This window comes from Bidens hawaiensis, unplaced genomic scaffold (genome assembly GCF_021521415.1).
Source record: "Bidens hawaiensis isolate Kalapana, Puna unplaced genomic scaffold, B.hawaiensis_p1.1 tig00035461_1, whole genome shotgun sequence".
NCBI lineage: Eukaryota > Viridiplantae > Streptophyta > Magnoliopsida > Asterales > Asteraceae > Bidens > Bidens hawaiensis.
The window spans coordinates 58450-199856 of NW_027496164.1; the positions used below are offsets into that span (position 1 = coordinate 58450).

Below are 141407 nucleotides of genomic sequence, written 5' to 3' on the forward strand. Positions count from 1 at the left end.
TTTTCCGCTTCCATAGGCCCTGCAAATATTTCAAAAAAAAAAAAATCTTAGTATTAATTATATACATTTATATAATATTTATATAATGATATGTACGCTTACTTGTAACACACGGGTCGAGGGCACCTTTCATCTTCACATTTGTATATCTTTGCATTGGCATACCCTAGTTTAATAGTAATGTTACGCTCCAACTCGTTTTTGAACCGAACAGTCTAGATATAATAAATAATAACAATGTCAGGTTATTTAAAGTGACAATTTTGATCAAACCGTAAGTACAGAAACCAAACATTAAAAGACAAAAAGAATTACATGTACGCCAGATAATGCTTTTACAACTGTTGACTTGCCATGAGCCACGTGACCAATAGTACCTGTTAAATTCGGTCAACATAAGAAGTTAAGTTAAAATGAGAAAATAAACTATAGGATAAATAATTTTTATTTACTAATATTAATCGTAGCCTGGCGAGATATGACCTCAGGAGCAAGCGGATGTAGCATTGCTACATCCAGCTTGCTCAAATCCTGCTCCATTAGTTTGTTTCGAGCCATGTTCACTCTTCTTGACGGATTCAGAATAAGAAAGTTGAACCTTTTCGTGATCGATGGACAGGTGGTGAATAATATGTTTGAACAAATTATTTTAATCGAACTCTTTTCTTTGATTAATATTGAAATCGTAAGTGATTGGTAAACAAAAACTAAACAGGATATATATATACACATATATGTATGTATGTCGGCAAAAATATTATTAACTACTTGCGAAACACGTTTCATGCATATACATTTATATTATACTTGCGTTACACGCCTAAAAGTCTAAAACCAATTGGGCCAACCGGCCCAGGTTTAATTGGGCTGTGAGAATGGGCTCGGCTCATTAGAAAGACACAAAAACCTACACATGAAATAGCAAATCTTCGGCATGAAACATGTGGTTAATTTCGGTGGTTAGGCCCAACCTAGATTTAAGAATAATAGTAATAAATCTTAGGGGGGTTTATAGTTTGGTTCGAAATCATGAAACCGTTCGAATCGGTCATTGATTTGGTTTGATGGTTGGTTTTCTTTCTTAACTTTCGGTCGGTCGGTTTAAAATTTTCAAACGGTAACAAATCGTTTGGTTTACGGTTTGTACCAAAACCAACCGTATAACACCGGATCGGACCGTATGATTTAAGTATATATATTTTATATTATATATATATATATATGTGTGTATTATTACTAAACATAATCTATAATATTACAATTTCGGAAGAAATTGTGCATCAACAGTTGTAAAGTCTGCAATGGTTATTGTATGACAATATGATTGGACCACACTTCTCCACTCTCTCTCTCTCTCTCTCCTGATGTGATAATGATCTCCAAGTTATCGGCATCGCCTTCGTCTAAATCCACCGGAGCTTGTTAATTAATAATGGGTGTTGGTTTTAAATACTCCCAACCAACAATTTGTCTCAAACCACTCCCAACTTGTAACATGTTTTATTCTGACAACATTTTGATTAACTTTACATAATCCAGATCAGTAAACTTTCTGCCAATGACTTATTTAAAAAAAAGAAAAAAAAAAGCTACATAAAGCATATCATCATTTTTAAAGTATGTTGCAGTTAGTTACAACCGATCCAATATCGTTTGATACAATGGTTAAAAAAAATTACTAGGAAAAAGGGACCAAGGATTAAATATGGAATATCGAGACTAAAGAATATTGGTCTCATGAAGTTGTTGCGCACCTATCGTATATTATGCAAGCATCAACTTCGAGTCACACTAATCAATGCATCTAACCATCTTTTTAAAGGCGACTCCAAAACAAGCATAACACCGACATATTCCTCTAAAAAAATCATCAATTTTATAATTGTTCTGGGTTTTAGGTTTTAAAATTACTTTTTAGTTTTTGGTCTAGATTTGAAGGATATAATCTTGATTTAGCAAGTGAACGGTATTAAATATTATTAACCAAGAAGTACGAGGGGTAATTTGAATAAAATAGTTTTAATATAACGATTAGTGAAAAAATTAAGTGGATAATTTATTGTTATCAGAATAAATTATTAGAGTTAAAGTATAATGTTTATTTGTGGTTGGGTATTATTAGGTATATGAATTGGAGTAGGAAGCTTTAAATTAGTATAAATAGAGGTGTGGGGTTGTATTTTGTATGATTTTCAATTTTAACAGTATTGAAAGAGACGTGGTGTCACAAAATTGCCGGTGTTGTTTGTATTGCTCGTTCCAATTAAGTTCCACAAGATTTTCATGTTAGAACGAAAACTCACAACTCTTTAAAACTAGTTTGAGTTATTTAGAGAGGTTAAACTTGTGTCGTATAAGGATGTTATTGAGATTGGGAGTTTGAGACAGATATTAGTATTCCTAGTCCCATACTCGATCACAAAAGTATCTGTCATCTAATTGCTCATCGCACGTTGGATATACTTGTTAGTTTGATTAAAAAAAACCATCCATTGGGATTTCAAATACGTTTCTTGCTCTTTTTACTTTGATATACCTTACTACCCAAAAATGTATAAATATAAAAATAAGTGGATTAGTAAATTATTCAATAACTTATGAACAAGGAAGGAAAAATTTATAGATCTGATTTGAGCTAATGGGTATATATGTGTTTTGGAATCGGGACGGATATCATATAGTATACCCGTGAAAGATCAATAATTTTTTTTAAACTAATCGCTTCGCAGTTCCATAGTTGAATGCATGTCTCATTAACCCTCCAGAAACACTTTGCAATAATCACAAGATTTGAACCTTATCATTTTTCATTTTAGATTTATTTATTTTTATTATAGACAGAATAGATAAACCAACAATATTTTTGTAAAACTAAATAGTCCGACTGTTTGTCAGCCAGGTTGGACATATAAATCCGTATCCAACAAGTGTGCATCTAAATCTAACCAAAACTCTTTTCTTTAAAATAGGGGTTTTTTTAGGAATACCAAATACCCCTATACGCCTTGTATAGGGTTATACGGGGTCATATACGTCCCTCGTATTGGGGCGTATGACCCCATATAGTCATATACGAGGCGTATAGAGGGATGTTTGGAGTGTCCCTAGTAGGACCCTTACAATATCAAATGTGTTCAATTCTTTTTCTATAAGAAATACACATTAGAATTTAGTTAATAAGAAAAACAAATTGACACTAAATTAAATAATAAGTAACTGAAAAATAATGTGATTATACAAACATTATATAAACTCAATCCCATTGTTAACTTGCTTTCTGTCATATACTATTAAAACACAAAAGAAACATACACACCACTAGCTATATATCATTCTACCACATTAATAACCAAAACATAACTAAACAAACCACTAAACCAACCTCCTTCCGTTAACATCATAGGCACCATGCAGTCTGACGTGTAACAACAAATGCGAGTATTAAAATAACAACATACGTACAATACGAGTAATTAAGCCTTGTTTGTTTGTAGTATATATGCACCCGGTTAATGCGACGAGGATGCCGATGATGAGAACTGGCCAACGGAGCTAGCGGATGAAGCAAGCGGTGGTAGCAAGAGAAAGAAGCGGTGGTACCAGGGTATGTGATGTCTGCAAGAAGAACACGTCTTTGTAAACGTGTAAACCAAAGAGAATAACAAGTGCTAACAAGCAAGTATACAAGTTGTAAAATTAGTGGACAGGTGTAAACTTATGATCATACACGTGTGTTGAGGAAAACAAAATCAACCATGGATGGATAGATGTACAAGTACATGGATGGATATAATAATAATAATAATTATTATTATTATTATTATTATGTACATAATTACTCACTTTTATTATATTTTAAATTAGCATAAAGTTAAAATTTGAAGGGAGATAAAAATGAGAAGTATGAGAAAGATTTGTGGCAAAAAGAAAACCCTAAAAGAATTTAGAAAATAATAAAAAAATTCATAATTTAATATATAAATAAAAAATGAAAAAAATTAAAAACCAAAATATTTCCCCCGTCATTCCAATTCCAATTCCAAAAGAAATGACGAAAAGACACAATGCCAAGAAAAAAGACATAATGACGAAAATGAACAAGCAGCATAATGATAAACAAAAAAAGACACAATAGATCGCAAAATATAGCATAATGACGAACAAAATATGATACAATGTTGATTGTTGAGTAATATAGCACAATTCAAGAAAAGAAGACTCAATACAAAAGAAAAAACACAATCAATGAAAAAGATAAATACAAAACATAATAATAAACAAAAATAGAAAATTATGTTTTTCACTCAACATTGTTTCATTTTCAAATGTGTTTTTTTTTTCTTCTTTTCTGAGTGAGAAAAACGATTGAAATATTTTGTGTTTTAACATATTTTGTTTTGTATTAAAATTTAAGTTTAAGATTTTTTATTAATTTTCACTATTTTTCAAAAAAAATTTCTTTTTCTATAAATCTTTCTCATTTTTTCCACTTTACAGAATAACTTACCCTACAATAATAATTTATCTACCCTTTTTATTAGATTTTATACTCACTTTGGACCCCACATATTCCATTAAACCGTGATCCTATATATAAAACCCTATGAATTCATTCAAAACCTTGTAGTCTTGTACCAGCATGGCCTTTTCTGTATGCATCCCTCTTGTTGCATACAATGAACTTGAAAAACGCCCGGAATATTCCACCGGATCTCCGACCGCTCGATCATCCTCTCGAAGGGTACTCGCTGGTTTATTTGTATACATTCTAGCTCTTTCATCATTAACTGCCGTAGTTTACCACCAACTGCTAAAGCCTCATGGCAACCGGCAGTCCACTGCCACCACCATCATTACTTCGGCGTTGCGGGAGTTTCAAATCAAGCCAAGAGCGGGTTGGCAGGACAAGGTGGTCGTCCGAGGAGCTGATTATAGCGTTGGATGGCAACGATCTGTTTACCACTTTCAACCTGATAAGAATTTTATTAGTGGTATATATGCGTCAAATTAAACATAAAACTGTATAAACACTTACATAATATATTTTGATGTGATAATATAAGTTATCTCGTCGTTTTATTTATCATAATTAAAACAATAAAACAAAACAATAAAACAAGTGTTTATGCAATCATTATGATTTAGTTTTAATAAATATACGTGTTTTATATGCGTCAAATTAAATATAAAAACGGTATAAACACTTGTACATAGTATATTTTTGATGTGATGGTATAAGTTATCTGTTACATACTTACATGAACGTTTTGTTTATCATATTTATAAAACAATAAAACAAGTGTACGTTTATGCAATTATTATGATTTAGTTTTAATAAATATATGTGTTTTTAAACTTTAAAAATAAATTATTCACTAACATATGTTTTTCTTTATCTAATATGTCATGATTTTGGCTTGATGGATGATTTTTCCCATTTTCTCCTCTTCAAGACCCTAATGGTAAGTATTCTTCTAATTAGAAACTTTTGCTATTTCATAATCTTTTAGCTTTTAATTGAATTAATGTGGATTCAACTTATTTCATTATAAATAATTAAATATATATAAATTACTTCATATACACCAAATAAGCATTACAGATGTAGGAGATGGACCCAGCCACACGTGTACCTGGTATGCAAGGGACACGTTAATCACCCTACCGAGCATATCCACACTAGACCAGGAATAGTAAATCAAACACGTCACGAAACAACCAGACCCACCGTTCTACGAATTAGACCCTGATTTGGAATATGTTCATATGTTGTGTACAAAAAATAAAATTAGAATAGTTATTTTTTGTTGTGCGTCATCATCATCGTATTCAGTATATCCCACCAATAGCAATGTTATGGTAGGGTCTGAGGAGGGTAAGATGTAGACAGCCTTACCTTTATCCCATAGGGATAAAGAGGCTGCTTCCGGTGAGACCCCCGGCTCGATAGTAGTTTTGAATCAAGCCTTGGACATAAGACACATAACACTCAATCATTGGGACACCGGCTGATTGGTGCATGTGCCCTTGTCTTTCGGCTATCAACGCCACCACATGATGCCTGATTAACATTCCGCCACTTTTAACGTTATTTTCACGTGATTAGTAAAATAACGTCAAAATTAGTGCAATTTTACTTTTGCCCACCCAAGGGTTCACACATATATACATTATATGTGCGCACCGCAAGCAGGGCGTGGTGGCGTTGGCCCAGACAACATACCCATCGAGGTGTGGAAGTGTCTGGGAGAGCTTTCCAAGAAGAACATGACAACACAAACTTTCAACGACAACAATCGAATAACTGCTACTGTCGACGGATCACACGAGAAGAGGTGAAGGATGCACTTAGGAGGATGGGAAGGTCTAAAGCGGTTGGCCCAGACAACATACCCATCGAGGTGTGGAAGTGTCTGGGGGAGGAAGGAGTCATGTGGTTAACTACTCTGTTCAATAGTATTCTCAAATCAGGTAAGATGCCAGACCAGTGGATGAGCAGCGTTGTAGTTCCTATCTATAAAAACAAAGGAGACGCCCAATGTTGTGGTAACTACCGAGGAATCAAACTACTAAGTCATACTATGAAGCTATGGGAAAGAGTGATTGAGGGTAGACTTAGACGAGAAACTCAGGTTACGGTCAACCAGTTTGGCTTCATGCCGGGCCGTTCCACCACAGAGGCAATACACCTTATAAGAAGATTAATGGAAAAGTATAGGGAGAAGAAGCGTGATCTACATATGGTGTTTATTGACCTAGAAAAGGCCTACGACAGTGTGCCACGACAGGTGCTCTGGGAGTGCTTGGAGGGTAGAAGAGTGCCCAGGAAATACATAGAGATAATTATGGATATGTATACCAGGAGTGAAACAAGTGTCCGTGCGCCAGTGGGGGATACTGATTTCTTTCCTGTATAGGTAGGTCTTCACCAGGGGTCAGCGTTGAGCCCGTTTCTTTGTGCAGTAGTCTTGGATGAGTTGTCAAAGTCGATTCAGGGGACTCTCCCGTGGTGCATGATGTTCGCAGACGATATTGTGTTACTTGCTGAGAAAAAAACAAGATCTAAACATGAGGCTTGAGGAGTGGCGAACAACCTTAGAGACAAAAGGTTTAAAGATTAGCCGATCTAAGACGGAGTACCTCCACTGTGATTTTGGTGGGATAAACGACAATGAAGACGCACAGATCACAATTGAAGGTCAGGTGGTCCCGCAGGTAACGAAGTTCAAGTATTTAGGATCGTTTGTACAGAGCGATGGGGAATTAGACAGTGATGTGACCCACCGAGTTCAGGTAGGATGGTGTAGATGGAAAGCAGCCACAGGTATATTGTGCGACAAGAGTTTCCCGACTAAACTAAAGGGAAAATTCTATAGGGTGGCAGTTAGACCTGCAATGCTATATGGAACAGATTGTTGGGCCATCAAGAAGGCACAAGTGCGGAAGATGGAGGTAGCAGAAATGAGAATGCTACGTTGGATGTGTGGGTACACAAGGCTAGACCGAATAAGAAACGTTGAGTTTCACGAGAGATTAGGGGTGGCGAACATAGCAGACAAGATAAGAGAGTGGAGATTGAGATGGTTTGGACATGTAAAGAGAAGACAGACGACGAATCCTGTTAGATCCGTAGAAAACATTACTATAGAGGGGAGGAGGGGTAGAGGACGACCGAAATTGACTTGGGATAAGAGGATTAGGCATGATTTGATAGACCTAAACCTCTCCGAGGACATGGTTGAGGATAGGAATTCGTGGAGAAGTAGAATTAAAGTTAAGGATTTTTAGAGAGAATGGAATACCTTAGGGCTTAGACTTAACTTATTTAGGTCACATACCATAATGGTATTTCCCTTACATATATTATTATTATTATTATAATTATTATTAGCTTTTATATAGCTGTTAAATTGTGATCTTATTATTAATATTATTATAATTAGTAGTAGTTTTTATATAACTGTTAAACTTTGATTTCCTTTATTTTGCTTCATACACATGTACTTAGAGCCGAGGGTCTCTCTGGAAGCCACCTCTTTATTCCTTTGGATAGAGGTACGGTGTGCCTACATCCCACCCTCCCCAGACCCTACTTATAGCTTTGCTGTCGGTGGGATTTTACTGGGTATGATTGATTGATTGATTGATTGATTTTTTGTTGTGCGTTTATCACGTCAGTTTTGAGTTATGGATTTAGATTTAGCTAGAAAAAATTCTTATATTATGAGAAAAACAAATAATATAATATATAATAAATCAACAAGATTTATTTTTTAATTAAAATTTTTTTTTTCACTATTTTTAATAAAAAAATATATTAAAACAAATAAGTTTTAATAAAAAGTATAAACTTCGTTTAGTAAAAAATCTAAACTACATAATTGAATTTGGTTTGGATTAATGAATTCAAAGTTTTGTTTAATTGGATACTAACCCGATTTAGTTAAATATTCAAAAACCGAAATCGACATCAATTTTCTCATTCAATTCAAATAATAAACACCATATTTCAACTTTTCAAGTCGTATGTGTGAACACCATGCATATGAAAACATGGACAAATGGAAATGGAGTTAAATATTCTACTTTGGAATATAATATACACGATTCTCTATGTAGTTTATTTATTTTTGTTTTCTCTTTTTCTAAATAATAAATAATAATAATAATTTGCATGAAATTGAAGTGCAGGTCCATTATACCATATGGGTTGGTATCACTTATTTTACCAGTATAATCCGCATTCAGCAATATGGGGCAATATCACATGGGGCCATTCAATCTCTAAAGACCTCATCAACTGGTTACACCTCCCTCTAGCCATGGTTCCAGACCACTGGTACGACCTCAAAGGGGTTATGACCGGGTCCGCCACCATACTCCCCCATCGGTCAAATCATGATGTACTACACGGGCAACGCACACGACCTCTCTCAACTCAAATGCCTCGCTTACCCGGTCAACTCCTCTGATCCCCTACTCATTGTCTGGGTCAAACATGAAGCCAACCCGATTCTCGGGCCCCCTCCGGGTGTCGGGTTAAAAGACTTCCGAGACCCATCAACTCTATGGATCGGGTTAGATGGCAAGTATCGAATGGTTATGGGATCAAAGCACAATAACACCATTGGTTGTGCCCTAGTTTACCACACCACTAATTTCACGCATTTTGAATTATTGGATGATGTGCTCCATGCGGTTTCGGGTACGGGTATGTGGGAATGCGTAGATCTTTACCCGGTATCCACCACGAATACATACGGGTTGGATATGTTGAGTTACGAGCCAGATGCTAAGTATGTGCTGAAGCAAAGTGGGGATGAATATAGGCATGATTGGTATGCGATCGGGTCATATGATCCGGTAAAAGATAAATGGTATCCAGATGATCCGGAGATGGATTTGGGTATCGGATTTAGATATGATTATGGAAAGTTTTATGCATCAAAGACATTTTATGACCCAAGTAAAAGGAGACGGGTGTTATGGGGCTACATTGGAGAAACAGATCTTCCACAAAATGACATTAAAAAGGGATGGGCAAATATGTTGGTAATAATTAAAAATCATTTATCCCTTTATATATATATATATATATATAAAGGGTAAGGATCTTAAGAGAATCATTGGCAAATTGAGAATTTTGAGAACCATTTTGGACCACTAAAAAACCTTCTAAAAAATTATAAAACAAACAAAACCGAAAATTTTTAAAAAGTAAAAAAACCAAAATTCTTATATTTCATTCCGGTTTCATTAAAAAAAACCGAAATTTTTTTAATTCGTATTATACCTATACACATATGTATACTTTCATTTAATCTCTAGTTACATAATATACACATATGTACATTATCATTTACCTTAAATTATACATATGTGTATAGGAAAAAACATGTGTGTACATATTATACATATATGTATAATAAAAAAAAACGATTTTTTTTCCTTTTTAATTCGTATTATACCTATACATATATGTATACTTTCATTTAATCTCTAGTTATGTAATGTACACATATGTACATTATCATTTACCTTAAATTATACATATGTGTATAGGAAAAAACATGTGTGTATATATTATACATATATGTATAATAAAAAAAACCCGATTTTTTTCTTTTTAATTCGTATTATACCTATACATATATGTATACTTTCATTTAATCTCTAGTTATGTAATGTACACATATGTACATTATCATTTACCTTAAATTATATATATGTGTATAGAAAAAAAACATGTGTGTATATATATGTACATATTATACATATATGTATATGTATAATTTAGCTAAACCGAGAATTTTTTTTTACGTTTTTTTTAGAAACCGGGATGATAAATAAGAACTTTGGTTTTTTTTACTTTTTTTATTTTTGTGTTTTATTTTGTTTTATTTTTTTTATTTTTGGGTTTTTTTGTGGTCCAAAATGGTTCTTATATTTTTCAATTCCAAAAAGTTCTCACATGATCCTGATTGACTCTCTCTCTCTCTCTCTCTCTCTCTAGGATCCTAAGAGAACCATTGGCAAATTGAGAACTTTAAGAACCATTTTGGACCACTAAAAAAACCCTCTAAAAAAATATTAAAAAAATTATAAAACAAACAAAACCGAAAATTTTTAAAAAGTAAAAAAACGAAAATCCTTATATTTCATTCCGGTTTCATTAAAAAAAACCGAAATTTTTTTTTCTTTTTAATTCGTATTATACCTATACACATATGTATAATTTCATTTAATCTCTAGTTACGTAATATACACATATGTACATTATCATTTCACTTAAATTATACAAATGTGTATAGGAAAAAATATGTGTGTACATATTATACATATATGTATAATAAAAAAACCGATTTTTTTTTCTTTTTAATTCGTATTATATTTATACACATATGTATACTTTCATTTAATCTTCAGTTATGTAATGTACACATATATACATTATCATTTACCTCAAATTATACATACGTGTATAGAAAAAAAAACATGTGTGTACATATATGTACATATTATACATATATGTATATGTATAATTTAGCTAAACCGAGAAATTTTTTTTTACGTTTTGTTTTTTTAGAAACCGGGATGATAAATAAGAATTTTGGTTTTTTTACTTTTTTTATTTTTGTGTTTTTTTTGTTTTATGATTTTTTTTTATTTTTAGGTTTTTTTGTGGTCCAAAATGGTTCTCATAGTTCAAAATTCCCAAAAAGTTCTCACATGATCTTGATCCTATATATATATATATATATATACACAGGGGAAGTATAGAATGAAAACCCACTTGAGTTGTGAAAACTTTATAAACTTATTCTCAACCACATGTTTTTAATTTACGATTAAATCTTGTGCTCCACAATTAAAGTTAATGAAAAATGTAAAAATAAATTTACACGTTCTCTCTTTTGAAAACATATATAAAAATTAGTAAAAAAATATTAAAAAATAGCAAAACATTTTTTTTATTAAAAAATAAAAAAATGTAAAAATAAATTTACACGTTCTCTCTTTTGAAAACATATATAAAAATTAGTAAAAAAATATTAAAAAATAGCAAAACATTTTTTTTTATTTTTCGATGTTTTGTATTAAATGTAACAACATATATTACATGTACAAAAAAAGACGATGTTACATAGGGTTTCCATGGGTTTTCACAACTCAAATGTGTTTTAATTTTATATTTCCCCTATATATATATATATATATATATATATATATTTTTGATAAATATCCTCAACAAGCCACATGTAAATAACATTGATCTATTTGTTTTGTTTTGTTTTATTTTTACTGATATTGACATTACTTTTGATTAAAAATTAATAATTATTAATTATGTTTACAACAATTATCTAATTATTAGTAATTTACTTCTTTATCTATTTATATAGAAGAATTAAGTTTTATTAAAAATATTTAATTATCTTCAAAATAAACAACTAATAATAGTAGTTTATTTTATTTATTTATTATAGAATGTTCCAAGAACCGTGGTGTTGGACTTAAAGACACAAACTAATTTGATCCAATGGCCTGTCGAGGAAACAGAGACACTGAGATCTGAAACATATGATGAATTCAAAGAAGTTGAGTTAAGGCCCGGATCACTTGTACCGCTTGATATAGCCTCTGCCGCATAGGTAAATAATATATTATAGACTTGTATATAATATTACACATAGGTCTTTGAAAATTTAATTTCACTGTAAGTTATAAGTTAATGTAATTAATTTATTCGATCATTAACTTACATTTGATATGACAATGTTTATAGTTGGACATAAGTGCCTCATTTGAGGTAGATGAAGCTTTGTTAGATGCAGCCGTAGAAGCAGATGTGTTCAACTGCACCACGAGCAAGGGTTCAGCCATGAGGGGTGTTTTGGGACCATTTGGGGTCGTGGTTCTTGCCGATGCAACGCTTTCAGAACAAACTCCTGTTTATTTCTATATTGCAAAGAATACTGATGGTACCTCAAGAACCTATTTTTGTGCGGATGAATCAAGGTTTGTGCCAAGAGATTGTAATTTTTTTTTCATTTTTATTTCCTTATTAATTTGATTCGTTTATATAAACTAAATGACTATTTTTATGGAATTCAAATTATGTAGATCATCAAAGCTTTTAGATGTGGGAAAAATTGTATATGGAAGTACTGTTCCAGTCCTCCATGGTGAAAACTACAACATGAGGTTATTGGTATGTGAAACTGAAAATTATGACACTAAATAAAAGTTAAAATTATTACAACGTACATAAGTATGCGCGCGCACACACACACACTTAAGTTATGTATATAACCAACTATAAAAGAGAACTGCTAGAATAATAGAAACTCTTACTAATGAATGCGTATAGGTGGACCATTCAATCATCGAAAGCTTAAGTTATGTATATAACCAACTATAAAAGAGAACTGCTAGAATAATAGAAACTCTTACTAATGAATGCGTATAGGTGGACCATTCAATCATCGAAAGCTTAAGTTATGTATATAACCAACTATTAAAGAGAACTGCTAGAATAATAGAAACTCTTACTAATGAATGCGTATAGGTGGACCATTCAATCATCGAAAGCTTAAGTTATGTATATAACCAACTATTAAAGAGAACTGCTAGAATAATAGAAACTCTTACTAATGAATGCGTATAGGTGGACCATATAATCATCGAAAGCTTTGCGCAAGGAGGAAGAACGGTGATCACATCAAGAGTGTATCCTACAAAGGCGATATATGACGCAGCGAAAGTGTTTTTGTTCAACAATGGTACTGACATCACCGTTAAGGCATCTCTCAAGATATGGAAGATGGGTGGAGCTAAACTAAACCATTTCACCCTTTAGTTTGTTTGTTGTGCTTGGTAATTTTCTAAGCTTGTTTTCTTTGGGTTATCCTTGTAACTGTGAATATTTGTATTTTCAGTTACCGAATAAGCTAATGGAAATTAATGTTTGAAAGTTAACTTTGAATCGAAATCTTGTATGGTTAATTATGGCACTTGTATCTTTAAAGACTAAAGCCTTGCTCTCCAAGAAACATAATAACAATATATAAAAGCTTGAAAAGTCAGTAGTTTAATATCTATAGTTCAAGTTTTGTAACAGTTGACGGAAAGAGAGGGGGGGGGGGGGTTAAACTCATCGGGTATACTACCCTAATGAGGGTACCCCTCTTGTTTTAACAGATAGGGTTCTAGTACCCGGTAAAAGAAGGGAGAGGGAGAGAGTGTCGTGTGTGTGTGGAGAGAGAGAGAGAGAGAGAAAAGGGTACTTGAGTTGAGTGTTGCCTACTAATTAAGTGATTTTAGGGTCGTAATGGTGTAAATGACATGGCGCTAAGGGATTATTGTGGATTAGGGTACTTCAGCTCCCTCCGTAACATTAGTGCTTTTTCTAATTTAAGCATACAAACACCTGAGGGTATTTTTGATATTTTTAACTAGATTTTCTATCCGGCGCGCTGCGTCAGGGCAATTGGCAAAACCCCAGCATTGAAACCCGGGCGTTGGTAAAACCCGAGCATTACGACGATGAGTTGACATGAATTCAGTCAATACCAACTTAAGGTATCGGAATTAAAACAAAAAGGTCGGTAAAACTCGAGCGTTGCAGTGGTGAGTCGGTAAAACCTGAGCATTGTTGATCTCGAGATTTGTGGTGGTAAATCGACACAAACTTATTTGTTTCAATTATGCTCGTTACGATACTAGAACTACGAAACAAAATAAAAATACAAAAAAAAAGCCTTTGTCCAATATCGGACTGCCACTTGGACTAATAAGATGCTAGCGTCGCCAAACTTTCAAATTATATATATTAGATAATATTACTTTTACTTGACCTTATAAACCGGGTTGGAACCCGAATTAATTTCCCAAAAAATGGCTTGACTTTCTTTGAGCTAACTCAACCTGGATTTAACCCGAATTGGATTGGGCCAAAAATCCCAATTTGTACACCTCTTACCTAAAACCCCTAGTGGGCTGGTGAACTGGGCAAAGCCATTTAAATTCATATCTTGGGCTGTGATAGTGAACTCGGTCCATTAGAAAACATACATAGTAACATAGATAACTAATAAGATTCTATTTTATAAACCAAAAACCATTTTTTTCGTTATTCGAAAACCAAAGCATACATGACAACAAGACCGTGAAACTCGACAGAACTTAGCCAAAACCTAATGATGACCTCTTGACTCGGCAACCAAATTAAAATCATAAGCTTGGTGTGAAAAAAACGGACAATATTGATATATGCGAGAGCTAGGTAGATGTTGCACCCAGCTTGGTGCCTATATTGATATTAAATTATAGAAAGTTATAATATCACTAGCAATAATTAAATCTAGAGTAAACTGTGGTTTTCGTCTCTGTGATTTGTTTAAATTTATGATTTTAGTCAAATAGTTTCAAATCTACGATTTTCCTCCCTGCGGTTCCATTTCACTTGCAATCAATCCCAACCCCACTAACCCCATTAAGTCTTATTGTTAAACCCATCAGTGTGCCGCTCATGTGAGGGGCATATTTGTCCCTTTTCTCCCCAAATAGACCCTAACCTTAATTCGTAAGTCCCCTCACTTGGGCTGAGGTGTATTTGGAGAAAAAAGGACAAAATTGCCCCTCACGTGAGGGGGCACACTGATGGGTTTAACGATCAGGTTTAACGGGGTTAGTGGAGTCAGGTTTAATTGCAGGTGAAATGAAACCACATGCAGAAAAATCACAGATTTAAAACTATTTGACTAAAGCTGCAAATTTGAACGAACCATTGGGACAAAAACCATAGTTCACTCTTAAATCTAAGTCATATACCACACGAACATCAAAATACCGAGTGTTTATAAAAATGTGTCCCTTCTTAAAGTGGTGACGGAATGTATAGATTTAGAAGTAAGATTAATGGTGTGTGCCGGCTGATTTTAAAAAAGGATTAGCGCGCAAATTAAAAACTTGGGTTTTTAAATTTTAAGGATATCAATAATGTTAAAATGTTAATGTTTTTATAGTATGTGCACAATGGTTAAAGATTACTAGGGAAAAGGGACGAAGGATTAAGTTTGGAATATCGAGACTAAAGAGCATTGGTCTCATGAAGTCGGTGCATATTATGCATCATTCAACATTGAATCACACTAATCAACGCATCTTTTGTAGACAACTTCAAAACAAACATAACACCGACATATTCCTCTATAATAATGCAATCAATTTATATTTCTTTCATTGTTTAGGTTTTAAAATTGGTTTAGATTTCTTTTTTGTTACTTACTCTTTAAAATGAGTCGAGTTATATATCAATGAGATTGACACGGGTACTAGAATTCCTAGTGTTATACTTGATTGCAATACCGTGTCCTATATATTCATGTATCGGTTTGGTAATCAATCATTGTACCGCCGATATAGTCGTTAGTGTGATAAATATTCACTTGTTAGAATTCCAAATACGTTTCTAACTCTTTTTTACTTTTGTATACCTTATTACAATATATATCTATATATAGTAGTGAAATAATAAATTATTCTATTACCCAAGGACAAAGAAGCTAACAATAAAAAAAAAGCTAAGGTTATTCATACACCAAGGAGGTTATTCATACACCAGGAGGGCCTATACGAGTCGTATAGGTGCAGTGTCAAATCATTTTTAGTCAGGAGTGTCAGTTTTCATTTATTTGCATCGTATAGCCCCTATACGAGTCGTATAGGGCTATACGACTCGTATAGAGTCTGTTTGACCCGTATATTATTTTTTTAAGATTTTTTAAAATTACAAAATATTAAAAACAACATCTGAGTTGTTTACAAAATAGAAACACGTAATTTAATAGTAAATATTTTGCTATATACATAAAAACATACGAACAACATGAGCGTTTTTGGGTAACGACTTTTTATATGTGGTCATGCAATCCATTTTGGTTGACGCCTATGTGAGCTATCTAAGCTTTTAAAATATAACTGTCATAAAAATAATTACTTTTGGAGCAAGAAAAACTGATACATGGCCTGTACAGGTCGTATACCATCTATACGGCTTGTATAGACCATAAAATAATTATAAATATCTGGTCAAAGTACAGCCGACATGCTGTCTATATGAGTCATATAGACCCTATACGGCTCGTATAGGGTCTATACGAACAAGAATATCTATACGACTCATATAGGGTCTATACGACTCGTATAGACTGCAAAAAGCTGCAACACTGTCACCTCCGTACGCATGTTAATAAGTTAGGTCTATACGACTCGTATAGGCCCTATACGAGCCGTATAGCCTTATTCACACACCATGGGGATGGTGTTTGTATGTAACAACCCTAAAAAAAATTACAAATTTGGTTAGAGTAAAATGGGTATATATGTTTTGGGTAATCAGGACTGATCCAAAACCTATGAAAATTGTTAAAACTAATCACATGCTCTATTCCATTGTTAAATACTTGTGAAATTACCCTCCTGAATATTTTAGGTTTCAAATTTGTCTATCGGCTCTGGGTTTATTTATCGGTTAGATTCAGATTCGTTTGTTATACTTAGTCAAGTAAAAGTTATTAGATTAAATTATATCACAATAAGTAAAAGTAAAACTTAAAAAACATATAACATTATTTGGTTGCCTACTATTAAAATTATAATTTTTTTTAAAAAAACGGCAAGTCACACTCTTAAACTTTATTCTTAAGAGACACATTTGCTAACAAACACAAGACTCGAACCCTCTCAATTTATATTTTCTTTTTATATATGCGAAAAAGATAAATCAACAATAATATTGTAAAACTAAAATCGAAGCACTTGTCAATAATAATTTGTTCAATTTTTTTTCTTATAGAAATGCACATTAGAATTTAGTTAATAAAAAAACAAATTGACACTAATTAAACCAAAAAACTGAAAAATGATGTGATTACATAAACTCAATCCCATTGTTAACTGCCTTTCTCTCATATACTATTAGAACACAAAAGGAACATACACACCACTAGCTATATATCATTCTACCACATTAGTAACCAAAACATAACTAAACAAACCACTAAACACCTAAAAGAAACCGAAAACAACAAGTTCTAGCAAGTTTTAAAGTCCGTCTGGTACAACTTTTCAAGTCCAACCTCGTTTATACCTTCGAAAAATTTCTTCTGTTTGCGCGTTTCTATACGCGCTACAAGCAATAAGATAAAGGCATATGAGAGCCACCACAGCTACGATCAATATCACATTCGCCTTTCTCCATTCTTTCCTTAGGTTCCCTAGCAAACCAGCTTTACACAAGTCACAATCATAGCACAGATGGTTCGGGTCATTGTTCCATATAGGACAATCCGTATCACCCGTTGGGTTAGTCGGGTTGATCCACATTATCGGGTTCACGTATTGGTATCCGCACACGGTTGGAGGCTTGCAACATCCTGACTGAAACAATGCCAAGAAATAAAATTATATAATTTTATTTATTTTTATTTTTATTTTTATTTTATATAAATATGAAGTGTAAAATGTAAATTGCTTTATTCATGACCAATCATTGAAGCAGACAGAAAATTGGATGCATGTGATGCCTTTTGAAGTGTCTTGAATGAGGCCAAAAATTGAACCTTAACGGGTTGGGTGCAAGTTTTAAAATCATTGCCACATGGAAGTAGGTAGAATATTCACACATTATACCCTTTAGTAGTAAGTCTAATTTAGCACTCATTTAGCACTCATCTAGCTTATCAATTATATTGACAAGTTTGATCAATAAATAATAATATAGACAAATTAAGTAGGCCCACTACCAATTATCTCACAAATAATGTTGTTAAGGGTAAAAAAACAATTTTAAGTTATGTTTTTAACAATAAACCACATCAAAACTTGTAATTATAATTCTATGCATAAACATTTATATAGCTACTCCTAAACATAGTTTACTTTTTACAACAGGTAATAAATAAGAGGTAAACCAGAACAATGTACAACTAGGGATGATGGATGCATAGATTACAATCTCTTGTAGAGAAACAAGTTCTGCAAGACAGTAAACGAATCGATAAAATGCTCGAAATGACCAGAGCTTTTTTCGAGCTCGAGTCAAGCCCAAGCCTAAATAAAGCTAAAAGCTCATGTAGTTATTGAGCCCGAGCTCGGTATGAGATGCTCATTTAGGCTCGTCAAGTCTTAATGAACCATTATTTTTAGTTTTACTACTTTTGAGCTTCTATGTATATATTTTAAGCTGCCCGGTTGAACTAGAATCGAGCTTAAACTCGTTTAAGTTTTTCTGAAAATATATAAAAATAATTAAATTAATAATAAAAGAGCCGAGCTCGAACTTGAAAAAACGACCCACGAGCGAAGCTCAAGCTTTTGAAAAAAGATCTCGAAACGAGCCAAATTTGAGCACGAGTTTTCGCAAGTCAAAAACGAGTCGAGCCTGGACTCAACTTGGCGCGGCTCGTTTACACCCCCTACTAGGGGTGTAAATGAACCTCTTCAAGCTTAACGAGACTCCGAGCTCGGTAAAAGAAGCTCATTTAGGCTCTTCAAGTTTGACCTCTTTTGGACTTCGATGTATTAATTTCACACCGCACAAAATGACTCAAACAGTGCTTAAGATCGTTTAAGTTTTTTCTTAAAATATATAAAAGTAAATAAAAGAAGGTTTATAATTTGGTTAATGAATAATAAATGAGCTGAACCCGAACTTGAAAAACAACCCACGAGCTGACCTCGAGCTTTTAAAAAAAGAGCTTGAAACAAGCCGAGCACGAGCTCTCGTAAGCTAAAACGAGTTGAGCTCGGCCCAATTTACGAGAGCTCGAGCTCGGCTTGTTTCAAGCTCTGTTTTTAAAAGCTCGAGGTCAGCTTGTGGGTTGTTTTTCAAGTTCGGGTTCAGCTCGTTTATTATTCATTAACCAATTTATAAACCTTCTTTTTATTTACTTTTATATATTTAAAAAATAATCTTAAACAAGTCTAAGCTCAGCTCAAGCTCGTACACTCGTGTAGTACCTAAAATCAAAGGAAAAGAAAAGGGGCATTTACGTATTTTCCCTTCCTAAACTTTGAAATTAATACCTGAAGAGGCGAGATATGAGAAGCATAAAACTGATCAGCACTATACATCTCCTGCGTCAACTTAGTACAAGTCGACGACGAGACGACGCCAAGCACGCCCTAACCCTCCTCATCCGTCACATGGTCTCTCAACCACGTCGAAAACCCGCGCAACCTGTACTCCTTAAACCTCCTTCCATCAGCATCAACCGCTCCACTCCGCCGTGTAACAGATAATGCCAGTACCAAAAGCACAAGGCCAGTGATAATAAGAAGAGGTAGAGTGCGAGCAGGCCTTGTTTGTTGTAGTAGGCGCCTATGAAGCCGGTTAATGCGAGTAAGAGGCCGATGATGAGAACCGGCCAGCGGACGCACTCGTTGTCCGGTTTGGAAGCGAGCCAGATGCCTAAGGTGATGATGGGGATGGAGCAGAGGATGGCTATGATGTTGTTGCTTACGGCCATGGTTGGGAAAGTGAGAAGATGGTAGATGTAATAAAGATATATATCCGTTATAGGAGACCTTTTTTATTAAATTTTAAGTATATAGGCTTTTATTAATCCCAATTATTGTCTTTTGGTCACTGTTGGTCTTAATTAATGAATTTGCTACTCACAACTTTTAACGTATTTGTTCCAATGGTCCGCGACTAACAGAATCCTAACGCCGTTAGTTTCAGGTCGTCGGAAAAACGTTTTTCGGCCGGAAAAGTCAAATTTGTTGCCGGAAACCACCACCTGAACACCGCAACTACCACCAATTGACTCATCGCCAACCAACTACCACCACTTGAGCACCATCAACCGATTTCAACAATGGTTCTAGGGCTTCCGACGACCTCAATAATTGGGGTTTTTACTATAAAAAGGTTCCTATAGGTCCAATACAAAGTTACCAAGATGTTTGGGACGAAAATGTTGAGTTTTCGGGAAACAAATGAGTTTTCCGGTCAAAAACGTTTTTCCGGCGACCTGAAACTAACGACGTTAGGATTCTGTTAGTCGCGGACCGTTATGAACAAATACGTTAAAAGTTGGGACCGTCAGCAACCAATTCGTTAGTTGGGACCTGTAGTGACCAAAAGACGATAGTTATGATTAATAAAAACTATTATACCTAAATTTTATTAAGAAAAACTGAAATATATCCATTACTTGATACGTGTATATAAGTCACTAGTTTTATCCTCCGTATTACGGGGTTGGTTTACATTGTTTGTTTCTAATATTTATATATTTTTTTGGATTTTAATTTTATTTATTGTAAGGACGTTAATAATTTATTTAGGATTTTATGATGAAAGAGATTCACAAATAAATAAGATGTTATAGCATGATTTAAAAGCCATATGGGTTAATGTAGATATTGAGCAAATTATTGTGTACTAAATGAGATGCATGTATTGTGTACTAGTATAGATATTGAGAGCAAATTACGTTTTTTTTCTCGTGGTTTGTTTATTTCTATAGATATTGAGAGCAAATTACGTTTTTTTGTCTCGTGGTTTGTTTATTTCAGATGGACAAAAGAACAAAGGGTCCATAACTCCATAAGCATGGGTAAATTATTAAGGTACAAGATACTAAGACCTAGAGGTGTACAAACCGGGTTTTTTAAATATTCAGGTTCGGATATGGAACCAGGTTCGGGTATGATCGGATATTGGAAAATCGGGTATTGGTAATACTCGGGTCGGGTTTGGGTCCGGATATTATCTCTAAAAACCATACCATATGCATCGGGTTCGGGTTGGGTATAGAACCGGGTATTCTAAAACCGGGTATTTGAATACCCTATTTCCGGGTATTGAAAAAACCCTATTTTGGGTTTTCTTTAGGTTTTTTTCGAGTTTTTTTTCAGGTATAGATTGGATTTTTTTTAAGAGGTTACAATTTTCAGGGGTATTTTAGGGTATTTTTCAGGTATAGATCGGGTATTTGAAAAACCCGGTTTTGGGTAATGGAAAAACCCAGTTCCGGTTTTCGGGTATTACCGGGTATAAATCGGGCCCGGTTCCGGGTACGGGTTTTGGTACTAAAATGCATACCCTATCCGTACCCTACGGGTAGGGTCGGGTACGGGTTAGGGTATTAAAAATCCGGGTATAAAAAAAACTAGTTCCGGGTATTTTTTTCGGGTCTGGTTTCAGGTTCGGCTTTCTTTTCACCTCTACTATGACCAGGAGAAATTAGGTTAATGTGAGGAGGGCTAGGGGAAAATTAGTTCAGGCCCAAAATATCATCAAGCCCAAACGGGCCATTATCCACCCTGGCTCTTTTCCTAGATCAAGGCCCAAAAGAAAATTAAAAGTTTTGGCCTGACCAATATTGCATGGGCTACCCATTTTAGAGCTTGACCATTTCACATTTGAGGGTCTTATAAGGTCTATTGGTCTAGTATAGAGGTGCACAAAATACCCATTTTCAAACTTAACCCGGTGTATCTGATTTGAAACCGGTTCCTATTTATTAGGGATGAGTTTGGTACCGTACCAGTATCGGTACCAAAAATCCCGATCCCGAAAATAGCAAATTTTTGGTACCGGTACCGGTACCGAAATGTTTGGTTCGGTACCGGTATTTAAGGTAAAATTCGGGAAATACCGGTACCAGTACCGGTCCCGAAAACTCAAAACCTTGGTATTGATTCAGTACCAGTACCATACCGTTTGTTTAAAATCTAAACGAACATAAATGAACAAATATAAATGAACATACATGAACAAATGTAAATGAACACAAACAAACATAAACGAACTTAAATGAAAACACCTAAATGAACACAAATTAACAAATATAAAATCTTTAAGCAGATGACCTATCTAGATAATATTTAATTATTTTCTATTTATACATAAACTAACATAACTGAACAGACATAAACAAACATAAATGAACGTTCATGAACATAAATGAACGAACGGAACATGTGTTCATGTTTGTTCGTTTAATTAAACGAACACAAGTTTTTTGTTCAAGTTCGTTCGTTTATTAAATAAACGAACATAAACTAACTTCCCGCCGAACGGTTCACGAATGTTCACAGAACGTTCGGTTCGTTTACAGGCCTACTACAACCACTTGACCACCGCCACCCGCACCACCAATACCACCACCTCCGCCACCACCACAACCATCGCCCCTACCGCCTGACTGCCACCACCACCACCTCCATCGCCACCACCATATTGGTCACCGGAGCTACCACCACCTCCGTCGCCACCACCATTTTCGTCACCAGAGCTACCACCACCGTCGCCAATGTAGTTTTTTTTTCGTAAAAAAAATAATTTTGTGACATGAGTATTTTTATTATTTCTATTTCATTCATATAATTTTTTTGGATACCAAACAACATAAAGTAATAATTCATTTCATTCCTATAGATTAACCAAACAATACAAAGGAATGGTAATGATCCATTTCATTCTCTTGTCAATTCTATTCATTCTCCCATTTCATTCCCCTTTCATTTCATTACCTCCAACCAAAGATACCCTAAATGTGACCCAAAAAAAAAGCACGATGTTAAAGTTGTGAGGACCGTATTAGAAAAGAGGTAGATACCCTCTCTTTAAATTCTCTAGCTTTGTTTTATGTCACGTTTTTGTTTTGTGCCAACAAATGCAAGTAATTTTCAACGTAAATATATATGCATTTGTACCGAATCAAACGTGTCATGAAGTTTAAAACGAACTCTACTTTGCATTTTGTTTACCTTGTTCGTGACTCGTGACATTATCAAAGTGCCACTAATTTTACGTCTTTTGACAAATAAAAAGGAGTTAAATATACGGCGAATAGTTCTCTACACGCCTACAATCTTTTGATTATATGTTCGAATCTTGTTCTTGACGTAACTTAATTATCAGTTTGACGGGATTTAACGATTAATGAAATTCGATGGTTAGGAATTGATATTTTTTTACACAAAATGAGCATTGACAAAAATATAAATAATTTTAAGCTTATGTAAAGAAGTTTCTCCACATCATTAGGAACAAAGGGATAAGTGTTGGATGAGATTGATGGTGACACTATTGGACACCATATAGTCATATACCAACATATAAATCCATAGTAAGGTAAAGAATGATCACCTTTCTTTTCCTCTTCCAAATTTTATGCTGTATAAGTGTGTTTATGAGTTCTCATGCGCACTTAGTTATCGAACTAACTCGTTTTATTAATGTTTACTATACAAAACAATTAAATAAAGAACAATCATGTCCAACAAGTTTTACTTATGACGAAGCTATTGATAGGGTCTGTGAAACGTGAGATATAAACAAATCAGACATCTACCATAAGGAATAGAAAGATTGTTTCTAGTAAGACCACCTGCTCTAGGAAAGACTTGCATGCAAGGCATGGTTACAAAATATAAAATGCTAGTGTGCTAATGATGTTTTCATAACTACATAAAACGAACGCTACCAAAAAAATAGTTATAGGTACAATATCATAAAACATCAAACTTCATTGCAGGAAGACAATCACAAGCAAATTCCACCTAAGACATACCCCCCCAAACCAAAGTCCTTAACCCTAATTCTACGTCTCCACGAACTCCTATCCTAGATCATGTCCTCTGAGAGGTATAACCCTTAGCAAATTCTGCCTAATCTGCTCATCTCATATGAGTTTAGGCCTGCCTCTAATCTTCTTCCCTTTCACAAAGAGTGTTAATCCGAACAATCAATTAGCACCCGGGCGTTCGTTAATTATAGAAGCTTTCTCCCGACATAACCTTCATGAATGATGCCTTAAACTTGACGGGTAGTGACAATAAGTTGCATTTCATTTCATGTATTTCTTCCACGTGAGCATGTGTAGATTACACGTTTCTTTACTTTGTTGGTTTTGTAACATCCACACAAAATATGTGAACGTTAATGATGATACCTAGGATGGAAAAATAAACAAAAATGATAAAAAGACATCTATCCAAGAAAAAGGGTTTCGAAGAATTTGATCCAAACATGCATGTCTTTACACATCAAATGATTTGGATTATATATAATTGAAATCAAGAAACTTGTCCAAGTTAAATGCATGATGTATCATATCATTTTCAGTAGGTCATGTATAAATGTGCCAGGCTGAGCCCGAGCTTGACTAGGCTCGAGCTCGGTGTTTTAAATTACTAGAGCTCGAACTTTTTTATTATTTGTTAATTAATTCTAATACGTGCTTAATTAGTTTCATATACTTATATAAAACTTTAAATGAGATTAAGGTTGGCTCGGGCTCGTGTAGTACCTTAAACTAGCCAAAGCACAACTTGAGTTTAGTTGTACAGTGTGAAATTAACATATAGAAGTTGAAAAAAAGGTAAAACTTAAAAATACACAAGGCTCAAACTCGCGCTCGATAACTAAACGACTCATTTCAAGCTTTTGATTGTTCCGGACTCAAGTAGCTTGCGAGCAGCTCGGCTCGTTATACCCCTAATTTTCGGACACGTGTCTCAAATCCTCCAAAAAGAAAACTTATCTTGAATCTTAATAATATTCATCTTGGTAATGCATGTAAGGTTCAGCAGTATCCCTGGAGACAAAAGCTTGAGGATTATGAAGGTCTAGACTAATCTAAAAGCATTTCTCAGATTTATTGTATCTTTCCATCTTGTCTTCATCCTATAGAAAGGTCCACATCGTATATAGTTTCGAGTTGCATGATATCGAACAGATTAACAAGGGTTATGCTAAACGTACCATCTTTTTTTTACTCTTTATACTTGTTACACTCTCTGGCCTCGCCTCTCGGGTTTAATAATCTATAAAATTTGTTTCATCTTGGTAATGCATGTAATTGTTATCATTTAAAAAAATAATCATATCCTATTTCCTATACATCATAAAATGATCATACTTGTTACACATGCCTCTAGTCCTAAATGTTGCTAAAGTAATTTAAAGTGAAACTTTATGTTTCTTGTATGGAGAGTAATTAGGTATTGATAACGATGGGATCCTTTTCTCAATTATATAATGTGTTTATGATGTGGATAACATTATGGAAGATTATGGTTATCATTTTAAAAAAATGATCATATCCTATTTCCTATACATCAGATAAAATTTTAAAGCATTCTTTTAGAAGAAATCACACACACACATATAGATATATGATTATGTTACGAGGATGTCTATATCGGTAATATTTGATTTTTTTGCGATACGACTAGTAATGTGATACGAGTAACTAACAATATAAACATAATTCCGATGCTATATATATGAAAGAGTTAGCAAATAGGAGAGAATTTCCGCTCACAATAATATTGAAACCCTAATTGCGCATAATCGCATATATATGCATTTGTCCTTACAAAACTATCTTTTAAACAAAGTACTAGACACATGTTAAATGTCCCAAAGTTAAAAGAAAATATCTACAACATTTGATGATCAAACTTTGACCTAAATAACACTAATAATTGGTCCAAGTTGGTGGGAAGTGGTAGATGACTTGTTTTGCTCAATTGGGTTTGGGGCAGCAAGAGTAAGTTTTAAATCAAGAGTACCACTTTTTGTAGAAGCATGAACCTGAGAACATATTGATACTGTTTCATAGGATTTGACCATTGGATTATAGTAAACATTCTCTTGATTTAGAGAACTGAAATCTACAAGAGAAAGATTGTCATTGTAATGTTGATGTTCATCAAATGAGCTTGTTTGAATCATACCACAATTGTTTTCTTGATTTTGTAGTGCATTCTTGATGTTGTTGCCTCTCACCTATGACAACCATGAAAGTAACTTTTCACTTATTCATCAAGAAAAAAACATGGGTTTTCCAGAATTTCTTTCTAACTCCAACCCCCCCCCCCCCCCCAATTCGGAATGCGATTTCCTGCATTACAGGGTTGTACCTTGTGCATTAAGGGTTGTACATTGTGCTAAAGTTTTAAACTTCATCGAATGTGTTGCATGGTTCAAGAAAGCAACGGATAACGCATTTCGTGGTACAACCCTTTTAGCATGAAGTAAAACATTGCAATGTATGACCATGCAATAATACCTACCATGTCAAAGAGGCTTGACCGACGTTTCTTGTTGACAAGACTCGTGAGCCGGAGGAAGTACTTTTGAGCATGACTTGCAACTTGTGTAGGTGTCCTTGTGATCACAAAGTTTATTGAAATTCCTCTCCAATCACCTTTTCCTAGCTTCTCAAGCCCAGCCAGAAATCGTCGGTGTTCGTCTTCTGACCAAGGAAGACCTAAAAAATTACCCATTCCAATACATTATCACTGAAAACACGCATGTCCTAATAATATACATAATGTTACATAACATAGCATAACTTATATAGGAACTTTTAATAGCCATTTCATACTTTGATTTGTAATAAACGATTTAAACAATATTTATGCATACCCTTTTTCCTTTCTTGAGCTCGAGTAATGATGTCGTTTGAAAGATAACTATCTGACATGTTCTTGTCAGTTAGGTCATTGATGGAGACCCGAGAGGAAGATAAAGAAGAACATGATGAATTTGAAGTTGAAGTCGATAGCGATAAGGAAGACGACACACAATCTATGCTAAGACATTTCTTCATGGACATAGAATGTGGTGAGTCAAGTTGAACTCCAAATAGCCTTAGACCACCTCCTCCGCTTACCAAAATCGTGTTATTGACATTGCATCTATTGTAACTAGTGCAAGTTCTTGAATTGTGGCCTATGTTTCCACAATGGGAGCATTTTCTCACCATTTTTGTTCAAAGTTTTGCATAAACAAAGAAGCAAGAATGATTCCCCCAAAAAAACACACTTTGAGATAGAGAGAAAGAGAAGTGTTAGGTTTGGAACTAAGGGAAATAATGATGATGATATATGTGTAGTGGGAGGTATGGTTTTAAGCAACAATGGATGCAAAGCTAAGAATAATTAAGTGGATGGATATTCCCTTTTACCATTTGGGTACTTTCCCAAATAAAATGGATAAAGTTATATTATTAGAATCACTTATCTTCATGTATATTTTTGTCTTGTAGGTTTGAGTAGCATCTTTTAATGAATTTCAGGATAATCATGCTTTATAGGATAATCATGTTATATCAAGTGTATATTACACATATTCGAGTTGGTTTAAGAAAAAATCGTGTGTTGTATCCGTCTGCTTGTATTACTGTACGAGTTAGCCGATCGATGAGCTTGTTTTTCCTTTCACGTGATAGGTCCAGATTCAACATTTTGCAAAATAATACTATGCAAATCCAAGTTGTTTAATGATGTAACTTGAGAAAATAACAAAATAAAATATAAATTGTTGTACTTGTTTTATAATAAAGTTTTGACTGTTTCTTTGATTAAAATGATATTTTTCATGAATTTATAAGTTTCAATAAGATACATAGTTTACCAAAGATGAAGTGTTTGATAGGAAATTGATACATATATGTTATGTTGAATTGTTGATAACAAAATAAAAATAAAAATAAAAATACTTAAAAAAAGGATTTAAAAAATTATTAAACCATTTTTACATTTTATATGTCAACTTACACACCATATTCAATTATTCAACCATTGGGTGTTATATATATTTTTTAAATTTCTAAAGTAAGTTGCACAACATTGGTCTAGACTCATCTCTTCAAGATTAGAGGTCAGCAAAATCAACCAATTAGGTCGGATTGGATCTTATACAAAGATTAAATGTGTTTATTTTATATCTTTTTGAAGAATCTTATCAGATCTAAATTACAATACATGTTTAAATCGTAAGCATTGTCTAGTGGCATTCTCTCATGAAATAATGAATTCAATTAATTGAGAAACTAATGATTTAAATCAATTTATGCTTAGAATCAGTGATTACCATCATAAACCATACTTTTCAGTAACCGAATAGTTAAACCAAATAATTATGAAAATCTCGAAACAGAAACATTCGTTTTAAGCCATAAAGCTAGAGGACATTATCACGTGCAACTCAACGTATTTAGAGAACTCGACGTACAACTTAATACTATTTTAGACGTGTCAACCTGTTTATGATCCAAACCTGTTTCAACTCATGTCATGAATTGACTATTCAAGTCATTTTTATAATCTAATACACAAATATAGTTGACACATCGTATCATATAATTTCTCTCTTTGATTAGCATGTGTGGGGTCCACTTGCATTTTCAAATAATTTCCTCAATCATTCAGGTGCATATAGCAATTTATATCCATACATACAAAAAAATGAAAAATATCACTTCATTGGCTGATCTATTTGAGATCATCTGGCAATTGGCATTACTATTAGAAGGAATCTTTTTCAACACCATATAAAATCTTTCCGCGAACTTCTGTGTATTTCTAGTTACTTATCGTGTCAATTACCAATTCTTGGTCATTGAGATTCGTGGTAATTTGGATTAATATTTAGGTATAGATATTACCTCTTTTTTCTCCTTTCAAACAAATTGAAATAATATGTAACTTAATAAGCCTTCCTTGTCTATGTTCTTTTCATGACAATATTTCATATTCTTTTGTCATAATCATTGACTCATTGTGCAAGTTGAGAATTCTTGATATCTAAAACACACGTATATACAGTGTCGTAAAAATCGTTACTCACTAGTCGGGTGGTGGGTTGGGGACTAGCGATTAGTCGGGATTAATCGAGATTAATCAGGATTAATCGGATCGGACTTTAATGTATAATTTTCAGTTTTATATACACACACATTTTTATATGTAATTTTCATTTTTATGCATACACAAACACATTTAGGCTGGAAATTGGCTGGAATCTCGTCGGAAATCGCTGACTTTTGCCGAAATTTCACCGGAAAACCGGAAACCACCGATTTTTGGCGAAACCTCATCGGAAAAGGCCAATTAATCCTGATTTTGGCCGGATTTGACTATTGACCGATTAATTGGCCGATTAGCCCAAAATTAATCAGTGAAGTGGGGACTAGCGATTAGTTGGGGATTAATCAATGCCTAGTCGGGATTTTTGCAACACTGCATATATACGCACATACATACATATATATATTATAGGACCGTTCAATATAGAACTAATTCAACTTAGAAAAATGTAAGAACCGAAGAAACACTTGTATATAGTTTATTGTGCGTAGAAGATAATCACCAGCGCGATTGGATAGGAAAAAGTCCATAAAAACCGTCTTATTTATCACACTTAAAACAATATGTACAAATGTCTATGTAATTCTTATAGTTCTCTACTAATATCACATTTAAACTTATATATATTGATGTTCAAGTGTCCATCACACTATATAATAATTCTCACCCTAAATCATATTGACCAAACAAGATGGTCTCCACTAAGGCTGGCATAATATAAGAACGGCGTACGATAATAAGAACGGCATCCGTAATTTGCTTCCTTCTAGAGAAGCAAAGTCTATGCATACGTGATACGGATACTACAATGCGTGCATCAAGTACAACCCCGAAAAGCAGACTAGATAACCTTCATGTTCACGAGCCTATATCTGAAAACCAAAATAGTATACAAAACTCAAATATCACAGATGTTGATCCAACACAAGGATTTTAGAGTGTTTGGATGTGAATATTGTGACTTTTTAAGAATCAAAATCTAGATCCATATAAGCAGATATATAAACGCTCAAAAACGATTATCTGCTTATGAAAACCGCAATAGGTAGCTAAGTTGTTTAAACTTTAAATTAGCAATCCCAATTCTCAAACACCCACCTAAAGCAAAGGATATATATTAATAGGTGTGTAGTCAATGTTGCAAAAATCCCGACTAGGCCTGATTAATCGCTAGTCCTCATTCACTGATTAATTTTGGGCTAATCGGTCAATGGTCAAATCCGGCCAAAATCAAGATTAATCGGACTTAATCCGCTTTCTCTAATGAGGTTCTAGCCAAAATCGGCAGTTTCCAGCGAGAATCTAGCCAATTTCCGGCCAAAATGTGTTTGTGTATGTATAAAACTAAAAAATATACATTAAAGTCCGATCCAATTAATACTGATTATCGCTAGTCTCCACCCCACCGCCTGACTGACGACTAGCGATTTTTAGAACGCTGGTTTGTACTCATCTCAATATTAGCTTTATTTCAACTTCTTAGTGGATTCTCCTCCTTATAGGGCTATTTTGATCCTAATATGTTATTTAATATGAAAAGGTCAACAGTCTTTTAGCACTAATATTATCATAACATAAAAACCATTTACTAATAGTATGAGTTTTCATGCATATCAGTTGTGGAAAAGCACTAATACTATATTACTAGGATCAAATCTAAATGCTTTTTTAAATACAAAAGTACTATCATCTATCAAAAGTAATAAACAAGTACAAATGAGGGTTAAGTAGGAAACCAAATTAGATCCTTGTGTACTTGTAGGCATGAATATGATATACTATAAGTTTGGTGGTTGAATGGTACTAGATTGCTTGATTATCAATCAAGCAATCTAGTACCATTCAACCACCAAACTTACATCAAAAATGGTTAAAAACTTTGTAGACATGATATACACGAAATTATTTCACGTATCTTCTACAAGCCCACGTATCATCATAAACAGGCCGGCTGGAGGGTAGGGCAACCCATCCAACGGCCGGGACACTTAATTTTCGGGGGCACAATTTCTTTTTTTTTTAATATATATTTTTATGTATATGTTTATAATCTTTTTTTTATATATAAAATAGGAATAAATCTTAATCTCCTTGTTATATATTGGGCCCAATCTTTCTTTTAATGGTATTGGGCCCAAACTAATTTTTTGTTATTTTTATTGTTATAAGTTATAACGTTAATGTCGTTTCAAAAAATCTGCTTATATATTTCGTTACTCATTAGGTCCAACGGGCCTTTCTATTTCGGCTCGGCCTAGATAGTTAAATTCTCAAAGAGGGTCGACGACCCTGACCATAAATGCCTTGGAATGTACAAACCTTGACCGACTTTTTACCCTTTTCTATTTTTGTTTATTCGTGAAACATTTGTGTCTACATTATTTTCTTATAAAGAGTATCATGCTTGTGCAGTTGTGCATTGCAAGACCTTTTACTATACACAAACCGTAGACACATGAAACTATTTTGCGTATCGCATGGCTAACATGCTTAATGATGTTTAAATTTACCAAAAAAATGTTCATTTTTGTGATTCTCTATGTTTATTAATTCCTAATGCACTAAAAAGGTCATTAAAAGTTGTGTTTAGCGCGCATACTAGTGTCACAACATGAGCAACTGAGAAAGATTTCATCAAATGTATATATCTAAGGGAAATCATTAGATCATAGGTTCATCATCATCATCATCATCATCATCATCGTACTCAGTATATCCCACCAATAGCAATGCTATGGTAGGGTCTGAGGAGGGTAAGATGTAGACAGCCTTACCTCTATCCCATAGGGATAGAGAGGCTGCTTCCGGTGAGACCCCCGGCTCGATAGTAGTTTTGCATCAAGCCTTGGACATAAGGCACATAGCACTCAATCATCGGGACACCGGCTGATTGGTGCATGTGCCCTTGTCTTTCGGCTATCAACGCCACCACATGATGCCTGATTAACCTTCCACCACTTTTAACGTTATTTTCACGAGATTAGTAAAATAACGTCAAAATTAGTGCAATTTTACTTTTGCCCACCCGAGGGTTCACACATATATACATTATATGCGCGCACCGCAAGCAGGGCGTCCATTAGATCATAGGTTATTAGCAACAAATTGCATGTAAAAAAATAATAAGTTAACATTTAACGACAAAATCTTGGGAAGCTGTCTAGATGAACCAGAAATACTTACCAGTTACTTATCATTTCATGGAACAAAACTTTTCCGTCTGCGTATATCTTTCTAAAATTCATCAACATCTTGACAACGCAACCTCAAATTTAACTAGTGACTGGCAACAGTAATTTATGCGCATGAAGAACACTGACTTGAGATAAATATCAAGGCAAAAGAAATCTGCAAGACACTGGAAAATAGAGTTGTTAGCAGTAAGAATTAGCTTCTAATGTTTGGATACAGTGAAACTGGTAATTTGATCATCAGTTGCAACAAAATTGATTTTAATTTCTGATTATGTTTAGAAGCGCAAAAGCATATACTATATAATCACATTTTAAACACAATGCCAAACACCCGACTTAAGTACCTATCCAAACACACAGAGAGAAAACTTACCACCAAAATTATAGAGATACAAACACATATACACTACAGTCAACTAAAACTCCAAGATCTGAATTTGCAAATTCCACGACGGTCTTCTTTAAGCGATTCGCGTATGGATTGCACCCACGAAAGCACAGCAGGGACATGGGACATGTGTTCATGACATTCCTAATATCATTCATATAATCTTTTTCTTAAGTAATTTAATAAATATTAACAATACTTGACAAAAGTTGCAACATAAATAAATAAATTAATATTACCACATCAGCAAGACGATCTTCAATACCTCCAACATTAGCATCAGTAGGCATGAATATCTTCCGGTAAGCAGTTCTCAAGCTCCTGATCTATATTAAAATAATCAGATTATTTGTGAAATAATATAACTTTTGTTATGCTATTAACAGACAACTAACCTCAGTAACTGAGAACCCGCCTCTTCTAAGACCTTCTAGATTCAAACCACGAAGCTCTGCTCGGTCTCCAGCCACCATGGTGTACTTGGGGACATCTTGTGAAACCTTATTATGTTACACCAATAAAAAAAAGATTTCATATAAAAAAAATTCAATTTGGTTTCGTAAAAAAGCAATTTGATATAATATAACAAAGAATCTTACCACGGAACCGCCACCAATGAAACAGTAAGAACCAATATTGCAGAACTGATGAACAACAATGGCTCCAGCAGTGTGTGCATGGTCCTACAAGAATACTTGTAAAACCAAACTTTAACTTGACCACAGATACCCAAAATGATCATATAGAAAAAACCGAGCCGAAATAACTGAACCCGAACAAAAACAGACGATTTGGTTTTATGTTTTCATAAAAACCAAATTTCAGTTCGGTTTCGGTTTTGCATGTAATTCAAACCAAAAAAACCGAACCAAACCGAGTTTATGAATTTTCATTTTTTATTTTGCTTGTTAAGTTATAAGAATTTAATAAATATTATAAACCAATATTTTAAGCCCAAATGCAAAATAAACGATTGATAATAAATTAACAAAATGATACATTATTTTGTGCCAATTTTCTTTTTCTTCGCCAAAAATTTCAAGCCCAAATGGTAAAACCAAAAAAACCAAAGCCAAATCCAAAGTGAAAAAAACCGAAAAAGAGTGGTTTTCGAAAACACAAAAACAGAATTTTGGTATTTGATTTGGTGTGAGCCCTGACTGATCTAAACCGACCCCTAGGGTGGTTGGGCAACTGATCAAAATGGGTCAGGTTGACATGGAAACTTTTTGACTCTTTTTCCGTGAAAGTTGTATAACTAATGAAGTAACCAAAACCTTCATAATAAAGAAATTGTATACAAGGTTTTAAGAAATTGAAGTAGATTTTGGGTCTCTTTCTAGTTTTGACCCATTTGACCAGTTCCATTTTAGCCATCGGTTTGACATGAAAAAAGTGAAGCAAATGATCAAGGGACTAACCTCCACCGATACATGGCCTGCTAAGAGGGTGCTGTTTGCAAAAATGTTGTTGCTACCCACTTTGCAATCATGGGCTATATGGCAAGATCCCATGATAAGATTGTTATCACCAATAACCTAAATTATACAATTCTTCAGTTAAACTTTTTTTCAGTGGTAAAAGGAGTTTTAAGTCAAGTTAATGAATGCCAGAAGGAGAAAAGGCATTCACATACTGTTTTGTCACAAGGTTTTGAAGATCGATGGATAGAAACATGTTCTCTAATCTCATTATTATCACCAACTTGAAGAAAGCATTCATTACCTGCCTGCAAACAATGGTGAACTAAGTATCCAAACAAATTAATAAGCAGGACAAATATTGCTTCAAAATGATCTACAATTGAACAACCTTATACTTCATATCCTGGCATTTGATGCCAACAACAGCATGATGACCAATAACATTGTTGCAACCGATGATTGTCTTTCCCGGAATGTTTTCTCCAACAACCGCCCCACTGTTTGTCAATAACATACGAGTAAGAATCAAGGGTTAGCAATACTGCAACAACAATAACTAAATGATTTGAATTAACCTCATTAAGATGCATTTATCTCCCAACTTTGTGTTTCCAAAAACATGACTTCCGGGATGTAGTTTGCAATAATTTCCCAACACTACTGATGATCCCACAGTGCAAAAGGGGCCAATAGAAACACCCTGCAAACTAATTGAGTTGTATCATTGATTCATTATATAATTTACAGGACAGTTGAAGAGGAGATGATCCAAGATTTAGCATACTCTTATACAGACCAGCTTGATAGGTGAAAACATGGCATAAAGGGCATAACTTGGGCTACGAGTGGAATTATGGGGCCCGTGACCAGTAAATTGAAAGGTCTCATCAAGCCGGGCCTTGTGGCAAACAATTGTAGGTGGTTTGGCCCAGCTATCAGACCGAAGTTTCACAACATTAAAATTTGTCATACACAAGAGTATGATAAAAGTAACTAAATGTATAAATTATGTTATGTATAATAATTATAATTAAAAAAAAGTTAAAATGTTTATAAAATAACTAATAAAGAGTAAACGAGCCCCTCAACCTTGAGAATGTGTCACGAGCTGAGATCGAGCTTTACAAGAAAAGCTCGAAATGTGCCGACCTCTCGTAAGTCAAAACGAGCCGAGCTTGAGCTCTCGTAAGTCAAATGATTAGAGCTCGAGCCTAGCCAAGCTCAGGTTTGGCTTGGCTCTTTTGCAACCCTAATTTCTAAATTAGGGATGCAAACGAACCGAACGGCTCAGGAGCTACTCAAGATCGAATCGATAAAAAGCTCAAACAAGCAGAGCTCAAGCCTAAGCCTCAAATAAAGCTTGCTTAGTTATCGAGCCCGAGCTCAAGCATTGTACGTCGTTTAGGCTCGTTGAGCGTTAACGAGCCTGGTGTATTTTTAAGTTTTACACTTCTATGTAATAATTTCACACTGTACAACACTACAACCATGCTTAGACTCATTTAAGGTTTTTCTCGTATATACATAAATAATTAAAAAAGCATATAAAACGCATATAAATTAGGTAATAAATAATAATCGAGCCAAGCTTGAGCTTTAGGAAAAGAGCTCACACTAAGGCACTGAGCCAATATCAAGCTTGAGCTCTCGTAAGTCAAAACGATCCGAGCTTGGGCTAGTTTGCACCCAAAATTTTTAAAATCAACAAAAGTAATCGCCAATAATTCCCCTAAATTGTCATCACTAACTAACTAACTAACTATGCAACATATATTAACATCTAAACATACCTGACCTAGAACCGCATTAGGATGAACAACAGACGTAGGATCTATGAAGCTACGGTTTCTTCCGTCATCGTTAACGGCGTTACAAGCATCTGTTAATAAATTACAAAAGTTAGTTGATTGCAAAAATATAGAGAATGAATCAGAAGGTGGCTTACGGCTGAGAGTTGAGAGCCGTTGACGGTAAAGTAACCGGAGAAGACCACCGGCGAGCTGCTGCCGGGTTCTGAGGATTGAAATTGCCATTATTTGAAATTGGGTTGTTTTTGTAAGCTATTTTATTGATGATAATAAGTTGCATATTTACCCTTGTATGTTTTAGTAAGACATATATAACCCTTAATAAGAATAGTCTGTAAGTTAACATTTAAAAAATTATTTATACCTAAATTCATTATTTTCTGCCATTTTCAAGTTCAAATGGAAAAAAAAAGAAGCCAGAACCAAAACTAAAACCGAAAAAACTGAAACTGAACGATTTCAAAAATCCAAAAACTGAAGTTTTGGTTTTTGGTTTGGTTTTAGCTCAAAATCGCACCAAACCATACCACACAAAAGTTGACAGAAAATAATGAATTTAGGTATAAATAATTTTGTTAAATGTTAACTTATAGACTATTATATATTTGGCCAAAAGTATTTGAGTTACATATTTATTAAGTTCTTATAATTACTTAAATAAAATAGAAAACAATAAAAATCTAGAAATTGGTTTGGTTTTTTCGATTTGGATTTTTCGATTTTTTCGGTTTCGGGTCGGTTTTTTCGGTTTCTTGCACGCTCCTAGTTGCATATATGATTGTTGGATAATTGCTCATCAGATATCGGATAGTCCCATTATTCTGTTAAATTTAGTCAAGATTTGCGTTTCTTACTATTTTAACTTTTGTATGTTTTTATTATACAAGGATATTAGATATATAAAAAACAATTGTTAGTGAATTAGTAGATCATTATATTACCTAAGGATAAAGAAAAATATACAAATACAAAGGAAATGTTTACGAGCATGGACCTTTTTTCGGTACCTAAGGATATTGAAAAATACAAATACAAAGGACCGTTTTTGTGGCTCATTTACAATTTGATTGTAACACGTTTTGACTTGTCCAATCATTTTGACATGTTTAGATAAGCAGGTTACGCAATCAATTTACAATACATGTAATAAGTGTGTTGGTGTCAGGTTTGATATTCCTAACACAAATAAATATATGTGTTGTTAAAGTTTATCCGTTTTAAGCAACCAAACAACCAATCGGAACTTGCCAACATAACCCGACACGATTTCCCCAAGAAAAAAACATCACTATGAATATATATATGATCATATTTCACTAAAAGTCTAAAACTATCTTCTCATATTGATCACTTGATATCATCATTTTCTAACATCCATAGCACCTGTTACCCCGAAAAACACTTAACGGTTCGTGAAATCGTTAATAAAAAATAAAGTTCGTTAAAAAAAGGTGATTTTCGGTTACATACCTGAGACATCCTAGGTCTCGAATATGGGTCTCGCCTGATGCACAATGAAGCACAATGTGCCATGCATCGAACCTCCGGCTCAGAGTAGCTGTCTCTGAGCCGCGGGTCAATCAACTCACTAATGACACTCTCTTCAAGCAATGGTCTAGCCTGTTCATCAAAATACATAACAATTAGACTCATAATGGGCTTGGTGTGTGAAGTAAATTTTCTGTGTGGGCCGGCCGGGCCGGGCCAACCAATTTGGGTATAACCTTTGGCCCGTTTGACGTTTTCGATATATCTTATTTTTATATATTTATTAAAAAATTTACCCATTTGACCAGTCACAGACAAACAAACCGACTCGGCTCGTTTGCACATAAACGGGCCGGGCCAGTTTAACCGGTCACATGTAGCAACAACCAACAGCGGTTTCAACTTTCAAGTTTGAATACACATTACCCATTCAGTGAGATATTGCTGGCCCTTGGGCCTGTTTATATCAACAGCTTTCCGGCCCGTAATGAGCTCAACCAACACAACCCCGAACGAGTACACGTCAGCCTTTTCGGTAATTTCACCTCTCTGGGCGTATTCTGGAGCCAAGTACCTAAAAAACAAACCGGCGTTAGATAACAAATTAGTTTTTAAGAAAAAAGTGCTAACGGGTCACCTGAGCCAACCCGACCCGATACACTATTATTATGTGTGTAATCACTAGTTACCCAAACGCTCCAATTATTTTAGTTTCAACACCCGATTCACCGTCTGGTTGCCACCTGGCAAGTCCAAAATCTCCAACCTGTGTTCAAAAGAATCAAAACAACATCTAGATCATGGTTGACTTAAAAAGTCAAAATGTGTATTTATGAAAGCATGGTAACATTTATACATACCAAAGGCTCAAAATCATGAGTTAGCAGAATATTATTTGGACGCATATCGCGATGAACAATACAACCAACTCTGCATTCTTCATGAAGGTATCTTAACCCGCGAGCAGCTCCGACTGCAATCTTTTGTCGCGCAGACCATTCCAGTAGCCCGCGATTATGGCCTACAAATCCAAATTCACTATCAAATTTAGCTGTACTAGACATCAAAGCAACCATAATTAGTTTAAACATTTATACATGTTGGTTATGTTTAAAAGAATAAAAGAAATATGTTGTTTTACAGTTACAACATTTTTATTTAGTTGGCAATAAAAGGTTGCAAATCCAAACTTTATAACCTCAATTTTTTTTACTCAGGTTATCGCTTTGATAGGCCGATATGGCATTAGTAACGATGTAAACGAGCCAAGTTTAGCCTGAGCTTGCTTAAGCTCGAACTCAACTTATTTCGAGATATATTTCTAAAGCTCGGCTCGAGCTTGGCTAGTTTATCATATACTAATTAATTTATATACATTTTTAATCTGGATGAAAGTGACAAAAATGACTAAACCACAAGTACGAAAATGATAGTGTACTCTAATTATTTTTAATGTGTTTACAATTAAATTTTTTATATGTAGCATATATATGTCATTTAGTTATTTATTTAAATCATATTATATATGTAAAATAAAAAGTATTTAAATAATAGGCTCGCGAGTTAGTTGGAGTTCAATAAGTGAAGCTCATTTAACTACAGCTTAATTCGAGCCCGACTCATTTAACAAAAAAATAAGAGAGAATGCGTACCGTAAAGGTGAGAATCTAAAGAACTATTGCATATAAACTCGTAAACAAGCAACCGTCGACAATCCTCCACGCAAAACCCGATCAGCATCACCACATTACGATGTTGTGCACAGCTTAAAACATCAACTTCCGAATAAAACTCATTGTCCCCTTGTGAACTAGCCAATTTATGTTGTTTGACCGCAACCATTCGACCATCTTTTAAAACCCCTCGGTGTACGGACCCGAACCCGCCTTCGGCTAAAAAGTTAGCCCCCGAAAACCCATCTGTAGCCTCTTCGAGCTCAGTAAAACCGAATCGTTTTGGTGGTTTACCGAAGACTGGAGCTTTGTGCTGACAGATGGAACACAGCGAAGGAGGTTCGTGTGGCCGGTGTCTCGTCAACGGGACGATCCCCCTCTCCGTCTCCATTGACTTTTCGGGCCGGTGGTCAATCTTGGAGAATATTACACGTGGCGCGTTCGTATTAAGTGGCGGACCTACAACGAAAGAAATTGGGGCAACCGCCCGCCATAAAAAAAAAGTTTAGTGTTATATACTCGTTAAAATCCTAGGAGTGCAAATTAGCCGAGATTTTTCGAGATCGAGCCTAGCCCAAGCTTTAAATAAAGCTCGTTTAGTTATCGAAGTTTTACCTCTTTTAGACTTCTACGTATTAGTTTCACACGGCACAGCCGAGCTCGAGTTGTGCTTTGGCTTGTATAAGGTACTACATGAGCTCGAGCCAAGCTAAGGCTCGTTTAAGGTTTTACTCAAAATATATAAAAATAGTTAAAAATGTGTATAAGTTAATTAATAAATAACAAACGAGTCAAGCCTGAGCTTTAAAAATAAAAAAACCACTCATGAGCCGCGCTCGAAACAAGCCAAGCTCAAGCTCTCGTAAGTCAAAACGAGCTGAGCTTGGACTCAGCTCATCTCGTTTAAAAATCCCGACCGTCCCCAAAAACTTTCTAAATCGATCCCTAAGAAAAAGTTAGAAATTTATATATTTTCAAGTATAACTTCAATATAAATAATTAATCTCAATTAACCACTAATATAATTTGTACTAAATATTAATTAAACCCGGTTCATCCCAAACCAGACCAAAGAAAAGGTATTATTTAGCGATAGTCAACCGACCCAAAAATTTCCTACCCTCGTCAAAAAATTTTCTGGGTCCGTCACTGGCACTGTCTGTAATCATATTGACTCGCCCGAACTCGCTAGAAGAACTAAGAACATCGGAATTCAAAGGCGACGAGCTCATGTTTTCGCCACAGGAATCAGATTCCTCGTCTTTCTGTGTATCCCAATCATGATCCACTACCAAAAATGGGGAACACTCTAGATCTAAACTTGATAACGAAGAGGTGTTGCGATCGTTCGTGGTGAAGGACGAGTGTTCGGGGCTGCTTACGGGGGTTACATTTGGGACTTTGGTTATGTTCCAAATGGTTTCGGTTTCTTCGAAGGAACCTGCAGGAGGTTCTAAAGAATTACTAGTGTTTTCGGGTTCTTTTGTCGGTGAACCGATCAAGTTCAAGCGAAGGACTTTCGGGCGAGTCTTTTTCATCATGACTATGTTGCATTCTAGCTCTTCCATGCATACTTTTGCCTCTTTGTTCAGGTTCCTGTGACAAGAAGTCAAGAAAACAGGAAACCAAATAAGCCGGCAGGGTTAATGTAAAAGATATCAACTTTAACCCAACAGCCGACACATTTTAAATAATGTAACTCAAACACTGTCATCTGAACCAGTTATCTAAACAAGTCAAACGGGTTGTAAATGCCTAAATGGGTTGAAAGTTACAAACGGGATGTAATCAAGTTGTAAAAGTCTTAACCGAGTTATCGAGGTTGTAAGAAATGGGTTGGCAGATTGTTTAAGTAAACGGGCTAAACATATTAATATGAGCGCAGCCCGTTTAATGAAGCTGGTTAAACAAGTTGACCTAAATAAGACTTGCTTATTGAACATATTATGTAAGACAACTTAAAACCTGATTATATTCGTATAGTGTCACGGGTCGCGTCTAGAAACTGCAACCTTAGTTTTATTAATAAAGTTAATATTGTGATAAATATTAATTATGTTTACGTATATACAAGTCAAACGCGTCGATGGGTTGAAAATGAATTTGTCATGTTATAAATAGGTTGTAATCAAGTTGTAAACAGGTTGTCGAATCGTGATAAATGGGTTAACCATATTGCTTAAGTAAACAGGTTAAACAAATTAACTTGAACACTAGCCATTTAATGAAACTGGTTAAACATGTCAACCAAATACGACTTATTTTATTAAACTTGTTTTGTATGACAACTCAAATAATATTATGCTCATGGCGTATTACAGGTCGTGTCTGAAATTCTCACCCCTAGTTTTGTTAATAAACATTTATTATTATTATTATTATTATTATTATTATTATTATTATTATTATTATTATTATTATTATTATTATTGTAGTAGTATGAGTTTATTTTACAGTTTGTAATAAAGATATGCACTCACCTATCCAAAACAACCCATTGTGTGTGAGTTTTCTTTGCTTCAGCAGCCACTTCTCCATACAGGGTACCAGAAATAACCTTAATCTTCATTTTAACCTATCAAAAAACCATCAAACATTACGAATTTAAACGAAAATTTCAATATATCAAGATAAACACAAAAGCAACAAGACTTACTTTATCAGAATCATATATGTTATGTAATTGAAGCAGCATTTGAGAGCATGATTCAGTGATATCTTCCTTCTGATCCCGAACATCACCCGAAAGATTTTTCCATTTCCCCGTCGAACAATCACTGTTGAATTTCGAAAACTTCCATAATTTACGACCTAAACAATTTCAAGAATAGCATTTAGTTAACAGATTTTGGTCAAGATTAAGAAAAAAAATTATATTAGCTATTTTAGTTTAAATACCATTGACTGAAATATCGGTCAAATATCAGTCAATATTGCCGATATTATCGGTACCGATATTTCACACGATGACCAATAACCAAGATACCACCGATATTTGCTGCATAGATTACAGCTCAATTACACTTTTGCAAGATCTTAAGAGAACTTATGAACTCTAAAATTTAACAAAAACAAAGATACATATTAATGTGCTTAAAGTTAAAATAATTTACTTGAATTGGGAGCAGGGATGACCACCAGTAATTTAGCACAATCACCAGGTTGAACAACATGAGTCAAAGCCCAAATCAAAGCATTTCTTGATATTTCTCTTGAAACTTTTACAACAATAAGCACAACTCTCTCTCCTACATCATCTCTATCTCTACCACTCTTTTGCCTTTTCAGCATTTTCAAGAAAACCAACAAAAGTTTACCAAAAAAGTTATAAAAAAAACACACAGTACACTTTGACTCTGTGTGCCTTAAAACATCAAGATTTGCCCAAAAACATTTTTTTTTCAAAGCTTAAAAATCTATTGACTCGACATTGAGGCAGGTAAGCGGACAACAATATTATATCTCTTAATTCTTCAAATCATTGAACACCCACCAAAAGATACAATCTTTTCATCATTTTCAATAAACCAAGACAAAATTATCAAGAAACAAGAAAGCTTTTGACTTTTACTGTTTATGCAAACAAAAACATCAAGATTTACCAAAATAAAACACACCCACTTTCCAAATCTGTCTTTTTAACCAAATCATCAAACACCCATCAACAAATTTTGCTTCTTGATTCTAAAAAACATAAAAAGGTCAACTTTTTACAAAACCAGAGCTAAAAAAGGTATCTTGAAACCACTTTTTTGTCAAGATTTCACAAGAAATGCATGAACAAAAAGCTGCAAAGGCATGTAATTCTGTGTAAAGAAGTATCAGAAAACAGAAATGAGTGAGCATATATAATAAAAACAAAACCTTGAACGGATATGATGTGTAAAGTAGAGACAAAGGTGCCCCACAGTTCTGTAAAATGCCAAAAATAATGAGTCAATGATGGATAAAATTTGGGAGCTTGGTTAATTGTTTACTCTATTTGATTGGTACATATTTTATAGACACATTTATTGAGCTACATTACCTAGAAGAAGACTTTTTGCTACAATTAATGAGCATATGCTTTCAGGTATTAGTTAAGTCTGATTAGAATAATGAACACCCGCGATTCAAATTTTGAATTGTGAGGAGTCTGTGAGCCATCTTGTTGGATTATTGGAGATATGAGTCTAAACGAATAAAGACGTTCGTCAGCTGTTTGAGATTTGCTAGCTAGAAGCTTGAGTCAATGAGTCCGAGCCCAAGTTTTAGCCACAATTAAGTTTATTTAATTAATAATTGATCTTGACTTTCACCTATCGAATGAAGTTTACTTATCGAGCTCTCGTAAGTTAAATGAGTTAAAGCTTGAGATTAGCTCGACTCGAGTAATTTATGTCCTAGTTGGAGATGCTCTTACGTCTTACCACACAAAATGTTAGAAATGCTAATATAAAACAATAAATAATTTTTGATGGAGATAGAAGAAGGGTAATTTTGTCATTTTGATGTTTTATACAATCTAATTCCATCCACTAATTTACAAAACCAATAGAATTAATTTCAATCCTTCACATTTCAATAAAAATAATATATTTATATATGTGTTCTATAAATAATTATTTGTGGATTTGTATTGTACTGCTGCATGTTGTGAAAGCATCACAACGAGCCAAGCGACGTTCAAAATTGAGCTAAGATGAACGAAATATCGATGTTCGAAATTGTGTGGTTGGAACGACGACTTATGGGAATTTACCGGACCACTACTTATGTGCGAGTTACTACTCTAATGCATGAGCCATTCCGGATAGTGATCTTAATTAGACTAGTGGTGGACCATGTCAATATCCATCAGTGATCTTCGATTAGTGTTGAGTAGTGTTTATTTCACATTTAGTTTTGTGATTATTACACATTATTACCTGAAGAATGTTTCAACTATGTTTTGAGTATAAAATGAGCTATGAGGTTCAATATCATACACACCCAAAACATATGTTACTAGAAACTTATTCCTTAAATTTAGAGAGGATAACTCCCTAATTGATCAAACCACCCATCTTTTTCTTGTTCTTTTCCACAAAATTGTCAACATCATACGGCTTAGGTTGTTGTACTCTGAGAAGCAACGAGTTCTTCAAAGAAAGTCTCATGTTGAACATGGATCTTAACCATCAGCAGTTTGCTTGTTTTGCAATCAAGGATGAAGTTCAAGATACCTTGCAAGTTTTATATTATATATTGTTCATTTTATATATGACTTTGTAACAATATATTTTCGACGGATAATGATAATATCAATAATATCAATATTATTAATTTTATTCAAAATACACGACACGTCACTAGTTACAACTTAGTATATCATCATAATGTTAACTACTTAGTGTGTGTTTCACTGTTTTGTGAATATGATTTATCAACCTTTTGATTAAAATAATGTGTGATAGATAAACTAAAAGGAATCAGGAAAATTGTAAACATGTTTTTGTTTGTAAATCAAAAGTCAAATTTAAACGTTTAATTTATAATATGTAGTTTGACCAAATTGAATGTCATTTCTTGAATTATGTAACTTATGAAAATTCCACCATTTTTGCTCTCTCTTTATTTCTCCTTACAACACATATAACCCACAAGTGACAATTAAAACTTTAATGAGAACCAGTAATGCAAAAAATTATATTTAAGCTCCATGAAATATTAGAACCCACCCACAAGTTTACAAACATTTGATTATCTACTCATTCTCACTTTTTTATTTATTGTGACGATCTAGCAACATTAAAAGTCACTTCAATTATTGCATCTTTGTATTAAGGTATGGATAGCATCTTTGTATTATTATACCGTTAACATGCTATTACTTTTATAATGCGCGTTGTTTTTTTTACCTTTGCACGTTATTTTGATTTTCTTTAATAATTTAATACCTTTTGAAGTGTGTTTATAGGTTTATGAGATTTACAATTTCTGAAATTTTGATCTATTTACATGTTTGTGAATTTACAAGTTTACACGCCACATGTTAACAAGTTCGTAAGCTTACAAGTTTATAAGGTTACAAGTTTATTGGATTTCATGTTTGCAATTTTTATAAGTTTACAAATTCACGATTTAATGAGTATTATAATCATTTAAGTTTTACGATTTTATGAGTGTTACGAGTTTTACATGTTTTATGAGTCTGGCAAGTTTTTATATTATACTTACAAGTTGAAAGTTATTTCAAGTTACAAGTTATTTGTTTACATGCTAAAAATTAATACATATACAAGTTACATAAATACAAATTGTAAGTTTTTATTTTTTTATGGTTACAAGTCTCAAACATACTTTTATTTTGTTACTTTTGTGCACCTTAGGTTTCCAAGGTTACCCGAGAGGGCTGTGATGTTTGTGATTTCTGATTCATGTTACATGTAAGCCCTTGTCAGGTTGGGGTGTTACAACCTCATAGTCTACAGAATTTTCAGCTTTCAAGAAAGTTTTTTTTCCCAAATGACTAGTTAACGCCGAACAATCACATCACCAAGTGAAGTGCATCCTTTGATGTTTTTGCTTCACGTAAATTTTTATTTGTTCTTTCAAAACTTAGGGTCCAATCAAATAATGGGATTAAAGTTATCTATCAACGTGCTATCGGCGTACAAATAGAATAATCATGCCCTTAAACAGTATTTATTCTTGTCTAAGTCGGGTCACCCAACGCATTGATAAAAGAACGCAAATGATACGAAATTATGAAAACAGTGAACTGCGGTTGTCGTCCCTGTGGTTTTTTCAGATCTACGGTTTTAGTTCAATAGTTTCAAGCTTGCGGTTTTCATCCATATGGTTTCATTTCACCCGCAATTAAACCCGACTCCACTAACCCCATTAACTCTAGTCGTTAAACCCATCAACTTGTCCGTTTTCCCAAATAAACCCCACCCCTAAGCCAAACCGGTCAAAACTTAGGAGGCGTTTGGGATTGCTTATTTTCACCAACTTATAACTTATAAACTTTTTGAAAAGTAATAAAATGTTTGGGGTTGCTTATATTGTGAGAGTAAAAGTTCTATAAGTTACACTTTTTTAACTTATTAACTAAACAAAAAATTATAAGGAGGTAAAATAATAAATCTCAAACACCCCCTTAGATTTTCATATCCAATTATTTAAGTTGGGTTTTTGATATGGGGCATGCTTATTGCTTTAGCAACTTAACTTAACGAGATTAGTAAAGTCTAGTTTAATTGCAAATGAAATAAAATTATGAATAAAAATCATAAATTTAAAACTATTTGACTAAATCCCCGTACTTCAAACAAACACATAAATTGAAACCGCTGTTCACTCTTATGAAAATGTTTTAATTTAAGTTCCAAAAGGTTAAAAAGGTATAAAGCGAAAAGCATGAAATGAAATACTAACGTGACTATTATATTATTTATTTATTTATTTATGCAGTGTTTAAATAACCGCTGCTCTACATATAGAAAGCAACGTTCAATCTCTCATCCGCTACGACTAATTTGTTATGGTAAGAGCCGTTGATTCCGGCGTGACCACCGCACCGGCGTTGAAAAGAGAAAACTGCACGCACACTAAACATGACTCCGCATTCTCCGATTGGAAGGTTATAATATTATTATTTCATTTCTCTTTACTTCCATATTTATTATTTGCTTTTGATGTTGAACTAGATCTGGAATTTGGAAACTGTTTTTGATTGAATTTGATTAATCAGTTATCTGTAATCATATATTGTTATCAGATTCGATTTAGTTTATGTATGCTCATTGTATCTAACGTCATGTTAATTGATTAGTTAATTAAGTGGAGAAGCTAATTAGATCTAGAGTTTTATGCTTTAGGTTTTTAATTTTAATCTGAACAATAACAGGCACACGAGCAGTTATATGAACAGTTAAACGAATAACGAATTGATGTTCGTTCGTTAAGAAAATGAGCATGTTCGTGTTCGTTAAAACTAGATCTGGATTTCGGAAACTGTTTTTGATTGAATGCTAATTTTGAATTGGATTAATCAGTTATCTGTAATCATATATTGTTATCAGATTTGATATAGTTTTAAGCTTCCATTTCACATTTGATTAATTAATATATGCTTATGCTAATTATGTTAAGAAGTCATTTCAACTGTTTTAGTTCAATAGTTAAGCTAATTATGGATAATTGATGAGTTAGTTAAGTTGAAAGGATAATTAGATCTGGAATTTTATGCTTTAGGTTTTTAATTTGATCAGTATTACCTATGTGTTGGCTTATACACAAGCACGAACAGTTAAACGAACATGAACACGAACATGAACAGCTATAAGATATTTATGTATGCATTGCAGACTCTATCTATTTTATGTTTAGCTAATTCTGGATAATTGATTTTGAAGTAGATTTGATTTTTGGAAACTGTTTTTGATTGAATTCTACTTTCGAATTTGATTGATGAGGTATCTGTAATCATATACTGTTATCAGATTTGAAATAGTTTATGTATGCACATTGTATCTACTATCTAGTATCATGTTAAGCTAATTTTGGATTATTGATGAGTTAACTAAGTAGAGAAGCTATTTAGATATAGAATTTGAACAATGACAGGAGCACGAACACGAATGGAACAGTGAAACAAACGGATTTTTGTTCATGTTCGTTCGTTAAGAAAATGAACATGTTCGTGTTCATTTAAACTGGATCTGGATTTTGAAAACCGTTTTTTTCTCTCAATTCTAGATCCAAATTTGATTAGCATATGCACAACTTGAAGATGTTAAGACACTAATTTAATCGTGCTACTTATAAAAAGTTTATGTATGCACAGTTGCACACTCTATCTAATATCATCTTAACTCTTAACCTGATTTTGGATAATTGATGAGTTAATTAAGTGGAAAAGCCAATTAGATCTCGAATTTCATGCTGTAGGACCGTAGGTTTTGAATTTGATCAATTATTAGTAGGCGTCGTTCATTTAACTTTAGCTGTACACGAACAATTAAATGAACGTATCTTCTTGTTCATGTTCATTTGGTAAGAAAATGAACATAAACGAACGTAAACGGCCAAACACAAACGGACATAAATGAACAAACGTTATCGAACAGACGTAAATGAAAATAAACGATTATGTATAAAACATGTCTAACAAACGCATTTATTTATTTTAAAACTATAAAATTACATAGTTAATTGGTTAAACAAACATGCATGAATGGACATAAATGAACGAACATGAACAAGCGAACATATATGAATGGGCAAACGAACGTTTATGAACGTAAATGAACGAACGAAACATGGTGTTCATGTTTGTTCATATATTAAATAAACAAACTTCCCGCTAACCAATTCACTGAATATTCGGTTCGTTTACATGCCTACTTATGAGTTTGGATTCAAAGCTCATGTACTTCAAATTAGAACTGTTTCTTTATTTAATTTTCTCTCCAATTTCACTCCAAACAACTTACTACAATTTCACACCTTGTCAGTTGTCATCTATGATTTAAACTTCCAACATTGCATCTATCTCATTCATCTTTTATGCTTTTCAAATTTGATTTAAGATACGTATGTTATTTTCCAGATCCTTATTGGGGCTTGTGATTGGGAGGATTATTTGTTACACAAGGAAGGTGCAGAGAGATACCGGACTCACAATCTACCAAATTCTGCTTCTTGTCCCGGGCTTTATGAACTGGGGATTGCTGTTTCAGTCACCGAAACAAAGGGAAAGAGTATTAGCAAACTCGATTCTAAAAATATAATTCCTGTTTATCTTGGGCAAGCTGATAATGTTAGGACTAGACTTCAGCAGTATGGTAGGGATGGTGATCATTTGGAAAATGGCTTGTCAAAGGGTGAGCAAAATGACCGAAAAGTCCTTGGATTGTTCTCTGATATATTCTCATACGGATTTGCCATGGCGTTTAGATGGGCTCCGGTAAGAAACATTTTTTGATTCTAAATTTATTTTTCTTATTCCTTGATGGAGACTATTAATTAACAAGAAGTTTTCTAATAATAATATGCGAATAATCATAAGCATAAACTATGCTTTGATTTACAGATGGAAAGTAAAAAAGATGCTGAGAAAACCGAGTCCCAACTTTTAAAAACCTTTGATTATGCATGGAACCGAGGTATGAATGGGGAGCGTCGTCATGATGATATACATAAAAAGCTCAGTGATACGGTTTCAAATCCTAAAAGGGTGTTTTCGGTATTAAAGAAGATTCGTGTCTTCCCTTCAAAAGAAGTTGGCCTCAGAATCAAACATTGTGACCCGCCTGTTTTAGAAAACGGATCTAGCTTCTATACCAAGCAAAATGACACAAATACCCTCCTTAACATTTTCAAGTTTGGTAGATCACGGCCTACTTTAGTATCAAAAGACTCAAATATGATCAATGATAATGTCCGTATATGTGGCGTAGCCTTGGGTCACGGGTCCATATGTATAAGACCTCCTGTTAAAGGAAGAAAAAGATGCGTTGACCACAAAGGGATGAAAGTCAACGCATACATAAAGCCTCGTTTAGATTTAGAAACCGGGACAGTTTGCAACAGCCAAAAAGGTTGTAAAGAAGTAAAATATGAAGGGATGATGGTCAATGAGAAAAAGTCAACGATGGCGGGCACGGATTCGTTGACTTGTGTAGCTATTACAGTGAAAGGTTCCCATTGTAGTAGAAAACCAAGTAAAAACAGCAAGTTTTGTTGGCAACATGAAGCAATTCGGGCCAAGATTAACGACTAATTTAACAAATCAAACTTGTAGAAGTTCTTGTTCATCAAGCAATGGATTGAGATTGTTTGAAGATCATATTGACTCTTATTTATCAGAGGAAGTCAGCCTGCAAAAGGTATTTATACATACAAACCATATGATTTAATTTTTTTATTTACAAAATTTAATTTAATTGTTGGTTGTGTTAAGTTAACATGTGTTGTTTAGTTTTCAAGTTACATTAAGTTAAATTTGATGTCTGTTTGTAAACTTTTAAATTTTAAAACATGTTATTAAGTTTTATAAAGATGTTCACTGTCTTGTAACAACACCCTTTCCATGAAATAATTGCTATATATGATTTACAAATATGCATAGTTGATTGTTACGGTTCGAATATTTCTAGCTTAAACTTGAGATTAGCTTGTTTAAGTTCCAACTTTATCGAGTTAAAGAGGTAAAAAACAAGGTCTAAACATATAATGGGTCGAACCTTAGCTTATAATTACGTGGTTCATATGATTATCTAGCTTGTGATTGTTTAACCGAGATAGTTTATACACAAAATTACTTTGCACACCGCACACTCTTTACTTGTGGAATTTAGAGGTGCTAATGTGCCGTGTTTGTTGGTTAAATTTGACATGTGTGTCAAACACATGAACCCAAACACGACCTGCATCACAAAGTTTCATTTTACTCAAAACAAGAATTTGCTTTTCGCCTGCCATGTGAACACATAAGTATGAAATTTGTCTGCCAATAATGTGGACAACCTAAAAAGCTGCCACGTGGAATCTTTAGGCAAAAAAAAATCCCTTGACCATAGTTAGAGGTGTGCATCTAAAAAAAGCCAATCCAAAACCGAAACAAAAGCCGACGGTTTAAACTTTCGGCTCGGTTTTTAGTGTAACTAAAACCAAAAATACCAAACCATACCGAATTTGTAGATTTTTATTAGTATTTTAATTTATATGCTAAGTATTATCTAACAAAAAAATTTAAGCCCAAATACATTATTGTTGGCCAACTTATTGTAGGCCCAAAATTTTCAAGTCTTAATGACAAAACAGAAACCGAACCAACTCCAAACGAAAAATCAAAAAAAAAAAAAAAACTAAAACCGAACAGTTTTCAAAAACTCAAAAGTCAAAACCCGACATTTCGGTTTTTGCTTTTGGTCTAGCCCAAACTGACCCTACTTGTAACACCCTAAGCGAATTCCACATCGGGCGTGGACATGAGAGATCATTGGTTCGTAAGCATGGTTGTAAAAGTCGTTAGGCGGTCCTAGGCGATCGACTAGGGAGTCGCGAGTACTCGGGTGTAGTCGGGGATTACTCAGAAAATACCTACGGAGTACTCGGCCGAGGCGGGGAGTACTCGGCCGCCTACTCGGGAGTTTTACAACATTGTTCATAAGTAATGTTCCGTCTTTTAAATCACCAACGTGTTTTTGGCGTAATATCAATGGACGAGATGAGAGCTCCACGGTTAAGCGTGCTCAGGTGGAAGTAGTATTAGGATGAGTGACTTTCTGAGCAGTCTCCACCTAGGCAACCAAAAACAAATTTGTGAGCTCTTCATGAGGAAACCGGACAATAATCATACTAATCCTTCTTTAACAAACTAAAAAAGAGGAATGATTCTTAATCCAAAGAAAATTGAGAGCACTTGTTCGATACGATAACCGGCTTGTTTTAAAAGATGACGTTGTTTCTAGTTCTCTAAATGCATCAGCACTCTGTAAGAAACTGCCCTTTCTTTTTTTCAAGGCAAATTGGATTTTAATAATCCCAATTTAATGCAATTGGCCGATAATAATCCCAACTTAAAAAATAGTTGTCACCAGTCCCAACTTTCACACCATTTATTTTCATTGGACCCCCGTTAAAAAAAAAAAAACTTAACGCGGTTAAGTTTTTTCCAAATTTCAAATTGATGTTTTAAGGCTTTTGATCGAAATGAGAATACGAATCGATTGATATAAAATTTAACTCGAAACGGTGCTCCAAACAGCTTGATTTTGTAACTAAAAGTTTAAACACCGGAATTGAAGCATCCTGGACCACCGTTTTAAGTTAAGTTTTACATCAATCGACTCGTATCCTCATTCGATCAAAAGCCCTAAAATATCAGTTTGAAATTTGAAAAAAACTTAACGTCGTTAAGTTATTTTAATGGAGGTCCAATAAAAACAAATGGTGTGAAAGTTAAAACCAGTAAATCAGTAACAACTACTTTTTAAATTAGAATTATTATCGGCCAAATTAAGTTGTTGAGATTATTAAATCCAATTTGAGTATTCTAAATCCCTACAAAAGGAATATACACCCAAACATATTCCAGCAATCCAATTTTCAGATTTTATTTAGATACTAACGTGGCATCATCCAATCCCACCTATATTTCTCCGAAACCCCTTTTGTTCCAAACGATAAATCATTAACAATAATTCTGTCAAAAAACGACATCGTTTCATAATATTATCACAACACCCAAATCACAATGCCAACAGGCGACTCACGATACTCACCACAACCAGCCAACCCGGACCAAGACCCATCATGGGTCTGGGCCGAAATCAAAGCCGAGGCGCCGAGTCGGAGCCGGCGTTAGCCAGCTACTTATACTCCACAATACTCTCTCACTCTAGCTTAGACCGTTCACTGGCTTTCCATTTAGGAAACAAGCTTTGTTCCTCCACGTTGTTGTCTACGTTGCTTTATGATTTGTTTCTGAACACGTTTGCCGGTGACCCGGATCTCCGGTCTGCCGCCGTGGCGGACCTACGCGCCGCCAGGTCGCGTGACCCGGCGTGTGTTTCGTTTTCGCATTGTTTGCTTAATTATAAAGGCTTCCTTGCTTGTCAGGTATGGTTTTTGTTGGTGTAAACGAGCCGAGCCCGAGCTTTATCAGGTTTGAGTTTGGCTTGTTTTGATTTACGAGAGGTCGAGCTCGGCTTTTTTAGCTTATTTTTAAAGCTAGAGCTCGGGTTATGAGTATTTTTTTTAGGATTGAGCGTGGCTAGTTTATTATTTATTTATTTTATGTACATTTTTACTTATTTTTACATGTTTTTGGTTCTCAGGTTTGTGTTTTTTAATTTACATGTATCGAAATCAGGGGTGTGGATTGTTCGGTTAGGTTCGGTTATTAGCTTAAACCGAAAGTGAAACTTTAGTCATTAGTTGATCTATTTTATTAATTGATTCGGTTTATTCGGTTAATCTGTCCAGGGCCCACTCAACCTCTTTGGTGGCCTAAAAAGAATATCTAAAAAGAGACCTTGTCGTAAAAAGGTTAACTTGCTTTCACTCCGAATAAGTCAAGATGATGTCATCATTTTTGGCACTTATTCGTTTTAATATTTAATAAACTTGTTCAAAAATTTTGGCACTTATTCGTTTTCAGCCCAATTGACAACAGTTAACAAAAAGGTTAAAAAAAACTATATATATAAGTTTTTCGCCGTTATATATAAAAGTTTTTTTTAAGAAAATCATGCCTTTATTGAGACCATGAACTAGACGGCAGCCGAGCATATATGGGGTCTAAGACGGCCCCGATAGCCAAAACCAAGCTTGGGCTAAAATTTGGCTTAGAATTATATGAAATGAAGGTATAAAAGCTAGAAACATATGAAAATATGAATGGTTTGTTACTCTCGGTTAACCACCGGTAAAGACAAACCGATAACCAGTTTTCAGTTCGGTTTTGTTGTTTTCCGGTTGAGTGAAAATTATGATTATTCTTGCAATTGCTTCATAATTTTAAGTTTGTTGAAATTAGTAGAAAAAAAATCAAAAGTTGTTATTTTTTATATGCAATAATCAGTTTAGATGCATATCCTGGAATGAAGAAGCATTATGGCTACAGAATATAGTTATTCTTTATAACTTTTGTTATGAATAAACTTCATTCTTTTTATGGAGCTTCGACAGTGTTGTGCTATTAAAATATTCTTTAAAAAGTTTAAACATGAGATTTTTGTGATAAAGTTAATACTTGTTAGCGTTTTCCGGTTAAGATTTTAACCAGTAAAAGTTTTGTATCAACGGATATCGACTCGTTTGCGTTAAATTTCGTTTCTGTTCTATATTGAACGAGTCTAACGTGTAAAGTGCAGGGATTAACTAAAAAGGAAACGGGTCAGACGGATTGAAATTCGGCTGATATGTATTCATGAAACTTTTAAATCATTTGAAATAATGTTATTTTTATAATCATATTTGACACACTAGTTGCATACAGATTTTTCATCTGTATCTGCATATAATATGACCACCTTTTGTTAGTAACTTGGTCTATGGTTTAATAACCAGGCTCATCGGGTGGCTCATAAACTATGGACCCAATCCCGCAAACCACTAGCTTTAGCTCTACAATCTCGAATCTCTGACGTCTTCGCTGTCGACATTCACCCGGGTGCTAAACTCGGGAAGGGAATATTATTCGACCACGCAACAGGCGTCGTCGTTGGTGAAACAGCAGTCATCGGCAACAATGTATCAATCCTCCACCACGTGACGCTAGGTGGGACCGGCAAGGCAGGCGGTGACCGCCACCCGAAGATTGGAGACGGTGTGTTGATCGGTGCAGGGGCGACTATTTTGGGTAATGTGAAGATTGGGGCGGGATCGGTGGTGTTGATCAACGTGCCGCCACGAGCTACCGCGGTCGGGAATCCGGCGAGGTTGGTTGAAGAGAAAGAGGGGTCAAAGGTTGAAGAGTGCCCAGGGATGTCTATGGATCATACATCATTCATATCAGGTTGGTCTGATTACACTATATGAGATTATTATTCATGCTTTATGGTTGTGTTACTTTTTGAAAGTATTGTAGTTTTAGTAATAAGATTAAGGGGGAGTATTGTATCTGACTTTACTTTTATTGCTATTTTATTTGTTTGTTAAAAGACTTCATAGAATATATGCTTTATGTAAGCATAATTCTTTTTTTCTCAAGGTTGATGATGTGAATATGTAATCTGTTTAAAAAATTATGTGTTTCAAAATATAATAACATTATGGATGTCTGTCTAGGCTTTGCCTGTCTCACAGCTAAAATGGTTTTTAAAACGTCTCTCCTCTCTCTTTCATGTTATGTTAGCGGTAGGCTATGAAATCAAACTTGTGTTTAGAGGTTATGAAATGAAACTTGTTTCAACACGTTTGCTATAATATCTTTTAGTGAATTTGGTTTAGACACTTTGACTGGGCGGTATGGAAACTGCGTTGCTTCCCAATAGTGATGAGGTGGCTGCCACGACGAATTGTTACGGAGAGGAAGAAGGTGAATTGTTGGAGTTCTCCACGCTGAATGATGAGGTGGACAAGTGGCGTCCACCCCCTTATTGCAATGATCTCCAAACGAAGACGAAGGTTGGCGGTGAAAAATGCAGCCTTCAGTCTTACTACATGCTTCACATGTTACTAAACAAAATGAGGCTTGCTCCTTACTACATAAATTCACCTTTCATTTTCATTTTTTCGTTAAATGAGCTCGGAAACACAATGAAAATTAGGGTTGTTCACGAACCAAATGCAGACTTGTTTGTACTTGGTTTGGCTTGAAAGCGAGCCGAACCGAGCGGATTGAATTTAAAGAAGCAAGTGATATTTTATGCTTGAGCTTGGTTTGGTTCGGAACCGAGCGGCTTGGTTCGGCTTGATCTCGTACAAAGTTTTGAATTTTAAATTTCTAAAACTCCAAAATATCATTAATTCTAGAATTTCAGCTCTGAAATGTGTAAACCTCCAACTTTAAAATGTCAAAGTTAACAACAAAACAAATATAAAACGAGTGACTAGGGTTTAAATGTGAACTTTGAAGTCAACATAAAAGAGAGAAATTTTAAAAACTTAAAAAAATTTGTATACTTCTATATATATACTAATATACATAAATTTATATACAAAACTAATAAATAAAAAATAATTTGAGCAAAACGAACCGAACCAAACGAGGCTTTGCTCGTGCTTGGCTTGTTTCTAAACCGAACCGAGCTGAAATCGAACGAGTATTTTTCAAGCGAGCGATATTTTGATTTGTCTTAAAAACTAAAAAGAAACGACGTCGTAGGTGAAGATATTTCATCATCTTTATTCTTTACTAGTAACATCAGCTAAGCAGAGTATTCAAGTTCTCCTCCAATGGAGTCATCATCTCTTTCTTCTTCTATCCAATTCCAATTCCAATTCCAATTCAACTTCCACATTCCAAACCAACCGAAACCCATATTCCAATCACCCAAATTAAACCCATTTCCCAAATTCCTCTGCTCCGCATCACCTAACAACAACAACCACGACACCACACGCACCACCTATCGCCGCCGTACCCCACCACCACCTCTTCACAAACACAAACACAAACCCAAACCCAAAGCCCACCACCTCATCTCAACCACAAAATATAGAACTAATAAACTTATGCAAAACCGGCTCAATTCAACAAACAATCGAGTTCATGTCTCAAGGCGCGCCTGCAGGTAGGCGTGCTTGTTCTTTCGGTTTTTCGGGTCGGGTTCTTCAGTAGACCCGAAACCCAACCTAAATCTCTCACGGTTTTTTCGGGTTCGTGTTTCCTGGTTGGATTAATCAGGTTTCGAGTATATAACGAAACGAAAAAAAATAAAAAATAAAATAAGCAAAGCTATAAAATTAACGTACGTTGCGAATCAAATAGTGTGGTTATATATACAATTAGTATAATTATGTAAAGCAGTTGTTTTGTATGCAGTGTGATTACCCTACTTGTATATGTAATTACAGTGTTTGATTCGTATGTTTAGTACAGTTTTTAAGTTTGTGCATTAACTTTCAGCTAATATCATACTCGATTAAAGAGAATGTACCATAATCTATTACACCATACTCGATTAAACATTTGAGTTCAACAGAATGTACCGTAATCGAACTCGATTGAACCTACTATATCATAATCTATCTGGTTTTGAAAAAAAGTTTATTCAGATTTTTCAGTTTAACCCGAAACCCATAAATCAGAGCCAAGAACCAATCTTTTATGCTTTGGTTCGGGTTAGTCTTTTCTCTCGAGTTTCGGTTTTGGTTAAAAATGACAGTCCTGCCTGCAGGGTACGGTGTATTCGAGATTGTTTTGGATTCGTGCGAAGAAATTGAATTAGGGAAGAAGGTTCAGCAGCTTCTGATTCGGTCTCCGTATTATGGTAATGTGAATTTGAACTCGAAGCTGGTGAATATGTATGTAAAATGCAAGAGTATGAGGGATGCACGCAGGGTGTTCGACAGAATGCGTGAACGAAAAGATGTAACGTTATGGCATGTGATGATAAAAGGGTATGTAGATAACGGTGAAGTGAATGCGGGTTTGTTGTTATTTAACCAAATGAAAGAACTTGGATTGACTCCAAATGGGGATACTTTTAGATTAGTTTTATCGGCTTGTGTTGATTCAGTTCAAGAATGTTTAAAACAGTTTAAATCGATGAAGAATGAGTATGATATAAATCCAGAAATCGAACATTATTTATTGGTGATTGATGTTTTGGGGAAAGCCGGGCATTTGAATGAAGCTATGGAGTTTATTGAAGATATGCCATTTGAACCGGCGTCTGAAATATGGGAATCGTTGATGAGCTATGCTCGAATCCATGGTGATATCGAGCTTGAAGATCGTGTGGAAGCGTTTTTAGTTCCATCAATGGCAACACTAGATAAGTTTTCGTTACCAAACGGGAAGCAATCTTTGGTTAACATGCTTGAATGGAAGAATAAGGTGAATGAGTATAGAATCAATGATTTGTACAAGGAAGGTGCATATGATGAGAAACTAAAAGGGTTATATGGTCAAATGAGGGATTACGGGTATGTACCCGACACACGATATGTGCTTCATGACATTGATCAAGAAGCTAAAGAGCAAGCATTGGTGTACCATAGTGAGCGGTTAGCAATTGCGTATGGTTTAATTAGTACGCCTGCAAGAACGACGCTTAGGATCATCAAGAATCTTAGGATATGCGGTGATTGTCATAATGCGATCAAGATTATGTCCAAGATTGTCGGGAGGGAGCTCATCGTGAGGGATAACAAGCGGTTTCATCATTTTAAGGATGGTACATGCTCTTGTGGAGATTATTGGTAAATCTTGTTCTAATTGTATAAATGATTAGAAAATAACTATAATAGCTATTAAAGTACATGATTCATGAATTTATGAATAAATGTTGCATAGAAATCTTATTGTTATGTACAATGTTTGTATCTTGACATGTAACATATACCTTGCTACATTATTCTTTATCCTAGCAATTATGGTGAGGTATATACTTATATCTATACACATTATACACTGGCATAAGACCTAGGCTCGGGTTACACAAGACTCGAATGTACAAATGTTAATGGCCTCAACTCAATACTACCAAAAAACAATATTATGTTGAGAGGTTAAAGAGGCAGACTGTGAAAGCAAGGTTCACGTCTAACTCTCACGTTTCTTCGTGGCGTCTTCAGTAATGGCTTTTTCTCGCGGTGGGACCCGCAGGTATGCTTTCATAATGTCATAGACGGTAAATCCAATTGCAACTGACGGTACAACCTTAAATTCAACATTAGATGTCATATTAGAAGGCAGTTTTGACTAGTTTACTTGTGGACGGGTGGTCGGGGTTCTAGTTTAGATTAACTCACCTTTAAATAGTTGATACTAAGCCCTGAAAATAGATGCTTCCACCCATCTTTTTGGACAATCGTAAAAAGCGTTCCGATTGTCCCTTTTAACTCTTAAGTTGTTTGAAGCACGCAACCGCTGAACCTTGGATAGTCAAAGAAGATGTATCTTGAAACTTAAAGTATACATACATACACACGCATGAGTAAATAAACAGAATAAAAAACTTGAAACTTTACCTGCATTTGCCTTCGCACGACATCCAAAGGATACGTGAAAGTTTGACCGAGTAAACCAGCAACGGATCCACAAGCAAGTTTGACTGCTATGTGCTTTCTGTAATCATCAGGAACACGGCTTTTCATTTCCTCATAGAAGTAAAACTTCAAACCAGCATAAGGAAAGATCCCATAGAGTGATGGAGCTAACATTGACATCCAAAATTTTAATAAATATTTTTATATATTTTATATCATATATTAATTTAAACGTACCTACGCCACGATAAAGACCTCTCATCCCAGCCTCTTTATAAGTCCTTGCAAAACAATCCCTAATTCCTCCAAATGCCTGTTCACTACCCATCGCTCCTTTTACATTCAATTTGGGACCATCGACAACCTGTTTAGAGGTGACAATATTACACGAGAAAGATGTTTAAACTAAGTTGTCACATAATAATATAAATTAATAATAGTATACCTGGTAAGCCAATTTGGTTCTAACTAAATCAAGCGGATATGTAAAAAGAACAGCAGTTCCTCCAGATAATGAACCTGCTAACAGATCAATAACAGGACCGTCTCCCATGCCAGGAAAGTTGCAGCTAATATGTCTTCTATATTGTTCATATGCCATATAATGTAATGCTGCATAAGGAACAATTCTGGCAACACTAGCTCCATTTCCTCTGGTATTAATTACACCCACGTGTCAGAAACTCGGAAAGATACTAGCTTGAAAAGGGAAAGATTTCAGAGTAGAGAAAAAGTGACAAAAGTTTTTATCTCTAACCTGTAAAACCCTAGAAGCCCTTCTGTCTTTGCAATCCTTCTAAAAGATGCTAATATCCCTAGATTATGGAACTCGGATCTAGTCTGCAATGTAACATATACAGAAACACAAAGGTTACTTATAAAATTCAATATATCATATATCCTCCATATATTATCAGGGACAAACACTAATAGCAATGAGGATATAAACCTTGCAGTCATTGTCTAATAAATGCTTTAGAGCCCTAAAAACAATTACTCATACCAATTCATGTTTTATCTAACCAAATGCATTTTCTTATGCGATACTTTTTGGGGATTTCTGGTCAAAATCAATGAAAATCACCAATGTGCAAGAACTCATTATCACATTTTTCAATTTTGTGGCAATATATTATATGGCAACTAGGAGTGCAAACGGGCCGAGTCGCTCGCAAGCTACTCGAGATCACATCAATAAAAAGCTCGAAACAAACTACGCTTTTTCGAGCTCAAGACAAGGCTGAGCCTCAAAAGAGGTCGTTAATTATTGAGCCCGAGCACGTGCCTTGTATTGAAAGCTCGTTTAGACCACTCGAGCTGTGTGTATTTTTAAGTTTAACCTCCTTTGGAATTCTATGCATTAATTTCACACTCCATAGCCGAGCTTGAGCCAAGCTTTTGCTTGTTTAAGGCACTACACAAGTTTGTACCGAGCTTAAGCCCGTTTAAGGTTTTTCTCAAAATGTATACAGATAATTAAAAACGTACATAAATTAACTATTAAATAATAAACGATCCTAGCCGATCTCAAGCTTGAAAAAATGACTAGCGAGCCAATCTTGTGCTTGAATAAGTCAAAACGATCCACGCTCGGGCTCGGCTAGTCTACACCCCTAGACTGGCAACAAGTGAAACTAAATATTCATGTCACAATAAGCGAAAAGCTAGCCTGGATTCTTATCCGCCTCTAAAGTTGTACGGTTTCGTAATGGTTTTCAGAAGTTAACCGGCTTTGGTCACTAGATTTGTTATTCATTGCAATTTGCTCACTCAAATTGATGAATAGAAGGAAATGATGTAACCTAATTTTGCTTACACATGTCCTATTCATCACATTGTCAATATCATCAATGAAACACAACAAATCACCATCAATTCCCTTGGTCAAGGACTCTAACAAGTCAATCTAACCACACATTTCGTCTAAAAGCCTACGAAATTTGTTATCATGACCTAATTGCAATTTACAAACACCGGAGAACACAAAATTCAAATCTATCATCAATTAATTAGCAAATTTGAATCACGATCCGCAATTAATAACCGTAATGAATCAGAAGAATTAATTAATTAATTAATCAGACCTGAAAGAGGATTTTGAGACGTTCGAGCGGAGCAACGATGGTTTTGGCAACTCCACCTGCAACGCCACCGGCGATCAATTCCTTAGCGAATAACGGAATACCGACTCCTTCCCGTTGTGCTGCCATGGCGTAGCGTAACGGCCTTTCTCTCTCTAGAATCTAGAGAGAGAGAGGAAGCTGTTTGTTTGTTTGTTATTCTGTTATCAACAAGCAACCCAACCGTGAAATGAAGGAAGAATCAACAAGGAGGATTATTATTATTTATTAGACGAACAAGTTTCTTTAATAAGAGCTTATTATATTCGAATCCAATTGATATTAGTTTTTCTTTCCTAATGGACTTTTACGAATTTACGTTTATTCCATCTAATTCCTTTTTCGAGTGAAAAGCGGTTTTCGTTTCTGTATTTTGTTTAAATATGCGGTTTTCATCCCAGTGGTTTTCTTTCATTTCACTTGCAATTAAACCTGAATTCATTAATCCCGTTAAATCTGGTTGTTAAACACATCAGCGTGCCCTTCACGCGAGGGACAGTTTTGTCCTTTTTTCCTCAAATACACGCCAGCCCCTCATGTGAGGGGCTTGCGAATTAGGAATGGGGTTTATTGGAAGAAAAAGGACAAAACTGCCCCTCACGTGAGGGGCACGCTGATGGGTTTAACAACCAGAATGAATGGGGTTAATGAATTTGAGTTTGATTGCAAGTGAAATGAAAGCACATGGATGAAAATCGCAAATTTGAAACTATTGGACTAAAACCGCTGATTTGGACAAACCATTGGGACGAAAACATACTCTTTTTTTTTATTAAAGATATGAAGTCATTGCCCCACTTTAGTCCGACTATGTTGTATTAACCGTGCTCATGTTAGCTTCAAGGTAGAGTTTGGCTTGGTTGTTCCTTCGGGAAACGATACCGCCGGTTGCTACTTGAGAGTCGTGCCGTCACAAGAGTGAAAATCTCTGCGGTGAGACGAAAACCCAGGTATGCTCGGAATTCAAACTGACAACCTTACATAAGGCCTAGCTCAAATCCTTCGTTACCTAATCCACCAAAAATAATATAAATGAAGATCAAACTTACTAGAGAACCCCAAGTCCCTACACAAAGCCACAAGTGATAAGAGTTTATTCTTCCATCTAATTCCATTGGTTTAAATTTGGATTTATGTTTATTCGAATTTTTTTATTCGGATATGCTGGTCAGAGACCCAATTTAAGAAAAGGGATTGGAATAATCTGACTAACCTTTTACCTTTTTTTTTTTATTTTGATTCTTTAAGAATAATAGTATAGTAATGTAGTTTATAGTTTATAAAATCATTAAGTTTATTTATTGCATTTTTATGAAACATCGATGGACTAATCTATATGAACTAATAAAACGTTCAGTGACTTACAAAATATGACCTAACATAATTCAATACCGATGTCCAATGGGTGTGACCACAGTTGGCAAAAGATTTGAAAATCGGGTTATTGCCGACTGAAGGCGATTTGGACTAGTCGACTATAGGTGATTGAATGCGAACGATGACGGACATTGATTGCTACTTAGCGGTTTAGGGACCGGAGACTGACAGGCTTGTCAGTTTATTTAAAGTTAGCCTAGTATGCTGTTGGGGTTTAGCATTTATGTTTGGCATTTTTAGTGAGGCCTTTCGGTTAATGGGCCCAAATATATTCGGGTTATAAACCGGTTTGAGAGGAAAAATGTTCAAACATATCAAATTGATTCGGTGTGGGTTATAAACAGGTTTGGAGCAATATCGGCTTGGTTTGGAAACTGGTTTGCGTCTTCAAAGTCCAAACTATATGATCCTAAGAGGTTGGGCTGGTTTGGAAACGTATTTGGTCCAATCGGTTTTTGCTTGTTATCAAGACGGTTTTGAAACTAGTTTGGAAACGACTTATTTGCTCGATTTGTCTCAAATTTTTACATGTAGTTTGTTAAGAATTGTGATAAACTGATAATGATTTCTGATATTACATATTTTTCAAGATCATGTTTGATTTTATGCTTTTACGGATTTGATGTTTGACATGGATTGTATTAGAAAGTTTTTTTAGTCGTAGAAAGATTTGATCTTTGCACGTCTGCATTGATTAGACATTAACATAAAAGTACTCCAACATTTACGTCATTTGACACACTACCTAGACATCACTGACATGTCTTTCAAATCATATGATGTTCATGCGAGTCATATGACTAGTAAAAAATGGTCATATAGGCCATATAAAGCGGTCTTCACTAAATCATACAACTTGTATAATATGTTTTAAACTACTATTGAAATAACTGATATAACCACTAACAATCTATGATAACATAAGGCCGAAAAACATGTTGATGTGTTGATGTGTATGTATTTGAATGTGGTTTCTCTTTAATTTTATTGTTAACACTTGACACGTGGCATGGTTGATTAAGTATATTTTGACTAAGCAAGGCCGGACTTTTAACAAAATATTCTTTAACCTTTATCTTTATACGTGTGATATTGACATGCATGCAAACATTGAACTCACTACAATATATTGCACAACATGCATCAAAAGTTATACTATTCCAAACATCATAACTAGCCTGCCGATTCATGTCACAAACTCACAATAAAACAAACATATATTATAAACTCCTCTTTAGCTGCAAGCATTTGTATGTTCCATTGAGTCATTGACCGGTTCTTAGGTTCCATGAATCGCAGGACGGCGAGTTAATTCTTTGGTTAACCTTTCACTATGTATATATATATATAAACAACTTAAGTTTACAACATTCAAACCATCAATCCATAAATGGCTCACGCTCTTGGGACGTTCGTGGTTCTCGCACTAGCTTTCACTGTGGTCTGGGCCACGGACAATAGTCCGCTTCAAGACTTTTGTGTTGCGGATATGAGTGGTCAAGGTATTGTATTATGATTTTTCGTTTCGTGTTAACTAAGCATGAGCGGTCAAGTTACTGTTTAAATGTTTTGGCAGTTTAATGGTTTGGTTTACGGTTTAAACCATTTAAACAATTTTTTTTAAAAAAATAATTAGTTTATATTAAAAAAATGAAATGAACCGTGAACCGAACTATTTGGATCATAAATTATTACGCTACCGGTTCCAAATGCCAAATTGTCAAAATTGAGTGCAAACCGAATCGTTTGGATTGTATCATTGTAAACCGGCCAACTTGCTTGGGTTAACGTTTTTTAACTAAATTTAGATTGTAACCTATTTACATGATCGGTTTTCTTACATGTAATATTTTTATTATAATTTATGACAGTGCTGGTGAACGGATTCACTTGCAAGAACCCAAACTCGGTTCAAGCAAGCGACTTCCATTTTAGTGGTATGCATGTGATTGGGAACACTTCAAACGCCATGGGGTCCAGTGTGACCCCCGCGTTTGTGTTCCAAATACCAGGACTAAATACGCTAGGCATCTCACTTGCCCGACTAGACTTTGCACCATGGGGCCACATCCCACCCCACACCCATCCTCGTGCTACTGAAATCTTAACCGTTTTGGAAGGCCAAATTGAAGTTGGATTTGTGACATCAAACCCTGGAAACCGTCACATTTCAAAAGTACTAAAAAAGGGTGACGTTTTTGTATTTCCGGTGAACCTTGTGCATTATCAACGAAATGTTGGAAAAAAGAGCGCGGTCGCACTAGTGGCACTGAGTAGCCAGAACCCTGGAGTGATAACCATTGGAAATGCGGTTTTTGGGTCGACTCCAGATATATCGACTGATGTTCTTGCAAAGGCATTTCAAGTGAGTAACAATGTTATTAGTGATATTCAAGTTAAGTTTTAGCTTTGCTTTTGTATCATTAGAAGAATGCAATCAATGTGATTGCATATTCTGACAATTATGTTCTACAATTTGTAATGCTTTATGATCATATCCACCATTGATCAAGAACTAATTATTAAGTACTCAAGTCATGAAGCTAACTAAGAATTATAAAGTTCAATATATTTTATTTTTATTTGCTTTTTTATAGTTAGTATTTTAATCCTAAAACTAAAAACCAACTTTATTATTTACTAAACCATAAGAATTCGCAGCTGAAAGCCTCACAATCTCTGAAAATCCATCAACATCATGTTAACCGATGGTATCTGTTAACGATGTAAAATTGACCGTTACACTTAATATAGTATAGTCTTAGTATTGTCATCAGTAATGGGGCTACCTCGACGCCTAAAAAAACACCAAAAACACCCCCACACCACTACGATGGGTGTGTATTCATCCAAAAAAATGCTATGCTCGTTTATATGGGAACTTTAGGGCGCAAAGAAAGAGGCCCCACCATTACGTCTACGTGGCGTTGCCATGGTATTAATAAAGGGCTTTTTTTTTGCCGCTCCATTACGGATGCCCTTAAAAAAGAATAGTTATTATTGTTAAACACAAATAGCATTATTATAAGCACTTTTGTGAATGCTACCAAATTGATATGTTATATAAAGAAAGTATAGAACCAATCATGTAGATCTGCCATATATTCCTCTCAAGCAAAATGATAGATCATTGCCAGCCTACAAAAATAAAGAGTATTATTGCTTTTCATAATAAATAAAAAATCATCATATTCCACTTTACAAAATACAATGTTTCTGTTTTATGACCACCAAACCTAGAGCTGAATATGTCCATCATTTCAAAGAATATTTCCCTCTTTCTCTTATATATCTACATATATCATATGTATATATCTACCCTTGAATACAAAAAAACAAAAAAAATTGACAAAATTTACGTATAAACTGTACGCAAACACGTTATAAAAACGATTTCTACCATGGGACAGTAGTTGAATTAGAGGATGATACTCGCGTTTTTATTGGTTTTAGCTTTAACCCCATGCTTTCCGGAGATAGAAGCTCGGGGGAGATGCATGATGGGCTTAACGGGCTCCTCGGGCTGCCTGTGACTGGGCTGGGCCTATAAAGCCCATACCCCATTAGGAAATACTCCATGGGTATCAACATTGCATGTGGTTGTTCTTCTGTCACCATTGATCCACACACCTGTACCTGTATAGTTGAAAGTCAAAGTCAAAAGTCAAAACCAGTAGTTAATTGATATCTTTTAACTTTGATGTAATTTCTTTTGTTCTTTGGAGTGATTCCTGTTTGGTTCAATTTTGTAGTCAATCTTTGATATCAAAGATTAACAAATTTATACCAATTTTGAAGTTAAAAGTCAATATTTGAAACCCAAAGTCAAAATAATTTTATAAAGATCCAAATTTGATATAAATTTAGTACCTTTTAAGTTAACACTCCTTTACATTTGAAGTTATTCATTGTTTGGTTTAACCAAAAGACATGGTTTTTTAAATCTTTTACCACCCGATTTTCATCCTTCGAAGTACGATTAATTTGGTTAAACCCAGCACTTTCAAAATTCAAATTCAGAACAAATTAATGTTACATTTTCAACACCGTTTCCATTATCAGAACGCTTATTGCATACCGTAACAAGGTTATCAACCTTTATAACTGAATCTAACGAGCTAACATCTAACTTTTAGCTTAGAAATCAACATGTTTGACCTTCAAAGTCAAGCATAAGTATATGATTGATCCTAAAAACAATAAACATTACCTCAACCAATGCACAATACCGCTTGTCCAATTTTCCAGTCATATGAAGAGCTTCTGAATGGAACGCTGATCTGTCACCAACAAATATTAGTGTTCTGCATTTTAACTTTTTTAATCCCTCGGTAATATCAGGTCTCTTATCGATTGCTTGAAGATATCGCCACACGTTAATACTCTGTCTTTCGTCCAATAACTGCATAAAATACACGCAAACATAATATTCAAACACCATAAAAAATGGTATTGTATAATAGTGGTACATTAAATTAAACTAACCTTTCTGCACGATTGAACAATATCTGATTCTGGGATTTCTGGATTGCCACGAACTTCCTATATTAATTTTGAAGATATCTCATTGATTAAATTCCATAAACACCACATTAAAAACATTACGAAAAAAGTTGTAATGTACCTTGCTGAAATATCTTTGAAGCAAGCATTCTTTCAACAATCCACACATACCATAGTAATAGAGCAAATTCGACATGAACTACACATTAAAACTATCTATTAACTTCTTAATAAATAAAAAACAAAAAGAGCGATTAATCACTTTTAAAAAATAGCATACCTTATTGTAAATCCATTCGGTCCATGAAGGTGCTTTGCAAAGAGGAGAAACAAGTATTAAACCAGTAACTCTGTCTCTGTACTTTATCTGCAATAAAAAGTCAGAATTGGTTAACCTTTAAGAAAATGAATTTACACGCCTATATTACGACCAAAATTAACGAGCCAGCATACCGCAAAGAGAGTGAGAATGTAGGCACCCGCCATTGCCCCCATACACATCACTGATCCAAGCCTATACTAACCCAAAAACACATTTTAAATAATTTTTAAGATGAAAAAAGAATATTTGTACAAAGATTAATGATAAATGACTTACCTAAAATAATTGAGGACCTCGAGAATCTGATCACAAAGATCCTCTACAGATAGAATAGGATCATCGGTACTTATGGCTGCTGCTCCTAACTGTTAACAAAATAATTAAAAACCATATATACACCAAACAACCCTATATATGAATTATCCCATTCACAGACCTCATGTCCAGGTGGACTGATGTGATAAATGCAAAAATTATGGAGAAGTAATGAAGCTGCTTCGGGACAGAAGAACAGTCCTTGAAAACACAACATATCTGTTCACAAAGTCAAACCTTAATTAGACCAAAAGATCGATAAAATAACGTGAAAAACTACTGTTTCTTACGATTTAGAGCTAAATCTGGATACGTAATCAAGGGTGGTTTTTCTTGGTCTCCATACACAATTACAGACACGGTCCCACGGCCTGTTTGAATAATATGTTCCTGAAAATAAATTTTGCAGTGTATTTTAATCACAAAGATCATGAGTCATGTAAACTGTTGAAAGCTATTTTAATCAACCGACACTCGTGTGTTTATGCTTCAAGACATGACTTTAAAGAATTATATAAAAATAAATAAAAAATGAAAATCTAAGTTCATAATTAAAAAGAGATTCAAATGACGTGGGAATTCGATAACGACTGATAAACCAACATGAAACTAGATTGCACTTTCTAACCAATCAGAAATTAAATAAATCACATTCTAGATAATGAGTCACAACCTCAGGAAAATGACAACACAACACAAATGCTTTGAAAGATTGCAAGTTTTTTTTGTCATTTAAACAATCACAGTAAATTAAAACTTAAGCTAAGTAAATCATATATTCATATTTCCAGAATAAAGTACCATGATTTAAAAATTTTCATCTTTTTCAAAATTATGTAAGTTCAATCAACAAAAAAAGAATCATTCCAAAAGCATTTGGAATTTTTGGCCTTTTGTAACATCCAAGATAAAGAAACAAACAAATAGAAATTAATGGCAACAGCTAGCAAATGTTGACAATATATACATAATTTATAAACTTCTTCACTTTGATATTTCAAGATTTTGACAATGAAAATAAAAGTCAACCAGATCTACAATTGTAGCAATTCCATAAGTAACTTATAAATCAAGAAAAGTGGGTTTCTAAATTGGGAATGAGCATGAGTTCATCCCCATAAAGTGCATCATAAATCACAGCAAATATAGATAAAAATTAAAAATGTATAAAAACTCACTCAGGCATTTCATAATATTCAACCTTATTCAAGTGGGTATTGTAGAAATTGTAGAAATCAACAACATTACACATGGTTTTTGAATAAACAAAGTCAAAGATCATAAATAATTACTAAAACTCATTCAGGCATTTCATCGAACACCTTGTATTCAATATTCAACCTCCAGCATTTGGGTTCAAATCCAAGTGGGTATTGTATAAATTACATAAATCAATCATATAACACATATATATTGAATATATTGAACAAACAAAGTTAAAGATCACAAAGTAAATTAGTAAAACTTATTCAGGCATTTCATCGAACACCTTGCATTCAAGTTGATATTACATTGTATTGAATGAGAAACTGAGATTAAACCGAACCTTGCCACCGAGATATATGGTTTCCATATCAATGGAGACGGAATCACTTGAATCCGCCATGGCTGTGTCTTCTGAAGCTTTCTCTCTCTTCCACTTTATTTGGGTTATTGTTTTCTCTCTCTAGAAATAAAGACTCTCGTGTACCTCTCTTATCATTTATAAGCTAGCTGTAAGCTTCGGTGGCTTATATACGAAGCAATTCTTTCCTTTTTAAAATACAAAGCGGGTGTTTTATATCGATCGAAAACTATAACACGAATACTGATATCAGTCGTGACGTTAATAGCGTCGGTATTTGTATAGTAAATGTAAAGGATATTGACAAGTGTTTTGTATTGGAGACTCTGAAACTACACTGATACCAGTCTTGATAATACAGACACCGGTACGAATATTGTAGATCTTGCTAGGCACTCGTTGAGCGTTGGAGTAGAGAGTATCAAATAATCAGGATTGATTGGAATGAAATTTATATGTAGTTTTTCAAATACACATATATACCAACTTTTATATAAAAAAATTTTATTTGACCAAATAATGATTAATCAACGACTAGTTGGTAGGTACCAATTAGCGATTAATCGACGTCTAGACACGATTTTGCAAATCTGCTTTTGATGTTCGGTCAATATTGATTATATTTGTCAAGAGACCTGTACCGCTCTGATACTTGATATAGTTTACGACACTATAAAATAGTTTATTTGAATAACTTTTGTTTTTAATTTTAACAAAATTTCAAACTTAATCATAACCACGAAGGTAGTTGTTTTTTAAGTTAACGAATGCAAGATATTAACAAAATTAAAATTATTAAAAGATTAAATATGTTAAAGTCGCATATTGTTTATAGTTAAAGAAATAAATCTATAATTTAATAAAACGCTATTATTTAGCATTATTTAATGTATTAACAAAATTATTATAATGTATCCTTTCCTTTACTAATTAAATATAAGAAAATGAAGAAAATAAAGCCTCCACCGACGGTATTATCTCTTGGTCAAACTCAACCATGGTTACCGACATATTATTAGCCTTCATCTTTGTTTTCATTTTGGAAGGTAAACAATTTTTTTTTCTTTTGTTAATTGAAGTAAGACATGTATTTTCAATAATTGTAGCATTCAACTCAATATCGTTGTTTTATTTATAAAGAGTTTCCGAAATTGATTTTAGTTGTCCGACTTGAAACATTACTTAACTAGGATATAGCCCGTGTAATACACGGGTGATTAAAAAAAATATAATAAATAAGTTAAATTTAATAATATACGTAATAACATACCTTGTCGTCTCAAAAGCATATTAAAATATATTTGTATGTCTAAAAATATGTTTAATACAACATATTTTTATCATATGGATTCATAATAGCATACCTTATGGAAGAATAATTTTATTTTAATAGTATAAATAGATATATTAAAATTAAATAGCTTATTAGGTGTAAATTATAATTTTGAAAATTGTTGAGATGGAATCCTATGTGGATAACTTAATTAAAGATCATGTGAAAACTATGTGTTCCTTTAATATAATAGTTAGATTAGATGTCACACATCTTGATACTAATCTTACTTGAATACGTTTAATGGTGAGCATGCATTGTGTTTAAAATTGTGTTAGTGATATATGAGCTTCACTATTTCTTATGAATTCAATATCTTCATTTTTTTGTGATGGATTTAAGATTTACCAACTTGTTACAATAATGGTATGTATTTGTGTTTTCTTTGTCAATTATAATTAATTAGGTATCTGACGTACGTTAAATTGTACGTCTTATATTAAAAACTCGTATGCAATTATATCGGTTCATAGATTTCACATTTTGATAATAATTAATTATTAATCATGTTCTAATTCACAAATTCTTTTACTTATGGTCTTGCTATAATAGTAGATGTTATATATGTTTTTTTTTTTTGGGTAATTATATGTTTTGTGGTTACGTTCATTTGTTAGTTGGAAATTGTAATCAAAGCTTCCTAGTAAACTATTGTTTAAGAAATAATAATGCACGTTTTTAAAAATATTTGAATGGCAATATAGTCAACCTTTGATATATCACTCTTGTATATTGAAGAAACGTGGATCGACTCACTGGTAGACGATCTACTTTCCTCGGGTGTGATTATGCTATTTCACCGATGGATCTCTGGGATCTGGATTCTTCCACCTACAAAATGAACAGCACCGTAAACTTACCCCTCAGAAAGGGACAGAGGGGTCCTATTTGGGGTAACCCTCCGGTGTGAGAATAAGTGTTTGTAGGAGAAGATAATAATATGAGAGTAAGGAAATTGGAGAGTATTGCTTAATATAGCTGAATACTGTGTAATTGTGTTGTTTGTCTCCTTGTGGAGTTGATGTGGTATTTATAGTGCTAGGGTTTCCAATGATTGGGCTCAGACCCAATTAGGGCCTTGTTGGCCTCCTCCAATTGCTTTGCGCCACGTGTCCTTGGGGACACCTGGTGCTTTTTCATTGGTTATAATCACGTGGTAGCACATGGGTTATGCTGAGTTGTCCACCTTTCATTGGCAGCTGTCAACATCAGCATATTCTTATTCCTTAAAAAGATACCTTCTGGAAGGTTGTCTGACGTGCACAATCAAGGTTGCCCTAATCCTGATTTGGATAAGGACGAGGTTGATTATGTGCATGTGTGATATGCGCCTATCCTGAGGATGCGCGAGGTCTTCTCTTTATTCTCACGCGCAGATGTTTCATGCGCAGATGTGATATGCACAAGCATGTGATATGCGCCACGCGCGGATACGCCACGCGCAGATGTGATATGCGTGAGCATATGTGGTGCGTGAGCATATGTGATGCATGAGCATATGTGATGCCTGAGCATGTGATGCATGAGCATACGTGATATGCGCCATGCGCATAGGTTTTGGCTTTGTGCCTTTATAATATCTTGATTTCAAGCCTCTTGTCTATATCTTGTGGGTTGACCCGCCTCGCTCGGTGTTGAGGCGGGTACATACCTCTTCAAGCCCCCCCAGTCTAATGTGTGTCTTGTCTCGCGCGAGCGAGGTAAGATAGATATTAGACTTAATAGTTTGCTCTTTTAGTAGGGTTTTGTCTTTTTCTTCTTATTACTCGTCGTTGCGCGAAATTCTATCCTTTTGGTTGAAACGAATCGTCTATGTACGTGGTTGGTTGTTGCTGACATGCGTCAGTGATGGAGACGTGTCAGACTTTTCGTGTTCTCGAGGTGCTACAGTTGCCTTTCATGTCCCCTCATATAGTGTCAGGAACACGTGTCGCGCTCGCGTTGGTCCGTACCTGCGAGTGGTGGCGCGTGAACTCTGGCAGCAGCTGTATCGTTTATTTTCTTGTCCCCTCACACAGTGTCAGGGACACGTGTCGCGCTCAGCCTTGGCTTACACCTGCGAGTGGGGGCGCGTGAAGTCCGATCAGTACCAAAATTTCTCTCTCCTGGGCCTATAAAAGCAAGCCCTTAAGAGTTTTTATTCTTCATCTTCCTTGTTGTTTATTCAAAGCTTTTCTTTCTTTCATTCTATTCCGATTACCTGTCTTCTGCTTCCAAATCTCTGTTCTTCAGAAGCATCCTTTGTCCGTTTTTATAGTTGTATGTCTGATAGCTCAGACAACACAATCTCCCCTATCCATCGCCGTGTGAAATCGTTAGTGATGTCTACGTTGAAGAAGACCGGCAAGGGGAAGAGGGCTGCTGAGGCCTCATCGGAGGAGGTAGGGAGGACCAAGGCAGTGAAGAAGTGGGATGAGATCCCCTACAAACTGAGGCAGGCCGATTTTGACAGCCTTATCGCCTCTCAGGGTTTTCTCCCTGAGTATGGCAGCATGCTGCCGGCGGCCGGGCAAACGGCGGCGGACCCGCCTACCGGCTATATATCCTTTTACTGCCATTTTTTCACCCACTGCAACCTTCGTCTCCCGATGACAAGGTTTGTGGGTGCGATGCTTAGGTTTTATGGGATTCATATATCCCAAGTCCATCCGTTTGGACTCGTGCGCATGACTCATTTTGAGTTCATGTGCAAATCTCAGCGCGAGGAGCCCACCCCTCGGCGCTTTCAGTTTTTTTATAAGCCCAAGATCCAAGATTCTTGGTTCTCATTTATTCCTCGCAGTCAGAAGGTCAAGTGCTGCACTGTTTCATTCAAGAGCCTTCATGACTGGTCTGAGAGATTTTTTTACATTAAGGCTGGTGTGATCCCCATCCGCATGACCATGCGCGCGATCTCTTCTGCGCCTGCGGATGTGGGTGTCTTCAAGAACCCAACTGGCGCCTGGGTTAAAAAGTTGACTGCCGAGCCATCCCCCGCCAAGAACATTTGCGAGGAGGCGCTGGTGGGGGTTGGTATGAGCAGGAGGTGGGCCGACAGCGCGACTGGGCCCGTTATCCAAGTTGACGGCTTGTGTAAGTTAATCTCATTGCCTTACTTCTGCGCGAATATAATTCGTTTTGCTGATATCATTTGACTTGTTTTGTGCAGTCAGCAAGGAGTATGTCCACGCCGCCTACGATGAGCATATGGAGGGTGGCTCCGTCGCGCTGGGCGCTGGGGAGGTTGGCTTCCCCGATCGCTTCGATGACTTGTTCATCCCTGTTGATCTGGGATTTCTCTTTGACAGCGATGCGCCTGGTAAGCCTTTGTACTTATGCTTATGCCCTTATAATACCAGATTTGGCTAACCTTTCTGTTGCGTGTATTGTAGACGCGCTTGAGAACTACGAGCTGGAGCTCGCGGAAGAGGAGGCGCCCCAACTAAAGCGTAAAGCTAAAGGGAAAACTGGCGCAGGGGCCAGTAAGAAGCAGAAGAAAGATGATGCCCCTGTTGTTCAGGATCCTCCTACTCAGGCGAAGGGACTTGAGAAGACTCAGGTGTTTACCACCAAGTTTTCCTTGTCTTCCCTGCCTCAAAAAGTGGGCAGACCTCCTGTCCATACGAGGTATGGTGGCGCTACCTCCTCCCTTCGCGCGGCGGAAAAGGGAAGCGGCGTTGCGCCTGCCGTTTCCTCTCCGACAGGTATACTTTGCTTATCCTTTATGGTTCTATGAGCGCGATTCTGATAGAATTACTAATGAATCCTTGCTCACTTAAATGTTTGTAGAGCCGGCGACCTTGGTGGACCAACCTCAGGCGCAACAAGGTGCCGAGCCTGCGCCGGAGGTCGCTTCAAAGTCCCCTGTTTTACCCTCAAAAAAGGGGAGAATGGACTTCATGGCGATGTTTGCCTCGCGAACGGAGTTGCGCCAAGGTATGTGTTACGCTTTTATTTTCTGACTTTTTTCTTTTAGATCAAGTCATGAACCATTTCTTTTTGTTGATTTTTTCATAGGAGTTATTGCTGGCGTACAAGCTGCTGGCGGCACTGCTGGCGCCGGTGCCAGCGCCGTTGGTTCTGCTCCTGCTCCTGCAAGCGCTGAATCTCCCCTCATCGGGATTACTAAGGAGCAGGAGGCCGTTTTACGCGCCGACCTGGCGGCGTCGAGACCTCCCTCACCTCCTCCTGCGCACAGCCCTCCTCGCGAGACTGATTTTGGTTCTAGGTCGCAGGAGAAAAGGCCTGTTTCAGAGGAGGATGAGGAGTTTGAAGTTGAAGACTCCGATGGCGGCCGCGCCAGCTCTGCAGCGCCACGAGATTTTCCGGCGCAGTCTTCTCGTGGGGCTGGCGCTGACTTTTCTGCTTCATCCCCGCAGGTATAGTTTTTTTTTTTTTTTTTTTTTTTTTTTTTTTTTTTTTTTTTTTTTGCTCCGCTGCGCGGACTTCCATATTAGTGTATTGATGACTTAGATCATTACTTTGTGTTTGCAGGAAGCCGATCACATTTACCGCCCGAGATGGAACATTACTGAGGACAGCTCATTTCAGTCCATGGGTGTGTGTGAGGACTTCTGGGCTCATTCTGTGCCTCCAGCTGAAAGGAGGTTTCAGGAGGGCCGCGCTCGCGATGACTTGCTCAACGATCATCTGTTTGCTGGGTCGGCTTTCTTTGCTGCCTCCCAAGAGCTTCGCTATGATTACGTAAAGGTACGTGATGCTCTTGCGGAAGCCAAGCAAGAGGCTAAAGTGTCTGCTTGGCATCTTTCTGATGCTCGAGAGAGAGCTGAGAAGCTCCAAGCAGAGCTCAGTGAGAACAGAGCAAGTGCCAACACCGCCTTCGTGAAGCGCGGGCATGAGCTACAGGCTGCGCGGGAGAAGCTACAGGCTTCCGAGGCGGACGCGGCCAAGTACGCGCGTAGAGTGCGCGACTTGGAGCTGGACGCGGAGGCGCGTGACCAAGCTCTTGTCCAGTCTATAACTGACAAATCATCACTGGAGAGTGAGGTTGCGCGCCTGAAGAAGGAGCTGGCGGCCGCGCAGGCCGAGAAAGATGAAGCCTTGGCGACGGCAGCGTCTAGCCAGGAAGCACTCGAGCTTGCGCGAGCGGAAAAGGAAGAAGCCTTGGCGGCAGCAGCGTCCGACAAAGAGGAGCTGAAACAGACTAAGGAAACTGTTGAGTTGTTAAACTCTCAGATTCCTGCTCTTGAGACGTCTGTTGCTTCCCTCGCGCAGGATCGCCAATGGCTAATCTCACAGGGTATGACTCGTTGCGCTTTCGCGATGAAATACTCAGACGAGTTTCAGGCCCTTGTGATGGATTGCAACGCTGCCGCGCGCTTGGTGGGTCGAGCTGAAGGGTTTAAGGATGGCTATGAATATGGCATGCTAAAGAAGAACCCATCCGACTACCCTTATCAGAGCGACGTTGCCTGCGCGGACATGGCCGCGATGGGGGAGAAGTATTTGAATACTCCCATTCCCATCCTTGCGCAGGTATTTTAACCTTAATGAGATTACCTTGACTTATTTTCCAAGTCTTTTTGTACTCATATTTTTCCTTATGATTTGCAGATATCCGCGCTTGCTGACCAGCCCGATCTCGGCGCGCTAAAGAAATTACTTGACGAGTGCGAAGGGGCTGGTGGCGGCGATGATGGCGCGGGGAATGCTGCCCCTGCTAGCGGCTCTGGCGTGGCCAAAGGATCCGCTCCTGACACTATTGTGATAGAAGAATCCATTCAGGACGAACAACTTGACTATGGTCAGTTTGGAGATGACGAGGAGCGGGCTGCGCCAGGTGCTGAGGGCGGTGATGAGGACTATGAAGAGGCTGACGTCGACGTGGAGACTTGAGAAGCCCTTCATGTTTTTTATTTTTATTTGTAATTTGTATCTCATCATCTTGTAAACTTGTAAATTTCAATGCTTTGGAATGAAATTTTGTTTTTCCCTTCTTCGCATCTTGCGCATTCCCCATTCATCTCTTTATATTGCATGTTTGCTTGTTGAATATAAGATATGCTTGCACGTTGAAATAAGAACAAGGTTGTAAGGAAATTATTATACTTAATCCTTGTCATATTGTATGTGATTTTGCCATATCTTGATTATGTTGACACGTGCCTTGGCGCTTTCATTATTCCTCTTTTGCGCGACGTTATCTCGCATTTATTATATGGAATTATGAGTTTTTTAGCCTTTACGTGTCAGTATGTGTTACTCAGATATCCATTACAATTTCATGCGCGACCTCGACCTGAGACCTTAACAACTATGTTTTGGCATTTGCTTTGCCTTAGTTGTACTTAGGTATTTTTATGGTCAGGCTGCGCAGTATGTAGGATGGATGTTGTGAGTGATTTGAGCTAAGGCTCACATTATTGGGCTAAGGCCCTGAGCTAAAGCTCATATTATTGGGCTAAGGCCCTGACGTTTTAGAGTTAAGACTCGTTAACGCGTTTGAGCTTGAAGCTCGCGCATGTATGTTTTACTTCGTTTTATTTCGTTTTGATGTCAATACAATGTTGTCATATTGCTCAAAATTAATAAAGGGAAGTGTGAAACATGTATGCAAAAGGTAATAGAATCCACATTAAGAGAAGATAGCGCGTATCATTATTCATAATGGCTTAAAAAGCCTTGATTACAAACTTAACAATTTTTACATGAAACATTTTCTAAGCTGTGCCGCGTTCCATGCGCGCGGGATCTTCTTTCCATTCAAATCTTTTAAAGCGTATGCGCCTTTTCCCAATTCTTCCGAGACTTGATAAGGTCACTCCCAATTGGGGGACATCTTTCCCGGGGGTATCGCGCGGCTAGCTTCATTGTTTCGAAGGACAAAATCATTCTTCTTGAAGTGGCATTCTTTCACGCGCTGATTGTAATATTTTTCCAGTTTTTTCTTGTACTTGGCTTCACTGATGATAGCCGCCTCTCTGCGCCCTTCAAGTAAGTTGAGATCCAACCTCCTTTCGCGCTCGTTATCAATCTTGTTCATCATGAGCACTCTATGGGATGGGCATCCAATTTCTGCTGGAATCATAGCCTCCGTTCCATAGGTTAGGCTAAACGGGGATTCGCCATTGCTGGTTTTGCTTAATGTCCTGTGTGCCCACAGGACATTAGGTAGTTCTTCGACCCAAGAATGGGATTCTCCCTCCAACCTTTTCTTCAGCCCATTTAACAAGCTTTGATTCGCGCGCTCCACTTGGCCATTCCCCTGAGGGTGGTATACCGAAGTGAAGATTTGGTTGATGCGCAATTCCTTGAGCCAGTTGGATATCTTCATGTCAGTGAATTGTTTGCCATTATCGCTCACAATTTCCATGGGCAAGCCAAAACGGCATATGATGTGGCTCCAGATAAACTGCTTCATCGCTTCGGCTGTGATTTTTGCTAGTGGCTTGGCTTCAACCCATTTTGTAAAATAGTCTACTGCCACTACCAAAAATTTTACTCGCCCTTGCGCTTGCGGTAGGGGACCCACAATATCGATTGCCCATTTGTGGAAAGGCCATGCGGAGGTCACCGGAATCAAGTTGTTCTTTGGCCGCATGGTGTTTGGCGCATAGCTCTGACATGCTTTGCATTTTTGGATCTCTTTTAAAGCGTCCAAGTACATGCCTGGCCAATAGTAGCCTACGCTCATTGCCTTGGCAACCACCATGCGCGGGCCAGCATGTATTCCACGGATTCCTTCGTGTATCTCTCTGATCACATAGCTTGCTTCCTCAGCATCTAGGCATTTCATGAGCGGTCCCAGATAAGAGCGTCGATATAATGTACCATCAAGCAGTTCATAGTTCTGCGACTTGTGTCTTATCTTCCTCGCCTGTGCGCGATCGTCCGGTACTTTTCCCTCCTTCAAGAATTCCATTACTGGAGTTATCCATGATGAAGGGGTTGTATGAGTTACAAGGACAGACTTCGCTCCCACCGACGGGTTGCTCATTACTTCTACCCTGACATCTTTGCCAAAGTGATCGAAGCTGGTTGATGCCATCTTGCTCAGCGCGTCAGCAGATTTGTTTTCACTGAGCGGAATATGAATGATTTTGAAGCAGTCAAATTGCTCGATGAGCTTTTTCGCCTGCTCTAGATACAGAGGCATGGTGTTCTCCTTGGCATCATAAAGGCCATTGACCTGTGCTGCTACCAAGTATGAATCAACATGGGCCTCTAGCTTTTTAACTCCGAATTTGTGCGCGATGCGCAGGCCAGCCAGCAGGGCTTCATACTCAGCTTCATTGTTGGTGCTCTTGAAGTCCAACCTGATGGCGTAAGTATATTCCTGATTCTCTGGATCCACCAGCTTGAGGCCTGCGCCGGATCCTTCGTTGTTTGAAGCTCCGTCGGTGAATAATCTCCACACATTTTCTTCATCATTGGCTCGCGGAGGATCTACCTCGCGCTGAGCCTCTTCAATTTTTCCTTCGGGGACTTCTGCAATGAAATCAGCCAAGACTTGTCCCTTTATTGCTGGACGGGGCTTATAGGCGATCGTGTGCTCTCCTAATTCCAGCGCCCATTTTGTTAGCCTTCCCGAGAGCGCGGGGCGCCGCAAGACTTGCTGGATGTTGTAACCAGTTAGAACTTCAATAGGATGACCATTGAAATATCTATGAAGCTTGCGCGACGCATGTGTTAGTGATAAAACTAACTTTTCCATGATGGAGTAGCGCGTCTCAGGATCTGTCAGCACCCGACTCACATAGTATATTGGCGTTTGGATTCCCTTGCGATCCACCAACAATACTGCGCCAATGGCGCGCTCTCCTGCTGATAGGTACAATGTCAAAATTTCACCAGGAAGTGGAGCTGTGAGCGTGGGCAGATTTATCAAACATTCTTTTATCTCACTGAAAGCTTGCTCGGCCTCAGGAGTCCATTTGAATTGACTTTTCTTTAAACAATTTCTCAATGTGTTGACAAATGGGGTAGATTTGCTTGCATGGTTCGCTAGGAACCTGTTGATTGATACCAATCTACCATTCAGCTTCTGGACTTCTTTCATGGTGGATGGCGAGGGCATGTCAAGGATGGCCTCCACCTTCTCAGGGTTCACCTTGAAACCATCCTTGGTGACCATTACACCTAGAAATTTTCCCTCTTGTACGCCGAAAGTGCATTTGCTCGGATTGAGCTTCATGTTAACTTCCTTTAGGCGCCCAAGGGTTTCTTCGATGTCTTTGAGCATTTGTTTTTCCTCCCTGCTTTTGATCACTAAATCATCCACGTAGACTTCTAGGTTTCTCCCAATTTGCTCGCTGAAAACGGCATCCATAAGTCTTTGGTAGGTGGCTCCCGCATTCTTCAAACCAAAGGGCATTTTTGTGTAACAAAAAACACCATTGTCGGTTCTGAAGGCGGTCTTGTCCTCATCTTGTGGTGCCATTTGAATCTGGTGATAGCCCTTGTAGGCATCCAGGAAACATTTGAGCTTGAATGGCGCCACGGAGTCCACCTTTGCGTCGATGTTTGGGAGGGGGGTAACAATCTTTTGGGCATGCTTTGTTGAGGTCCTTGAAGTCAATGCACATCCTCCACGACCCGTTACTTTTCTTTACCATCACAGGATTGGCTACCCATGTCTGGTATCGTATCGGGCGGATGATGTTTGCGCGCAATAGATCCTCAACTTGCTCATTCATGGCCCTCGCCTTCTCATCCCCCATGACTCTCTTCTTTTGAGCAATTGGCTCTACAGACTTGAACGTGTTGAGAGAATGTTGCGCCAGGTCTCGCGGAACCCCAGTCATATCAGAGTGTTGCCACGCGAAGACCGACATATATGCTGTGAGCAATCTTTTCATTCTCAACCTCGTGTCGTTTGATATCGTAGCGCCAATTGTGATTGTCTGCTCCGGGAATTTTGGGTTGAGAATCCATTCCTCTGGCGCGTTGTCTGCCATTGGAAGTTTCATTCGCCCTTCCCGCGGAGTACTTGTCACTGCACACAAATGATCTCGGTATACAAAAGTTACACCTGTTGGTGTTGGGAACCCTAACGCGCCGTGCGCTGGCGACGGTATGGCGTTGAATTGGGCATTCGTTCCTCTACCCAAGATCATATTGTGGCATGAAGTGGTGGGCAAGACCAAGAAGTTGACAACTTCGGCTCGCTTGTATTTCTCATCCCCCATAGTTAGTTCAAATTGTATTTGACCTAGGGGATGAATGATTTCATTTGAAACACCAGAGATTGGTGCATTCACAATTTCAAGCCTTGCTTGGTCTGCTAGATCCAACTTCCTGAAACATTGCTCATACATGATGTCTGATTCGCTGCCAGTGTCCACCAGGACTTTTGACACTTCATAATGAGCAATGTGTGTAGTGATGACAAGAGGACTGCTGATGGAAGGGCCTCCCCTGATTCTTGGGAAGATTACTTGTTGCTCGCGCCAATCTCCTTGGATTTGCGCGTTTCTCTTTCTTGATCCTTGCCCTTGCCTTCCTCCCTCGGCTACACAGATTCTTTTGAACTTTTTATTGGCAGAGGCTCCTTCTGGTTGCTCATTTTCTGGTCTTGAGTTTTTCACCAGGTGAGCCAGCTTGCCTGATTTTACATCTTTTTCAATTGCATCCTTCAAGTGGTGGCATGCATCAGTGTTGTGTCCTGTGGACTTGTGAAACTCACAATACTTGCCACTGTTTGATGGTCCCTTGTGGTGTAGTGGCTTGGGGCTTTTGAATTGGACATTCTCAGTGCTTAACACCTGTGAAGGTGTTTTAGTGAGGGGAGTCCATATTCTAGGCAGAGGTCTGTTAGGATCTCTGCCGCCTTCCGTCTTGTCACCCTCCCCGCGATTACGAACGTCTTTTTGGGGCTGGGGTGAGCTTGGTTGCGCCTGTTTTTCTGCGGAAGAAAAACTTGTTGGTTGCAACCTGGACCATACAGAGTTCTGTTTGCCCCTTCTTTCGTTGGTGCGCGGTGCCTCTGATTGATGCCCTCTTTTTCTCGCTCTATCTTGGGCAATTTGTTTTTCATTTCTCGCGAAGACTCGCGATGCTTCCATTAGCTTGGCCCAAGTGGTGGGCATGCCATCTCTGCTCACGAGAGCTCGGCGGAGTTGATCACTGCGCGCGCCCTGTATAAAGGCCACGCGCAATAGTTGCTCAGTGATACCTCCGATTGCCAGAGACTCCTGATTGAAACGAGTTATGTAGTCTTCAATCGTTTCATCATTCCTGCGCACGCAGTGCATGATGTCATCAGGGTCGCGCGTGTGTCTGCGCTGCTGTACGAAGTGAGCTTGGAACTTTTCCAAAAGTTCCTCGAACCCATCGATTTGCCCGGTCGGCAAGCTTTCGAACCAGACACGCGCCGCGCCCGTGAGGCAGCGAGCAAACATGTGACACCATGTTGGCATCGTCCAGCTTTCTAGGTTTCCAGTGTTGTAAAAACCTTGCAAGAAATCGTCTGGATCTGTTGTGCCGTCATATTTGCCCAAACCACTTGGCATCTTGGTTTTGTGCTGAATGGGGGCCTTCGCGATGCGCTCAGTGAATTTTGAATGTTTCACTAAGATGGCTGGCCTATACGGTGTGGTTACGTCCACTTGCCCTCTCACTGGTGGGCTGTACGGTGTGTGCAGATCCAGATCGGCTCTGGCTCCAGGCGCCATGTTCATTTGCGCGCGGGGCTGTGAGCCTCCTGCATGAGTATCTCGCGTCCTCCTGACGCTGTGCACTTCTTCATCACTAAACTCAGCGTGTTCAGTGTGAACAGAGTGACCCTCTTCCGGCGCGCGCCCCCTTCTTGTTCCATGAACGGTTTGCTTATCAAACGCTTGCCTTTGTGTTTTGTGTTTGACCAGCTCATTGTATTTGTCCATTAGACGCCGTTGCTCGTTTATGAGCCATTCTTTAGGGTCATTTGTTTCATCTTCTGGACCCATTGGTCCTTTTTGTTTCGCGCCGGCAAGATTTTGTAACGTGAGATCGTCTGGAGGAGTTTCAGTCTGGCCATGAGGAGTTGTGATGAAGGGACGGTTACTGGTGGTGCGCGTAGAATCACGCGGCACCCTCAGAAACTGTTGTCCCTCATTAACATCCTCACGTTCAATATCCTCCAGAACTTGATCAACGTTACGAACGCCAGAAACCATGGTGAAAATTTTTTTTATATAGATCTGATGAGATCTTGTTGCCGTTGTAACAGGTGATGGCGCCAATGAAGAAACGTGGATCGACTCACTGGTAGACGATCTACTTTCCTCGGGTGTGATTATGCTATTTCACCGATGGATCTCTGGGATCTGGATTCTTCCACCTACAAAATGAACAGCACCGTAAACTTACCCCTCAGAAAGGGACAGAGGGGTCCTCTTTGGGGTAACCCTCCGGTGTGAGAATAAGTGTTTGTAGGAGAAGATAATAATATGAGAGTAAGGAAATTGGAGAGTATTGCTTAATATAGCTGAATACTGTGTAATTGTGTTGTTTGTCTCCTTGTGGAGTTGATGTGGTATTTATAGTGCTAGGGTTTCCAATGATTGGTCTCAGACCCAATTAGGGCCTTGTTGGCCTCCTCCAATTGCTTTGCGCCACGTGTCCTTGGGGACACCTGGTGCTTTTTCATTGGTTATAATCACGTGGTAGCACATGGGTTATGCTGAGTTGTCCACCTTTCATTGGCAGCTGTCAACATCAGCATATTCTTATTCCTTAAAAAATACCTTCTGGAAGGTTGTCTGACGTGCACAATCAAGGTTGCCCTAATCCTGATTTGGATAAGGACGAGGTTGATTATGTGCATGTGTGATATGCGCCTATCCTGAGGATGCGCGAGGTCTTCTCTTTATTCTCACGCGCAGATGTTTCATGCGCAGATGTGATATGCACAAGCATGTGATATGCGCCACGCGCGGATACGCCACGCGCAGATGTGATATGCGTGAGCATATGTGGTGCGTGAGCATATGTGGTGCGTGAGCATATGTGATGCCTGAGCATGTGATGCATGAGCATACGTGATATGCGCCATGCACATAGGTTTTGGCTTTGTGCCTTTATAATATCTTGATTTCAAGCCTCTTGTCTATATCTTGTGGGTTGACCCGCCTCGCTCGGTGTTGAGGCGGGTACATACCTCTTCATATATATCAAAAACATTGTGTTTAGACGTGAAACAACTTAATTGAACCCTAATTTTGGCATCATAAACAGCTAGGTTCAATGTTTTTGTCAACAGGTTAACAAGAAGAGTTTTGACTTTTATGTTATTGGTGTAACATTGTTAGTAAAAAAATAGCTTGGATTATTGTTTATAAGTTAGGTCACTATGAAAAAACGAGATAAAAATATATACGTGTTTATTTACTTTTATTACATATGTGACTCGGATTTGAACACCATCTTGTTAGGATGTCAAGCTGATTCGAAAATTTGAATTATTATATATTAAAAAGCAAAGTATAAAAGTTTAAAACATTTTACATTGGCCACCAAAGTTACATGTTCTTAAAACTGTAGCCGTCTAAGTTTCGCACATTTACACTTTTGATACAAGACTTTTAGCATTTCAACTTTGTTCTCAAAACTTTTATTCTGACGGTACCATAACGAACCGGACCAATACCATCCGAGTTACGGCGTGTCCCCGCCTTGACGCGCTGGTTTAAAACATCTATGCAGAGACGCTCCGATTCTATTGGGTTTTCCAGCGAGGTAATTAACATAAACGTCAGGGTTCATTTGCGAATCAAGTTCGAGCTGTCGCAACGCACAGTAACTAAATCTTGTTTTGCTCAAATTTCATTTTCGGGTAGATTCAAATAATAAACACATTTTGTAGTTGTAACATTGTGTACTTGGGCAACTATTACCTTAAAACAAGCTATATGATGTAACTCCTAACTTACCATATGTATGATTAGAGACGGCACATAAACAGAATAATGCTTTATGCTCTATAATAAACTTTTTCTTCTTCTAACATAAGTAAAGTAAATATGTTTTCATAAGAATAACTTTAAGTTGTTTTGTCAAACTTTTTGAGTTGCTATTATAGATAAAAGAATATTGAGGATCGAGTTATAATTCATTCTTAATTAAAAATGACCATGTGATTATCATTGCATTATTTTAATCAAATAAATTAATTAAAAATGCGGTTTCGTCACTATGGTTTGTCTAAATCTGCGGTTTTAGTTCAATAGCTTTTAAATATGCGATTTTCATCTCTGTGGTTTCATTTCACTTGCAATTAAACCCAATCTCACTAACCCTGTTAAGTCTGCTCGTTAAACCCATTAGTGTGCCCCTCACGTGAGGGGCAGTTTTGTCTTTTCACCCCCAAATACGCCTCAGCTCCTCACGCGAGGGGGCTTGCGAATTAGGGCTGAGGTTTATTTTGGGCTAAATCGGCCAATTAATCACTCAATGGTCAAAATCCAGCCAAAATCAAGATTAATCAAACTTAATAGGCTTTTTCTAATAAGGTTCTGGCCAAAATCGGCGGTTTCCGACGAGATTTCGGCCAAAATCAATAGTTTCCGACAAGATTCTAGCAAAAATCAACGGTTTCTAACGAAATTCTAGCCAAGATATGTTTATATATGTATAAATTTAAAATTACATTTAAAAATATATACGTGTATATAAAACTGAAAATTATATTAAACCTTGACCCGATTAATCCAGTGTGATTGCTAGTCCACACTCTTCCGTCATACTAGCGATTTTTAAAACCACAAAACACATGTTAAAGTTAACCAAATGTGGGGACTGTCCACCATGCCACCGTGGCACTAAACCAGCCAATCAAAACCAAGTAACCACGTGTACTTGCATCCAAGGGCAATTTCGTCCAATTGGTTACACCGAAACCAATACTCTGTTACTCTCCAACAACAGTATCTTGCCGCTACTGCAACCGCCTTGGATCCTCCGCGCACACAGCCACACGCAGTAGTGATGTTTAATTCACTGTTTTTATTTTTAACCTTGTTGTTATGTTCATCGTTGATTCAGTTATCGCATTGTGCAAAACCAGCTGGAGTTGCTCGGAGAGGCGATATACCGTTTATTAAATGTCAAGTGTGCGAGAAGCTCGCGAAGGAGTTACACGAACAAGTTCGAAGCAAGCAGACGAACGTATCTCCGAAGAAGGTGATTAACTCGTTATTTATCTGATTTTGTTTTAATAATTATAAAATTGCTTGTGGTTAGATGATTCGTAATGACCTAATTGTTACGTCATCAAATTATAACGGTTTTCGTTTAGTGATTCTGTTAGTATTTGTTGTTTTGTGTGTGTGATTGTTGTTTATCAATTTTGTGTTAGATCTCATGTGCAATGTGAATGTAGTTGCAGGATTCACGAGTGGCCTAATTGTTATGTTATCAATTGAGAATGGTTTACTATCATAGTAACGAAGGATTAAGCATCTAGCATGTGGATTCCGTTAGTATTCGTTTGTTTAATAAATAAACGAACATGAACAAGGAATTTCGGTCTAAATAAATGAACATGAACTAAGAGCGTGCTCGCTCATTTGTGTCCGTGAACGTTCATTAATCTTTGTTTGTTTATGTTTGTTCATTAAAGGTTTTTTTATATTGATTTAAGCAAAATTATTAGCTCTAAAAATATATGCATGAGTATTATGTGATTAGTTTATATGTAAATTAGCATATGGATATGAATGTTAAAAGAAAAATACCAATAGACACTTGGTAGCTGGACCGAACCGTTGGCACTCACCAATCTAAGGCTAGACGAATCAATAAGACATTGTTTGTGATCGTGAACCGTTAACGGACAAGAAATTTTGTTCGGTTAGGTGCCCATGAACTGTTCGCTTGTCCGATAAAAGCTTAACAGATGAACATGAACAAGACCTCTTTCAGTTCATTTACAACCCTAATTGTTGTGTATCAATTTTGTATCAGATCTCAGAGTATGATGTAATCGAAATTTCGGAGAATGTGTGCAATTTGAAGAAGCAAGAAGCTGACTGGATCCTGAAAATTGACATCGTAGAGCAAGGTGATAGATTGGAGGTAATTGTTAACTTGATTTCAATTATTCTATTCTGTTAGTCACAAAGTGTGGAAAAGTGGAATATAATTAGGTTTTACTTGATAATATTCGATGATGTATTGGCATCTGAGAGTTGAGCCAGTAAATAAGTAGGTCTGGTACTAGATTTTGGCAATTTATGCCATTCAATAATTTCATATTGTGGTCCAGCTTATATGATGCGGATAAAATGAACATGGATTCAAATATTTCCTACTTATTTCTTTGAGAAATGAATTTGGACTTAAAAAACTGGTATAAATGAACTTTTACAATAAAATGCCTTTTGTTTTTGGCCCATTGGTAGCTTAACACAACATGAGAATATTACATGATTGACCAATGATTTCCATTTGTATAGAAAAGTAGAATCGAGAATGTAGGCGTTGAAATTTGTTGTATAGCATCCAGCATTTCCATTTTCTGGATCTCATTTGTTTGGTGTGGGGATAGATATATTTGCAGCTAAAATTTGGTGTAAAGTATAAACAAATGGAACATTTTTATATTCATTGGATGGTATCTTATCTTTTTATCCGGTCCACTTGCAGCTTGTTGAACAAGATTCTGAAGGACAATGTGGTTCAGAGTGCAAAACTATCGAACGAGCTTGTCAAGAGGTAACAATTTGTTTACCTTTTGCTTTACTATTTATTATTTATATCGTAATGCTTTTGTTACTTTTTAATGGTATAATTTTTAATATTTTGGTGATTGTTTTAGGTTATTGGGTACTATGACACAGATGTTGCGGAGTATATTTACCAAAAGAAGCCTACTTTGAGTTCTTTGGTTAAATTCCTATGCAAAGATCTCACTAAAGCATGTAATACCAAGCCACCACCAGTTCCTAAGGTAGATCTTTTCATGATGCTAATATGCTCCTCATTCCATGATGATTACAACGTATGAACAAAATTAAGCGATTCGACTATTTGTCGCATGTATAAAACATGATGATTACAACATATGAACAGAATAAAGCGATTTGACTATTTGTCACATGTATAAAATCTAAATGCTTATTAATATTGATAAAATACGGTAGCCATGTAGCTCTGAAAATTTCTAAAAAGATAAAGTAAAAAATATTGCAAAATTTCATGGGACATTTAGCAATAGATGTTGCAGACCCTTGCACGCCAATTTCCTTCGCACCATCTGCTTCACATGTGAACAAACATGATTAGTCCAACAATTAAAGCAATAAAAAAAACCTAAATTAGGGATGAAAAAATTGGTGTTTGGTTCAGTGAGGTCCATACTCTTCGGATTAACATAATGTTTTTGGTTTCTTTGGGTTATTTAATTTTTGTAAATTACCAAAATTATCCTTACTTTAATATTTCATGTCGTAACGGATTTATTTATTTACTTATTTATCTTGTAAAATTTTCAGGATCGAGAGCCTGGGGAAATTTTTGTCCCGAAGTCAGCAAAAGAAGCTGAAATGGAAAAGATGTTGAAATCAATGGAGGGTATTCCTGGAGCACCTAGCATGAAAATGTACTCAAGGGAAGAATTAATGAGTGGAAAAGGATTTGATGATGAAGATGACGACGACGATGATGAAGAACAATCAATCCCTTCAAATTTGGTAAGAATCTTGGAATCTTGAAGCAGCAATTTCAACGAACTTGCTTACGAATCGGTGGATCTTTGTAATGCATGTATATTATAAAATGATTAAAAACAGACAAAAAGAACTAAAAGTTAGCAGCTTTGACCTATTATTCAACCATGATCTCTAGAACTAGTGGCTGATAAGTGAATATTTTGGTTTTTAAGGGAAAGATTATGAGGGAAAAAGAAAGCGATAACAAGAAAGTGGATTGGAAGCAAAAGATTACAGAAGGAATAATAAGTGCTGGTGAAGCAACAAAGATGCATGCCACTAAAATGGCTTTTAAGTTGCAGAAATGGTGGAAAGCAAAGAAGGCTACCTTTACACAGCACAAGTCAAAATCTGCCAAAGTTGAACTTTGAGGTTTGCTTCTTTTTTAAAACATAATTTTGTAATCTTATTTGCTTTTTAGAATTAACTGTATAATTTTTGTTTATTTATGAGAAAAGATAGGATAATTAACTTATCATAAGCAATTTACACCACATAACAGTTTTTTCCTAAAGGGCTAATTACATGTATTTTGCATAATATAAGTTCTATATTGGCCTTCCTATTTTATTTATTTTTGTTTCCACATATAGTCACCACATCTTCCAAGTTCACAACACTTTGTTTCCGGTGTGTGTTTCTTGACCTCGGCCTTGGATTGCATCCAAAATGAGTGGGTCGGGTCAACGGATAAATTTGAACTTGCTAGGATTGATTGACCCAAGACCCTGTTCGTCTAGACATTCAAATGTGCAAATCATAGGATTGCTTAGCAACTTTGTGTTGGAGCCATTAAGAGACCAGGCCGATTATGTTTCTAAAACTTACCCATTACGGGGCTTCATAAACCATTACGAGGTGTCTTTAAAATGAACCAAACACGCTTTACCTCTGACCGATTCAGAAGAGGTTACCGAACATCCCCGGAGAAACTGGCATCATCACGTCTATACCCTTCATCTGTATGTAAGAGAATTAAAAAATTATCACAAAAGGTTTAACTTAATAAAAATATTACATTTGCATATAAATAAAACAACAGTCAGTTTAGTCTTCAAAATAAAGCCTGGCCAAGCTGAGCTCGTTTATTAAATGGGCTCCAATTTAGGCTGTGTAATCTAGTAACCGAAAGCCTGAAAGGTAACCTGTTCCTGAATTTACAAGGGAAAATTCTTAAAATAGCCTTTTTATATAAAGAGATTCTAAGTTTATCCCTCGTAATTAAAGTTTCCAGCTTTGTCCCTTACGTATCTCATTGTCGGGCGATGTGTTAGGGAATACCGCCGTTGAGTTAGTAAACCAATCGGATAACAACGCGTGGGCGGAATACGCGTGGTTGACGATGCGTTAAGTATTAATTTATCGTTGACGATGAACATCAACCATGCGTATTCGGTATTCCGCCGGCGCGTTGTTTTTTGATTGGCTTACTAACTCATCGGCGGTATTCCCTAACACATTGCCGGCGATGAGATACGTAAGGGACAAAGCTTGAAACTTTAATAAGATGGACAAACTTAGAATCTTTTTCTATAAAGAAACTATTTTAGGAATCTTCCCTATTTACAAATCTTTTAAATTCTTTTATTGAATGATTAAGATTATCATAGTAGTAATAATGCATCTTCTAACTATAACAGCAGTCTCTCTCATAATTCTTAGTAGTTACAAATCATGACATGTATTTGACTATCTGTACACTTATTTTGGTCTAGTCCATTTGTTACAATAATGACAAAGATTTTACCACCACTAAATTATTGTATTTCATTTCAACCACTACAAAATTCTTAACCTTATTACATTATTCAATAAATGTGATGTTTTTGGAAGCATTATAAATGAACACGCTAAAAGAGAAAAAAAACAAGACACGACGCTACAAAAATCATATGCTTTTAAATATTTGTTAATCAAGTTAACACGTTTACAACTTTACATGGATATAAATAGATAGTGAACATCTCATGACCAATATTCATAACATCATTCAGAATATTATTCTTTACATTTCTCAGCCACTGAGCCACCAACCAGAATGTCTGCACACCACCAAACCGTCGAGCACGTCGTCCTCTTCAACTTCAAACCTGACGTTGACTCCACCAGAGTCGCAACCATTATAGACGAAATCAAAATTTTGGCTTCACTCGGCGTCACCCTTTATCTCAGTGTGGGAAAAATCCTACGATGTTCGTCTAGTTCACTTAGCTTCAGTCACATTGTCTACGGTCGTTTCAGTTCAATCGAATCTCTGCAGGCGTACGACCAGCATCCAGATCACTTGCGTTTGGCTGAGAGAATAATACCGTTATTTGATGACTTTGTGATTGTTGATTGGATATCCGACGGGGGTAGTGGCTCGATCAAGCCAGGGTCAGTGATGAGACTTACGTTGTTGAAGTTAAAGGAGGATTTGGCTGAAAATGAGAAAGATAAGTTAGTTGAAGAGCTTAAAAGTAAAGTTAAAACGAGTGACAATATAATAAGTGTTGGTGAGAGTTTGTCTTATGAATTGGCCAAGGGGTACTCGATCGCTATGATTGCGGTTTTTGATGATGTGGAGGCCGTTGACTCAGATGCGGAGCTGGCTAACTTGCATGAATCTATAGTGAAGGATTTTGTAGAGAGCAAGGTTGTCATTGACTATGTGGTTCCGTTATCATAGGTTGCAAAATATTGATCGATAATCGTTCTCATTTGTTTGTTTGAATGATTGCTTGTTTGAAATAAAGAAAAGAACAATTTCTTTATCCCTGGTCTAGAATAGTTTTATTTCTTTATTATATGTATTTTGAATATATTATTTATAGGTAAAAGTAAAATTATATAAAAGTACAAATGAAAAGAAAATATATATATATATGGAAGTCACAATGAGTATCTTTTAAGAAATTAGTGTATATGCTTAAAAACCTTGGTTAGTTTTTGATTTAATCATCCATCATTGATTTCGGTTTTCAAATCCAATCATCTATCCAATACAAGGTTAGTGGTTAGTTTTTGTTTGATCGCATATGTTGGTCATTTATGTGTAATTATAATATGCTTAAGCTTGATTAGGATTATAGAAGACGAATAGAAAAATATCTAATCTGATATTAAGTGAATAAGATTACCGTTAGTACTATTAGTATTAGATTAGGATCATACGTTTATGTTTAAAATTACGTATTCATTGTGTTGAATTTATGCACTCAGGGATTACTGGTGATTTATTTTATAAGAAAGACGGTCAATTTAGGATTAGTCATTTTTTTACGTGACTCCGCTTGACCCAACCGGAAAGCCTTGACAACGGTCAAGCACGGGCAAATACTGAACCCATTTGAAAAACTTCTGGTTCTAATGATTTTGATCATGATAGCAGTAATAACACGTTTTCTAACCATAATAACAGTCTCTTTTAGTATATTCTTGGTAGTAATAAAACGAGAGAGTATGTTAGTATGTGTATGTTTTCAGAAACTTAGTTAGAGATTTCAACATACGAGTTACCAAACCATGACATGTATTTGTACACTCAGGGCCAGCTCAACAAATGTGAGGCCTAAATCGAAATAGGATTTTGTAGCATTTTCATGGCAATTGTTAAAAAAAAATTTTATTTTTTATTTATTTATTATTATTTTTTTTGCTTATCACAAGTTTTAAACTCATGACCAATACTTAAGTAACAACCAAATCTACCACCACACCATATATTACTTCGAGGTTACTTTACCCATTATAATATATCTATATATAATATTTTTTTGAACTTGAAGACGTTAATTAAGTGTGGGCCTAAAACTCCAACTTGTTTCCGTTGGCCCATGAACCGCCCCTGCGTACCCTTTTATTTTGGTAATATACAACCACCCCTAAACACATTGACCACCAATACCATTACTTAAATTCAGGCCCGTCTATGAGGGTGTGGCCTCAAGTCCCTACTCCTTTTTAGGGCCCATGGATTTAAAAAAAATTAATGAGTGAATAGCCATTTTCGTCCCTGTGGTTTGCGACTTTCGCCACTTCAGTCCAAAGTTTGATTTTTTGTCAATTTAGTCCTAGTAGTTTTCATTTTTAGCCTGTTATATCCTCCCGTCTAACGGCATCCAAGTATGCCGTTAGTTTAAGGGTATTATTGTCTTTTTCTTTTTAGTTTTAGATTATGTTTAATTTAAATCAGTTTTCTTTTCCTTATAAGACCAAAAGCAGAACGAAGCCCTAGCTTATCAACCTAATTGTTCCATCAAAACTCTAGATCATCAATCATGGTTTTCTGCTCATGTGGTTGGCCTACTGTGATTCGTACCTCATATACGGAGAGTAACCCAGGAAGACGGTTCTTTTGTTGCAGCAAACAGGTAACTTATACAATTGTATTGAACAAACATTTGAAATTAGGTTTTTTTCCCCTAATTTTTGCCCTAATTTTTGTTAATTGCAGCCAAGGAGTTGTGGCTTTGTTGTTTGGATGGATCCTCCAATATGTCAAACATGTACTAAATTGGAATTGAAGACCAAAAGAATGAAGTTTGCATTGACTTTTGTTTTGGTTGTTTTTTTCCTTTATGTATGTTTCCACTGAATGTTGAAGTTGTCTTGCTAAGATCTCTTTGTTGTATGGTCATCGTACCACTGTATTGTCTTTTGTAGTACTAATTTTATGATATGAAAATGTATGGTCTTTGTTTGAACATATGGTTAGATTAAACAACTCAATGTTTGATTAAGTGTTTTGTAAAATGTTTGACAAGCTAATTGGTTGGTTTTGTGTAAAATGTTTGACAGGTCAATGGTACCACTGTAGTTGACTTTTGTAAAAGTCAACTATGCAGATTGTATGTTTTTGTCTGCAAAGTACCAAAATTGGTTGCTTTTGTATGTTAAGGTCAAATGACTTTTTGCAATCTATGAACATAGGTCCACCTGCTTGTTCAGATCAAACAAACAGGAAAAAAACAGACAAACAAATAAAAACCAATACAAATTACCAAAATGCCCTTTAACTACAATCAACTATGCAATTCAAACAATATACCATTAGCCATTCCAGTTGACATTTGTAAGGTCAACTAACCAATACAAAAGATTACAGGTTTTAACATAAAGTAAAAAGTACCAAAAACATCCTAATACCAAAAGATTACAAGTTTTAACATAATTAAACATAGTACCAAAATATTACAATACCAAAAACAGTTTAACATCCTAATATTACAATACCAAAAGCAGTTTAAACCCCTGAACAGCCTGCTGCATCAGTTGCATCAACTTGTGTTCCTAAACCTCCTGCTTCTCTTATATCTCCTGTTTTCCTCTTCTTGCAAGATCTCTTGTTGTGTCCTGGTTGCTTGCAAATATCACATGTAACTGTACGACCCTTCCTTGGCAATTTCTTGGCTTTACCAACCTTTTGACTCAGTAATTCAATTTCCACAGCAGATTTCTTTCTATTCTTTTTTGGTCTACCAATCTGCACATGGTGCTTAGGAGCAGTCAATTTAGTGGGCCAAGGGGATGGTGCCCATTCTTCTTGGCCATTGATTGGATCTATGGTGTGTGCATAAACATTCTTCCATGTCTCCAACCAATACACTTTGTCAACCCATTTCTCTGGCACACCATCATCCAATCCATGTTCACCCATATCAAAAATACATGCCACTGCATGCTTGCATGGAATCCCAGTCAAGTCCCACATTCTACATGTGCAAGACCTTTGGTCAACTGTCACAACATATTGCTCTTGATTTGGACCACTAACTTGATACTTTGTAGCCCCATTCCAAATGACATTACACTTAGTGGCATCCTTCTTGATTTTTTTAAATGAAACTGTAACATTTGGTGTTAATGGACCTTTACATTTTGCTATCTTCATATGCACTTTCACAATTCTTTTCATTAGGTATTCCCTAATGAACTCTAGGCAACTAATGATAGGGAGGTCCCTTCCAGGTGTCAACTGCCTATTGAACACCTCACACATGTTGTTTAATTGCAAATCACTTAGTGCCCTACCTATAGTATAAGCATAAGTAATTCAACTGACAAGGATGTAATTAACAATAATGTAATGAACAAGAATGTAATTAATAACATAAAAATACCAGTAAAATGTGATAGTGACCAATGCCTTGGTGGAATTTCCTTCAACCAATCATATAACTCCTTATTTTCTGTAAACACCTGTTTCATTGCTTTATTAAATGTCTGAGGAGTTGTTGCATATACACACTTCCAGTACAGATTCTTTGCAGCTTGACCCTTCCACTTTTGTTTCATATTTTCTTCAATATGTCTTGCACAATATCTATGTTCAGCATTTGGGAAAACTTTTTGTATTACAGGTATTAAGCCCTAATTTTAAAACAAAAATATTTATAAGTAATATGATATAAAACATAATCAAGTGTTAAATAATTACCTTCTGCCTGTCACTCATAAAAGTGAAATTAGAGTTAGATGTCAAATCCAGATCATCAGCTAAAATCTCCAAAAACCATGTCCATGAATTGGTATTTTCTGATTCAACTATTGCATATGCAACAGGATAAATACCATTGTTGCTATCAACTCCAACAGCAGTTAAGATTTGGCCTGGGTATATCCCCTTCATGAAACAACCATCTAGCCCCAATAATTCTCTCCCACATAATTTAAAGCCTTCCCTCAATGGAGCTAAACATACATAAATCCTCTTAAACTGTCTAGTTGGGCTGCTAGGATTACATTCACTTTCAACATCAATCTTGATAGTTGTACCTAGCATAAGTAAACAGTTTTAAGATACATAAGTAAATATTTTAGCAAACTACACTAAAATACATAAGTAAACAGTTTAAGATACTTAAAAATACATACCTGGATTGCATCTAACCACCTCTTGACAATATTCTCTAAGAATAGCATACTGACCACTAAAATCATGCACAACATTCTTTTTAGCAACTCTTTTAGCCTTGTAAATCTGGTTAGGGGTGACTTGAACTTGCAACCTCCTTTGAATATTTTTTTGCAATTTCCTCATACTTTCATTTGGGTCCTCTTCAAGATCTTCCTCCAGTTCCTTTGCCAACCACCCAACCGTGCATAAGCTTACAGTTCTAGTTTGTAAACATTGATGCTCAGTATCTAATGTTGTCACACACCATATTCTTTCAGCCCCATCAAAAGACACATGTAGGACCCATGGGCAAGTGGGAGGAGGAATCTTATTCTTTTTAGGTTTGGATTTATGGCTGGAACTACCCTCTTGGGCCCCACAATTTTTTTTACATTTTCTTTTCCTTCTTGGCATGAGATTCTCTTCCACCTCATTTGTCTGGTTATCATTATTTTCACAACTACCCATATTTAAATTTCTCCCCAAACACACTACACGATACCTAATCTTGTCATTCTTCACAACATGAAGTTGTCTCCTTGAATGAATTGCATGAGTCTTCACCATTTGCTTTATCTCATCTTTACCACCAAAAGTTTGACCCAAGTAAAAATGACAATATTCTTCATCAGTTTCTTTTGAGTGTGATTTTCTCTTTTTTTTCTTGTTCATCCTAATAGCTCTTTGCAACATAGTATCATTATCAGGATCACTAAGACTATCAATATCATGTAGATCTAAATCATCTAACTCATCTCCTTTATCTTCAACATCTTCACCTTCATCAGATATATCATCCACGGCTGCTCTAAATAATTCTATATCCTGATTTGGGTCATCCATACTGTTTTCATTAAATATGAAGTCTGAATCATAATCAGAACCTTCTGCCTCACTATCACTATCAAACCCCTCTACATCTTCATCAGATTCAGGCACCCTAACATTATGTAAATCTATGTCATCTAATTCAACTACATCATCATCTGTAGGTTCATCAGATTCTAATTCATCATCTATTTCCACATTAAAACAACTTAACATTGAAGCCTCTTTTACCTTTGATATAATGTGTGAATGTTCCACATACACCTCAATTACCTTATGCACACTAATATATCCTATGAGGCTAAGAGCATCAACATCATTGGACAAGGGTCTTAAACCTGAATCTAAGTCCCCTCCGGGAATTCTAAAATAGAATTTCTGGTCAGTAAGAACTTCCTCTTCGCTGTAGCCTAATTGTTGTACCATATCATTCACAATAATCACTGAAAACAGATCAGCATTCACTCTATCAACAAAAGTAACCAAACCCCCCTTGTATGTAGTTTCTGGAGATTTCTCGAACTCTCCCCCATGGTGGAATTTAATAGTAAAATGGTCTGGAAAATTCCCTGAAACCGATTAATAGATAATAGTTAGGGGTTAGGGTTTGGAATTCAAGGGTTTCTTTGATTAATAGATAATAGTTAGGGTTAGGGTTAAGGGGTTAATACATACCGTATTCAACGTCTGGATCGAAATCATCACCAGAAGCTCTGGTATCCCACATTTCCATGTTGTTCTTCACTTAATCGCTGGTTCTTCTTCCCTAGTTCTTCACTGTGAATATCGTATCTAAGTTTTGTGTATTCAGTTAATATAATAATTAATTGTAATATCTAAAAAGACTATTCAGTCCCTGAGGTAATATCTAAAAAGACACTTCTAGCCCTCAGGTGATAAAGAACTAACGGCATACTTGGATGCCGTTAGACGGGAGGATATAACAGGCTAAAAATGAAAACTACTAGGACTAAATTGACAAAAAATCAAACTTTGGACTGAAGTGGCGAAAGTCGCAAACCACAGGGACGAAAATGGCTATTCACTCAAAATTAATTTATATGTATGGCCCATTACATTTGAAAGGTCCAGCAGGCTAAAAAGAAAAAAAATAATAGTGATAATCTATGAATGCAATCAAATTCAAGACGTGGCTCGTGAGCACCGGCACCGAACTGCTTAAACCTAACTCCCAATCGTCGGACGCCGGCTTTCTTCACTTCGCGGCTTCGCCGGATTTCTTCCCTTCACCGGCGAACTTCTGCGGCTCTGCTCTTCGCCATCACCGAGGTCCGCCACTTCTGCGGCTTGGCAATTATTGCTATTGAAGCGATATCAAAGATTACAAAGAGTTAGTCGAGGGCTTTGTTTTCAAAAATGCTAGAAGAGCATCACGATTCGTTTAAATTTTTTAGCCAGATCATTTTGCTAAAAAAACCCTTGTTTTTGTTTTATCGTTATAACATTTGTTTGAATTAGTTTTTTAGTTTGTATTTTAGGGCATTTTTGTTTTTTATGTCACATGTCCACTTTTCTTTTGTATTCTTAGAGAAGACCCTGCTTAAATTATTGTATGTTAACCACTAAAAAATCATTTCTAATCGTATATCCTTCAATAAAATAAGTGTGAAGCTTTTGAAATTTACTCGGTAATTAGTTATGAATTATTGAATGAACGAATACGCTAACCGAAAAAACTAAGACAGAACACTACAAAATCATTATGCTATTAAAGATTCCAGTTTATATGTTAATCAATTAAACACGAGGTGAGTTGTGCTAATAAAATAATTCAAGAGCCAGCCCAAGTTTACATGGATATAAATAAATCATGATCAATATTCATAGCACCATCCAGAATAATACTCTCCATATTCCTCTGCCACTGAGCCATCAACCAGGATGTCTGCACACCACCAAACCGTCGAACACGTCGTCCTCTTCAACTTCAAACCCGACGTTGACTCTACCAGAGTCGCAACCATTATAGACGAAATCAAAAGCTTGGCTTCACTCGACGTCACACTTTATCTCAGTGTGGGAAAAATCCTACGATGTTCATCTAGTTCACTTAACTTCAGTTACATTGTCCACTGTCGTTTCAGTTCAACCGAATCTCTGCAGGCGTACGACCAGCATCCAGAGCACTTGTGTCTCGCTGGTAGTATAATATCGATACTTGATGAGTTGGTGGTTGTTGATTGGATCTCCGATGGGGGTAGTGGCTCCATCAAGCCAGGATCAGTGATGAGAGTTACGTTATTGAAGCTAAAGGAGGATTTGGTTGAAAATGAGAAGGATAAGCTAGTTGAAGAGTTTAAAAGTAAAGTTAAAACAAGTGAAAATATAATAAGTGTTGGTGAGAGTTTGTCTTATGAATTGGCCAAGGGGTACTCGATCGCTATGATTGCGGTTTTTGATGATGTGGAGTTCGTTGATTCAGATGCGGAGCTGGCAAACTTGCATGGATCGATAGGAAAGGAATTTGTTGAGAGCGAGGTTGTCGTTGATTATGTGGTTCCGTTGGCATAGGTTGCAAAATATTGATCGATAATCGTTCTCGTTTGTTTGTTTGAATGTTTGCTTGTTTGAAATAAAAAGAAAATGACATTTTCTTTAATCATTGTCTAATAATGTTTTCTTCTACTAGTTTCATTTCTTTATGAAATGTATTTCCAAGGTTGAAAAATAAAAATATAGCTGAAAAATGCAATGAGTATCTTTAACAAATTAATGGATATGACTGAAAACTACGGTATGCCCGATATCAATGCGTAATTATTCAACACATACCTATCTGGTCAGACATAAGACTGGATTATCAATATCGTGATATCTACGTTACTGTCTTTCAACTATAATTTTAGGATTGGTGTGGATTTTAAAAAGTTGCTCCCATATGATAAAGTGAATATTGAAAGAAAAAAAAGATTATCCGATTAAACTTGCAATATGACACCATATAAATTATTTATTTAATTTACGCTATTTATTTAGTTTATTTACCTTTTTAATATATAAGGATAACGTATTCATTTTATACCAACTTAATATTGAACTTTTTCTAAACAATACATGTAAAAAAAAAAGTTAGTTAAAGCAAACACCACTGGCGTATCATATAGTTTATATAGTCACATCAACTATTTGGAAAGGCAGCAAATAGCCACATAGTTCGTATGACAGATAAAAATGATCATATGAGTTCTACAACGGAGAAACCCTAAAGCCCAAATGAGATATTTGGCTGACACCAAATGACCAATGTGTTAATTAATTAATTGAGTTCTCTGGTTGTAAACGCTTTTCCGGCGACCGAAGACTAACGGAGTTACGTTTCCGTTAGTCGTGGATAATTGGAAGTAAACATGTTAAAATGTGGGAATGCCACTAGCCATTTCGTTAGTTGGAACCGACAGCGATCAAAAATTGATAGTTGGAATTATCTAAAACCAACATACCAAAACAATAAACCAAGTCGTCGGTTTTTATTTCATTACTATTACTACTATATAAAAATTAGGACTTTAGTGCCGCAAGTGCCCTATTGGTCACTTGGCGGCACCATATTAGTTGGTAACTTCGTTTTTTTTTTTTTTGCTTTTCTTTGTGTATGTTGTTTAGTTCAGTTATCATAACGAACATAAGGGAATCCAACCAAATGTCATTTTTTTTGCTTTAGTTCCGGTACCATAACAAAGCTGACGAAAACCGACTAAATTCTGGTAGACTCGCGGCCTCAACGCCTGTGACTGACAATGCTCGAGTTTTACCAACACGCAAGTTTATCGCCCGACGCTCCCCCCGCCCCCCTAAAAAAAATAAAATTAGCCATTGGTCCACCTTCATATTTATATATTTTTTTTCTTTCAGCTTTTAGCTCCATTTCCGTAACAAGCGTAATCAAAACCGATCGAATTCGTGTCAAATTACTACCACAATGCCCGAGACCGACAACACTTGCATTTTACATTTTACACCTCCTGCTTTGCCGACCAAATAATCATCGTTTTAAATTTTTTGTTTTTTTTATATGTTAATTTGACGAATTAATTTTTGTTGGATTTAACGCTCAAACTTTACCAACAATGTCTATATCTATACTCTAACGAACGTAACCGATACAGAACGAATTTGCGTCGACTAATCATCGTAATGGGTTTTACCAACACCCGTGATTGAATTTTGTCAGCTAAGAAAGTAGTTTTTAATATTTGGTTTTACTAATTTCGAATTTCCGTTTTAGGGGGCGTAAACACGAATCCCGAACATCAGGGCTAGCTGTCACAATAAACAAGTCGCTATCGTCTCGCATAAGTCCACACCTTCTCCATCGGAGCCGTTCGCAGCTTAATCACCAATTTCCGATTTGAGGTCAACACTCATTCTTTCATTCAATCTTCATTTATTATTATTATCACTGCAGATTTCGCGTTTTATGATTTTGTTCAGTATATCTCTATACGATTTGCTTAGATCTGTTAGGGCAACACTTCGTATGTTCATTTTACACATTATTATTATTATTTGCTTCTGTTTATTGTATGAACTTTGTCCGTTTGTGAATCTGTGTTTTGTTAGGGTTTTAGACTTTTTGTTATAGTCGAATTGAACTGCGAGTTTTTAACTCGATTCTTGTTTGAGGTTCGATTGATAGATTACACGTAGGGGTGCAAATGAGCTGAGCCGCTCGCAAATGACTGGTGATTGGATCGTTAAGAAGCTTGAAGCGAACCGAGCTTTTTAGAGCTCGTTCGTTGTGTATTTTTAAGTTTTATCGCTTTTGGATTTCTATGTATTATTAATTTCATAGTGCACAGCCGAGTTCGAGCCGAGATTTGGCTCGTTTAAGTTGCTACATGAGCTCGAGTCTAGCTTCAGCTTGTTTAAGGCTTTTCTGAGAATATGTAAAAAGTAAAGACAATTAAAAACATATATTATATAATTGATTAACTAATAAATAATATATGATTCAAGTCAAGAGCTTGAATATGCGACGCACGAGCTGAGCTCTTGTAAGTCAAAATGAGCCAAACTCGAGTTTTGGAATAAGAGCTCAAAACGATTTGAGTTCAAGCTCTCATAAGTCAAAACGAGCCGAGCTTGAACTTTAGAATAAGAGCTCAAAACAAGCTGAGCTCGAGCTTTTGTAAGTCAAAACGAGCCAAGCTCAAGCTTTAGAATAAGAGCTCAAAACGATCCGAGCTCGAGCTCTCGTAAGTCAAAATGAGCCAAGCTCGAGCCTAGTCGAGCTCGGACTCAGCTCGCAAGTCAAAAGCAGCCGAGCTTATTTATGAATTTTGATGGAATTAGGTTAATATCAATTGTGTATTTGTTTATTTTATCTTTTTGTATTTGATCATCGAAGATGTTAAACATTGGATGGATGAATCTTTTGTATTGCTTGTTAAAGTATCTGTTTACTGCTTCATGTTTGATCTGGAATCATTACAATAAGTGTTAGTTACAGATAGGATGGCATCAAAGTTGACGCAATTGCAATCAAAGGCATACCAGGCATCCCAATTCTTGTCAAAACATGGAAGTGCTTACTACAAGCAGCTATTGGAGCAGAACAAACAGTATGTTCAAGAGCCAGCAACTGTTGAGAAATGCAATGAGTTGTCCAAACAGTTGTTCTACACTCGTCTCGCCAGGTTAATATATGGACCTTATGTCTTGGTTTAGAATTAAATTGCTATTTTATTTACTTTCAAGAAAGCATTTTCTTATGTTCGAGTTTACAACTCGTAAAATAGTAATGCATATAAAGTTGCATTTTTGATTTGAGGATAGAAGAGGCTAATCCCATTGAAAATTTTTAGGCTGCAAGTTTTCAGTTCAGTTTTATAAATGGTTTGCTTCACGTTTATTTAAATTTTGAAGGAATTATTTTAATAATTTGGACGTGGTAGATAATGCTTATGTTTGAACTTAATACATGTACATATTGGTTTAAGCATGGTTAGTGTAAAATTATACATGTCAACTTAATATGCATTTAAGCATGCTTACTTGCTTAGTGTGAAATCATACATGTCAACTTAATATACATGATTTTACATTTAGCTTCAAAAATGTGTCATCACTAATAACAGACAGTGCCGCCGAAGGTTAAACCAGTTGTGTTTATGCTTATCTCATATGTTAATCATATGTATAATTTTACACCAAACATTTATATATATCGTTTGTTATTAGCAAGAACTAAACTTGAATTCAATACTTGAATGGCAACATTTTGAAGCTAAGCTTGTGAGATCAGTAATGGACCCCACAAGGGTAAACTGGGCCTAGTAAATGACTAGAACCTGTGTCATTGTATCCGTTTTGAATTTCTAAAAAGATATTGTTTATTAAATTTGGTTTACAAAATGATATTATCAAAATAATGTGATTTAATTCTGTTATGAAGCCATAAATTTTCTAATTTCTCCTATGCATATTCTGCAGCCTGCCTGGCCGTAATGAATCATTCTGGAAGGAACTTGATTACGTGAAGAATTTATGGAAAAACAGAAAAGATTTGCATGTTGAACAAGCTGGAATTGCGGCTTTGTTTGGGCTGGAATGCTTTGGGTGGTTTTGCGCAGGAGAGATTGTTGGTAGAGGCTTCACAATCACTGGCTACCATGTTTGACTTCTCACCAAGGAAAAGAAACTCACATAAAAGAAAACATGTTTTTACGTCATGACCGAACATGATCTCATCATGGAACTCGTGTAACGTTTTACTTCGTCATTCTTTCTTGGGAATTTTGTTGCTGAGAAAAATCAGTTGTAATCTGGTTGCATTAATAATCTCCGCAAGTTTAGAGGATTGACTTTGGTAGTTTGATCAAAAGTGTTGGCATTTGATGAGTTGATTTGAGTTATGTTTACAAATGTTAGTGACAAACATAGGGCTTTTTGTTTCGCTTAAACTAACACACGAGTACATAAAAATGAGCTCAAAACGTTTAACTAGTCTGTGTCAAAACTTTTATAATGTACGGTTAGCTAGACGATTTTTATTTTCAGCGACTTGCAAATTAAGCTTGAATTAGGCTCAGATTAAGAGTCTCTATTTCTAAGTAGCAAGTTTGGCTTGTCGAACTCAAAACGTCCTCCCATTAAGTTCATGTGAGCCATGATAAAAACATGGTGTCGAACTGAAACTTGTTTTGATCTATTTGTTTATTAAACATGTTGTGTTTTGATCGACTCAGTTAACTCCTTTGCTTTTGTACTGCTATTTCAAAAGTTTATTTTATTGGCAAAAAAATAGGGGCGTTCCGAAAATCGAACTCGGAACCTCTCGCACCCAAAGCGAGAATCATACCACTAGACCAAACGCCCAACTATGTAATACTTCTATACCATCATACATCTATAGGCAGCTTCATTCTATAAACGAACTAAACAAACACACACCGTGGCGTGCTTGTGTTCGTTCTTTTAACTTTAACCAAACACAAACATATAGTCGAACAAATTCTTTTGTTCATATTTTTTCATTAAGAAAATGGGCATGTCCATATTCGTTCGTTTGAAATCTAAACGAATAGTTCACAAGTTAACGAACAAAAATTAATATACTTGATCAGGCATAATTCAAGTTAGCATTCATTAACACAAACAAAATTTAAATAAACAAAACATAAATGAAAATAAATCAACAAATATCCATGAGCATAAATGATTGAATAAAACGTGTGTTTATGTTCACCCGTTTATTCAAACAAACAAAAAATGATAATTATGTTTATTTCTTTACTCACCACCATTGTCCGCCACCAGCACACCCATCGTCCGTCACCACCATCATCCACCACCCTCTGTTCGTCACCACCACCGTCCGCCACCCATCACTGCCATCGACAATGGCGGAACTTGAACATTTATATTTGGGGGGCTGAAAATCTTAAAATATATTAAATTCTTACACATAAAACAACCAACTATTTTACCTATTAAAGTCCATAAATTAAAAACAAAAACAAAACAAATAACCAATTATCTATTATTATTACTAACATATATAAATATGGACTTTGGTGCCGCAAGTACCCAATTGGGTCATTTTGCGGCACCGCATTAGTTCGTGAATTTTGTTTTTTTATTTAGTTCGTTATCAAATTTAATGTAATGGAAACCGACTAAACATTATTTTTTTGTTTGAGTTTCGGTACCATAACAAAGCTGACGGAAACCGACCGAATTCACGTAGACTCGCTGCCTCAACGCTTGGTTTTACCTATGCGCAACTTTACCGATCGACCCCCCCCCCCCCTCTCGACTCCCACCCCCAATCCTTAATTTTTTTTATATATATTTTTCCATTTAAAGCTCCAGTACCGTAATGAACGTAATTGAAACCAACCAAATTCGTGTCGTGTTACCGCCTCAATGCCATGATCGACATCGCTCGAATTTTACCACCACCCGGGTTTACAGATCAAATAAACATCATTCTAAATATTTTGTTTTTTTTTAATATGTTAATCTTTTTATATGATAATTTGACAAATTAAATTTTGGTTTTAACGATCAAATTTTATCAACAGTGTCTATATCGTAGAACGTAACCGATACCAACTGAATTTACGTCGTTTCACCGTCGTAATGCCTAGGTTTTATCAACTCCCGAGTTTCAACACTGGAGTTTTGCCAACTGCTCGGTGCAACGTGTTGGGTAAAATAACTAGTTTAGATATAAATGACAAGTTTGGTGCCGCTAAGCCGCCATTGGGCCACTTGGCGGCATCTAACTTGTCCATAGTATTTTGTTTTTTTTTCCTGTTTTTGTACCATAATGAACATAACGGAATCTGACCGAATGATACTTTTGTTTTTTCTTTTGTTTGTTTTAATTTCGATATCATAACGAACGTGACGAAAACCGATCGAATCCGCGTAGACTCAACGTCTCAACGCTCGGTTTTACCAATGCCCGAGTTTACTGATTGACCCCACCCCATTGGTCCACCCAATTTTTTTATATTTCCCCCCTTTTTTTAGCTCTGGTACCGTAACAAACGTAGTCGAAACCGACTGAATTCTGGTCCGGTTACCGCCTCAATGCCCAGGACCAACAACGCGTGGGTTTTATCGCCGCCTGGGTTTACCGACCAAACAAACGTCATTTTAACTAATTTATTTTTTATATGTTAATTTGATGAATATATTTTTTTGGACGCTAAGGTTTTACTAATGGCGTCTATAGCGTAAAGAACGTAAATAATACTAACTGAATTTGGGTCAACTCACCGACGTAACGCTCTAGCTATACCAACACCCAGGTTTCAACGTTGAGGTTTTATCAATTGCCCCGACACAACGCGTCGGGTAAAAATGTGGTTCCTACTATATATACTTTACACATTTTTTAAAGTAAGTCTAAAATTGCATTTAATAAAGTTAAATAGGTTATAAAAATGATTAACATAATAAACATCAAAAATAATTTTAAAGAAAGAAACATTTAAAGAAGGAAGTAGAACACTATAACCTATTGTGAAAAGCAAAAGTACATCAGTTTTTCTTGAAAATGACTAAACGATGTCCATTTTAATAATAAAATAATAGAATCTTAAATATTTTAATTCAAACTAAAGGTTACATAACGCATCATCTTCTTCCCCATCTTGTGAAGGCACCATGGAGAGCTTCCTTAGGAAAAAAAAATTAACAAAAAAGTTAAGCTTATGCTATTTTTAAGCCCAAAAATTGGAGGGGCCACAACCCCTGCTCTCCCCTAAGAAGGTCCGCCCTTGGCCGTCTACCACCACCGCCGCCACCCGCCACTACCACCATCAAGCAGCAGCACCACCCACTACCACAGTTTGTACACCACTAACAGTTTATTTTTGCAATCTACAACCGTTAAAAAAACAAACAATATTCTTTTTATAGACTTTAACTTGCACAAGGCTTTGGTCGTTGGACTTTCCATACAAGGCTCAAACTCCGGCTCGATAACTAAACAAGCTTTATCTGAGCCCGAAACAGCTCAGCTTCTTTCAATCTTCTTATCGATTCAAGCTTAAGTAGCTTGCGAACAGCTTGGCTTGTTTGCACCCCTAGAAAATTGATAGTTTTGGGAAATGTGGTTTATTTGTTCTATTTTGACTAATCTTACCTCCTTAAATTTAAAGTTTCTAAACTTGCCCTGGTTTGTGGTTATCATACATATTATCTTCCTTATTTTTATGTTTTCTTCATCTCTGTGCGTTCTTTTTTAGCCCCGATGAAATGTTGTTATTTTGTTTAAATATTTAATTGCAGTTTCTAAAGAAGATGAAGTGGTCTCTGAAGAATGCTTTGCTATTGAACCTGTTGTTTAAATATTTAATTGCAGTTTCTAATAAACATGTTGTGTTTTGATCTACTTACCAAACCTTATTATTACAACGTTGGAGTTCTAATAAAATGCAGTCAATGTGGTAAGTCAACTATGTCTGAATTAAGATCGTCTATTTTTATTTTTGAATTCAATATGTGACACCCTAATACGTTTTTACGACTTAAAATCTTTATTTTCATTTTCTGAGTTTTTTTCCCTATGTCTATAAAGAATTGAAAAAAAAAAGAAAAAGAACAGAAGGCTGACTATAACCGAATCGAAATACCAATCAGTTGATATATAAAAATTGGGAAAATTCTGAAAATGACTAATTTTTAGAGATAGATTCTAAATATTTACCCAAAAAATTTTAGTTTCATATTTGTCATTTTACTAGCATGTCGTCGCCTCTACATTAGGAGTTCGAGACGACATGTTTCTTAACTCGTCGCCTCCCCACCATTTAACTCAAACTTGTCGTCTCACCATCATATTAGCTCAAAACTAGTTGCTTCCCGCTATGTTAGCTCAAACTCGTCGTCTCCCCACCATGTTAGCTAAAACATTTTAACTTATCTTTACTACAAACATGAATCCTAGACTGATTTAAAAAATATTTAAATCTTTTTAATTTCATTAGTTTTTAAATTCTTGTATATTGGATTTTATACATACCATAAAAATAATCTTATGCGTACCTTGTTTAGATATGATTATTTAAGTAACAAGATCTATTAAATTAAATTTTTAAGCTGCCTTAGTTGGGGGAGACGACGAGTTTTAACTAACATGTCGGGATGACAACGAGTTTTAAAATAATCGAAAAACCAAACGGTTGGTATACTAAAATATCAGATGACTTCGGTTTCAGACAAATCACATAACCGAACCGAACCTTATTCAGCCTTGCTCACCTATAAAAACCCTCACACACGCAGTCACCACTCACACTTCCCATTTCCCGCGTTTCTAATATCATTTCCCGCGTTTAGGTCGAGAAAATGGGAACGAAGCACCAGTCGTCCGACACCAACACCGTCACCGACTCCAAAAAACGCCGGAAAGTCGGATTCGCCAAAGCCGGTAATCAGTTTAATTAACACTTAATTCCTTCAATTATTATAATCACTCTCACTCGCTTATTATTATTATTGTTTACGTAGACGAAGGCGTTCAACCTAACGACTGCATCAAAATCTATTTCGGTAATATTATTCACTTACTTTCGTTGCCGTTTATTTATATTATATTTTAATTGAATCTGCGTGTATTGTAGTGAATGATTTATTTGTGTTTTTAGGGTTTTGGTTTCTGAAATGTGTTTGAAATTAGTTGCTGTGGCGTAATTGTGTGTATTATTTGGAATTGATGTTTTGGACCTAACGAGCCGAGCTCGAGCTCAATTAGGCTCGAGCTTGGTTCGTTTGTACCTCGAGCACGGCCCGCTCTGGCTCGGATTGTATACTACATATTAACTAATTTTTATGTTAAATAATTCTATATAGAACATAATATATACTATTTTTAACTTATAGGTTCATATCATTCTCTATAAACTCCTGTTTTGGTTGTAATCTGTTAGTTCCGTTGAGCGTATTGTACCGAACGGTTTATTTGGGGGTTTTTATGTTTGTTTTCTGTGTATACGTTTTTTTAGGGTTTTTTGTTCTTAAATGTGCTTGAAATTAGCTCGACTAGGTTAAAGCTCGGCTCTACTCGACTCAGTTAACTTACACTGATTTTGAGCTCAGTTTGTTTCGAGCTCTATTTCTACAATTTGAGTTTGCCTTGTGATTAGTTTTCCAAGCTTGAGCTCGGCTTATGAGTTATTTTTCAAGCTCGAGCTTGGCTCGTTTACTATTTATTGATTAATTTGTGTGTGTGTGTATAATTTCTATTATAAATGAAAAACTTAATATATATTTATTCATTCTCTAACCTTATGCGTTGAGCGTATTGTACCAAACGATTTATTTGAGCGTTTTTATGTTTGTTTTCTGCGAATACATTTTTTTAGGGTTTTGCTTATTAAAATGTGCTCGAATTTAGCTACTATGGCATACTTGTATGTATTGTTTGGAATTGATGTTCTGGACCTAGGTATATAAACGATCTGAGCTCGAGCTCGAGTTGGTTTGACTTTGGCTCGAGCTCAGCTCGTTTAACTGTTAGGGATGAGTATCTGGTATCGAGTACCAATACTGTACCGAACTGGTACCGTACTATAGATTAAGTACTTACTTTGTACCAACTTTTCCAGAAATTCTGTATCGGTGGTTTTGGTATCAATACCATATAGAAATGGGCATTTTGTAACGAGTTGGTACCGATCTCATTTCTCATGTAACTTTCACAGAGCTCGAGCCGAGCTCAGCTCGTGAGTAGTTTTTCAAGCAGGAGCTTGGTTTGGGCTAGGCTCGTTTACTGTTTATAAATTTGTTTTATAACAGTTATTATAAAACACATATATATTAAATAAAAGCTATAATAATAGGCCTGCTTAGGATTGCGATCCGGCTCGATTAGTGAAGCTTGGGCTTTGGGCTTTGGGTCTTTGCGGTCATCTATTAAACAAGCTTATATTAAACCCGAGCTTGTTTAAGCTCAGATCGATCGAGCTTTTTTACGGGTCGATCTTGAGCAGCTCGGCTTGTTTACACCACTGGTTCTGGTTAAGTAGTTTACTGCTTGGTGAAAGTTATTAGTGTTATTGATTTAGGGGTGTTTCGTTGTGGACTGCAAAAGTGGTTAGTCTTGAAGTTGTAGTAATCATAGTCTGTAGTTTCTGGCAAATGTTTTTCGTTCTGAGTTTGTGATAAAGGCTAAATTAGATTGAGGAAAACAAGTTAGTGGCAAGAAATTGATAGTTTGTGGTAAATATAAAATTGCTCAGTTATCTGTTCTAATTTGACTAATTTTACATCCGAACACCTCCTTTAACTTAAAGTTTCTAAACTTGTTCTGCTGCTCACTTTGGTGGTTTCTGGTGTCCCTGGTTCAGTGGTTATCATACATATTATCTTTCTTATTTTTAGGTTTTCTCCAACTTTGTACTTTCTTTTTTAGCCCTGACGAAATGTTGTTATTTTGTTTAAATATTTAATTTGCAGTTTCTAAAGAAGATGAAGTTGGCTCTGAAGAATGCTTTGCTATTGAACCTGTTGATTTAAGTAGCTTCTTTGAAGAGGATGGAAAAATATACGGCTACCAAGGGTTAAAGGTTTACTCTTTTTTAACCTTTTGTTTATCATGTAGATCATCAGTTTCTGGATCAGTAATTAATATTTGAAATAAAATAATGCAGATCACTATCTGGATCAGCAGCGTTTCATTTCAAGCATATGCGGATATTTCTTTCGTGAGTACATCTGATGTAAGTACATGTGTTTATGATATGCTTTCCAGAATCATAAGTAAAGCATGTTTAATATTTTTTTTACAATCTTACATGTAAATCTGACTTTGTGTTTTTTTGTCAATGGTTGATGTTTGATGTTTGATGTTGTTCTTGAAGGCTGGGAAAGGAGTCACAGATCTTAAATCTTCTCTACAGGTTATCATCAAATACTATACTTATTCTATGTAATTCATTTTTATGCTATAAAATGTTGATCACTGTTTTATATTTTTGTCATTTCAGAATATATTTGCTGATAATCTTGTTGAGACAAAAGATGACTTCATCAAAACATTCTCTACAGAGACTAATTATGTTAAGTATGTTAACATTTTAGAAGCTTTGATTGAAGTATAATCTTATGATTATTGTTAAACTGTATTTCTTGGTCAGCTGGTTATTTTCTGATGCTTGTTATGTTATAGATCTATCTCGGATGGAAAAGTAATTAGCAACGGATTGAATGGACATTTGAAAGCCGACTCTTCTGAGCTGGAGGTGTGTTTTAGTGTTTTTAAACTATTATATATACTGTACCTTATGACTACTTAATTGACTTTATTTGAAGTATATTTTGCAAGGTGGCTAGATGGGTTAACTGTATATATTTTATGTGTTATTTATTATTTCTAATACAATAATAATATGAAATATTGAAAGAAACATTTTGGAGGTTGTGTCATATATATGTTTTAAGTGCAGTGGCTAATTATTCTACATATTTATCAGGTTGTTCAAGTTGAGGGCCCATCAATAGGTCTTCTTTACTGTAGATTGGTACCACTTGTTCTTCTGCTTGTTGATGGTAATTTCCCGATGTTCTTAAGGTTTTGCATTCTTTTTTATCGATTTAACTTTTATTTATTTAATTTAAATTCGTTATATCTATGCATCAGGTAGCAATCCCATTGATGTTACTGATCCTGATTGGCAAATTTACGTTCTAGTGGAGAAGAAAAATAATGAGCAGGATACTCCACAAAAGTTGCTCGGTTTTGCAGCTCTTTATCAGTTTTTTCATTATCCTGCCAGCCACAGGTTGAGACTTGGTCAGGTATGTGAGTTCACATAAATGGTTAATAATTTCGGTGTCACTTTAAAGAACTATGAATCAAGTAACAATTCATTTTTAAATGAACCAACATTTGAATGCTTATTTGAATTTATTAATGACAGATATTGGTATTCCCTCCATACCAACGCAAGGGCTATGGCGGTTATCTTCTTCAAGCAATCACCAACAAGGCAGTTGCAGACAACATCCATGACTTCTCAATCGAGGAGCCACTAGACTCGTTACAGCACGTTAGAGCTTGCATCGACATACCCCGTTTACTAGCTCTACAAGCAATCCAACCTGCACTAACCTCAACCGTCAACCGTCTCAAAGAAGAAAACCTAGCCAAACGAACCCAAATCACCCGTTTCACCCCACCACCCGAAACCATTGAAGAAGTCAGAAAAACCCTCAAAATCAACAAGAAACAGTTTCTACAGTTGTGGGAGATTTTAATCTATTTAACTCTCGATCCCATTGAGAAGTATGCTGAGAATTTTAGGACTGTTGTTTATGACCGAATTAAGGCTGATGTCATCGGTAAAGATACCGGTGCGAGTGGGAAGCGGGTTGTCGAGGTTCCCACTGAGTTTGATTCCGAGGTGTCGTTTGTGATGTTTAAGACGAGTGGCGGTGGCGAGGAGGTTAAGGAGGTCGAGATTGAAGAAAGTGATAAGGCGAAACAAGAGGAGCAGCTGCAGAAACTGGTTGATGAAAGGATTGAAGCTATAAAGCTGGTTGCCGAGAAAGCGAGAGTTAAAAGCTCTTGAATATTATTGCTAGTATTTTACAGTGAGGATTTTATTAAACTTTTAATGCTTTTGCACCTTTTTTAAGATGTTTGAGCAGTTTGTTACTCTCAGCTTGCAAGACTTATGCTTCCAAAATGGGTTTTGCTTCATTTTGGTTTTAATGTGGTTTCGTTTGCGGTAGTGTTTTTGCCTTTTGAGTTGGATCGAAAGTTGAGGCCACATCTGAATCTGAATTATATTTGCGGGTTGATATGAACATGACAATCACTCTAAATTTATAAATTTACAACAAAATGAGTGTAAATGTATGTAAAAGTTTTAAATTTTAAAGTTGATGTCTAGTTTTTAAGTTCAAACGTAGACACGAACTAAAAGTTTGGCAAACATAAGCAGGTGTCGTTTGTTCATTTATGCTCATACATGTTCGATCGTTTACGTTCGTTAGTTTAGTTGCATTTGTTTAATTAACTTTTTAGGTCCAGTACATTGTAAACATTTAGTTATAACCGGTTTTAGCTCACTTATATTTGTTCATTTATGCTTAGTTATGTGCACTTGTTTACGTTCATGAACAGTCTATTTATACTGTTAACAAAGAAGCAAACAAGAAAACCATGTTCGTTTAATTGCATGTGTCCGACCATTTGTTTGGTTAAAGTTAAACAGCTGAACACGCACATGTTTCGTTTGTTTTGTTCGGTTTGTTTACATGCCCATTCAAACTTGTTTGATTCATCAATGAAGCTCATGTTTCATTAAGTGAATTTATACACTATGACAACAAAACAAAATGGTGAATAGTGAATACTACATTACATATGAGATAATGAAGCAGCCTAAATTCTATGAACACTATAACCTTCATCCTCTGATGTCAAATTTGGACTCCAGTTTTCATATTCTGATCCACCAAAAACCATCTGTTTGATTCCTACATGACTGCAAACAATAACCAAATTCATTAATAATCGTTCACTTAAATACCGAACCCAAGAACGCAAAACAAAGGAGAATTATGAAACATACTCGGAACTAATTTGTGTCATTGCGTTTATCAGTATGTCCAACAACAAAGGCTCACTTGTACCAATATCCACCCTGAAAAATAACGAACCAAATTCTCTCATCATTAAGATACAAAATATTTAAAATATAACCGCTCATCAAGAGTCACTCGAGTCAACGTGGTGCTTTTAAGACACGCTCGGTGAATAAAGATGATAAAATGAACGGTTGACTTTTGACCCGATTGACCGGTTCCTAGGCCTATAAATGAACCGAACGAGCACGAACATGGACAGGTTCATGTTTGTTCATCTAACTTTAACCGAACACAGACATATAATCGAACCAATTTTTGTGTTCTTGCTCGTTCATTAAGAAAACGTTCATGTTCATTTGTTTAAAACCTAAACGAACAGTTGACGAACGAATATGAACACAAACGAACAAAAACAAACAAACTTAAACGAATGCAAATGAACATAACCAAGTGTTAACATTTAAATAAATATAACTATTACATATTCATTAAAATTAAAAAAAAAAACATAAATGAACAAACAAAGTGTGTGTTCGTGTTTGTGAGTTTAAATAAATGAACAAACAAATTATGTTCATGTTCGGTCGCTTATTAAATAAACGAACTTCCTGCCGAACAGTTCATGAACGTTCCTCGTTTACAGGCCTACCGGTTCCTTTTTTAGCTAATGAATGAATACAAACAAGAAGGAAAAAAAACAAATATATTGTTCATGTTCAGGTTTTAGTATAGATTACCATATGCGTGCAACATTGTCTTGAATCTCAAGATCACTAATGTTATAAAATGTAGTCGGTTCGATGTTTGCTCCTAGAATATCATCATAACTTGGTCTCTTATCTGTAGTAGATTGTGATAACTGGAATAATCACAATTAGACATTTGTTCAAATACAGTAAGTGTTAAGATATTAAATTTGAACATAAATAGAGTTTTTAGTAATTACTTGCATATTCATGGAATTGCATCCGCCAAGACGTCCAATAATATGCCATGAACGAATAGTCTGCAAGTAAAATACATTAAATACCATTTTCCTTGTTTGTATATAAAAATTTAAGTCATTCACAGACTCATAGTAATTATCTGAATAATTTAGTGGAGTGAACTTACATCACAAACCATCTTGATGTCTTTATCCAACGGAGCATGGTAGAACTCAATCCAAATATACGAGTTGTTGAACTCGAATCTGCAACAATTCACCTGAAGCCATTAATTACCATATAAAAATGTAAAGTTTTTGACTTTTTGTGTTTATATCATAACTAAGTTCATCTAATGAGGCCTAAAAGTCATACTCTCGCGTCATCTTAATGCACATGGAAAGAAAATAACTTGTTAATTCTTTCGGGTCCGACACAAAAAAATCCCGAAACTCTGAAATGCTTACTTGTTAAAAATCACTTTCATGGGTGTTGCAGAACCTGTTTTTCGCTGTGTTATCTTGTCCCTCTTCTTCTTCATCCTCTCCTCAATCTGGCATTTGCCGCATTTCAACAAACATTTAGCACGCATTTTAAATTTACGAGTGTGCATGAAACCAAAGAAAAAAAAAGATTCGAAACCAAATTTACAAATTTTCATTTTTTTTTTATATTTTAAGTAATTTATAAGAAATTTAATATGCAACTCAAATACTTTAGCTCAAATACAATCAACTAGTTATTAATTGACAAACTGACTTTAGCCCAAAACTTCTTTTTTATGCCCAAAAAATTTCAAGATCAAACAGCAAAACCAACCCAAACCGAACCGTGCACCGTATTCTTACGAGAAACCGAAACCGGGTGGTTTTCGAAAATTCAAAAACCAAAGTTTTGGTTTATGGTTCGGTTTTAGCCCAAAACCAACCCAAACTGAACCACGCATGTGCACAGTATTCACATCGAAAAAACCGAAACAAAACGGTTTTCATAAATTTTCGGTTTCTGGTTTGGTTTTATCCCATAACTAGGGGTGCAAACAAGCCGAGCCGAGCCCTAGCTCGACTAGGCTGGAGCTCGGCTCGTTAACTTACACAGAGCTCGAGCTCGGCTCATTTCGAGCTCTATTTTCAAAGCTCGAGCTCAGCTCGTGAGTAGATTTTCAAGCTCGAGCTCGGCTTGAACATAGAGAAGGGGGAGGAGAGAGAACAACCAGAGTTTACTATTTATCAATTATTTTTTATATAATTATAATTATTTATATATATGTTTTTTCTATTATAATTATATGTATAAAATAATATACATTATTTAGTTATTTTTATTTATTTTTTCGTAGCATTATATATACTAATTAATAATTATAAAATATATATATTTTTTAAATTATATAAATGTCACGCTTGTTTAGGCTCGCAAGCCGGCTCGAGCTCGATAAGTAAAGCTTGCGGTCAGGCTCATTTATTAAACGAGCTTACTTTTAGGTTCGAGCTCGGGCTCGAGCTCGAGCACTTTTAACGAGCCGATCACGAGTAGCTTGCGAGCAGCTCGGCTCATTTGCACCGCTACCCATAACCGACCCAAACCGAACCATGTACAGTATTCCTATCTCAACACCCACACATAATTTGAACCAATTATCTTACTTTCGACCTCGCTTTAGCCGGATCATCAAGCGAAGTCCCCAAAATCTCAGCAAATTCAGGATCTTTATCATAATTCATTTCTCCATCTCTTGCTTTCGGGTTAAACTCATCTTCCACTTTATCCCAATCAATATCCACCATATCATTATCATCATGTACTTCTTCTTCATCATCTTCTTCAGCTTCCAGTTGCTTAATTTGGGTCAACAAGTCTGTTGATTTTGGTACTCTGTTTTCACCAGCTTTAATCAAGATTTTTCTAAGGTTTGTTGTGGAGTGTAGTTTGAAGAAAGTAGAAGTTTTTGGAAATGGGTTGTGGGTGTTTGATTGAGTACATGCTGAGATTAGTGGGAATTGAACTGGGGTTAATTGGAGTATGTTGTTCATGGTGATGAAATTGGAATTGGGGGTTTAGGGTTTATGAGTGTTGAAATGAGTTAGAAGATAATATTGTGTAAAAAAATTAAAAATAATAATAATAATAATAATAATAATAATAATAATAATAATAAATTTCAAAGCTTACCTATATTTACATGATTTTTCGGTAGGTGTTATTTAACCAAAAAAAATGCTAGAAAACATTATTTATGATTAAAAATCTTATTGTGTTAGGGTAAATTTGTCTTTTATTAACTAAGGACCATTTGTGTAGATAACTAAAACTTTGAGATAAGACTGAACATGGCAAAAAATTGGCCGCCATTTGTGATGAGGTGGAATAAAATATGGCGCTAAAACCATTACCCACAAATGATATAAGGGTGCAAATTGCAAAATCCATTCACTGCCAAGTCCATCATGACGCTATTTGTTTTTTTACCAATAAGCGAAATTAGCAGCGTACTATTATTAGAATCAAATAGCACAAGTTACTTATTTAGTAAACAACTATTTATTAAAAAAAAAACAAATTTTACCTATATACATAATTCCATCACCAAATCTCAACCATACTCTTTTATAATTCATTCTCTAGTTCTCTTGTATGTTACAAAAAAATGAATTAACTACTCAACAATTTATCTTTTTAGAAGGTGGATGAAGTAGTAATAATCCAACCGCTATGAAGAGGTAGGTCCCAGCAGAGTCCAGTTGGACCCGCAAGACTCACCTCAAAGAGGGACGTCTGCGCAGTTGGACCCGCAAGACTCACCTTCAAGAGGGACGTCTGCGCAAAGACCAAACTCGCAAGACTCACCTCGAAGAGAGACGTCTGCGCAGAAACCAACTGGATCCGCAGGACCCACCATGCTCAGAGACGTGACGTCCTTACGCGCAGTACGCAAGCTGTTCCCGCAGGAAAAGCCTCCCAATGGTCGACGTACTCCGCCTGTTCCCGCAGCAACGGATACTAGCCATCAGGGAAGGCTACCCGCGCAGCAAGGCTACACGCACAAGGCACTTAACTCTTAAATAATTCAGTAGTCACCTGAAGAAGGAGTGAGCAAGCCGGGAATACTCCCGCCCAAAGCCGGGAAAACTCCCGCCCAAATGAGCCAGTCCGTGCGATACTGGAGGATCTTTTGTACTGTACCTGACGAGGTATGGACAAAAGATCTGACCAAAGCTGCGACAGCTCACTGACAACAGTACAACGAGCAGCATGCTCTATTACTTAATGTCACTATCAGCCGCTGCCTACTCACCAACCTGTCGTAGCACGTGCATAGCCTGCAGTTGGTGGAAAAGGAATAGTACACAGCCGGCCTGGTCACTATCAGCCGCTGCCTACCCACCAACCACCAGCATGGCATGTGCGTAGCCCACAGTTGGCAGAACAGGAATATTATTCAGCCGGCTGTACCTGCTTGGAAACCTACCTTCGGCTATAAATACTCCAACACCTTGGAATGGTATGGACACATTATCTTATATCTCCATATATGATCTTATCTTCTCTAGCAATCTCTTAATATACACTTATATTCAAGAGCAATCTAGTCTGATTCTCACGCCGGATGGTGGTCACAAGGAGGTACCCCCTTCTCAGTGACGAGCCCACAGTGTCTGTTTTGCAGGTCATCAGAAGAACCATCTTTGCCGGAACTAACCCTCGTGGGAAACATCTATTTAACCCCCAGATTATCCGTAATCTGCCCGGGGTCGATTAGTGTTTCTTCATTGGCGCCATCCGTGCATAAAAGCTAGAACTACTTCTTTTTCAGTTTTTTCAAAACTTCTGGAAAGATGGTTAACGTTACTCCGGTCCCGAGGCCAGCGAGTAACCAAGAAACCCCGGTAACCACAACCCCAGCTACTGGGGGGAACACCGGCGAGTACACACATTTTTAACACTACCCCGGTTACCCAAGCCGGGGCAAGTGCAGTAAATTTTACGAACACTACCCCGGTCACTCGAGCCGGGGCAAGTGCAGTAAACAATCTTTCACTAGGATTCACCGATGCCCAGTTAGAGAGACAACAGACGAGGCTCCCCCGCCAAACACTCGATCAGGTTAAAGCGTGGGCCGAAGCACGTCAGAAGGAATTCCAAGCTGAGTTGGATGAACGCTTGCGTTCACTCCAACAGGCTGACGAATTCAGAAGCACTCGACAACAGCTCAACATGAGCAAGTGAGTGCGAGTACTCGGACGATGATCGGGAGGAATCCGACACCGACGCAAACCCTCGCCATAGGGCGAAAGGGAAGCGTAAGGAAACGGACTTCCAACCGAGAAGGAATTTCCAAGAAACCTTCAAACCAAGGAGCGCGGGGGGAAACCCACGTGACTTCTCCAAAACCTTTAGACCAACTGCTGCAAATGCGGAAAGGTCCAAGTTTGCAAGGGACATTGCGGAAGCAATCGCCCCGAGAGGTGCCAAACAGATGTCCAACATCGGCACTTATGATGGTATATCCGACCCAGACGATCATTTAAACAGATTCATAGCGGGGGCAACCGTCAGCAACTGGACGGAACCCACGTGGTGTTATATGTTCCAGATGACGCTGGTTGGAGCAGCCAGAGCGTGGTTCGACCGTCTACCGGTCCACCACATCTACGATTGGGCAGACTTCCAACAGAAGTTCAGCCAACACTTCAGTCAACAAAGAAAGTACACTGAAGAGCAATGGACAATCCTCAACTGCATCCGAGAGGAAGATGAGTCTTTACTAGACTTCAACACGCGCTTCAATTCAAAGAAGCTAAGTCTGGGCAATATTAGCGAAGATCTTGTTCGCGCTGCTTTCATCCAGGGCGCGAAAGACCCAGAGCTCATCCGCACCTTAACGGGTAAAGATGGCATGCCATCCACATGGGATACCATAATGACAGCAGCTAAACGCTTCGCGGAAACGGAAAAGCAACTGGGTAGAGATCTTCCTCAAAGCACAAACCTCTACACCCAGAAAACAAGAGAAAACAACGTCCTTACCGCCCGACTAAACAAAAAGAGGAAGCTAGGTATTTGGCAGTCAAGGGTAAACTTTGACACCTCATCCGGCTCATACCCTCGGTTAGGCGGAAAGGATAACATGCGGTCGTCAAACCGGAACTCCAGATGGACGCCACTCACCAAAAGCGTCACCGAAATATTTGACACCGAGAGGCTCCCATGGCCAAAGGCTCCAATAATCCGAGAGCGTCACAACGCTGATCAGAGCAAATTCTGTGACTTCCACAGGACAAAAGGCCACACCACCGACGAATGCATAGACTTGAAGGACATCATCGAGACATTCGTCAGAGATGGAGAACTCGCACACCTCGTGGCGTAAAGGATGCTGAGCAGGCCAACGCGTGTAGAACCCCAGTTGGGAAAAACACGAAACTGCAGCTTCAATGTTGGAGACTACATACTGCGTAAACAACGAGATTCCGAACCAAGTGCATATCGGCTCAATGGCACTCCCATCCAAACAACATGGAAGGGAGCTCAATTACACAGTCTGCATGTAGATCAATTCCAAACTTGTAAAAGAAAAGGCCCAGAGCCACTTCTAATGGAAATGATTCTCCTTATCACATTGAAGCTGATAATCTTACATTTATACTTATGAACTTTCCACACTGATATGCCGGTCTTCACCGCATACATAAGTGGGGAAGTAAGTCGTTGCGTGTGGAATGCGGCAAAACCTGCATAAACACAAAAAACGGCCAACCTTCACGCAGGTCAGTTGTAAAATTGGGTCATCCCACTAAATGAAAGTGCCGGTCCTACCCGTACAAATCATGATAGAGGAAACCGAACTAACCTATTGACAACCGCGCGTCGAACGGTTAATTTATTCAAAACACTGATATGCCGGTTTTCACCTCATAAATAAGTGTGAAGAAATCGTTGCGTGTGGACGGCGGCAAAACCCGCGTAAGCACAAAAAACAGATGAGGACAACCTTCACGTAGGTCAGTTATAGGTGAAGTTCAGTCATCCCACTAAATGAAAGTGCCGGTCCTAACCGCACAAATCATGATAGAGGAAACCGAACTAACCTATTGACAACCGCGCGTCGAACGGTTAACTTATTCAAAACACTGATATGCTGGTATTCACCGCATAAATAAGTGTGAAACGTCGTTGCGTGTGGACGGCGGCAAAACCCGCATAAACACAAAAAACGGCAAACCTTCACGCAGGTCAGTTATAGGTGAAGATCGGTCATCCCACTAAATGAAAGTGACGGTCCTACCCGCACAATCATGATAGAGGAAACTGAACACTAACCTATTGACAACCGCGCGTCGAACGGTTAACTTGTTCAAAACACTTGGAAAATTGCTAAGTTAAAGTATGCACGAGCGAATCATATATTGTTTATGCGGCAAAACAAGTGCCAAATTAAGCTATAATATGCATGAGCAAGTCATATAACGTTTATAAAGCAACTCATCCAGTGAAAGTGGCGGTCCTACCCGCACAAAGATTTATATTCCATAAAAATTCAAAGTATTACAAGAATGGCCGGGTATCTACCCGCCTACAAGAATATAAATCTATACAAAGACGTAAATCTATCCTAACAGTGGGAAGGGATTTAAAAGATCAAGCTTCAGGGCCACTCCTTCCGAACCCACTTGTACCCGCACCATCAGTTGGCTGTGGCGGTCCAAGGAAGGTCTTGAGAATGGTTAGCCCATCATCAGCAGCAGCAACTTCGTTCACCTTCTCCACCACCGGGTGCGGGAAGGCGGCATACTGGTTCACTGCTTGGTCATATACAGCTTCAGTATCCACATCATATAAAGGGAAGTTGGAAGGCGGGATGCCCTTCTCAACGAACCCTAGACCAAGCAGGAAGCCAGCCTTTTCCCCATCCTCATGAGAAGCGTTGAGGGCTGCGCTCATGGCATCGTCATATGATGTGTCCGTGAAGACCCGATGCACAACCTACAAAACAAAAATACCAAGTATCAAAACCGTTTCTAAGTACAAAGAAAAGCGTAAAGACGATATGAAGCTAAGCTTACCTGCGACAACGCTTCTCGTAGAAGCCATTCCTTGGTAACCAGAGCCTCCTGGAGGGCAGCTTGAGCTTGGTTACGGGCGCATTCGGCTTCACTTTTGTTAAGGTTAGCAAGCAACACTTCCTTAGCAGCAGCCTCTTCAACGCCCTTTAGCTTACGCTCAATATGGTCAAGCATACCCCTCTGGTCCAAGATCTCTTGAAGCTTCTTGGCGTCTTCCATGGCCAAGGCGTCATGAGCCTGCTGGAGCCTCTCAAGTTTGGCTCTGAGCTCCCCATTCTCGGCGCGCAGAGGCTCCGCAACAGCTTCAGCCTTGGTGGCCCTCTCGGTTGCGTTCCGCGCAGTTTCCTTATCCAACCGAAGTTGTTTGTTAACAGCTTGAGTAGCCTTGGAACGGGCCTCGAGACGGGCCTGAACTTCAACCTCAAGGGCCTTGAAGGCCTTCTCCTTCTCTGCAGAAACGGTGGAGAGTCTCCTGTTCTCCTCCCGGATAGCCCGCGCCTGAGCTACTTCTTGGATACGAGCCGCCTTTAACTTGTCGTTTTCACGACAAAGCAGCTAGACGCGCGGCTGCATCCGGGCAAGGAGAATTCGAAGCTCATTTGTCAGCCTACCATCCTGGTAGCTGGACATGGCTTCCCCCAACGCGCCACTTGGGGCCGCGTGACGCGCCCACTCGACGCATTCCACAGGCGTCCGAAGGGTTGTTCCCCGGCGGATGTTCCACCGTAGAACATACACCTCATTCGAATCCGACACTGCAAAAACAAGAAACAGTTAGGAAAAGATGAGATATAAAAAAAAAAAAGACAGCAGGCCAAAATAACCCTACGCACCTGTAGGGTCGATGACAGGCCTGTAGCCGCCAAACCCATCACCCGAACCTAACGGATATCCATCCAAGAGGTCAGGCAGATGGGAAGGAGGCAGAGATTGGCTAGAAGCCCCAAACATACCTGCTGAACCGGCCGGGGGCGAGGTGGTCACCGGTGCCGGAGGCACGGTTGAAGCCGCCGTCGTAGAAACCAACGGAGGTGAACTCACAACCGTGGTCGCCGCTGCGGAAGAGCCCGCAGAAAAACTCACCGCCGGCTCAGTGAAAGAATCAGTGAATATGGAACTGACAGCCGGCGGAGACGACGTCACAGTTGGAACAGTTGCCTCAACCGAGTGAGCAACTGAACCAACACTTGAAGCAGGCGCAGTCGCCTGGGTCATCGCCTCGGGTAGGTTGACCAAACCTACCGTCATGGGTCCAGAGGTGCTCCTCCCCGCTCCACCCTGGAATGCGGTTGCATCCACGCCTGCATGAAAACATATTTAAATATAATTGCGGAAAGATATGAAGTTAAAGTTAAAGTTTACACTTACGAGTCCTCTTGAGCTTGAAGGTGCGAATAGGCGGGGACGAACCCGATGGAGCCGGCCTCTTCACGCCGGTCACCGTCGTACTAGGCTGCCCGGAGGTGACAGCTGTCTCAACCTCCGGAACAGTGGTCTCATCACCACCAGGGTTCCCCGCCACCTCTTCACTCTCGGTCTCTGACTCTGACCGATTCCCCTGATCGGCAGTAGAGGCAACCTTCGCCTTACCCTTCCCGCCAGCAGCCTTCTTCTTCCGCGTGAAGAAAGGACCATCTGCGGATTCCTCATCAGAAGATGACAAAATTAGAGGAATTCCAGCAGAGGTTTGAGCATTGACAGGGCGAGGGTTAAATAACTCCTTACCTAGCCGCGTGGCGCTCAGAATCGGGTGGCCCGGCGGGTAGACCTCCACAAACCGATCCGCCGTTTGCTCCAAGATGGGCAACTCGTTCTCATCAAGAGCACGGGTACCCATCCGAGCGGGACCACCAGCTTCCCGCGGATGCAGGAGCGATTGTAGGTCGTTTCCCTCTGAAAACAAAAGAAAAACAGTTAGAAGAAAACTTTAAATCAGCAAAGAAGATGAAGCATACCGTAAGGGATAGAGTGCAAACCGTATTCAAGGACGATGGGAACCTGTGGCGCCTCCGCCCCAGCATCCTTCCACACCCGACTCATACCGAGCATCACCATCCCGGACTCCGCAAAGCGGTAAACCGGAGACTGAACCCGGGAAATCTTGGAGAACCATTTCGCCTCCTGGTAGTTAGAGGCGTGAAGGTTCGGGAGAGCTCTCCCCGTTCTTGAACGTCATTGCTATGGGGACAACGCGAGCGAAGATATAGAAGAACTCCCGCTTCCAAGACCGAAGACTGCGCTCGGTAGCGCAGATCCCCTTGATCCGAGTGACCAAGGTATACCACCCCTGGATGCACCTGCAGGAATAGAAGGTCATCAGGCGGTCGACATGGGGCTCCACGCCCAAAATGAGGCACACCCATTCAAATGGCGAACCTTAGCGATCGCCATTGGGTGCACATCCGTCAGATGTACACCGTGTCTCTCCAAAACACGGTATACAAACTTTGTCAATGGGAACCTGAGATTCCCATAGATGAAGAATGCAGCATACACCCCTATTTTGCCCTTGGGGGCATCGTACACCGTCTGGTGTGGCTCAGGAAACTCAGACTCGAAAGGCTCGAGCATGAACTTCCTGACGATGTACTGATATTGGTCGACGGGAAGAGCACACTGGCACTCACCAGCAGTACTCTTATCGTCCCTATCAGAAGTGGACGTCGGGTTCTCGGAATACACGTCCGACTCTTCAGCAGTAACTTCAAGATCATGAGAAGACATGTTGTGGAGGATGTAAAGAAGAACGATTTCAGGAGAATGCTCGACAGAAAAGTTAGAGTATTCGCCGGAAATCGTTTAGAAGAAGAGAGGTGAAACTGTGAGTTGAGATGCATCCTCTCCTCCCTTTATATACTCATCGCAATGAATGCGATGAATTTAATGCGGAAGAGAGAGGAAAACGCAGGTGCAATGAAACTATGACACGTGGAATATGCAAGCTGGCAACAACTGTTGACAGGACGCGTGCCGTAAACTTCGCGACCACGCGCCCGAAAATCGCGCCCACGCGCCTGAAAAAGCGTCTGGAATGACCATATACTGTCACGTCGCCATAACTTCCTGCACGTCCTGAAACTGTCAGAAGAAACCGTCGGATGACGTTTCAACAGTTTGGACTGTTCTTATCCTTTCACCAACTCTTCAAATTTCAAAAAGATTCAAAAAGATTCAAAAAAGATTCAAAAGTAAGCGGGACTATACCCCTTACCTTGGCAACCAAGTAACTATAAGACAGGTGCGAGTACAGTGTTAAGGCAAAACCCTTCACATACTTAGCACCTGCAGGGAATTGAAGCCAAGAATACCTCGGCAACCAAGTAACTATAAGACGGGTGCGGGTACAGTGTCAAGGCAAAACCCTTCACATACTTAGCACCCGCAGGGAATTGAAGCCAGGAATACCTTGGAAGTAAAGTAACTATAAGACGAGTGCGGGTACAGTGTCAAGGCGAAACCCTTCACATACCTAGCACTCCGCAGGGAATTGAAACCAAGAAGGATCTTCTGGGCCATGCTTGCGGAAACGGGAATAACATCCCCGCATAGCGGGAACGTCGAGAACTAGATTGTTTGAAGCTCCAAGATGGAATTGGTTGTTTAACATAATTGATCACTATGTTCAAAACTACCAAAACCTCATGGAGAATCTACACAAGTGGAACTCAACGCTTCTGACTTGCGAGGAGGTTACAGACCTACCCGCATCATACCCAAAGATCAAGCAGAAAAGTCGGGAATTTCTGCATGTGACATTAGGACTTCCGCGAGAAGAATCCCCATGGAAAACCTTAAAACTAAACCCTTTTCAAAACCCCTTGCTTAAGTCCAAAAGTTCACCTCACTTATTAACAATTCATGAGAAGAACATTGGACTGGGGGGACTTGAAGAGGTAGGTCCCAGCAGAGCCCAGTTGGACCCGAAAGACTCACCTCAAAGAGGGACGTCTGCGCAGTTGGACCCGCAAGACTCACCTTCAAGAGGGACGTCTGCGCAAAGACCAAACTCGCAAGACTCACCTCGAAGAGAGACGTCTGCGCAGAAACCAACTGGATCCGCAGGACCCACCATGCTCAGAGACGTGACGTCCTTACGCGCAGTACGCAAGCTGTTCCCGCAGGAAAAGCCTCCCAATGGTCGACGTACTCCGCCTGTTCCCGCAGCAACGGATACTAGCCATCAGGGAAGGCTAGCCGCGCAGCAAGGCTACACGCACAAGGCACTTAACTCTTAAATAATTCAGTAGTCACCTGAAAAAGGAGTGAGCAAGCCGGGAATACTCCCGCCCAAAGCCGGGAAAACTCCCGCCCAAATGAGCCAGTCCGTACGATACTGGAGGATCTTTTGTACTGTACCTGACGAGGTATGGACAAAAGATCTGACCAAAGCTGCGACAGCTCACTGACAACAGTACAACGAGCAGCATGCTCTATTACTTAATGTCACTATCAGCCGCTGCCTACTCACCAACCTGTCGTAGCACGTGCATAGCCTGCAGTTGGTGGAAAAGGAATAGTACACAGCCGGCCTGGTCACTATCAGCCGCTGCCTACCCACCAACCACCAGCATGACATGTGCGTAGCCCACAGTTGGCAGAACAGGAATACTATTCAGCCGGCTGTACCTGCTTGGAAACCTACCTTCGGCTATAAATACTCCAACACCTTGGAATGGTATGGACACATTATCTTATATCTCCATATATGATCTTATCTTCTCTAGCAATCTCTTAATACACACTTATATTCAAGAGCAATCTAGTCTGATTCTCACGCCGGAGGGTGGTCACAAGGAGGTACCCCCCCTTCTCAGTGACGAGCTCACGGTGTCTGTTTTGCAGGTCATCAGAAGAACCATCTTTGCCGGAACTAACCCTCGTGGGAAACATCTATTTAACCCCCAGATTATCCGTAATCTGCCCGGGGTCGATTAGTGTTTCTTCACGCTACCATCCATCGAAGAAAAAGGAGCAAACCTACGGAAAATAAAAAATAGGGACACATGCGAAAATGTTCGAGCGTACTTGGTAGAAGATCTATGGAACAATCCATAATTGGCGACGACGATTATGGGAGCAACGTTGAGGGAACGACAACGATGAGGAAAATGACCATTATTACAATAAAATAATTTTACTTTTTAAGTTGTTTATTAATTAAATACTGTTCTATTTTATTTTATGTCATGGCGTTTGTTGTAAATTAATAAAAATGGTTAATTAAGAATTTTACTTTTTTTATTATGTTCTAATAACTTTTATTTGTTAAAATTTTCTAGTATTTTAATTTATGTTTTTATTATTTATGTTTATAATAGATTATTAAAAGTAAAAAAAGAATGATGTTCAAAAAAAATAAAATAAAATAAGTGATTGAGTAATAACTGTAATTAGTTAAAACCACCACACTTGATTTAACATGGGCTTTAGTGAAATAATGTTTGCCTACATAGCACCTAAATGCTATTTTAACTAAAGTTTTAGTTAAAACCACTACACATAGTCTAAGATGAAATATTTCATGTAAATTACAAAACTATCCTCATGTGTTAGGCACGTGACCAGATTTTACGAAAAAAATTTAGTTGGATTAAGGTCAAAAGACATAACATGATAGAGTTTTTAAATGTAAAGGATGTTTGCTGGCATTTATCTTTGCAAATGACATCCATTGAAAAATCATGTGAACGTAAAGGACGAGTTTTGCTATTTTGTCTTTTACTATTTTAGGGATATATTTTTATGGACTAGAGTAGAATTGGAAGCCCATCAATTAGACTAGCCCACAATCCTTACACGTGGCCTAGTGGTAGACGGTAGAAGGTTTGAGTTCTCTGGTAGTGACCTAAATTAGTAAATTCGATATCACTTGTGTTAGTCTTGGTGATATATAAATGAAAGATTTGAGCTAAGTCTTGCGAGATTATTAGTTCGAATCCCAAGTGTCACACCCCGATCCAGGGCCTAGGAGTGTACCAACAGTTGGTACCTGTTTTGTAAATATATCAGAGTGGCGGGGTCATTTTAGCGGAAGTCTTTAAATATTAAAATCTTAATTTACATTATCAAAATTACTCGGGAATTAAACACCTGAGTTTCAGTTTTACAAAACAATGACATTAATAATACAAGGATTTATAATATTAAAAAACGAGTTATCTCAAGCGATCTTCTATAACTCCAATCCTTGTATACCATCTATTGTCATCTAATTACCTGCAAGGGTGAGAAAAACACGTCAGCTATATGCTGGTGAAACGTTGACTCGATAAAACAGTTTGTAACTGTCGTTAAATACAAATACAGTTTTCTGTTCACAATCTTAGCAGGAATGCATGTCATTCCTGGGATTTGTACCACTGTCCAACACACACAATTCAAAGGTTCCCCGAGTACATAGCCTCTGTTCGGAGATAACCTTCCCTTAGGCTTTGTAACCCTATTGGAGAACCGGTTATGACTGACTTGGTTTTGTCTGCCAATTATCAGTTATGTTTGGATCCAGACACATGTGTATTCGGTCTGAGTTGCTTTTTATTATCTATTTTACATTATAACGATTTTAGAGACAATAATCTCATGTAAACATTTATCAGACTCTTTGTAATAAACGACCAGTCTATTACAAGAGTAAAATCAGTTAAGACATTAAAAGGTTAACGTGTTCACCTTATTTTATCAGTTTGGAAATATCAGATTCCTCAGCTTCAGTATGCTATCAACCTATATTTGTAATAGGCATGCATAAGTACCTAGTTGGTATTATTCAGCAAACTTCAAGTCTGTTTCAGTTTAGCAGACTCGAGGTCTGATCAGCAGACTTGAAGTCTGATTCAGTTCAGCAGACTCGAGGTCTGATCAGAAGACTCTTTAGGTCTGACCTAACCTTAGTATAGTTATAGTCATTTTATGGAAATACTTTGGATTTACATATGACGTTTAGAATAGCATGCTTTGGCCTAATAAAGGATATCACGTTTGCAAACTTCTCCAGGTAAGCAAACGGGTCCTGCGGTTGATTGGGATGTGTACGAATTGCTTTCCTTAGGCAAGAAGAGTCTACTAATGATATCCCCCTTCCAGTTACTACGTGTCCGTCAAAATATAGTTTTGATAACGTTACTTCACATGGAAGCAACGTCTTTACTTTGTAAAACATCACTTGGAAAATATTAACAGTTTAACGACTACATCCTTAACTACGTCATAACTATGTATTTAAAGTAACCAGTAAAGTAACTTAACCTTAATCCTACCTTAATCGGCTAATCGAAGTCAAAGACTAAGAAAAACAGCAGCACTTCAGCTTGTGCTTCGTTTAAGGAATTAGTAGCTCCTTAAACAGCGTAACGACACCTCGTTTCTTTGCGAAAATAGCCCTCGGCACCTCGGAACGTCCTTGGCACAATTCCCTAGGTTATGTGTGTGAAATGAAGGTGAAAATGGGATGAATGGGGCTGAACCCGTAGCTGCCCTCTTATAGTTGAGTTTTGCAGACCATCGCATAGCGCGATGGCCCTTTCCCCAAGGTCGTTGCGTAGCGCGAAGCCGCAATTAATCCGAAGATGCCACGTGTTGACACGTGGTTGGCCACGTGGATTCTGATTACTTAACAGGGTATCGTGTAGCGCGATGCCCTTGGTTGATTGACCGTCGCGTAGCGCGGCACCCCACTTTTTCTTGGATTGCGTGATTTGGATAATCGCGTAGCATGATGGTGTTACCAGGAGATCATCGCATAGCGCGATGGGTCTCAAAACTCAAAATTTTTATTTTTAGTCCTTTAACTTTTAATATCTGCACTTTAAGCCTAAATTAGATAGGGTATTTTCACGGTGTTACACCAAGCCCATTCGGGTTTACATCCCACCGTATGTTACGCCACAAAAAGTCTCTTTTTAGGTATTATTAATATATATTCGGTGTTGTTTGGTTTGGTGATTAACATCGTCTTCTTTCTTCATCAATATGTATTTGGCGCCTAGATCTTCATCCGAAGTGAGCTCAACGGTATGAATCGCATATAATCAGGTATTATAACTAAGCATTGTTAAAAGCTAATAGGGGATCACGTATTAAAGGAACCTGTCTAACGTCAGGTAACGCACAAAAAAAATCCAGATCCTATTAATACCCTACATGTAGGATTATATGTGCATAAGGAAACCCATTAACCGATTCCTAACCGGTTTCTAACTGAAAACCTAAACCGGTCCATCGCTAACCGGTTTATATCCGGTTTTGACCGGCAGTTAGAAACCAGTTTGTATTATTAATATCCAAAACCAGTTATTTGTTTTTTTTGTTTTAAAACGGTTTTTTCCTCGTTATTTACTGGTTATCCGGTTCGGTTATGCCCAGTGTTGCAAACATCCCGACTAGACGCTAATTAATCGGTATATGGTCATATCTTGCGGTTTTCGGCGAGATTCCAATCAAAATCTGTGTTTTTTTGCCGAGATTCTGACCAAAATCTGCGGTTTTTGACAAGATTCTGACGAAAATCTGCGTTTTTTGCCGAGATTCTGACCAAAATCAGCAATTTCCGGCTAGATTCCATAAAAAGCCGGCGGTTTCCAACGAGATTCCAGCCAAATTCCGACAAAATGTGTTTATTTATGTATAAAACTGAAAAGTATATATAAAAATGTATGCCTTTATATATAAAATTGAAAGTATGCATTAAAGTATGATCTGATTAATCCCCATTAATCGCTAGTCCTCACCCTCCGCCCAATTTTTCAACACTGGTTATACCCGAAATCAGTTATACCGGGCAGGGGTTTCTTGTCTCAAAACTGGTTAGTGCCCAACCAGATTAACCAGTATAACCTGTTATTTAACCGTAGTCCGTAGACCAATAACCAGCTTTCAACTAACCGGTTTGCATCACTACGTTGGACCGGGTTCGAAACCGGATTGCTATATACAATACCCGATTTCGGGCTTTTTTTTCCTTATTCTTTTATTAAAAAACTCGTGGCCCAAATCTTACTTAACTTTGCAAGCGGCTCATTATATCAAATACCATAAAACCCTAGCCGTAAACTTCAACCATCTCTTCCGTACCTGCAACTACACAGTAACCACCAGAAGACAAAGCATCAGTCATGGGTGAATTTAACAGCTGTAGATCATATATTCATACGCAATTGAGCTAAGACATGTTCAATTAACCGATTGAATTGATTACAGGTAAGGTTCACGGATCATTGGCACGTGCCGGTAAGGTCAGAGGGCAAACACCTAAGGTAGCTAAACAGGATAAGAAGAAGCAGCCACGTGGACGTGCTCACAAGCGGATTCAGTATAACCGCCGTTTTGTTACCGCCGGTTAGTTGTTTATTATTATTATTATTATTATTATTATTATTATTATTATTATTATTATGTGTTTAATTTGGTGCAAACGATTACATGCAAATAATTAGCATTTTAATGTTAATTATTTAATTATTAATATATAAAACACGAGGTTACGCTGGTTTAAGGTTTCTAAAAACATATAAAATTAATTAAAAGTGTTAAGTTAGCTAATAAATAAAGACACTAGCTTAGCTTAAAATGCTGAGCTCAAGCTTGTAAAAACGCGCGAGCTGGCGTGAGGTCGAGCTTGACTTAAAAATTAAATGAAGCAGATCGGGTCAGCTCGTAGCTCGAAGTTTAACGAGCCTAAGATCATAGCTTGTAAAAACGTGCGAGCTGGTGTGAGTTTGAGCTTGACTTAAAAATTAAATGAAACAGCTTGGCTCAGCTCGGCTCAACTTATAGCTCGAAGTTTAACGAATCTAAGATCAAGCTAACGAGCTGAGCGATGAGCCCAGCTGAGCTTTGGCTTGGTTACAAAAACGAGCCAGCTCGGCTTAGCTCATAGCTCGAAGTTTAATGAGTCTAAGATTGAGCTAACAAGCCGAGCGACGAGCCCAGCCGAGCATTGGCTTGGTTACAAAACGAGCCAGCTCGGCTCAGGTTGTTTGAAATCAAGTTTTTTTAGCTAGATTTACTCGAGCTTTTATCGAGTGATGTGCTTTTTGAACAGCCCACGAACTTTTGTAAGCCAAAACGAGCTGAGATCAGGCTTGGCCTGGCTAGTTTGCACCCTTCATACCGTTTAACCATTTTTGGTTTGTTAGGTTCTTGGTCCTTTGGGGGGTCTCAGGATTCGGTTCGTTTCGGTACGGGTAAAAACCAACCAAGACTAACCCACCCTTATATTGGTCTGGTCTTCGGTTTTGATTTTCTTAATATCTTGTTTCCATATTTGGGGGGTGTTAGGGATTCTTTACTTTAACTCCTTATAACTTATTTAAGTTATAAGCTGCAATACTGAAGCTTATCAAACAATCCCAAACACCTTTTTTAACTTTTCAATATGAGTTATAAGTCATAAAATGGCTAAAATAAGCAATCCCAAACACCCCCCTTGATCCCGTTCGGTCCTGTCCAGGCAGTTTCAACTTGGTGCACGCCTGTGGAATTCGTGGTTGATAATTACTTGTGTTTTTGCAGTTGTTGGATTTGGGAAGAAGAGGGGACCAAACTCATCTGAGAAGTAAGCTGTTAAAGGAATGTCGCTTAGTTTGATGGACCTGTTTTTGCATTGCTTTCGTTTCATTTAAATACTTCTCTTACTTTCGTTTTATTTAGTTTGTTTTTAAATTTTTGCGCTCAAGTTTGGCTTGTTTTGAGTTCTGAAAAAGATGTCTGCATGCTGAGCCTCAGGATGCTTACTTTATTATTTTTTTTCCATAATATAATTTTTATTATAATTCATCTATAAAATTATAAAAGTCTAGTCTATTTTAGGCTCGTGAGCTTAGTCTAGCTTGATAAGGAAAGTTAGCAACGGCTTTATTTTTGACTTTGTGTTTTGATGAGCCGTCCTTAGCCATTGTTTTCTTTGTGCCCATTGTAAGAGGTAGTCGGTGATCCTCAAGTCATCGGATATGCACAATCATTGGCTGTTATGAGTGCTGTGTGTTCGTTGTCGTTCAACTCATCTTTCACAATTTTCCAGCATGTTTGTATACAAAAACAAAAGTTGATCTTCATGGTACATCTAACAAGCATGACTCGTCCATTGGTCATCAAACCAACCACTTCATCTTTGTCCCCACATGATATGCGTATAGACCTGCTTCTAAAGAAAGTCGTCAAACCAACCACTGCATCGGTTATATGTAACTATGGCATTGCTAGCAATTCGACGTCGGCTAAAGCTCACACTTTCCTTATGACTATTCCAAATGAAGAACATAAATTTCCTAGTGGTAATATTAAGGTGGGGTAAAGTGGCGGATCTAACCCAAAATAAATTTGGATAAAGGGTATCCTAATATTTGTTCAGACCTATCTAATAAATAAAATGAACCATAAAAAAAAATTTACACTGATTTTACACTTTACATACAAGGTTGAAGGGTAGTCTCGGTATAAATCCGCCCCAGGGTGGGGGTCGAGATTCTTCCACATAACATTGTGTGGTGCCATGCCATTGAGGGCGTTTTGAGTGATTGAGTTGGTCGGTTGTGGTGACTGTTAAATGAGCTTCAACAAGGATACTGTATGGTTGGGAATATTCAATATTTTAGAATTGAGAGAACCCGAGTAACCTTGTTGTGGTTTTATGAATTCATGGTTACGTTGGTATTTATCCTAAATTTAGAGGTAGCTACTACATAATGATTCCCGTAGTAAGAGAACGCTACGGTTTTGATCGTTGTTTTTGCTTTAATTACATCTAAATTGATAATTGACCGAATGAACGGCTTTTTTCATGGTTTTACGAGTTGAGTGGTGATGCATGACCGTTCTTAGTTGATGAAACGTTGTCTGATTAATTTCGTTTGTTAAACGAAACCTTTACTGAAGAATACATTCATATTTTTGAAATGTAAACAAAGAAAATAATTTTCATCAAATTAATTAAACATAAAAATAGCAAAAAAGAATCTTTACAATACCAAAGAATGGGTTTGAATTAAAATGTCTAAACAAACCCAGAACATTGTCTACCAGATGATAAATAACCAGAAAAAAAAAAGAAAAAATACGAACAAATCATCAATCCTCAAGCAAATGATCCCAAAATAAAAATCTAGTGAATGATGTAAGTCAAAGCCAAAGCAACTAGCATCAACACATATGCAACTCCTTGATCAATAGCTGCTCCTACAAATCACAAAACAGAACATCAAAATCAATCATCAATCCCGAACGCGAGAAGTGTGCACGAAAACGAAAAAACCGAACAGAAAACGAAAATAGAAGACCGAATTTATAGATTTTCATTTTTTTAAATTTTCAATTATAAATAACTTTGAGTTTAATTAATTTAATAAATATGTAACACAGGGTTTTACCCCCAAGTAGTTCTGCCTTGTAGCGGCGCAACGACTGTTCGTGGCAACCAGCAGTATGGTTTCTCGGGAACGCTCAAGCCAAACCCTGGAACCGATTTACACAACATAGTCTTACCAGAGTGGGGCCATGGGCTCTTCAAATTTGAGAAGTGGGGTAGCCTAAATAAAAAACATCATCATCCGTCGTATATATATATATATATAGAGAGGGGGTGTTTGGGTGAGCTTTTAAAACTTGCTTATTTGCTGATTTTTTGGTTGAGAAGCAAAAGGTGTTTGGGAACGCTACTCCAAAAGCTTCAAATTGAAGCTTTTCAAAAGTGGCTTTTGTTTTTCAAAAAACAAATAAGTAAAAAAGCAATTCTAAAAACTCACCCAAACACCTCGTACTTCTACCTTTTTTCAGACTTTAAATTTTTAACCTCAAATGACAACGGAAATAACTGAACCAAACCGACTCGAAACCATTAAACCTAAAATGACACGGCACTCAAAAAATTTAGAAAACGTCATTTTGGTCTCTGGTTCAATTTTAACCCAAAACCAATCCAAACTGAACCGTCCACACCCCTAGCATATATGGTGGATGAGACGGCTGCCAAGAAATACCGATACAAAAAACAAATGAAACAAGTGAAACCATTTAGCAATTAGCAAACACCGTACCATCAAAAAATACCAAGACCAAAAACATGAAAAATCAAGTACCCGTACAGATTGTGTTCAGTCGGGTACAGGTACAGCATCATTTCGGTACCAGTATTCGGTAAAAAAAAATCGTATGTGAAGAGAAGAAGTAATTATTATTACCATCATTTGAAGGAGCAGGAGCAGCAGCAGGACCTTGAGCATTAATGGATGGAAGAAGTGACATCACTAGAACAAAAACCACCATCATAAAACACATTGTCACATGTTCCATGTTTGATGATCAAATGAATTCAAAAGAAAGCTGTTTTGTCTTTGAATTCAGTTTTTTTTTTTCAGATCCCCGTGTGTTTATGCTTGTGTCTTTATGGGTTGTTTATATAGGATGGCAGATAATCTTTTTGTTGTGGCACAAAGATATTATTATTCTTATTCTTATTATTATTATTATTTAAGGATTTGATTTTTCTTATAGGTAGAAAGAAATGGTCAATATGGACGTTATTTGACATGATTTTACCTTATTTTTGTAGAGTCAATTTAAATCAATAACAGATTTTATTTTTTTTAATTTCTACTAAGACATACTTCGCTCAATGATATCTGGTGACGCAATAAGCCGATTAGTATTATTTTTTATTTTTATTTTAGATTGCGGTACGAATTTGTTAAGTAATACATTTTTTAGAAAGCATAATTATCATGGACTGTAAAAATCAAATAAAATGTGTATTTATGAAAGGTTACCTGATATAAGTTTTTCTATAAAACCATTCAACTTTTAGTAGATGTTTAATGTTTATCATTTATTTCTTTAAACTAAATAGTATATACATGAATCATAATTGTTGTTTATTGATTATTTTTGTTTTAGTTTTGCTTGAAGTGTGAAATAATAACAAAAAAAAGCATAAAATGTTAGAAACTTTCAGAATAGAACAATTTAAGTAAAATAAAAAAATAATTAAATAGCAAACAAAAATTCATAGATATTTCATTTTGGTTACTTAATTATAAAATTCATAAAAATATTTCAAAACATTAGAATATATTATTAAAAGTTGGCATATGATATTTCAAAACATTATAAAATTCATTTTTAGTAAGTATTCTATGAATATTTCCCTTAATTATGGTATATAATAAAATTATATAATCGACTAACTAATTTTAGGAAACCAAATAAGTATTGTTTATATCAAAATGTAAGGCAAATCGTGTAATTAACAAACTCTTAGCTTAAATGAAATATATACAACCAATTTTTACCAATTTTTATGAATATGTGTAACTTGTTTAAATGGGAATGATAGTGAACGTTGATGAACGACAAAGGACACGTGTACGGTGAGGAATGGATGGATGTAGTGGGTTGCAGGTAGGGGTTTAGCTGTGTGATACAGGGAAAGAATCTTTAGCACATGGGTGATTTGGCCGTTGGTGTCATTTCTCTTTCTTATTATTTCTTTTGAATTTCAAACTATTTTTGGTTGTCACTGATCATTATGTTTTTCAGTTTTTGTTATTTTAAGGTACAATTTTTTTCTAAAATTTAATTGTAACAAAAATAGGGAAAATCTTATAAAATAATAAATAATTTTCAAAATTATTTCAATTATGTTATTGATGCATATTTTCGTCAAATCAACTCACTAAATCTTCAAATCAAGTCTCACTAATTTTATTTAGGAGATGATGACATGAAATGTTGGGATATAGATTAAATAAAATTTTCATTTTACCCCCACAAAGTTGGCAGGATGACAATTTTTGCCACAAAACTAACTAGGTTAGTGTTTAGTTAGTTTTGGAAGTGACACGAGAAAGTAAGTTTAAAGTATAGAGTGGCGGTGATCAGTTCATTAATTGGGAGTGGTAGTGATCAACATGTCATAGTTATAATTAAAAAATTACGATAACCCATAAACTATTAAGTTATAAATTTAATGCAAAATACTACGATTCAGTTAATCAATATAATATGAATACACCTTTATATGAAGATAGAATATAGTAATAGAATTTGACAAATAACTTTGTTAAAACATTAATTACTTAAATATAAACTTAAAATATTCTAATTAAATGTTAATTTAAAACACCAAATAAAAATACTAGGTGGCCAGGTTGGCAAATGTTAGACGTGTTGTGAGCCAAAGTGACAAGAATTTTACGTGAAACTTTTGGGGTTTCCGGTTTGATTCCAATAAGTGTATGCCACACTACTTAATGGGGAGAACATTACCGGTCTATTATATGATTCGAACTCTGATAATGTGGGTTGTATGCGAGTCGTAAGCCTTTCGGAGTTCCCGAAAACCAGTTACACTAAAGCTACTCCATAAAAAAATAAATAAATAAACACCTTAATTGACGTATATTCATCCATATAGACTATAGAGGAAAGGATTCAATTATGTAGAAGAGACTTCGAGCTGAAGATGCTTGTAACCAATAGATTGTAACATGCCAAACAACATTATACTTGTTTTGTGTTAAACGTGGGATTAACATGTGAATTGTGTGATTGGGAATCCATTGATTTGTAATAATTATAAGTCATTTGGTATAGATTTAGGAAAAAAGAACTTTATTTATTTGGTATATACTATTGATTAAGTATATATCAGATTCAAAAACAAATTCTATTGTCGTCCAGCAGTTAGGAGATTTGGCTTTCACCCAGGAGACCGGGTTCGATTCCTGGCAATGGAATTCTTTTTATTTTTTAATATGTGTCTTAGTCTTCTGGTTCACGATCCTGAAGCTTTTCGAAATATATAAAAAAGGTTTTTTAAAAACATCATTGGATCATCCATTTAGTTTTTTTACTTTTACATAAGCAGTTAAATTTGATTATTTACCTTTTCTATACATACTATAATCTATATAATCAAGACTCTTATATGTTCACATGATGTTGTGTAGAGTTCTTTACTAGCCAAGCCAGCTCGTCTCTTCTCGAAATCATCTAGTGATCTAAAATCTTGAGCTGAAGTCAGCTCGAAAACTATAGGGGCATTTTCTAGTTGTTTTCATCGAGTTTCTATCCAGAATCTATTTTTATAGTTAGTGTTATATTAATAGAAAATTTATGAGACGATGGTAAAGAGGCCAATTTCTAGTTCAACTGTGTTATGTGCGGTTTCTTAACACTTGAAACGTCATAATGGCAGGTTTTGGTGTCACCAGACTTTATTTTCAACATGAAATACATGTCTTCACCTTTTCCGGCTTACCATGGTCTCCTACGTTTTCTACAAATTAATATTATTTTAAACTTTAACCCAAAAACAAAATTATATTGATATTGCAAGTAGACATGTCCATAGGAACCTTTCATGCATAATCATAGTTAAACATCATAAGCATGGAAACACACAATTAGTAGTTAGTGTTATAGCAAAGGAATGAAGACAGAGTTTGTTTTTAATGTCGTGCGTGTTTGTTCATATACTTTCACGTTCTTTATTATAACCTTGTATGTTTTAACCTTTAACGTTTAAGGATATCGCATGTGTTTCTTTATAATCTTCATGTTTCATTAGATTTGTGTTTTGTTTTAACTAGTAGAAAATGTGGTGATATAGTTGCTGCATATTTAATATACTGAAGAGTATATATCAAAAACTAATAAGCCATCCATTGTCGTCCAGCGTTTAGGATATCTGGCTTCCACCCAGGAGACCCTGGTTCGATTCCCGGCAATGGAACTATTTTTGTTTAGTTTTTTCATAGTCTGATTCTTATCTTGGTTCATAGCCCACAGTTTGTGTGGGCTTCTATCTAACTAATTAGTTACTCATAGGAGCCCATAATAATTTCACAACTTAACTTGGTTCTTTTTTTCGTGGTGTGCCTAGCCCAACTAAATGGCAATTACTTCCATAACCTCATGTAGTTAGTGTCGGGGAAAGTTAACATACAAATAAAATTAACGTATTAGTTATGAGAACTAAGTAGAGTAATTATATATATATAAGTAGAGTCTATGATGTAATTACATAAAAGAGTCTATGATATAATTACACTACTTATATATATATATATATATATATATATATATATATATATATATATAATTGCTCTACTTGATTCTCACAATTAACACATTAATTTCATTTGTAATTGATCAAAATCCGTTAACTATTAGCTTAACAAATCAAATAAGTAAGTTAATATAGGTAGACCGTGTCAATTGGATAGGCTAAGTCGCTAAGATGCTAAGATTAATACAACAGTTAGCTTCTGGTCTGATATTTTATAACTTCGATCTAACATCCCAGAATCATGCCCCGAGCTTATGAATCATCATGATTCCAAATCAATTGTTTACCCCCCCCCCCCTCCCCCCTATAATCACTACAATTGTCTAAAACAAAAAAAAAGAAAAGAAAAACAAATCAAAGTGGATTATGAAGTACCAAAACAAGTGTTGCACAAATAATGAAATATGGGTATGATCAATGAATGATATCTGGTGAAATTTCAATTGTTAGAGCTTTAGAATAGTTCCATAAAAATACAACTAACATAATCGAAGACACCAGTTTGAATCATTTTCACTATTTTGCAACATTTATTTCACGTTTCCTATTGTTAACAATTTTATAATGTATTATTTTTATAAATAAAAAAAAAGTATACTTACTTTTAATTGAAAGGACCTGCTTTTCTACAACCTTAAAACATAATTTCATAGGATTATTCTTATGGTCTTAAATCTTTAAACACCCACGATCATGCCCATAGCAGGTTGTGCTTCTATACTAGTCCTTAATCATTATGACTCAATCTTGTTGGAGGAAAATACCAAAGCGAAGATCTTTGTCTCCCGTCCGGGCCGTTTCACACACTCCTTCACTCAACCAATTTGTTTCAAGTTATTCTTCTCAAACTTAATTCTCATAGATAGACAGATAAGACAAACTGAAGAAACACTAAGTGACCCGGTACAGATTGTAGATAATCTGAGGGTTAAGTAATGTTTCCCACGAGGATGAGGTCCAGCAGAGAAAGTTGTTCTTCAGGGGACCTGCAAAACAAACACCGTAAGCTCGTCACTGAGAAGGGGGGGGGGGTTCCTCCTTGTGACCACCCTCCGGCGTGAGAATCAGACTAGATTGCTCTGGATATAAGTGTATATTAAGAGATTGCTAGATAACAGGATAGCAGATGATCTTACCATTCCAAGATGTTGGAGTATTTATAGCCAAAGGTAGGTTTCCTAGAAGGTACAGCCGGCTGAATAGTATTCCTGTTCTACCAACAGTGGACTATGCACAGGCCATACTGGTTGGTGGATAGGTTACGGCCAACAGTAACAAAGTCGGCTGCACTATTCCACCAACTGTAGATTATGCACGTCCCACCTACTGTGGATTGTACGCAGGCCATGCTGGTTGGTGAATAGGTTACGGCCAACAGTAACACTATTCCACCAACTGTAGGCTGCGCATGCCCCACAGTAAGGGTTGGTGAGTAGGCAGCGACTAATAGTGACAAACAGTACTAGAGGGTGCTCCTCCTCGTACTGTTGTCGGTGAGCTGTCACCCTGTGATTGGCTCATGGGCTGTTCTGGTCAGATTGTCTGTCCTATCCATACCTTGGTAGGTATAGTACAAAAGATCTTTCAGAATCATACGGACTGGCTCATTTTGGCGGGATTGTTCCCGCCTTGCTCATTCCTTCATGTGACTACTGAAGTAGCTATTGTCTTGTGCGTGTAGCCCTGCTGTCTGCGGGTAGCCTTCCCTGATGGCTTGTATCCGCAACTGCGGGAACAGGCGGGGTACTTCACCATTGGGAGGCTTTCCCTGCGTGTACAGCTTGCGTACTGCGCGTAAGGTTCTCTGAGCATGGTGGGTCCTGCGGGAGCAGATGGCCTTTGCGCAGACGTCCCTGTTCAAGGTGAGTCTTGCGGGACCAACTGGGCTCTGCCGGGACCTACCTCTTCAAGTCCCCCCAGTCCAATGTTCTTCTCATGAATGTTTAATAAAGTGAGGTGAACTTTTGGACTTTAAGCAAGGGGTTTTGAAAAGGGGTTTTTAGTTTTAAGGTTCTCCGTGGGGATTCTTCCCGCGGGTTTCCTAATGTCACTTGCAAAAATTCCCGATTTTTTTGCTTGATCTTTCGGTATGATGCGGGTAGGTATGTAACCTTCTCGCAAGTCAGGAGCGTTGAGTCTCACTTGTATATATTCTTCATGGGGTTCTGGTGGTTTTCAACATAGTGATCAATTATGTTAAGACCACCAATTCCATCACGGAGTTTCAAACAATATAATTCTCGACGTTCCCGTTATGCGGGGATGTTATTCCTCTATCCGCAAGCATTGCTCAGAAGATCCTTCTTGGTTTCAATTCTCTGCGGGGCGCTAGGTATGTGAAGGGTTTTTCCTTAACACTACCCGCGCTCGTCTTACGGTTACTTTACTTCCAAGGTACTAGGGTCCATTCCCTGCGGGTGCTAGGTATGTGAAGGCTTTTGCCTTAACACTGTACCCGCACCTGTCTTATAGTTACTTGGTTGCCCAGGTATTCTTGGCTTCAATTCCCTGCGGGTGCTAGGTATGTGAGGGGTTTTGCCTTAACACTGTACCCGCACCCGGCTTATGGTTACTTGTTTGCCAAGTTATTCTTGGCTACAATTCCCTGCGGGTGCTAGGTATGCGAAAGGTTTTGCCTTAACGCTGTACCCGCACCCGGCTCATGGTTACTTGTTTGCCAAGGTAAGGGGTATTTTCCCGCTTACTTTTTTGAATCTTTTTGAATTTTTTGAAATTCGAAGGGTTGGTGGAAAGATAAGAACAGTCCAAACCTCTGAAACGTCGTGCGACGGTTTCTTCTGACTGTGTCAGGACGTGCAGGAAGTTATGGTGACGTGACAGTACATGGTCATTCCAGACGCTTTTTCAGGCGCGTGGGCGCGATTTTTTGGGCGCGTGGCCGCAAAATTACTGGCACGCGTCCTTTTGACAGCTGTTGCCAGCTTGCTTTTTGCCACGCGTCATAGTTTCATTGCACCTTCGATTTCTCTCTCCTCCGCATTAAATTCACCGCATTAATTGCGATTAGTATATAAAGGGGGTGGAGGATCCTTTCCAATTCACACTTTCACATTTTCTCTTCATCTTTACAGCGATTTCCGGTGAATACTCCTCTATTCAATCGAGCATTCCCTTGAAATCGTTTTCTTCTTCCTTCCGCAAGATGTCTTCACATGATTTCGAGTCTACAACCGATGATAGGAGTACTGCTGGCGAGTGCCAGTGTGCTCTGCCCGGCGATCAATACCGGTATGTTGTTAGGAAGTTCATGCTCGATCCTCTCGAGCCTGAGTTTCCTGAACCCCATCAGACCGTGTACGATGCCCCCAGAGGCAAGATCGGGGTTTATGCAGCATTCTTTGTCTATGGGAATCTTAGGTTCCCATTGACAAAGTTTGTTTACCGTGTCCTTGAGAGGCACGGTGTTCATCTGACCGAGTTGCACCCCATGGCGATCGCCAAGATTCGCCACTTCGAGTGGTGTGCCGGATTTTGGGCATCGAGCCCCATGTGGACCGCCTGATGACATTCTATACTTGGAGGTGCATCCAGGGGTGGTACACCCTGACAACCCGTATTAAGGGTTTAAAGATTTGCGCGACCGGCAGTCTCCGATCGTGGAAGCGGGAGTTCTTCTACATATCCGCTCGCGCCGTCCCCCTTGCCATGAAGTTTAAAAATGGCCAAGCAATTCCGAGCCTTCACGCCACCAACCACCAGGAGGCGGAATGGTTCTCGAAGATATCCCTGATCCAATCTCCGGTTTACCGGTTTGCGGAGTCCGGGATGGTGATGTTGGGGATGAGCCGGGTGTGGAAGGAGGCGTCTCAGGTTCCCATCCTTCTCGATTACGGTTTGAACTCTATTCCTTATGGTATGTCTTGTCTTTTTTGCTGATACGAGTTTGTCTTCTAACTGTTTCTTTTCTTTCAGAGGGGAACGATTTGGAGTCGCTCCTGTACCCGCGGGAAGCTGACGGTCCCGCGCGGATGGGTACTCGTGCTCTAGACGAGGGCGAGTTGCCCATCCTGGAACAAACGGCGGATCGGTTTGTGGAGGTCTATCCGCTGGGCCACGAGATCCTGAGCCACCGGCGGCCAGGTAAGGCGATATTCTATCCTCAATCCCT

The 141407-nt window shown here is 37.0% G+C and overlaps 15 protein-coding genes, 1 non-coding gene and 6 pseudogenes across 20 annotated transcripts in view; 11 read left to right on the plus strand and 11 right to left on the minus strand.

Moving 5' to 3' along the window:
* The window catches only part of LOC143587338 (eukaryotic translation initiation factor 2 subunit gamma-like), a 2372-nt gene extending 1814 nt beyond the window's left edge, over positions 1–558 (minus strand). Inside the window, exons 1-4 of the mRNA XM_077068654.1 lie at positions 453–558; positions 316–377; positions 103–215; positions 1–19 (exon numbers count right to left, since the gene is read on the minus strand). The exon at positions 1–19 is cut by the window's left edge and continues 84 nt beyond it. Coding sequence (XP_076924769.1) covers positions 1–19; positions 103–215; positions 316–377; positions 453–558 — 300 coding nt within the window. The remainder of the gene's footprint in view (positions 20–102; positions 216–315; positions 378–452) is intronic.
* Positions 559–8696: 8138 nt separating this feature from the next.
* Positions 8697–13360, plus strand: LOC143587350 (beta-fructofuranosidase, soluble isoenzyme I-like; annotated as a pseudogene). Its single transcript, XR_013144875.1, has 5 exons — positions 8697–9552; positions 11988–12152; positions 12287–12519; positions 12625–12712; positions 13169–13360. The product of XR_013144875.1 is annotated as a beta-fructofuranosidase, soluble isoenzyme I-like (transcript).
* Positions 13361–17470: 4110 nt separating this feature from the next.
* On the minus strand, positions 17471–20033 carry LOC143587339 (tetraspanin-2-like; annotated as a pseudogene). Its single transcript, XR_013144872.1, has 2 exons — positions 19591–20033; positions 17471–17943 (listed from the first exon to the last, which is right to left on the minus strand). The product of XR_013144872.1 is annotated as a tetraspanin-2-like (transcript).
* A 5960-nt stretch (positions 20034–25993) lies between these two features.
* LOC143587351 (transcription factor KUA1-like) lies at positions 25994–27604 on the minus strand. The gene is made up of 3 exons (XM_077068663.1): positions 26957–27604; positions 26602–26798; positions 25994–26314 (listed from the first exon to the last, which is right to left on the minus strand). The coding sequence occupies exons 1-3, from the start codon at positions 27294–27296 to the stop codon at positions 25994–25996; spliced, it is 858 nt and encodes a 285-aa protein (XP_076924778.1). The 5' UTR covers positions 27297–27604.
* A 5183-nt stretch (positions 27605–32787) lies between these two features.
* Positions 32788–36220, minus strand: LOC143587352 (putative acyl-[acyl-carrier-protein]--UDP-N-acetylglucosamine O-acyltransferase, mitochondrial). The gene is made up of 10 exons (XM_077068664.1): positions 36133–36220; positions 35978–36066; positions 34763–34887; positions 34576–34684; positions 34400–34492; positions 34185–34301; positions 33363–33446; positions 33159–33263; positions 33003–33089; positions 32788–32907 (listed from the first exon to the last, which is right to left on the minus strand). The coding sequence occupies exons 1-10, from the start codon at positions 36218–36220 to the stop codon at positions 32788–32790; spliced, it is 1017 nt and encodes a 338-aa protein (XP_076924779.1).
* Positions 36221–36252: 32 nt separating this feature from the next.
* On the minus strand, positions 36253–42447 carry LOC143587353 (inactive protein kinase SELMODRAFT_444075-like). Its single transcript, XM_077068665.1, has 10 exons — positions 42270–42447; positions 41813–41967; positions 41637–41731; positions 40313–40752; positions 39136–39615; positions 38344–38504; positions 38173–38249; positions 37910–38057; positions 37466–37615; positions 36253–36327 (listed from the first exon to the last, which is right to left on the minus strand). Exons 1-10 carry the CDS (start codon positions 42445–42447, stop codon positions 36253–36255), a joined length of 1959 nt encoding a protein of 652 aa, XP_076924780.1.
* Positions 42448–46663: 4216 nt separating this feature from the next.
* LOC143587340 (protein EFFECTOR OF TRANSCRIPTION 2-like) lies at positions 46664–50013 on the plus strand. The gene is made up of 3 exons (XM_077068655.1): positions 46664–46762; positions 48734–49090; positions 49217–50013. Exons 1-3 carry the CDS (start codon positions 46664–46666, stop codon positions 49904–49906), a joined length of 1146 nt encoding a protein of 381 aa, XP_076924770.1. The 3' UTR covers positions 49907–50013.
* Positions 50014–52384: 2371 nt separating this feature from the next.
* On the plus strand, positions 52385–54724 carry LOC143587341 (serine acetyltransferase 5-like; annotated as a pseudogene). Its single transcript, XR_013144874.1, has 2 exons — positions 52385–52749; positions 54202–54724. The product of XR_013144874.1 is annotated as a serine acetyltransferase 5-like (transcript).
* A 1565-nt stretch (positions 54725–56289) lies between these two features.
* Positions 56290–58085, plus strand: LOC143587342 (pentatricopeptide repeat-containing protein At2g15690, mitochondrial-like). Its single transcript, XM_077068656.1, has 2 exons — positions 56290–56369; positions 56976–58085. The coding sequence occupies exons 1-2, from the start codon at positions 56348–56350 to the stop codon at positions 58004–58006; spliced, it is 1053 nt and encodes a 350-aa protein (XP_076924771.1). The 5' UTR covers positions 56290–56347; the 3' UTR covers positions 58007–58085.
* A 197-nt stretch (positions 58086–58282) lies between these two features.
* LOC143587354 (mitochondrial carrier protein CoAc2-like) lies at positions 58283–61001 on the minus strand (annotated as a pseudogene). The gene is made up of 7 exons (XR_013144877.1): positions 60876–61001; positions 59549–59631; positions 59237–59444; positions 59029–59155; positions 58774–58958; positions 58555–58678; positions 58283–58462 (listed from the first exon to the last, which is right to left on the minus strand). The product of XR_013144877.1 is annotated as a mitochondrial carrier protein CoAc2-like (transcript).
* Positions 61002–63678: 2677 nt separating this feature from the next.
* Positions 63679–64727, plus strand: LOC143587343 (putative germin-like protein 2-1). The gene is made up of 2 exons (XM_077068657.1): positions 63679–63790; positions 64160–64727. The coding sequence occupies exons 1-2, from the start codon at positions 63679–63681 to the stop codon at positions 64693–64695; spliced, it is 648 nt and encodes a 215-aa protein (XP_076924772.1). The 3' UTR covers positions 64696–64727.
* A 733-nt stretch (positions 64728–65460) lies between these two features.
* Positions 65461–69094, minus strand: LOC143587344 (protein NDL1-like). Its single transcript, XM_077068658.1, has 10 exons — positions 68975–69094; positions 67719–67818; positions 67550–67647; positions 67390–67478; positions 67245–67305; positions 67072–67158; positions 66913–66990; positions 66774–66830; positions 66499–66690; positions 65461–65924 (listed from the first exon to the last, which is right to left on the minus strand). Exons 1-10 carry the CDS (start codon positions 69032–69034, stop codon positions 65685–65687), a joined length of 1062 nt encoding a protein of 353 aa, XP_076924773.1. The 5' UTR covers positions 69035–69094; the 3' UTR covers positions 65461–65684.
* Positions 69095–83942: 14848 nt separating this feature from the next.
* Positions 83943–87955, plus strand: LOC143587355 (uncharacterized). Its single transcript, XM_077068666.1, has 6 exons — positions 83943–83981; positions 85170–85424; positions 86208–86318; positions 86889–86957; positions 87061–87192; positions 87737–87955. The coding sequence occupies exons 1-6, from the start codon at positions 83943–83945 to the stop codon at positions 87953–87955; spliced, it is 825 nt and encodes a 274-aa protein (XP_076924781.1).
* A 2035-nt stretch (positions 87956–89990) lies between these two features.
* On the plus strand, positions 89991–90620 carry LOC143587356 (stress-response A/B barrel domain-containing protein UP3 pseudogene; annotated as a pseudogene).
* Positions 90621–93176: 2556 nt separating this feature from the next.
* Positions 93177–94259, minus strand: LOC143587357 (uncharacterized). The gene is made up of 2 exons (XM_077068667.1): positions 94054–94259; positions 93177–93964 (listed from the first exon to the last, which is right to left on the minus strand). The coding sequence occupies exons 1-2, from the start codon at positions 94226–94228 to the stop codon at positions 93177–93179; spliced, it is 963 nt and encodes a 320-aa protein (XP_076924782.1). The 5' UTR covers positions 94229–94259.
* A 94-nt stretch (positions 94260–94353) lies between these two features.
* On the minus strand, positions 94354–95958 carry LOC143587345 (uncharacterized). Its single transcript, XM_077068659.1, has 2 exons — positions 94808–95958; positions 94354–94708 (listed from the first exon to the last, which is right to left on the minus strand). The coding sequence occupies exons 1-2, from the start codon at positions 95871–95873 to the stop codon at positions 94359–94361; spliced, it is 1416 nt and encodes a 471-aa protein (XP_076924774.1). The 5' UTR covers positions 95874–95958; the 3' UTR covers positions 94354–94358.
* A 1601-nt stretch (positions 95959–97559) lies between these two features.
* On the plus strand, positions 97560–98189 carry LOC143587358 (stress-response A/B barrel domain-containing protein UP3 pseudogene; annotated as a pseudogene).
* Positions 98190–100995: 2806 nt separating this feature from the next.
* On the plus strand, positions 100996–102383 carry LOC143587346 (uncharacterized). Its single transcript, XM_077068660.1, has 2 exons — positions 100996–101314; positions 102111–102383. Exons 1-2 carry the CDS (start codon positions 101133–101135, stop codon positions 102295–102297), a joined length of 369 nt encoding a protein of 122 aa, XP_076924775.1. The 5' UTR covers positions 100996–101132; the 3' UTR covers positions 102298–102383.
* A 540-nt stretch (positions 102384–102923) lies between these two features.
* On the minus strand, positions 102924–102995 carry TRNAP-UGG (transfer RNA proline (anticodon UGG)). Its single transcript has one exon. It is a non-coding gene; the product is annotated as a tRNA-Pro (tRNA).
* Positions 102996–106976: 3981 nt separating this feature from the next.
* Positions 106977–111217, plus strand: LOC143587347 (histone acetyltransferase type B catalytic subunit-like). Its single transcript, XM_077068661.1, has 10 exons — positions 106977–107064; positions 107145–107186; positions 109092–109201; positions 109286–109354; positions 109496–109534; positions 109622–109698; positions 109804–109876; positions 110108–110183; positions 110275–110432; positions 110555–111217. Exons 1-10 carry the CDS (start codon positions 106983–106985, stop codon positions 111203–111205), a joined length of 1377 nt encoding a protein of 458 aa, XP_076924776.1. The 5' UTR covers positions 106977–106982; the 3' UTR covers positions 111206–111217.
* Positions 111218–112023: 806 nt separating this feature from the next.
* LOC143587360 (uncharacterized) lies at positions 112024–115217 on the minus strand. Its single transcript, XM_077068668.1, has 7 exons — positions 114802–115217; positions 113623–113708; positions 113343–113421; positions 113176–113235; positions 112967–113088; positions 112214–112285; positions 112024–112126 (listed from the first exon to the last, which is right to left on the minus strand). Exons 1-7 carry the CDS (start codon positions 115186–115188, stop codon positions 112024–112026), a joined length of 909 nt encoding a protein of 302 aa, XP_076924783.1. The 5' UTR covers positions 115189–115217.
* A 14050-nt stretch (positions 115218–129267) lies between these two features.
* LOC143587349 (small ribosomal subunit protein eS30z/eS30y/eS30x) lies at positions 129268–130793 on the plus strand. Its single transcript, XM_077068662.1, has 3 exons — positions 129268–129333; positions 129415–129552; positions 130729–130793. Exons 1-3 carry the CDS (start codon positions 129330–129332, stop codon positions 130773–130775), a joined length of 189 nt encoding a protein of 62 aa, XP_076924777.1. The 5' UTR covers positions 129268–129329; the 3' UTR covers positions 130776–130793.
* Positions 130794–141407: the final 10614 nt, after the last annotated feature.

Bases quoted from the DNA above. Each gene is read 5' to 3' on its own strand.
- LOC143587360 (XM_077068668.1), bottom strand. From the start codon at position 115,188: ATGAACAACATACTCCAATTAACCCCAGTTCAATTCCCACTAATCTCA. The intron at 113,709-114,801 runs GTAAGATAATTG...GGCAAATGCCAG, and splicing joins CGGCTAAAGCGAGGTCGAAA to ATTGAGGAGAGGATGAAGAA. The intron at 113,089-113,175 runs GTAATTACTAAA...TGATTATTCCAG, and splicing joins GCAATTCCATGAATATGCAA to TTATCACAATCTACTACAGA.
- LOC143587343 (XM_077068657.1), top strand. From the start codon at position 63,679: ATGGCTCACGCTCTTGGGACGTTCGTGGTTCTCGCACTAGCTTTCACT. The intron at 63,791-64,159 runs GTATTGTATTAT...AATTTATGACAG, and splicing joins TGCGGATATGAGTGGTCAAG to TGCTGGTGAACGGATTCACT.
- LOC143587344 (XM_077068658.1), bottom strand. From the start codon at position 69,034: ATGGCGGATTCAAGTGATTCCGTCTCCATTGATATGGAAACCATATAT. The intron at 67,159-67,244 runs GTATGCTGGCTC...TTTTTATTGCAG, and splicing joins ACATTCTCACTCTCTTTGCG to ATAAAGTACAGAGACAGAGT. The intron at 66,691-66,773 runs GTTAGTTTAATT...TATTTTATGCAG, and splicing joins TTGTTCAATCGTGCAGAAAG to TTATTGGACGAAAGACAGAG.
- LOC143587345 (XM_077068659.1), bottom strand. From the start codon at position 95,873: ATGTTAAGTTGTTTTAATGTGGAAATAGATGATGAATTAGAATCTGAT. The intron at 94,709-94,807 runs GTATGTATTTTT...TACTTATGCTAG, and splicing joins GGTGGTTAGATGCAATCCAG to GTACAACTATCAAGATTGAT.
- LOC143587353 (XM_077068665.1), bottom strand. From the start codon at position 42,447: ATGCTGAAAAGGCAAAAGAGTGGTAGAGATAGAGATGATGTAGGAGAG. The intron at 40,753-41,636 runs GTGAGTGCATAT...TTCTTGTCACAG, and splicing joins CAATGGGTTGTTTTGGATAG to GAACCTGAACAAAGAGGCAA. The intron at 38,058-38,172 runs GTAACTAGTGAT...TTTGTTTTTTAG, and splicing joins AAAATAATTGGAGCGTTTGG to GTACTTGGCTCCAGAATACG.
- LOC143587342 (XM_077068656.1), top strand. From the start codon at position 56,348: ATGTCTCAAGGCGCGCCTGCAG. The intron at 56,370-56,975 runs GTAGGCGTGCTT...TCCTGCCTGCAG, and splicing joins GTCTCAAGGCGCGCCTGCAG to GGTACGGTGTATTCGAGATT.
- LOC143587352 (XM_077068664.1), bottom strand. From the start codon at position 36,220: ATGGCAATTTCAATCCTCAGAACCCGGCAGCAGCTCGCCGGTGGTCTT. The intron at 36,067-36,132 runs GTAAGCCACCTT...ATTTATTAACAG, and splicing joins ACGGCTCTCAACTCTCAGCC to ATGCTTGTAACGCCGTTAAC. The intron at 32,908-33,002 runs GTAATATTAATT...GAATGATATTAG, and splicing joins AAGATCGTCTTGCTGATGTG to GAATGTCATGAACACATGTC.
- LOC143587349 (XM_077068662.1), top strand. The intron at 129,553-130,728 runs GTTAGTTGTTTA...GTGTTTTTGCAG, and splicing joins CCGCCGTTTTGTTACCGCCG to TTGTTGGATTTGGGAAGAAG.
- LOC143587355 (XM_077068666.1), top strand. From the start codon at position 83,943: ATGCAGAGACGCTCCGATTCTATTGGGTTTTCCAGCGAG. The intron at 85,425-86,207 runs GTGATTAACTCG...ATTTTGTATCAG, and splicing joins CGAACGTATCTCCGAAGAAG to ATCTCAGAGTATGATGTAAT. The intron at 86,319-86,888 runs GTAATTGTTAAC...GTCCACTTGCAG, and splicing joins AGCAAGGTGATAGATTGGAG to CTTGTTGAACAAGATTCTGA.
- LOC143587357 (XM_077068667.1), bottom strand. From the start codon at position 94,228: ATGAAACAAAAGTGGAAGGGTCAAGCTGCAAAGAATCTGTACTGGAAG. The intron at 93,965-94,053 runs GTATTTTTATGT...CTTATACTATAG, and splicing joins GTCACTATCACATTTTACTG to GTAGGGCACTAAGTGATTTG.
- LOC143587346 (XM_077068660.1), top strand. From the start codon at position 101,133: ATGGCATCAAAGTTGACGCAATTGCAATCAAAGGCATACCAGGCATCC. The intron at 101,315-102,110 runs GTTAATATATGG...CATATTCTGCAG, and splicing joins TTCTACACTCGTCTCGCCAG to CCTGCCTGGCCGTAATGAAT.
- LOC143587351 (XM_077068663.1), bottom strand. From the start codon at position 27,296: ATGGTGAGAAAATGCTCCCATTGTGGAAACATAGGCCACAATTCAAGA. The intron at 26,799-26,956 runs GTATGCATAAAT...GTAATTTTTTAG, and splicing joins AGCTCAAGAAAGGAAAAAGG to GTCTTCCTTGGTCAGAAGAC. The intron at 26,315-26,601 runs GTAGGTATTATT...TGGTTGTCATAG, and splicing joins GGTCAAGCCTCTTTGACATG to GTGAGAGGCAACAACATCAA.
- LOC143587347 (XM_077068661.1), top strand. From the start codon at position 106,983: ATGGGAACGAAGCACCAGTCGTCCGACACCAACACCGTCACCGACTCC. The intron at 107,187-109,091 runs GTAATATTATTC...TTTAATTTGCAG, and splicing joins CTGCATCAAAATCTATTTCG to TTTCTAAAGAAGATGAAGTT. The intron at 110,433-110,554 runs GTATGTGAGTTC...TATTAATGACAG, and splicing joins ACAGGTTGAGACTTGGTCAG to ATATTGGTATTCCCTCCATA.
- LOC143587340 (XM_077068655.1), top strand. From the start codon at position 46,664: ATGGTAAGAGCCGTTGATTCCGGCGTGACCACCGCACCGGCGTTGAAA. The intron at 46,763-48,733 runs GTTATAATATTA...GTTATTTTCCAG, and splicing joins CCGCATTCTCCGATTGGAAG to ATCCTTATTGGGGCTTGTGA. The intron at 49,091-49,216 runs GTAAGAAACATT...TTTGATTTACAG, and splicing joins TGGCGTTTAGATGGGCTCCG to ATGGAAAGTAAAAAAGATGC.